The sequence below is a fragment of the Semicossyphus pulcher genome, unplaced genomic scaffold, assembly GCF_022749685.1.
Source record: "Semicossyphus pulcher isolate SPU_LCO1_2020_fin unplaced genomic scaffold, fSemPul1.0.p SCAF_9, whole genome shotgun sequence".
Lineage (NCBI taxonomy): Eukaryota > Metazoa > Chordata > Actinopteri > Labriformes > Labridae > Semicossyphus > Semicossyphus pulcher.
Genome location: NW_027211770.1, coordinates 10,457,360 through 10,601,538, shown reverse-complemented (window position 1 = coordinate 10,601,538; position 144,179 = coordinate 10,457,360). Strand labels below are relative to the sequence as shown.

At 40.4% G+C, this 144,179-nt stretch overlaps 2 protein-coding genes across 2 annotated transcripts; one reads left to right on the top strand and one right to left on the bottom strand.

Annotated features, from left to right (window-relative positions):
- Window positions 1-28,858: 28,858 nt before the first annotated feature.
- On the top strand, window positions 28,859-43,129 carry ctnnb1 (catenin (cadherin-associated protein), beta 1). The gene is made up of 17 exons (XM_069655544.1): window positions 28,859-28,999; window positions 35,639-35,689; window positions 36,229-36,453; window positions 36,570-36,823; window positions 36,910-37,148; window positions 37,483-37,684; window positions 37,794-37,938; window positions 38,440-38,543; window positions 38,668-38,802; window positions 38,959-39,162; window positions 39,620-39,778; window positions 40,020-40,139; window positions 40,259-40,409; window positions 40,664-40,785; window positions 40,929-40,989; window positions 41,756-42,006; window positions 42,340-43,129. The coding sequence occupies exons 2-16, from the start codon at window positions 35,677-35,679 to the stop codon at window positions 41,968-41,970; spliced, it is 2,349 nt and encodes a 782-aa protein (XP_069511645.1). The 5' UTR covers window positions 28,859-28,999; window positions 35,639-35,676; the 3' UTR covers window positions 41,971-42,006; window positions 42,340-43,129.
- Window positions 43,130-44,671: 1,542 nt separating this feature from the next.
- ulk4 (unc-51 like kinase 4) lies at window positions 44,672-128,950 on the bottom strand. Its single transcript, XM_069656585.1, has 36 exons — window positions 128,813-128,950; window positions 128,403-128,502; window positions 127,828-127,967; window positions 127,577-127,739; window positions 127,059-127,160; window positions 126,033-126,116; window positions 125,744-125,819; window positions 125,224-125,376; window positions 124,517-124,854; window positions 123,442-123,511; window positions 122,963-123,029; window positions 122,600-122,692; window positions 122,266-122,326; window positions 121,912-122,132; window positions 120,595-120,641; window positions 120,390-120,468; window positions 113,287-113,394; window positions 107,908-107,991; window positions 97,948-98,109; window positions 97,213-97,398; window positions 95,480-95,607; window positions 88,555-88,688; window positions 88,138-88,259; window positions 87,782-87,838; window positions 87,413-87,464; window positions 86,615-86,709; window positions 83,474-83,525; window positions 82,562-82,766; window positions 80,907-80,999; window positions 74,316-74,364; window positions 71,824-71,914; window positions 63,136-63,302; window positions 60,206-60,307; window positions 57,170-57,364; window positions 50,653-50,741; window positions 44,672-44,765 (listed from the first exon to the last, which is right to left on the bottom strand). The coding sequence occupies exons 1-36, from the start codon at window positions 128,948-128,950 to the stop codon at window positions 44,705-44,707; spliced, it is 4,164 nt and encodes a 1,387-aa protein (XP_069512686.1). The 3' UTR covers window positions 44,672-44,704.
- Between the last annotated feature and the right edge of the window lie 15,229 nt (window positions 128,951-144,179).

Here is a 144,179-nt window from a genome sequence, read left to right as displayed (position 1 = left end):
CCTTACTCTTAGTTCCATGTTCGGCCTGTTTATAGATTTTGATGCGAGCTAATATCAGCCACTTAAGTGATAAAATCCTATCATATTCATCAGTCAGTGAGAAAAGAGATTACTCACACTGCACACACTTATGACCGGGGATCGTCATAAAACATTGGGAGAAAAATAGTAGGCGGGCTTTTCCTCCTGATAATGTTCAGATAAAACATCAAAATCTAACATATGAGCTCAAATAGTAAAAAATAACACACTTATGAGTGTATTTGGTTATTTTTTAATAGACCTTTTTTTAAAAAAACCTGATAAAAACTATTTACTTGTAAGCTGAAAGTAATAAGCATGAAATATACTACAACACGAACCCAAAAACTGCAGTGTCACAGCACTGACCTGGTAGAAAATACAAAATACAATACACATATAAAGCATCAAACCGCCTACAATTAATCACCAAGCTGCACACAAACTCACAACCACAAAGCTGCAGAAAACGAAAAGCAACAGTGCTCAATGTTTCCCTGCTTTTGATAACTTTCCTCTCTTCCTCGCTTTCATTTAGTCCCATAAAGCAGAGTTTTCAGTTGGCTTCAAAGCTCTGTGCCGAGCTCGGTTGGGGGCCTTCAAAGCCCCCTGTCTGTCGGCAGGTTTCGGCACAGAGAAAGCGTCTTGTTCTTTAAGGATTTGGCTCACAAATAACGCCCAGCCAGGGCCAAGGCAACTAGCCTGCACCCTGACAGGATAGCAGACAGACTTCTGCATTTTAGTGATGTGTTTTGGGGGCTATTCCTGCATCTACCTGAGTGAGTACCTGCTCTGTTTGGTTCGTTCCGCTCTGTTCTGATGTTTTCTAAGCTGTCTTCTTCTTAGAAATGTGGTCTTTCTACAAGAATATTTTCTTTTGATTGTTTGCAGTGACTGTTGATGTTTTCTTGAGACTAAAGAAATACATTTAAAATGAAAATAAAATTTAAATTTTATTTTTAGCATTTTTATTTCATGTAATAATAAAAAATCCACAAAACTGCAATAAAGCTAGTTACTAGTGCAGTTTGAATATAATTATCTTTAAGGAATGATCAGTATTATTTTGATTACTCTGTTTGAAAACATCAATTTAAATTACCACATTTTGCAGTGTGGAGTGCAGTGCATTAACATGGGCTGACATTTGATTCTTGAGAGCAGTGCTGAATTGGCTTTATAGTTAGATTATAAAGTTTGGTCCCAAAGTAATTATGAGATTTATTCTCCTAACAAAATAACTTGATTGTTCTTTATTTAATACATGTGAAACGATTTTTGACAGTAGATAACTAAAACGATAAATCAAATAGAAAGATACGTTAATTTAACATGGATCACAGTGTTTTCATCATTTCTGACAGTCACCTTTCATCCCTCATGTTTGGTTACATAGAAACTTGCTCAGACACAAAACAACAGGTTCCTTAGGTGTATACCATGAAAAAGGGAGGAGACACAAACTTCCTCTGGCCAATCATTGTCGGATTTAAAACATCATTTTTAACACAATGTCTTCGTACCTGGCAAACAGGTAAATCAAACTGTTCACATTTATGTGAAAAGGGGAAATAATATGAATAAGAAGTAAATATAATTATTGTTGTTAATTCTGTGTAAGCTTTTACATTTTCTAGTGGTTATTATGTTAGCATCAGGTGTGTTGACATTTAAATAGGTTATGTAAGAGTTTGACTTTGCAGTCTGGTACTTTCTGGTCTCTTTTTGAATTTCTTGGTAATGATGTCAGAACCTTACGTAGAGAAGGAAGTGGTTATATTATGGGTTTCCTGGCAGATACCTGCAGAGGCTGGCAGTGACTTGTGTGTGTGTGTGTGTGTGTGTGTGTGTGTGTGTGTGTGTTTGAAGCAGTAGAGTAAGTTAGGTTATATTTGTATGTAAAGTGTGTCGTGTGTATTATTGTGCTGTGCATCTACTGTGGAGGAGATAAGACCGTAGCTGTCCATGTCAGCGCACATAAACTGTTCATATTATAACACACAGTCAATGACACAACAGAATTAAAGATTTACAATTATAACAGATACACCGGGATAACAACTTTTATATTAAGTACAATGATCTACGTCTCTCTGCTGCAAAGAATATAACAAATAGCAAGAGGAAAATTATGTTATTATTATTATTACAATCTAAATTGCTTCATATCATTAATAACTTTTCTTCTGCTTTTGTTCATAATGTTTAAAGCTCAGGATTAAAATGATGTGCAAACTATGGTAGGTGCTCAGTCTTAATGCAGCTTCACCTTGACACAGCCTTCTACATAAGTGTCATTATTCTCTTATTCCTAGCTTCAGAGATTGTTTTATATAACAGTAAACCCTCTATAATTGTAGACCAGACTTTGCTGTGTCTCTAACATTTCTAATATTTGGTTGATTCACTGGATATAGCAGAAAAAAATCTGAATGAAAGTCACTTTTTACATGTTATAAGATAAGAACACCTACTGTCAATCTGAGCTGTTACTGCTCTGTCCTGGCTGCAGTGTTTATAAGGTCAGTTTATTGGAGTTAAAATCAAGTAGCAGTATTAAAACATTGTGTAAACATAGAACCACATTGGTTTTTCTATTCACGGAACATGAATAGTTTTCTTTTAACTGCACCTGTTCTGAAGTTCCTCACATTGTGGCATCAGTCTTGCTCTTTAGGCTGCTGAGGATCACAGGATCCACGGACACTATAGCCTTTTCTACAGCTGCTCTTATTGTTGCTCTCTTTGGATAACTGCGTCAGCTAAATGCCTAAATTGTAATAGTAAATGGTCGGCCTGCCCACATGTTAGCCCAATAGTCACAGCACTCTTAAGAAGCAGAGCTGAGAAGCTGACGGGATGAGATCGAAACAGGCAGCCATTATAATCAGTCATTCAGCCTTTTGGAGGAGACATTCACTGTTTGTGGTTTGTTCTAAATTCAAAGGGAACCTCTGTGACCTGCTGGCTTTCACATCAGCCTAAAACCACTCCGCTCCCCCTCTCTCCCCCCTTCCCTCTCTTCGTTTCCCTCATCCCCTCTTTCTCTCAAAGTTTCTCTCTTTAAGTCCCTGCCATTCTTTGTCTTTTTTCTCTTTTCTTTTACTTAGACATATTCAATCTTCTTCTGAAGATGCAACCAAAAACAGACTTTTCAAAAGTTGCATTGAAGTTATGACCTGCGATTGCATCATCAGTTTATAATTTGTCATCCTCAATTTTTGTTTTCTTTCATTTCTAATATAGTTTTGCTTTGTCAAATATCCAGCAGTATCATTAGCAGACCTCCAATCAGTCATACACTTAACATCGCTCTCAGTGGTCACTGAACTGTTGATTAGATTTAAAGCCTTTTTTTCTATCAATTATAGTGGGTGAGGTGTCCAACTTTGTAAATCTCCCGATTAACATATTTAATTGTTGTTTGTTTGCTCCTTTTTATTTTTCCGCAGTGTGTAGCTTTGATAAACACTCTGGAGATGGGGGGCTGTGCTGATAATGTTTTCCCCTGTTCAAATTTAAATATGGATGGGGTTACATGAGGAGAACCGTGGGAGTGTGCGTAGCATGAAGGGTAACCAATGAATGATGGCCGGAACTACATTCACAGTATTTAAGGCGGAGCCCTAAAAAGCATAACGAAAGAAGTTGTGGTGAAATATCATTGCAGTGTTTAGGTAAATATGTAACATTTACTGCAGAGGAACATTTACCTCAATAGTATTTTTCACCTTTATTTTCGACTAAATGTAGAAATAGTTCAGGGTTTGACTTCAGTTTATTCCTGTTCATGATGCGGAAGCAGGGGGAGAGCCTTTCCCAGGACGGGGAAACTCCCAAAGCAGGTTGCCAGTTATATCATATGTAGATATGGATTTACAAACAGTCACAGTCAGGACTATTTACACTCTCCAATCCTCCTGACCTGTGTATGTTTGGGCTGTGGGAGAAAAGACAGGCGAACACAAGGTGGGATCATGCAAACGCCACACTGAAATGTACTTTATTAGCTAACCACTGAGTCGCTGTGCTGCCCTGATATTATTATAGTCACACCCTGTCTCTCTGTCTCACCTTGCCTCCATCTCCCATGTCTTTCTTTCTCAGCACCGTGCAGTAAGAGAGTATAACGTGTGTGTGTGTGTGTGTGGAACTTCTCCTGCAAACTGTGGTTCTCAGCTCTCCGCTGTGCTAATCATATTCTGGCAAGTTGTTAGCTGTAGCACGAGAGAGGGAGGCAGGGAGGGAGGGGAGAGAGGAGATGGGGATGAGGTGGAAAAGAAACAGTAGAGGGGAGAGAAGAGGAAGCACAGGGGGAATGAAGAAAGAATGACAGAGGAAGAGATGGGAGGGTAGAGCGTGCTGTAATTAGCCAAGTTTTGCAGAGGTTCATAACTCAGATACATTGTCGAGGTATGTTGATGAAGGATACCTGAATCTCTCTCGCCCTCCCCTTCTCTCCTCTTGTCCCCTCTCCCTCCCCTCCTGTCTGCGTCTCCATCTCCACCTTTAAATAATGCAGCGTGAGAGATGGTTCTTACATACTGAGGAGGTGTCAGCAGACAGTTGCGGGAACGTCGGCGCCATTGCACCTACCCCAATGACACATACACATGAGCACATCCACACATGCACACACTCCTGTCATCTCTGTTTAGTGTGTAACTAAAGTCTGCCGCACAGAGTGGATAATTAGACGGGCTCATACTGTTAACGTATAGCATTAAGGCCCGAGAGCATCCCATAAGTGGTGCTGCCACACATTAATACACAAACACATGCTGAAAAACAAACTGGAAATGCCAAATATATTCAAATGCACTGCATAAAAACGAGGCCATTAGAATTATATGGTTGCATTATTTGACACTTGAATTATTTCCTATAAAAACCTGTTATGATTTATGACAGAGATCAGTGATTTTAATGTATTATAACAAAATAATTTATAAGATATTTCAGCATATAAAATATAAAACTAAAAAAATGTATTCATGAATAAAGCAAGTTGACACCTTAAATGTCTCATGGAGTGAAGTATATAAAGTTTGGTGTATTTCACAACATATATATTTATATATACACTCACCGGCCACTTCATTAGGTACACCTGTACAAGCTAATGCAGTTCAATCCAACAGCACTGCCATGGATTCTGCTTTTATGAAGTTTAGTTTCTGTTGACTTTTGTTTTGTTAAGAGTCTGAAGTGTGTAAATTAAATTCTGTTTATTACTGAGGCCGTAGTTATAGGTGGTGTTTTACTGAACTCAATTATATTGAGATGTGTCTCTAATTTGTTGTCATCCCTATTTACATACATGAGGGGGCCAGAGTATTAGAAACACATTTTGTATATAATGCAGTTCAGTACAGCCCCACCACCAATTATGACCTTGACGCTGAATTATCATTGAATTAACACATGTCTGACAGCTTAGACAAAAGCCTGTACATTACAGGCAATGTTAAAGCAAAGCTTATCACTGAGCTGGTATATTGGATAACTTATACTTATATTATGCTATTGCAAAACAGAATCTGTTTATCTTGATTGGATACACATTGTATAATTATCATTACAGCTATAAGAATCATTATAGAATAATATTTGTCTGTTTTCAGTCGGCATCATTTACACTTCTTATTTTGAACAAAATAATTTATATTTTTTTATTATGTTGAATATTTTACAGAATTAGATTCTGACATTTTGAACAGAAAAAAATGTTAAAATCAAATGTCTTTAACAATAAGCCATATAGGTGTAAATCTTTCTTTAACTTTCCCATGTTCTCAGGCAACATTGGTGGAGCAGTAATCCAGTCTGTGTAAATGTCAAGTTATGATAAACTGTACAGCTAACAGTAGATAAACTCACTGTCAGTCAGAGGCATTCAGGAAGACCATTTCCTTCCTGATTCAAAATCTAAAAACCTTCTCAGCCTGGGAAGTGCTTTAGTCCAATATGGGAACTGAAAATGACTGAAACAGAAATGTCACCAGGATTTTATAAGATTTCCCAACAACATTTAAAAAGAAATCACAAGCTGAAAAATGTTTATTTATTATTTAAAAAACCACAGTGACAAGATATAGTAGAAAACAGTGTGAATAATCATTAATCATATTTGATTGTATGTGATGCCAGGGATTAATTACAGCACAGCAGATAATATTAAACCTATTATTTTCTTGATGAGCAAAGATGAACTCAGAGTAATGTGGTCATTTTTATTTGCCTTCAGGGTGCCTGGGATAAAAATGTCCCCATCAGCCAAAATTTAATGTGATTTAAATTACACCATATTAAAACGGCTGCATGCTGCCAAATAAAATACAACAGCTTTTGTTTAGTCATTGTGTGTTCCAGACATTGTCAGCCATGTATTTATACAATAATGTCTCAGCCTGTTCTGCCCATTGGCTCACCTAATACTTATTATTATAATATAGAAGCTGCATATAACAGTCATAATGTAACCTTCCAGTCAGCCGTGTTTAACCGAGCCTGTCGTACAGTACAGATTCCCTGAGTCTCACTGCCTCTCTGGGCCTCTTCTGTTTTATTTTCACTTCCAGGAACAGCTTTTTTCTCTGCAAATATAGCCAGACACTTTTTTTTGTCTGCCTGTCAACACCGGATCTGTTTCTACTTCAATAATCTCAATGTCAAATTTGTATTAGGCAAATATCTAATAATAGCCGGTGTGTTAGACGGATGCTCTTGCCAGGGTTTTAGACGCACAGAGCTGTCACACTGTCAGGATCCCTTGAATACAGAGCTGATGAAATGGCTGCCTGTAATACAATTTGGACTCAATTTAATAAACAATAGACAACACACTGACTTTGTATTACATTATTGCATGCCTATTATGCACTGTCTTTGTGAGGCTGTTTAATTGCACTGTGACCTTGAAGTGACACAATGAGGAGCATTAAGAAAAGCAAAGTCAGCAGATTGTAATTACATTCACCCCCTCTGCTGTAACAGTTTATAAAAGAGTTTCTGTGATTAGGGCTCCAATATGAAAATAATGTTTCATTATATATGCAAAATTAAATTTAAAGCACACAATGTTTCCTGATTCCGATTAGTTAATGGTTCCATTATCGGTGTATACGGGTGTAAAGCACCTGGCAAATCACAAATCCATGAAACGGTAATGCAGCAGAGAATAGTGCGGTAGAATAGATTATTATATTATTAATACTAAGGGGATATTTCCCATATCATCTGAAGGGAGAATATCACCCACACGGCTTTGTACCCACAGCCGAGGCGAGGCTGCCTTTATGCATAATTCATATTTCCATATCGTCATGGTGATCATGTGCGATGAGTGTTTGCTCTCACAGCAGGGGAGCTGGTTGGTGGTGGTTGTAGTGTGTGTGTGTGTGTGTCAGGTGGGCTGCAGGGAGGGTGTGTGTAAGGGGGGGGGGCAAGGTGTCAGGAGGGACATGAAATGCCCTGAACGAGAAAGAGGGAGTGGGGAACGGAGAGGAAAAGTGTGACTGGTTAAAAACAGCGGCTCAGTATTTGCCTTAATTATCCTCCATCTCGGAGCGGCCCATTCCCTGATTTTTCTAACTCCAGTTATTTTTACTCAGTAGAAATAGGCAGCAGGGACGGGATGGGGAGGCTCGGAGCAGCTTGTAAATAGATTGTGAGTCATACTTATCCTCACAAAGCTACACACCTCTGCCCTGTGATCCCCCGGGGTTTTTGTCGGCATATTAATTGATCACAACCCACTGCTTTCTAATAATATCTGCAAAAGTCACATAATAATTATAACTCCATCCTGAGCAAATATTATCTTTTCAAGCATTAGCCAATAGTAAGGGGGGGAATGGCAATGAAATAAACCCCTTTAAATGGAGAGATATACTCTGTATTACATGTAATTTATATAAAAAGCTCCATAAAAATTTCTTAACAAAACACACATATTAGGATAAACTTACAAAATTTAAAAATGTATAATCCATTATACATTTAGTTAGATTTGGTTTAATGAGCTGTATTGACGTGTTATCAACAGTCCTTTTATTCAACGTCAGCTTGTGCTGTGTGCTTTAATAGACATTTTCTCTGCTGGTGAAAGACCTTTTTGTGATACAATCACTGGCTTTAACGGCTAAACACACTCTGAAGTGGGGTAAAGTTGGATGCTGCAGTCTTAAAAAAGTGTCAATTAACAACAAAAGCAAAAAATAAAAAAAATCCATTCTTGTCCTGGTTAAGAATTAACCCCAACACTAAAACAATATAAAAACAATACATAGGATAAAAAGAGGAAGCAGAAGTAGTGGTGAGGCCTGACTTCGGTTTGTAGTGTTTCCCACCACACTCCAGCTCATGACCTTTGTTGCACAACACACTGCTCACCGTCTTGTGATTCTTACCTCCTGACACTCAAAAATCCAGAAATACCTTTGAGTGATACAGAAACTACTGTTCACAGACCATCTCATTGACCTCCGGAGTCCTGTGATCCAGCAATTGAAACACACCAAGAGAATGTCATCCTTTTTGTAAATCCCCGTCATTAAATGTACAATAAAGTTTTGTTTATTTTAAGGTTTCTTGGGCCTTGGGGTAGAAAATGTTCTTTAGTTTTAGGGAAACAGCTGTGATTTCAATTCCAGAATGGATGAGAATAACAAGTGTCCTTCCTTCAACAACAAATGGCCAAGTGCCTTTGATCAAAGTGTTTAACCTTTAACTACACGAACAAAGCTTCTCAGTAGGCAAGCTGGACTACTTTGCCAAATAGTGGTCACCTGTGCTTAACACGTTAAAATGAATCGTTATAACGTGATAATACAAGCCAACAAAAGAAAGAAGTGAAAACAAGTGATTATCAGTAGATTATTAACTTGATAAACTACAAACTATATTATCATTCTCTTATTGTCTTTCACTCTCATTCCTCTCCCCCCTTCTCTCTCCATCCTGGGTGAACTTGAATCGATCTGGTTGCTGCTCTGAATCCTCCTGAGAAGCTTCCCTAAACACACACACGCAAACACACACAGGCAGACACACACTCACACACTCATGTTCAATCTTGATATCACACTCTCCCAGTGGACAAGATGGACTAGAATTAATTAGCCCCGCCCGTTATGGACACACACACACACACACACACACACTAAAAAAGCAAAGCACAGAAGTAAATACACACTTTCACCCTTTATGTGTGTGTGTGTGTGTGTGTGTGTGTGTGCGCACTCTGTTTATACACTGAGGAGGAGTGTGAAGTTGCTCATACTTAGTATTCCCTTGGTGTCTCTCAGAAAGATATTGCAAGGTGTGTGTGTGTGTTTGTGCGCATGTGTGTGTGTGTGTGTCTGTCCGTGCATGTGTGAAGGCTGGAATTCAGAATGGTATTGATTAAACTCAGCAGGGGGTGAGTGTGTGAGCCTGCAGATAGCTCACTCACCTGCCACTCTGCAGACACACACACAAACACACACAAACATCAAACTGTCCGCTGGCTTCATTAGAAAGAGGCGGCCTGGCTTTCGATATGATGAATAAAATAAATCAAGGAATTTTAATTCAGCTTTGAGGTAGAAAGTATCAAATTTGTGTTGAAAATGTGGTAACGAACCATTTTGCGTCCTTCTGTTTGCAATGCCGTCGCGTTTAAATCATCAACACTGACAACGAGGAAGTTTTCATTCAGACAATAAATGCCCGAAACCAGCCAAGGACCACTCAAAGGATTACAAGCTTCATTTTTGGGTTGAGCAACTTTCCCTCCCTTTATCCTCTACAGCTTTTATACATACACTTCTTAAAATGATGATATGTTTCTGTCTGAGGGGTAAACATCCACACTTTTACCCAACAGCTAGAGTGCACTTACCTGTAACCTCACCCGAATCAAGCAGCAGCCAACCACAGAAAAGAAAGCTGTCAAATTATCATGCATTGATTATATGTTATCAACATGTTTGGTACGAATTTTTATCTAAACCTTTCACTACATTGTCGTCTTGTCTCTTGCTGTTCAACTTAACTTAACAACTCAACTTAAAAAGAGTCGTGATACCCTCTCAGGAGGTGTATGTTAACCCTTTAGTGTCCTATCACATCACCTACACTTCCAGTCAAAAGTTTGGACACATAGAAATTTGAGATTTAATTGCAGTGTTCAATCCACCATAAACGAAAGAGAACCCTGCTGCTGTGGATCTTCTTGCTTTTTATAACTTTATTCTGTTACTATAAATGTGCATTTTTTCAGTCACGCGATTCAAACATTCAGAACGAGTGGATTTATTCCAGTGGATGAATCTCATGTCAACACAGGCTTTCAATTTGTGATAGTAAAGGATTTGTAAGCCCACAACAACAAAAAAGAAACACGTCTGTAGCATGTGAGTACAGCAGGAGGCTGACGTAAATGGTTCCTCTCAGCAGGGAGCTTGTATTTATGGTAAATCTGACATAACACAAATGGAGCGCATGACTTTACATCACGTGGTGTTTATATCTGTCTCGCGCTGTGCAGAGATCGTGTTTGATTCATTCCATTTAAGCATCCAGCATCTTAACATGTTACACCACTGTGATTTCAACACTCTAAGGTACTTGAGCTAGGTGGTAGGAATATTTGGAGTACTCTGAAACAAAGATGCATAGCAGTTCTGTTGGTCTGTGTGAACCAGAACCGGGCCCCAACATATCCCTGTGAGGTCAGTGAGAAAAGCCTCACTATACTGTGACCATAGATAATGCTAATATAATGAATGAGGCACCATGTTAGGACATCCACACAAGTGTGCATGAACACTTGAAATCCTGGATGCTCATACTAAGATCAGATCAGCCACAGCTCATATAAACATAAAGACACTTAAAGGGAGTGATATATACATTTATGTTCATTCAATGTACTATGATTTACCTGCTACAAATGTAATAACTGCAGTGCTAATAGATCACAATTTGGGGCATCATCCATGCATGCATAGAGTACATCTTACTACTTCCACCTTACTTCAACCTCTATCTCCTCTCCTCGCAGCCACAGGCACAAGCTTACGTGGTGGAGGAAAACAGTTAATTAAGTAAGAGAATTAGCTGCCTTTGCACCTTTGTGCAAACAATTGATCATCACATTAATAAAACTGTCCTGACGATGGACATGTGCATTGATGCCGGTCCCTTGTTTGTCATTCTGCCCCCTTCTCCGTTTTGTTTTCCTCCTAATTAGGCTACTTAAGCCACGCAGAGCACTTTCTCCATGATTAAGGCAGGTGACAGGGTCAGAGCTAACAGTGGGAGAAGTGGGATGTGCAGAGGACAAGAGGTTGCAATGTGTCTTTTTAGACTTTGGGTCCGAGCACACACCCCATCCCTGAGTCTGTGGACTGTACATGCAAGAGAGGAAGGAGAGTTTCAGTATTCACACTGTAAATCCACATTGTACCCATGTCATGTCATGTCGTTCTCTCTCTTCTAGCCTTAACATATGAAATGCTGTGGCCCAACTTTTGGCTTATGTAGCCTTTGGTGGACATCCTCACTTAAGTTGTAATCATTATGTATTATCCTTCTTATAATAATGCGGCTGATTTCCAACCGATTTAAAGAGATTTAGGTGCAAATGCCTGTCCATTCACTGGCCACATACAGTATACAATAGCTAGGCCTGCATTTCTGTAGCATTAATGAAGAAGGCTGCATGTGTAGTAACACATTTGTGTCCTGGTTCAGTGTAACTCTGTCTGTCAGACTCTGCTTACTCCTTTCTTCCTTCCTCCCTCCCTCTCTCTCTCTCTCGCTCTAGCTTTCCACAGTACTGGGTTTTAATCACTGCTGTAATTGGCAACTCCCCGCTGTGCGAACACACACATACACACACACACACACCCGCTCTGCCTAGCTGCTGCAAATCCCTCTGGCAATGTATATGTGTGTGTGTGTGTGTATTGTGGGGGCAGGAGAGGGAGATATGGAGAGATAAGGATAATGAAAGAAGGAGAGTTTCAGAACTGCAGGCCAACTCACCAACTCACCAATCTGTCTGCTGTGAAGCACAGTGAGGAAGAGGAGCTGTGCAGCCAAATTGTAATTATCTGAGAGAAAAAAGACATGGCTCAAGATTTATTAGAGAACACAACAATGTGTTGGAGTTTCTGAAGAACCTGATGCTACCTCGACTTAGCAGAATTATTAATTGGCCACATGCTGTTTATATAGAAGATGATACTTGTATTAATAGATCTCTTTAAGGACAGCATAGATGAACAGCCCAATAAGTTGCTGGTGAGTTATCTATAAGTTTGTTTGCACCAAGGGTAATGTTCAACTACTATGTCCATATTTACGCAGTTATTCCCAGAAAGCATGCATAATAACTTTTTCATGCTTGTCTTAGCTCCACAAAAACATGAACAGAACTTCCTGCAATCAGACTTAAATATACCAACTTTCGAGCTGTTTAAGGGACATAGGTGCTGATTTGTTTCCCATGGTTTCGATGCATGCATACATGAATCTGTTAATGAACATTAGTAGCATTGGGAGTCTTATTTCTCTATTTGGTTTCTTTTATTCAATCACTCTATTTTTATTTATATTAGCATCACTCACAAGTTTTTTCATGATACTTTACATGTAGAGCAGGTGTACAACGTACTCTTTGTTACATTATTTACAGAGACCAAATTAAAACAGTCATGTGCAAGTACTCTGCACTCCTTTTTATGGTCCATCTTTCATAGTATTTGGCTTTAAATCTGACATGGGATACACTGTCAGAGATGCCAATTTGGATCTACTCATAATGATGATACTTTATAGTTTATTATTTGCATTTGATGATATTTATGTTCCACAAAATTCCAGTTTGTTATTTGTTTATGGTCGTTTTAGTGGGGCGCACTGCCACATGGCTGCACTCTTTTCCACAACATTTGCTTTTAACATAGGGTCCTGTCCTATCTTATATCTTTACTCAAATTATGCTAAAGTATTGGTTTAATTAATTTAACATTAAAAAAAATACATCTTTGAATTCTGTTTTCAGACAGTGACAGATGTAATGGTTTAAAGGGAAAATCGAGAGATTACAGGGGAGATGGTACCTCACTTTTAGAAGTTATTGAACATGCCTGGATAAACTACTGAAATCAAAAAGTGCATCTTCATTAGGTGGTTAGCACAATGACGCATCCCTTTGTTCATTACTTGTAATCCAGTGTAATGCTGTATCTCTCCAAGAGGAAAACTGAATTTCTGTTGAGACTGCGTCAGAGAGACTTTAATTAGTGATTAGAGTTTGTTGTGTTGTTGCCAGTTGCGTTTGTTGAAATGACATCCATATTTCCAGCCCACTACACAATGTTCCTCCTCATTCGATCACACAAATCAGACAACTCTGGCAGAATTCAGAATTTCCTTTCATAGCAAAAGCATGTGCTGAGTGTGTTTAGACTTAATATGGGGATAGCAACACAAACTATAGCGTGCAGCAGGACACGTAGGCTGTGAAAAAGTTTCCACAGAGAAAATTGAGCAGGAAGAATGTGTTTGAATGTGTTTCATCAAAGAAAAGAGTTTGTTGTAATCATGCTGAATATACTGAGGCTTATTGGAGCAGCAGTTGCTGACCAAATCCTGCTCTGTGAGAACCATGTGACAATGGCCATCCAAAACCCGATGCTAAAGAATCCCCGCTTTATGGTTATCATGGCACATTGGCCGCAAAAAGGAAACTTTCATGGTTCGGTGTGTGTGTGTGTGTGTGTGTGTCTTTTATGTGGGTCACCCCACCATGTCTAATGGCCCCTTGCTGCGTGCAGCGTCCTGCGCTGAGCTGCTCCCTGCTGTCACACTCTCACACACAAACAAACGCATACACGCAGCGGGGGAGATTTTGGGGTGTCCCTCACCCTAATACCCTCGACAATACACCACCAGTGCATCTGTTGCTCCTGTTCTCTAAGTTGAAAGTTGATCAGCGAAGTGCTAGCATTTCTCTGCTCTCTCTTTTACAGATTTTGTCCTCTTTCCTCATTAGCAGCTCTTTCTCTCTCTCTGTCTACTTTGTGTAACTTTTTTAATTCCATCCCACCCCAAAGATGGGGGACTATTTTTACAACTTTTCTTTGCCTTTAGGTTTATCTTTTTTTACACCCTTAGTTGACTAGGAATGGATTTTAAGGGGTAGCTGATGTTCAGTACTCTGTATTTTGTCTGTGTGAAGTAGAAGTGAAGGCTTGGGCCTCTGCAGGCCTTCATCACACAGACACCTGCCAGCAACTGCCTTAAACAGGTGAGCATTTGCACCACACACATTAAAAGCACCACTGTGCCTTGTGATATAGCTATGCTTTACTTAAGACTCAGATTTTGTAATGCAGTAACTGACGCATTAGATTAAGATTCTTTGTTATTTGTGTGTTGTTGTTGTGTTAGAAGCTACTTTATCATGAGACAGCTCATTAGCATTGTTATTTATGAACAAATGGCTAACACCAAGTTAATCAATTCAATCAATGCATCTAATAGATACAGCTGATTCCAATTAGCTCATGCCTTTACCTTCACTAAAAGTTTCAGTATGTCTAATAAATGGCATCTTTATTATTGTAGGTTATTTGGAGGCTTTATTTGCATGTCTAAATGTATTCTGCATGATTGTGTTATTTCCCTTCCAAAACACCATTGTTTTTTTTAGTTTTCCTCTGTGTGTCTATCATGGCAGTAACCAGACAGTAGAGAAGAAAAGACCGTCATTAAAATTCTAGCACTGCAATTTTATTTACAACCAGCATTGTAGAATAGTCTGAGGAGGGGAGAGGAGGAGAGGGGAGGGGAGGGGAGAGGAGAGGAGAGGTACAGAGTGAGAAAGGGGGGAGGAAAGAAGAGCCAACACTGAGATGCTGAGAATTCAGATTAATACAGCTAGAACCTGACCATTGCTACTGTACTCCTGAAACACACATACGCACACAAAATCAGACCAACACAACACATGAAGAAGACAGACATGCATATACAGTAAGTACACTGATCAACGATGTAGACAAACTTGGTGAATGCTGCAAGACGAATAAGACAAACCATCTGCACGCATGCTAGCAGACACACCAAAACATAGCAGGAATATCATTTCAATACATAAAGCTCAAACGCACACACACACACACACACACACACACACACTGAATCTGAGCCACAGAGAAGCCAGCTACGTCAGTATATTTTCACACTGCGGTAGTGTCTCTTTGTCTGCCTGTCGACCAGCCAGCTGTAAGATGGAGGGCGAGAAATATGCTTTTAGCGGACGGCTTGGTGAGACAGAAGACACGGCTTTGTCATCTCTGTTTCTTTACGGCATTGTTGTGATATTGATTTGTGTCACACCGTTCTTTTAGTTTGGCGTTTTCTGTTGTGTTTGGTTTTATTTCGTCAACGTGCGTTTGTCTGATTATCTGAACGAGAAGGGCGTATTTGTGTGAACGTCGAACAATGCATTCATTACAGTTACTAGTTCTGCACTTTGCAGTCACGAATGTGAGTATTTTAGTTTTGTTTCAGTGTAAATGTGTCCATATGTGTCCATGCAAACATGCTAACACATACCTGGTGTGTGTTAAAATGTTTGTGTGCACATAAGTGGGGGAGGGCGACCTTCTGTCCACCTGTCCACAGCATCAGCTGTTGTTTGTGTGCCCCCCCCCACACACACACACACCCAAAGTGCAGGGGTAATTTGTTCCAATCCTGTCCATTTCAAAAAGGAGAATGGCAAGGAGCCTGGCACTTTCTATGTAGGGAGCACACAGATGCACACACACACACACACACACACACATACAAAGTCTCCACAAAACCACAGGACAATTACAATATAATTCATAATATCACAGTCACGCTGCAACACATGAGGCTTTGTAAAGCTTACAATATAATCAGGTTTTTTACCTTTTTTTTATTAGTATAATTGCAATTACATTTTCATCAGTGGTGCTCTATTGTATTCATTTAAAAGCTAGCCTCGCCTACTAGAACACCCCAACAAATATACAGCAGTGTCACAACAACGTTACACATGCAGATGCAGTGAGTACTTTCCCTCTAACCCGTCCTGTAAAGCCAGAGCAGCAGTGTAATGCATGCTTTTTACCCAGCACATACCTCATAGTCATATTTATGCGGTTGACAGTGATGCAGCGCCTAAAAAGAGAGCCATTTCAAGGGGAAAGCTTCGATATGTAAGACACGGGCACAGAATAAAACCCTAGAAATGCATGGCGAGGCAGAGAAAGGCACCGAGCCGTAGAGAATGATTCAGATGTATGGAAGGCCTCAGTGAGAGAAGGTTTGCCATTGTGTGATAAACACAAACACAGATGCATTTAGGCTTTGATTCCAGGTTGCTTTTCAGCGCTCGCAGTGGGAGCTGTCCTAAAGAAACAACCCTCTCACACACACACACACACACACACACACACACACACACACACACACCATGGACCGGACTGATAGGATTAGAGACTGGTGCTATAGTCACTCTCTCCCTCTCTTTCTCTTCCTCTCTCACCCCCTCTCCCTCTCGAGCCTGCCAAGCCTTGATTATTCACAAGGTTAGTTCCTGATTGCCTATAGCAGTAGCAGACTCAGGTTCATTATCTCTGCACCTCTCTTCCTCTCGCTCTCCCTCTCTGTCCTTTCCTGCAGTATTTTTTATGCACGACGGTTGAGTGAAAAGGCTTGACTCGAGCAAAAAGCTAAAATGTACAGATTCCAAAAAGATCCACTGATATGCAGTGTGGAGGAAATGTTGCATGTCAAATTATCTTTGCATTTTTCATTTTTAATAGTCCAAAATTAATAACTGTACATTTTTCAATGCATTGTTTCTTCTTCTGCAGTCTCCCCTATAGTTTCCATTGAAACACTGAATTAGGCGTTTGATGTGATAATCAGGGAACTGGATTGAGGATGAAGAGAGTGATTTAATTGTAAGAATAATTAGAACATGTTTTCGCTCTACTTTAGAATAAGGTTTACCTGTATCTGTCTCTCTCAATGGGACACATATTTTTCTATTATACACTCATTGTCAGTCTGCAGTGGCTCCTGATACATGGAATATTATTTATGCATGGGCGATGTCAGCTGTCAATTATATTAATAAAAATAAAGCAGAAACAGAGACAGGCGGGTTTTGTAGACCACTGATGACACTGTATGTTTACGTGTGGTGGAGGATATCAGTGCTGCTGCAGCAGCTTCAAAAGGTAGCCGTCGGGCAGCTCTGCGCTGTCACAGAGGAGCTGTTATTATAAAACCTCCACAGCTCAAATGGAAATACAGAATACGACGAAAGACTTTTGTTCGAAATAGCTTAAATAAAATTGCAGTGAGTTGGTGTTTTTCCCAGAAACATTGTTGCTTTTGAGAGTAATTGTTCGGACATTTCGTTACAGATATTCTCACAATGACTGCAGCTTTATGTTTTTGTTCCTGGTTCGTTGTCAGGATATCGAAAGAGTGTTAGTTTTTCCTTCTGTCTGCCGGACAATGTCCCCATTCTGAGCCGAGTGTGAGTGTAGTGTTGACACATGTTAGTGCTGGCTGATTAGTCGACACATAAAGGAACACGCAGCTCCTCCATCACTATTCAGCCATTTTGTCTCCCTGTCTGTCACACTGGTGGAGTGGATGTGTGTGTGTGTGAGAGGCTTTTGTTAAGGTAATACAGAGGAGCGAGGGAAGAGCGGGGCAGAAGACACCGTGAAAAATTACACCGACCACGGCAAAGTCCCGATGACCCACAGATGCTTTTTTCCTTTAATGTGTGCACATCACATTCGTACAATTTTACTAATATATAGTACCTGAAAAGTCATGATTTTATAATAGCAGAGAATCGCAGGTTATAAAATGTTCTTAAAGATAAATAGGTAGGAACGTGTAGAGTGGGTCTGTTGTCTATTGTGTCTTAAGTGGATTAACAGCGCGGTCAGTGAGACAGACAGCCAAAGTGGCAACCATAACCGTTGTTTACAAGCTTGTGCCGCCTCTGTCGCCTCCAGTTTTCAGACGAGCCTGATTTGTTTTCAGACTTTTTCTCACAATAGTGGGGTGGAGTTTGTGCAAAATCGTTGTGTAATCTTGTTGAATGAAAGTTGGCACTGTCACATCTCACATATTTACATGCATTCTATTTATTTACAGCCTCCTCAGCATTTCTGCATGTAGTCAGATAGAATATATATATTTTATTGTAATTTACAACGATGTACAATTATTTTAAAATAATGTAATTTCAAATCTTGTGCCCGAATTATAATGCAAAATCTATGTTTCTGAGTACAGGCCATAAATACCATACAGCATGCTGTAATAAAAATAGAACAATGCAGATAGTTTGAAATACAATTGTTATTGTCCGATCCAATTTTACACTGAATTATCACTTTGCAATGGTTTGTTTTAATCCCACTTATAGCTTAACAATCTCTGACCTTATTAACAAAAACAAAAGACAAACACCCAGCAGTGTACATTATTTCTAAATGTTTCATTTTAGCATTCTCACTGATGACACAATTTGAGGATTTGTAGAAACAATGTAAAAACATTAAGAAATAAGTAATGTTATGAGACGTTCAAGGCAACGTCATTCTGTAGTCCGTCACACACACAAACCAATTTTTCGTATGATATAACAACACTTCAAATCATTTATATCATGCATACTAATTCAGTATAATTTTTTAATCAGCTAAATATTTAAAAAAAAAACTGTGCAAACAAATAAAAGCAGTAACACCATAAATCTGAACATGATTAATATTCCTCATCAGCAGATTTAAACATGTTGTAATATTGAGACCTGTACGTCATACGATGCTTAAAGACATATGGTGCATAATACATGTGTTTTTAGCTTTATGTTTTGTACCCACCCAAAAAGGTTTAGATAATTGATTAGATCAGCAGTAATATATTGTTTAAAGTTCAGAAAGTAAAAGCATTAGTCAAAATGTCACAGCAGTGCTCTGATGAGCCTCGATAATAAACAAGTATTTAGTTCTGATTTATAATCTTTATTTAGAATTATTATGATTGCTTGTATTATCATTATTATTATTTCAAAATGATGTTAGGTAGATTGGGCTAACTAAGTATCTCATGGGTTGCTTTTACAATAAAAACAAATCCTTTTTTTTTTTTTAAAAAGGACTTTGAACAGCACAGCTCCCCCTCTGGATTCAGGCTGGCTTCACATCTTAAATGCACCTTATTTGATTCTGTTTGTGAGCAAACTCAAGTGAATGTTGTGATGGTTGTTACTCTTTACTATAATGACGCATTCTTAGTTTTATTCAGAAGTTATAATGCGGTCGTGCTATTTCTGCAGCATAACCTTAAATTGGATAAAACGTGCAATGATGTTAAATGTCTTAATAATTATCACCTTTTTTGTGTTCTTTCCTTGAGTCTATTTTTGTGTTGTTTACATTATAAGAATAATTTTTTTATAAATCAGGCATATAGAACATCATGTGATAGTTTCACCTATTAGAGGATTTGGTTTCCTTTTACAAAACAGTCTCAAATGTACAAAACATGATATTAATATTCTGTACAATCAAGTTGTGATCCAATGTAAATATCAGCTTTAAACCACACGTTTTGTGCTGTGGCGTGACTGGTTGTCTGTTCTGAATCAGTGCACTACTGTAGATGTGTTAACAGCCATAAAGCCACATTTGAACAGGAAATGTGATGAAAAACACACATATTCTTCAGCTTGTGATCAGACTGTTCACAGAGATCAAAATTAAAGTGACTCTTATATTTATCATCACGCTGCATATTTCTTATCTGTGCCGATAATAAACACTCACATCGTTCAGATTTATTAGCACGCTGCAGGTTCCTTATCTCTACAGGTGATATATACCTCTATATGTATACACTTAACCTTGCCTACGATCGAGCAGATGAGATTCCTTTACTTCGTGAAGTACTGTGAATTAGATGATGGTGCTTTACTTTCATGGCCTTGAAGTCACGTCGAGTCAAACAGCATGATTTGTTATTCTTATTTCTCTGCTTTTTCTCTGTTTTTTCCTTTTGAAAATGATTCGGATCACAAGCTGCTCAAGGCTGAGTGTGATGGCATGAGCAGTAGCTAATGTTTGTATTTAATGTTAGTAGGTCTGTTCTATCATTGATAAAATAATTAACTGCGTGATATTTTTTAACTAGTCTTGCGTCAAAACTTTATTGGATTTAATAAATTTTTCGTTTGCATCCGATCAGAGATTATGATGAAGCCTCTCTGATGAGGCATGTTAAAAAGAGAGTTTCACTGAATATTTCTTTTTAATTTGAACCCTATTTTGTTTCGAGGATCATCATATTTTAAATTAATTCTGCTTTTATAAACAGTGAAACAGAAGATAATCGATCTAATCCACCTCTCCACCTGTTTTCTGTGGCTTTCTCTGCCTCCTCTTTCCTCGTGTCATCAACAGCAATATAAACAACACCCGCTCCTGTTTGTCTTGCAGTAGCACTGAATGAGTTGTAGATTAAGAGCTTAGCGTGAAGGTGCTCCGAGTCTATGATGGCGTGCAGACGGCTGTGTGTTAAGCCAAATTATCTTTTAATGTTATAAAGGAGCGTCTTCTCCTCACCATTGAATCTATCAGCTCCATTCAGCCCTGCTAGCTTTGACTGAGGCCTCTGCTGCTATTCATGTCCAATCGTCTATGTAAACAGAAAAGGGCTGTCGTGATGCTGTGTGCCTGTGTGTGTGTGTGTGTGTGTGTGTGTGTGCTGTAGCCTTTTAAACAGAGGTTTAGCATCCACAATACTCCTCCATTTTTTCTACTCATTCTTTTTCTGTCCATGACATGCATTTTCCGCATCCTGAACACACACACGCACACACACACACACACGCAGAGTCAGTCAGACCTACGGAGGATCAGTCATGCTAGAGGTCGTCTATGGGCCAACTTGACATTGTTGTCCATAAGCTGCTTTGGAGGAAGAAGAGAAGTTTAAAGGACAATTCCTCATAGTTTGTACAAGAAAAGGCTTTCTCCCCTCACATGCAGGGCTGTGTCGGTGAGCCAGGCTTTGTACGGAAGGGGGAGGGCGTCAATTCCTTCTCGGTCCAACCCTTTCCAATGTGAATAGAAACTACAATTGATTTGCTAATGATGGAGTATTCACTCTTAATGCGCTGGATATAACAACCTTGTCCTCCTCAGTATTGGAACGTTTGGACGAAAATTGGCTTTCTAAATTGATTAAGCTGAAGGTGAACTGGAGGCAGCCGTGCAGGATGTTGTCTCGCGCTGCGGAGAGATGATTCGAGATAAATGCGATACAGCTGTTTATACCAGCTTGTTGCTTGGAATTGTTGAGGCTAACCAAATTATAATAATTAAATGAGTGGAAATAAAAGCTCCATCCTGGTTTCTTTAATGAATTTGAATGTGATCAATGCTCTCAGCAAACACTCCCCGCATCTCAGCGGAGGCTCCGTGGCTCAGGCTGCCAATATCAGTGCAGACTTTCACATCATTCAGTTTTACAATTCAAATAATGTAGCTGCTTCTGTTTTTGTGTTGTGTTTCCAATCATTTTAATTTGGCTTTTATCGGCTTTATTTTTATTGTGAGGTAGAGTGGGATTTTATTGTGCCTGCATTTTTTTCTCAGTTCATATTTGTGCTCTGTTCATAAATAATAAACATTTTGAAGATAGATATTTGCACGAGTTATCAGATTATTAATACGAATCAGTTATTGTTTCTTTAACAAAATAATCCAGTTAATGATCCTTTTTATTTTTCACCTAATTCCTCATGTCCAAATGATGCTGTTGATAAGATTGATTTAGTAACATTATTCATGTTGTAGTTTATAAACTAAAACCACATCTACTACATCGCAGCTAAAGATCACTACAGAGCACTTTTCAAAATGACACTCCCCCTGATATTCCCCATGAAACTCACATTAACGCTCTCTCTTGGCTTGTTGAAATTATGTCTCAGCTCATAATAATTTGAAAATAATAACAAGGATCGTTGGGACGTGCTGCGTATGTGACACAAATGGCGAATAAATCCAGATGTGACTGGCTTTAATGAGCATCTGTTGACGATAATCCAGCTGATAAATGACTTTTAGGAGCTTTAAACCCTTCAGCTCCGGTATCTCTGCATGTGGAGTTTAATTTCAACATGACATCATGAGAAGTAATGAAATATCAGGGAGCAGTGTGGTAGCTTAGTGAAGCAGCGTCATACTCACAGTGTCATGATGATTGAAATCCAGAGCCCGGCCTCCCTCTCTGTGTCTGTGTATTTAATAAGAACAGAGAAATGATCATAAAAACACTGTTACAGGTTCTGTTAGAGTGATATATCTGCAGATAGCTGTGAACACGCACCGCGGCCTTCCCCGTCTGTTGGCTTGCTGTGCGAGTCGCCATGTTGTTGCTTTGCAGTAACGGTGTGATGGAGACGGTGCGAGGAGTCTCAGCGTGATTTTACAGGTAGATCTCATCACACAGCTGCACCGTGTTACTGTGAAAAGCTGTCATTGGGTTTCAGCTGTTTCTGACTCTTAGACCCTCAATTTCCTCCTGCAGACATCAGTGTGAGTGTTTCCTCGCTGCCTGCGCAGGATAGATGCGGGATGGAGGACTTTTACCATGGCAACCGCTAATGCAGTATAGATGCGGGGACTGAGCCGAGGCTACCGTCATAATAATGCAGGATTCATAGAAGGCAGGTGAAATGTCATGCAGGCTTTTCTTTAAAATGAGTAAGGAGTGCTTTTGATGTCTCGTGTGGACGACAATAAATCCCACTCTGCTCTGCGGTGAAATGAGTTTCCTGTATTAGTTCAGCACCACAGCATCCTCTCTGTTCAGCTTCCTCTCAGCAGTTTAAGATAAAAAACAGACTGTACTCCTCAACATGGCCTCCTATATATTACATTATAGCCCCACTTCACTTCTTCTGCACATTGTTTCCTATATCGGCTTATACTGCCCAATCCTCATAATCCCACTGTAGTCTGAGTCAAATATCTGGTCCCTGCTGTGTCCTCCTCTCACCTTCTTCAAGGATGGGATTTCTGTTTCCTCCTCTTCACACGCTGGATTACAACCGGGCAACTTTGAAAAGTGACACCGAACAGGTTAATGTGGAGTTTTGATTAAAGCCACTCTCTGGTTTAGACTCTGTTCTGGTCATGTTTTTGCCCTAAAAAAGTGTAACATTTCACCACCGTGTATTCTGTGCTGATGCAATGTTTGCATGTCATGTGTAAAAAAAATCACATTGCTCTGAAATATGCAGGATAACAAACTCAAATAACACAGACATCAAGAGGTAGTGCTGCTTTAAAGCTGATTGAAAGCTAATTCATCCTTGTTTTGTGGATCTTTAAGTTTAAAGTCTATTTTTAGTGAAAATTAAGACACTGGGCCTCATTTTTCTTTGTCTAAATCAGTGACATCAACTTGTTATTACATTGATAAATAAATCCAGAATACATGTTGGCACGGGTCACACACTGAGCCATCTATACCTCCGTAGTTTCTGCTAGATTAGTTATATATGTTTGATTATCCGTCTCTGTGAGAGCCATTTTTCAAATAGGCCGCAAGTCACAACCTTCTTCATGAGAGCGTCAGTCCCAAACAAACATTCCTGCAATGCGGCCCTGGCTTTTCCACCTCCCTGACCTGCGCTGCTGTTGCTGTCCGTGTGTGTGTGTGTGTGTGTGTCTGTCCTTGTGTGAGAGGGGTGTTTGTTTTGTCTGCCCCTATCTATAGCTCCGTCCTGCCCCTTTCTTTCACAGCGAGAGAAAAGAACCACACCCCTCAGGCCTTGGCCTGGTGTATGTGTGTGTGTGGCGTTTCGCTCTCCTGGGATTTTGGGATTTCTACTGCAGTCGCTGTTTCACAGCAGAACCTGCGAAAATCCACATACATAGACTTCGACTTCAAATAGAATAGGACGCTTTATGAAAGCTATTATATGCATGACAAAGAAAGTACACAGGTATGCACATGTGGGCTACTGTACGCATATAACAATACAAAAATACACACAATCTGGCACCCAGGCTACGATAGCCTTTACTGCTCTGTCTACACGCAGCACACACATCCACGTAGAAAACATTCACAGATAGAGGCATATTCTAATGGAAGTCTTCAGACATGATGTAAACGCATCCGGTTGGAACCTTGAAAGTGACCTGTGAACTAGGAGACCAAAGCTTTGATGTTTTTTACCTGTTTGTGAGCGTGACTCCTGTTACCCATCGCTCTGTGTTACCATGAGTCCGTCCTCTGTGGAGTCAGAGCAGAAGACACACTCACACACACACACCCGCAGTTTCCTCACAGTCATGCACTATAGTAAGCCGGGTGAGAGTAGGCTAAGTCATGATAATTATTGGTTCTGTTAAGGTGTGTGTGTGTGTGTGTGTGTGATGCAGGCAAGATACAATGTCTAGTGTTGTGTATATCCGTGCATGTATTTTAATGTAGAATCTATTTTGGCCCATTTGTGTTTCAAAACTGTGAGACACACGAGGGGAACACTGAGTGGGACTATTTATTCAGTCAAATATGTTCACATTATTCTTTTCAGTTATAAACCCAGACAGAGCTTAAGTACAAGAAAGAGTGACCAGCTCCACGGAGACGTTGTGAAAGATAGCAGCTTTATTTTAACCCAAGGAACAGATTTATACTGTTAGCTGATTACTGAAAGTGAAGTGACCTTGAATTGGCATGGTGCATGTTGTTGGATAGCAGCCAAATATTACTATTAAACACACACAATAATTCAATCAGGACTTCTATAAATCAGTCGGCCCTGCAAGTGAGAATTTGTCACATTTTTCTGCTTCTTATAATAAATATATATTGTATTCCAGCTATTGTAAGGAAAAACTTCCTTTATAAAAGCTTATATTTAACATGTAAACAAATGAGGGTGCAGTGTGCTTTATTTATATATGCTGTCGTGTTTATAAAAATCTGAATTTATTAATAAATTGCAGGTGTAGATTCTCGTCCAGCGAACCCCTCACGCTGCCTCGATGGAGCTTGAAGCGGCCGCTCCAGCTGGAAGAACCAGCGCCGTGTGGGCTCCCTGAGGTGCTGCAACACCGGGTCATTGGAAAGCCACAGTGTGTTTGGGACCAGGACAGTCTGTGCTTTTTTTTTTTTCAGCACAGCCTGTTGGATGAAGGGCCATTTCACTGGCACCGTGGATTAATCTCTGGCGGGATTTCTCTGGGATCAAACTAAATTGGACGTTTAACCTCACGTGTCCTCGAGCCGAGCGTTCTCTGCTGATAAACCAGGATAGAGAGGATTGAGTGTGACCCACATTGGGTTAAACATCTCGTACTTTCCAATGTGCTTAAAGTGACTCCTCAATGAAATGACGAAAATAAAGTGAGTATACACAGCATTCATATAAAGCCTGAAAATGAATTAAATCCACTACAGTAAATTCCATTTATATATAACTCAATGTAAAAGAAGACATAGTCAAGCCTCTCTCAGGTGTTTTTCCAAATACTTTATTATTATTATGAATAAAATCTCTGTGTATGTATCGTGGCTTTCTAGCTTCTTTTTACCCTTTTACTTGATGTCTTACTTCTCCAAACACAGAAAATAGAAAAGACTCTTGAGCAGGCGATGTTGAAGTTCTGTTCAGGTGAGAAATGTTGACCTTTTCAGATAATATAGATCTATTTATTACTTGACCTTGCTGTTCATATAAGCTACACAGAATCACAGCTAAACCTCCAACACTTATTATGTTGTTATGTTGGGCTCAGTGCAAATATATCACCAAGTTCAGTTTGACAGCAGCAGTGATTGACAGCTCTAAATTTAACAGGCATGGCGCAATTGAACATTTCACATGCAGAAAGAATTGTCATGTGGATATATTAGATTCCTTGTAAACAACATTAAAATGCACAATATTGATGAAAATGCATGAATGTGATCTGTTTTCTTATGATCTGACAAACATAAAAACAGAGGCTGCTGATCAGTGAGATCTTTGTCAGAGACACACTGGATGCAGAGACACTTTGCCTAATGCAGAATAATTTTCACAGACATAAGAGATTACACTTAACATGAAGTCACATTGTTAAGCTCTGTGCTCTTAATGCGGCCCCTTGGCCAAAGAAGAATATTGAGATTAAAACTTTACTGCACCCTCTCATGACACACTGTCAGTCCCTGCTGCTTTTTTCTTTAAGGACATTTATTCACATTATTTATTCATTAGGATTTTACTATAAGTACAAGCACTGAGCGACAAAAATAGCATACAGTTTTGATTAATAATAAATAACAAACAGACGTTTTTATACTGAAAGGTCTGTATACTGTGGAGAGAAATACTTTATATGTAATCATGCATTTTGATTTCTGATGGGTTAACATTGTTTCAGTCCACAGTTCAGTACAACTCAACATGTGCAATAAAAAACACCTGATTTAAAGGAAATACTTGTTGTCTAATATATGCTAGCTTGATTTTTGTGTTTTTATACATTCAAGGTGGGGGGAAAAAATGTAAGACATCAATTATAATTACCAGAATACATATAAACAGCAGTGTTTTCAGAATGAGAATGATTTCATGAACAGATTGATATGCCTTCCTCTCATGAGCGCCCTCTATTTTACAAGAGATTGTGCTTGTGAGCAGGTAAACTGCTTTAAGGATGACAATCTTTTTTTTTTTCATTTCAAACCTTTATTTATTCTTTGAAGGACATTGAGGTTTCTCTCATTTTCAATGCCGTTGAGATTACAGCCACAATCAAACCGCAAAAGGAACAAATACATATAATCAATCAAATCTAAAACAACCATGATCATGTCGGACACTGCATGTACCTCTCTCTGTGTTCAGGGATATAGTTTTCATGGTGTCTTGATATATTTGATCTTAGCACCCACAACCAAAGGCTTTAGTGTATAGAATACATACTTGAAATGTTGGTGGCTAAAGGCCTCGCTCGAGGACAATAGCTCGTTCTGAGTGGGAAAACAAAAGTGCATTATCCTGCTCAGATTTCCAAAACAACTTTTGGTCACCGGCCTGTTTCCTAACCATTATCTACTTTTGTACTGATGTATGTTTTGGAATATATCAGAATATCTGCCGCCCTGTATGTTACGTCATTCTGTTTTCTTGTAGTCACTCTCTGTGCTGTGACTTCGTACCTGCTTGGTTATATCAGCATGTTCCTGTGAAATCACGTGACTCCATGAGCTGCGCCATTCGACTCCACAAATCATATCTGTGTATTAAACTGAGTGACAGCAGTAATTCTCACTGTGGTTTGAAAGTTATTCCAAAAAAGATTCTATCGTGCTTGGTTACGGTAATTTTCCATGTTGCAATCTAATGATACAGGGTGGACTCATTCTGGGTAATGTGCTCACACATTGTGTACTGGCTGTGTGTTGGTAAAATTCCAGTATATCCCATCCAGGGACTGCAGCAGTGACTGTTTTGAATTAGGTTGGCTTTCGGTCACCTCTTCCACCCACATACTGTAAATAAAGGTGAATGAAAGCGCCAGCAGGCAGATGACAAGAGAGGATTTACCTTTGTTTGCCCAGGATATTGTTAGCTGTTGAAAGAAGGGACAGTGAAGGTAGCACTTTACCTGCACTGCACCTTTTACAACACAGAGATGAAACCAAATACTGTGATGCATATTTAAATCTCCTATGTAGCCGATCCGCCAGCTTACTTATTATTGAGCTTTAGTGAAAGTCATCAGAAAATTAATATCCAACACTGTGATCTCATGATGAAGTGGAGATCACACTGTTCACTCAGCCGCGCAAGTAGATCACAAATCATTTTAATAACTGAATCTGCTCCTAATGGAGCTGAGAAAAATGATTAATCTAATTCTACCATATTTCAAAGAACTTATCCTTTAACCAATGTGTGCAATGTTTTATCAATTAAGTCTATCGCACAACTGCCTGAACTCCTTTTTCTTTGATTCAAATTATGAAAACAGTGGTAATGATTCCGTGACTATTTCCTTAGCTTGTGAGATTCAATTTAATCCACAAACACTCTTTTTCAGACAAAACAAGTGGACAAGTCTTCAGTATGTATTGATTGACTGAAAGTGTAATAAAACAATCTCTTTTTGTTGTTTAAATGTTTATTATTGTGTTTTATCATGAGACACTTAGCATCTCTTAGCTTTTTGAGTAGCAAATATATGTATGATAGCTCAAATGGAACCTAAACTTTGTCTCATGGAACTTTCCATTACTGCGTTTATTGTTGTTATTAAATCTGTGAGGTTTGTTCTTATAGGTAAGGGACTACGAGTGCAGTATGCAATGAAAGTCTCTAACTCACTCTGAAAAGGTGAAAAAATATTTTTTTTCACACACTCCTGAAGGTTTAAGTTGGGGGAAAGAATCGGATTTCCCTTTTCTAGTCCGCCGGAACTTCATTCAATTGTGTATCCTTACTCAGGATGTAGACACTAATTTATGCCTGGTTTATTTCATTCAGTTAACTAACACTCATAACAAATGCTTGTGTTTTGTATGATTAAAAATTGAATGCTGAGACGCTTGAGTGTGACGTGAATTTGACTTTTATCCGATATTTGTTTCTATTTTATTCAAGCGCATGGTAGGATATCTGACCGCTGGAGGTGTTCTCCGGTCTATATAAATGCGCCGCCATCTTACATTTTTCAGTCTCTGCTGTTCCGGCCAAGGTAACGTCGACAGACTACGGAGGGAGTGGACGAGGGCTCCCGGCTGACGCTCGTCCTCATATATTCCTCGACTTTTTTCCGTTTCTGAGTGGTTTTTACTCACCAGGATCCGAGTGGACGGACTCCCTGTTTTGACAAGGGTAGGCTTCAACATTCAAACTATCGGCTGCACTCAGTTTGCCCCTCTTCTCTTGCCGGGCTTTGCCTGAAAGCCAGCTGGAATGGAGACGCTGTTAGTGTGCGGGCCGGCCGGGGATGCTGCTGCAGCAGCTAGCGAACCAGCTGCTTTCACAGCTGATATTTGGGATAAGCCAGCCACCGCCTAATGGGAACATACCTATTTTAAACAGTGTATTGATTTTATTTGTCATATCGCATGGTCCTCAATTAACGTCAGCTAAATGTAACTGATGGATTTCGTTGCCTTTTCGTTTAATCTGAAATATAATCGGGATTTGGGAGTAAACGCAGAATTGTGTCCTCACTTGTTTCAGTTGTTCACGTTAGCCGATGATAACCTAGTTGAGTTAGCATAACTACAATTAGCCCAGTTTAACTGCTGGCCACATACCACTATACTGACTCATGTTTGCTCTACTTGAGTTTCGGCTGTTTCTGCAGCAGGTTTTGCTTTACAGACTCTCAGTAATGGGTGAAAATACACGCGTGTGAAGCTCGTTATATCGTGGCCATGTGGAGCAGCTCTATCTGTTCTAACTAAGAAAGCAAACGTAAGAGAAGTCCGGAGAGCTCGTGAAGAAGTCACGTTAACGCAAACAATCAGTGCGAACTTTAACAACTCCGTCAAACTGAAAACCGTTAAGATATTTTAACGGTTAGTCAAGTCATTTGCTAACATAACTGCCCCAAACTGATATTAAAGGTTTATATTTAACTGTATTTTGGGTCAAAGGCTCGTGGGAGTTTGTTTCCACTCGTCCTTTTAAACAAAGACCGACAAATTCCTCGCAGCCGTTGTGCTTTGGGAGGAAGACGAGGAGGAGCCACGGTGTGAAATCTGAGTCAAGAAAGTCGGGGGCAGCCAGCAGCTGTGGGGTACAGGGAGGGGGAGCGGCGCACTATTATTTGGGTTGTTTGGTGTGTTCTGGGGTTTCTATCATTTTAAATATTATATTAGATGTTTCCTCTTTTTTTTTTTAAACATGGGTCTTTTGCACATCCAAAGGTGTTAGCAGAGGGACAGTTGGGTCACCACGGGGTAAAAGTTGGATAACTCGCTGCTTTACGCATACCTTCCTGCCGATAGAGAAAACAGGCGACACGATGGCTCGAGCTGGAAAGGCTAAAGGCGACGTGCTGGAGAGATTTTAAGAATTTCCCATCATTGATTATACACAAGTTTAATTGGAGAAAAAGATTCAGCAAAACAATGGAAAGGTTAAACTTCGACTTCCGATAATGACCTCTCATCCTTAAATTCCACTAATTAAATATCAAGATTTATTTGGATGAAAGCCCTTTAACTCAACTGGTTTATTTTAAATAATTGAATATTTTTTGACATAACTTGTCTAATACAACAAATCTTTGTTGTTTTTTTATTGACCAATAATCACTTGCATCGTCTTATGTTCCTCGTAATGGGTTGAACTGTTACGTGTGTAAGTAAAATCCCCATCAGATTGCACAATGGAAGAAAACACTGAAAACCATGTCATCTCGTCAGCAACATTTTCTTCTAACGGTGCATTAAAATGTTTCAACGGAAGCGTGGGTGTTTGAGACATCCGAGACCGGTAGTGGTATATTTTGAGGTAAATAACCTGCAAGATTGTTGCCGAGAGCCTGTGCTGTGGTGTCCTGTGTCCACATGTACAGCGTCATTTGGTATGCAACTTTTAGGGCTGTGGTTTTTCTTTTTTCTAATGTACCAATTTATACAGTGATTTCTTTTTTTCAGAAATACATTTCTTTTCAGGTAAACTATGTTCTATATAGAAGAAAGGAAAGGCCAGTTTGCCTAAGTTAAAGCTCAGGTGATAAATTATTTGAAGCTTTTTGACGTTTTCTTTTGCAGGATGCATCTTTTTTTAAGCATTCCTACTGCACTCAACCCATACGGTCTTATTTTTATTATTTAAATTGACTGATAGATATTGAGCAGATCAAGGATAAAGTTGCTAGGTGTTTCCTGGAGCTCCTGTGTCTCCATGGGCATCCATCATTTTGCAGTGGAGACAGAGCAAACACTGCAGCGGCTGCAGGCATTGAGCTCATTGTATTGTTGGCAGCCAGCAGTGAGTGCTGCTGACCCTGCACATTATGCGGCCAGCGCTGAAGCCTGTGGCAGCTCCTGTCTCACTGCTGGAGCCGATAATGCAGCTTGTTTGGGTCATTTACTCATATGGATCTATTGAACCCAGTGTTTTTTCACTTGAGAGGAAATGGGCTGCGCTAGAGTTTGAGATAGATTTTAGCTCTTTTTGAAGTCCTGTTCTCTATAAATATTTTTTCCCTGAACCTTGGCAAAGCACTCTACATTTCCTCGAACAAATTAATTTTGTATGAACTATTTAAATGCCACAGCATCCAGGGAAGAGACTTCAAAATAAGCCAAAAATGTCTGCAGGTCAAAATGGTGAAATGCAATTTAGAGGGAGTGTTTCGTGCACGGATTTATTTATTTAATGGCAACATGAAACCCCGTCTTTACACAATGAAGACCCTGAGGCTCACCTGGCTCAAATGTGCTGACAGACTGGCTGTTTTCCCTTTTCATTGAGAGGAAATGGGATAGGGTTATTTGTGCTGAGCTGCATTCAATTCCAGCCATGGATAAATGTGATTTTCAACCCTCCTATGATTGGATTATTTAAAGTTTCACAGTGTAGTGATGCTGTTTTTAGTCTTACTGCAATTGAATTTTGTTCTTGATTGAAGTTGATACGAAATGCAGGATTTCCCACGTAGCTTACAGATTTCTTTCATGCTTGCATAGCTAGCTTCTGATCTCTTTTGGCTAATTGGTGTGAGTTGATGAAGTTACCGAACGGTAGTTTTCATTTATCTGGGTCTGTGCCTAACCCTGACAGAGATGCCCTCTCTGCAAGAGCCACATGTGGAAACATTTGATGATTCCTCTCAAGTAAAGGGTAGGAATCTTGAACCAAGTCTCCTGCAGAAAAATGTTTCATAGTTGAAATTATTGGACTTTTTATATATTTATATCTAATGTTAGAATCAAACCTCTACACAGAAGTAGTTGTTGAGTTTCACATTTGTTCTTGTTTCATGTGTTGTTCACACTGATGATCCCTGGCTCTCTATTATGGCTGTGTTTCAGCAAAGTTTTGGCAGTACAATAGGCCCTATGTACATATATGCAATACAGGGTTACAATTCAATACATTGCAATATATCGTGATTTATATAAATATAGCCATGAAGAGTAGAATAAAGAACACACTTGTATAAATAACAGTACTACTTTTTGTGCGGGGAACATTTGCCTTCCATCTTTAAAAAAAATACAACATTTGCATGTAAACTAATTTAAAATTGATAGTGTTTGTAAAAAAAAAAGGGGAAACGTATCTCTATCAGTTGCATGTTTTTCTTTACTATATACAAGGCAGACTGAAGTCGTCTATTCCTGGCCATCCTGCTCTGTGCTGGAACATTGAGCCTGTCATTTGAGTTTTGTCCTGGGACTGTGGTGCTGTGGTTACACTTTACTTTATAGGACTTATGTGCCTGTGGCCATGCACGTTACCTTCATCTCCACACGCACGTTACTGTGTACTGAAAAGATAAAATGCATTTATAAAATACATATCCAACCATGGCTTCATGTGACTTCCTCCTGTAGCCTATACCCCAATTCATCCCACATACTGCAGCCAAGAGAGACATCAGACTGGTGTGTCACTCATTAGTCATCTGGCTTCAGTTTTCTGGCTTTTAGCTGGACTCCTGACAGGTCTTCATATGGCATTTCACATCTGGCTTCAAAGAAGAGTTTTTGTGTCCGGGCTGATAACCTGATATCTAGGAACCTTAACTGTTTTTTGTTTAACTGTCAGTTCGCCTTTTGTGGAAAAACAGCCAGTTGTGTGTCTCAGTTGGAGACCAGACTTTGCCTGTTTACCCATCAAAAAACAACCATCGGCTCAGTTTCAAAGCCAGATGTAAAGACCCACATTTTCCACCAGTGTGGCTGATAAATGGTTCCACAGTGCGCTTTGATTGAACGTTTGATTTGTATGCTGCTTTGTATGGGACATATGGCTGCCATTAGGGCAGGGTAGGTTATGTGAGGGCAGGCCTGCAAAGCTGGGGAGGATGGTGTGTGAACAGTACATTTGAGTTGGTGCGTTTGTGGTTAGAAGCAGCAGTCTTGGAGCCTGACTCAAGATTGAGCTTTAATGACACAGCTGAGCTGGGGCAGTGTGGGTGCCAGAGGAGGGAAGTAATCCAGAGCAGTAGTTTAGCTATCCTTGGCTGCATTTACATATCGGGCGCCATATAACTCCACAAACTCCTACACATTCAGAGCCTCTCAGGCAAGACTGTTTACCATTGCATGTGTGTCTGTTGTGCATTTCTGTGTGTCCTCCTCTGCTTGTTAAACATTCACTTCCATCTGATTCAATTATGTAATTATTTTGGATCCCTTTCAATAAGGTCTTCTGCAGACAGGAGAAAATGAGTCTCCTAAAAGATATTACACACATGGAACAAAGAACTAGAATATGCAGCTTTTTAAACATCTCTATGGATGATATTTGTAAGCATTAGTTCACCAAGCAGTGCTTTGAATCAGTGTTTGATAGGTACACAGCTGGTCACCAATGTTCAAAACCAACCAATATTCCTCAAATATGCCCCTTTTCTGACTTATGTATAGTATTAAACAGTGGAAACATCTCCAGGTGTTAAAACACACCAAAGGTAGACTCCAGCATCAGACAAGCTAAACTACAAACCAGAGAGATGATTCTCTACAGAAACAATAGTGATTAAATTCTAGGTACATAATAATCACTATTCAGGTTGTGAGGTAGCATCTTCTCTAACATGTAAACCAAAAGTTAACTCACCTCCTGAAAAGAGAAGCTTAATTTTAAGGGATCTGGCTGAGATATTACTCTCTAGTTGCTATTGTGTGCATCATCTCTGGCTCACTTAATGACCAGTCTGATGGAACTGTTTTCCCTGTGCAGCACAAGTCTTTGACACATTTTTAATTGGCTATTTTACCGACAAGAGGTGATTTGTCACATTTTTGTTTTGATCTTTTACAACCTCAGAAATCAAAAATTATGTCCTTACCTTCAAAATTCAGCGTGCTTCTTTTGAAAAATCACACCGAAAGATGAAATATCAGGAAATATTTCTCATGGCCGTTTTAAAAATTTCTTTCAAACATCAAAGTTTCCATTGTCGCTACATCTGACCTTACAGCGGTAACTCGGCATCACATCTGTTGCATCAAGCCTTGCAGCAAAAAAATGTGTTCAGAATTTGAATCGCACACATTTACTTTGCACTGGACAAATAAAAATGGTCCTGACTTTTCTTCAGAGGAAGTTTCTTTAGCAATTTCAAGTTCATAGTTTGCCAAAACATGGCTGGAGTGAAGTGGCCCCAACACTCAATTACCTCTACCACTCTTGCATAAGATGCTTCAACATCAGCATAACACAGCAAGCAGACGGACGAGAAATGCATTTTAGTTGTACTTCATTTAGTGTTAATGGTGCTGAACAAATGTATGCACATGAAGACAATGTAATTAGGCACTTGACAAAACAACAGTTCCCATGTCAAATGAAGGTCAGGCAGCAGAAGGCCTTATAGAATGTGTAGTCTTGTATATTTTCATGCGAGATGTAGGTTTCGTCTGTGGTTTGAACTTGGTTAATCCTCTGCAGGAAAGTCTCGTCAGTGGTTTGGGGTTAGCGGGTTATTAGTCACCTGTACTTTCTCGAGAAAGGTATGAATCAGTTTATGACTCTTATTTCACCATACCCGTGCTTTCCTCCTGTGAGCCTCTTAGTATTGAAACATGTCCAGACTGGTGTGCCGTGAGTGAAAAGGATTTAGTCTCTACTTTGCTGTAGAATTCATTAAGGACGAACAACAGATTTATTTTGAAAGGTTTTGACAAAAGGATTTCTGAGTCTGTGGATACACGGCTCCTGTGTGCTGTCTCATTTTATCCTGGATTTTCTTCTACATTTTCCCCATTTCCTGCGTTTGAGTGTTACTGTCATAACATTTATCTCTGACTATGAATTGAAAATTCCTCTGTTTCAATTTTGCTCGTTTTTTTTCCTGAATTAATCCCCTCTGCCTCGCTCTGCCTCTCTCCTGCCATAGCCTGTGTTTACTTTCCTGCAGAGTGTGGTTTCAGCTTCAAAGCCAGCTCAGGAATGTGTATGCCCTCCTCCCTCCTCCTTTTCGCTCCACCCAGTGCTCCACTTCCCCCGTCCTTCCTCACCTAAATAGTTGCTAGCTGCTACACTTAATGGTTCCTTTGTTTGTGTGTGTGAACTGCTGCTGTTTGCATGTCTGGCTTCAACAGAAGAGGAAATCCAAAAAAGGGAGGAGGCAGGAAAGAAATTAATGGTGGAGGAGGTTGAAAAGAAACTTTCGGTTGTTACCTCTGCGTTAGTCTTTGTGTTAAAGTAAAATGCCTGATGATTGAGAGCAAGGAAGGAGCAGTGGCAGTGAGCAGAGCAGAGGGCAGGCAGGAATGATATAGCATGAGGTGCCACAGAGGAGTTTTGACTAACTGTTTGTATTCCCTGTTTCAGATCAGGAAGCTGTGTTGGCCGCAGTTTGAGAAAGGAACATGGCTTCCCAGGGTGAGTTACCATTTTCCCATTATTGTCAAACACACACACACACACACACTTACCTTCCTGCTAAGTGCGGCTTCCATTTCTTCATTTGTCTGAGTGTAAGAAATAAGAGCTGCAGACATATTGACGAGTAAACAATGTGTTAAACTTTGCTGCAGTTAGAAAGTCGCCTCTCCTGCTGCAGATTTATGTTCTCATTAGAGCAAAGTGAATTAGTTATTGATTTCAATTTGAAACTTGGAGCACCTGAAATCTCACTTTATGCTTGAAGACACCTTAGCTGGTAAATCACACTTCAGTGAAGTATGAAATGTATGAAAACAAAAGCATGAGGAGCATATTTTACTATAATAAAGACTTACAAAGTGTAAACATGAAGGTTCAAGACTTTAAACACTTCATGTAGAATTCTGATTTATTTATAACTAATATTCATATAGTTATTTGTAATATTTGCAGGCACTGTAATGGCAGAGAATAACAGTTTCTCTTATGAAGTTACATTTGTTGACAGATATTTTCTGAACTTTGTCTCATTGCAGCTGATCTGATGGAGCTGGACATGGCCATGGAGCCGGACCGTAAGGCTGCAGTCAGTCACTGGCAGCAACAGTCTTACCTGGATTCAGGCATCCACTCAGGAGCCACCACAACCGCCCCCTCCCTCAGCGGGAAGGGCAACCCAGAAGAAGACGATGTGGACAACCAGGTCATGTACGAATGGGAGCAGGGCTTCAACCAGAACTTCGCCCAGGAACAAGTACAAGGTGGGTCATACGGATCTTTTAAAGCAGATCTTTTCGCTGCACGTTATTTTTTGAAACTTGCTTCCAGCAGATTGAAAACTAATGTTACCGAACATCTGCGCTTGTGTCTCCTGTAGACATAGATGGTCAGTACGCCATGACACGTGCCCAGCGGGTGCGTGCCGCAATGTTCCCAGAGACTCTGGAGGAGGGCATGCAGATCCCTTCTACACAGTACGACGCCGCAAACCCCACCAACGTCCAGAGGCTGGCAGAGCCCTCGCAAATGCTCAAACATGCTGTGGTCAATCTGATCAACTACCAAGACGACGCTGAGCTGGCAACCAGAGCCATCCCAGAACTCACCAAACTGCTCAACGATGAGGACCAGGTATGTGTCCATTATAAGCTCAGTTTTGGATCTCAAATCATGATTCTTCTCCTTACTATAATCTAACACGTGTTCTCTCCCCTCAGGTTGTAGTAAACAAAGCGGCTGTGATGGTCCACCAGCTCTCAAAGAAAGAAGCTTCCCGCCATGCCATCATGCGCTCCCCTCAGATGGTGTCTGCTATCGTCAGGACCATGCAAAACACAAACGATGTGGAGACAGCTCGCTGCACCGCAGGAACACTCCACAACCTGTCCCACCACAGAGAGGGTCTGCTGGCTATTTTCAAGTCCGGAGGAATCCCAGCCCTCGTTAAAATGCTCGGGTATGTGAAAGGATGGAGGCATACTTGATTTGGATTGGTGTTTCTTTTTCTTTTATTTATTTCATGTCCTGCAGCTCACCAATGCAGAAAGGCAGGAAGCAATGTAGCAGCATTTTTCTCTCAGCATAAGCACCATTTTTTGTATTATTAAATGGCTATTTTTAATGACACAAGCCTATAAACTGTGATGAGGGAATCATGGGATTGTAATTGCCTGTAAACTCTTCAAAGGCAGAGGATGTTGGGAAGAAGGAGCTCTGAGAAACCTAATCTAATATCTAATTGTCCTTATTTCCCAGTGGAGCAGAAACTAATAAGCCTGTTTGCTCTGCAGCTCACCAGTGGACTCTGTCCTCTTCTACGCCATCACCACCCTCCACAACCTCCTCCTGCACCAGGAAGGAGCCAAGATGGCCGTCCGTTTAGCCGGGGGTCTACAGAAAATGGTGGCTCTGCTTAACAAGACCAACGTCAAGTTCCTGGCCATCACCACTGACTGCCTCCAGATCCTGGCCTACGGAAACCAGGAGAGCAAAGTAAGCGCTCAGGGGAAGATGGTGAAAGTGCCTAGTGTACTCCTAATGCCAAATTGGCCGTCATGAGAAAATATAAAACCCCTTACCTTCCTTTTTTTGTCCTCTCTAGTTGATAATCTTGGCCAGCGGTGGCCCCCAGGCGTTGGTCAACATTATGAGGACTTACACCTACGAGAAGCTGCTGTGGACCACGAGCAGAGTCCTCAAAGTCCTGTCGGTCTGCTCCAGTAACAAGCCTGCCATTGTAGAAGCAGGTATGTTTGCTCTCCGTGACGAAGCGTTAGCAACAATCAAGTTAGCTTTCCTCACTTAAAACAGCGAGGAAAACGCAAAACAGCACTGCAGCATATTGTAAGTAGGAGACGTTGTAGCAGCTTGGACCCGGAAACAGTTTAATGTGGCGATGTGACGTCACTACTTCACAACCGGGTAGTACCATCGTCTGGGAAAAATACAGTCACACAATAACATACCGCTTTCATTTTATACTGGTATATTGGTCTCATCGGTATATAGGTCACAGTCCACTTTATAGATGAAAATAAATGTATTCAAAGTGCGTCTTAAACACCAAATTTTATGGTGAATATTTTATATTATTTACATGCTGTGTATTCATGGTTGAGGGTCTTCCTTTTTGCTTATTTTAAATGCATTTCTAACTGAATACAACTACTGCAAAGTGGTACAAAATGAATTTTAATGTTAAGACTTATGTGTGGTAATATCTGGAATTCTCTCTATTTTGTGTCCAGGAGGCATGCAGGCTCTGGGACTCCACCTGACAGACCCCAGTCAGAGACTGGTCCAGAACTGTCTCTGGACTCTCAGGAACTTATCAGATGCTGCCACCAAACAGGTGATGAGATCTGACCCTTATTATCTATATTCAACTTAAAAATAAATCGGAAGCTTTATTTCTCACTTTATCTGAAGTGCCCTTGATGCTGTTTACTCATCAATCTTTCCTTCTCTGTCTGCAGGAGGGAATGGAGGGTCTGTTAGGAACTCTGGTCCAGCTGCTCGGCAGTGATGACATCAACGTGGTGACCTGTGCTGCTGGCATCCTGTCTAACCTGACCTGTAACAACTACAAGAACAAGATGATGGTCTGCCAGGTGAGCACCCACACGGTTAATGTTCAGAAAAGTCAAAGTGAAAATGTTACTGTTAATATAATATGTGCGTTTCAATATCATTCATCCAGTCAGACTGTCTGGGTGCATCTCAAATCTCTGCTGTATCAATTAATCTGCATGCCATCTGTTCTGTAGGTTGGAGGCATCGAGGCGTTGGTTCGCACAGTGCTGCGGGCCGGAGACAGAGAAGACATCACAGAACCGGCTATTTGTGCCCTGCGTCACCTCACATCCAGACACCAGGACGCCGAGATGGCACAGAATGCTGTCAGACTGCACTACGGCCTGCCTGTGGTCGTCAAATTACTGCACCCGCCATCACACTGGCCACTCATTAAGGTACAGTCACACACATGGACATGCCCGCAGCAGTCTGCCAGTATTGAGGTCTGCTGACGTGGCAGACGCTCATGTTTCCAGTGTGAATGAGTTTACATCCGACCACACCATGACTCGGTTTTACAGCTCGATGTTGCTTTAACTTGTATCTTGCTTGTTTTGGCCCAGTCCAATGTAGCAGCAGCAGAATACACCTGAGCACTGGCCTCTAGTAGTGCATTTTTAATGATGGACACATGAAATAAGCATTTGTAGAGTTCTGCTCTGGATGGAAACAAAGCTAGTCCCACATTACACAATCCACAAGGGGCCTGTCACGACTATTCCAATTTAAAAAAGAACCATGCATATTAATAAATCATGCAAATACAAATAAACTGTATAAGTTTTAGCTTAATTCCTGATTGGATGACATTTTAAACAGCTTTATTGATGATGAAATGTGTTTGTCCATCAGGCTACAGTGGGTCTGATCCGTAACCTGGCGCTTTGCCCTGCAAACCACGCTCCTCTGAGGGAGCAGGGAGCCATCCCCAGACTGGTTCAGCTGCTGGTCAGAGCACACCAAGACACACAGAGACGCACCAGCATGGGAGGCACGCAGCAGCAGTTTGTGGTAAGAACAGACGCACTCTTAACACTTCTGTGAACACACACACTTCCAAATCGAACCCCAGCATGACATTACTAATGGGTCATGCAGCTTTGTGGTGCCTTGCCATCTTTTCACCCACACAGACGCAGAAATACCCAGCATGACTTAAACATGAACTCCACCACTACCTGCTCATGTTAGGAAGGTCCTAGAGGGATGCATACAGTTTAAAACTCAACTGACGTTTTTTTTTGTTTATCAGGAGGGCGTTCGTATGGAGGAGATTGTGGAGGGCTGCACAGGAGCGCTTCACATCCTCGCCAGAGACGTCCACAACAGAATAGTCATCAGAGGACTCAACACCATTCCACTGTTTGTACAGGTAAAAACATTTATCAGTTTTCCACGAATCTCTGCTTGTTGCATCCTTACAGATCATGCATGTAAGCACTGGAGTCCTGAGAATCATTCTAAGTAATCTTGTGTCTTGTTTGTGTGCAGCTGTTGTATTCTCCCATTGAGAACATCCAGCGTGTGGCAGCAGGCGTCCTGTGTGAGCTGGCCCAGGACAAAGAGGCTGCTGAGGCCATCGAGGCTGAGGGAGCCACCGCCCCACTCACAGAGCTGCTGCACAGCCGCAACGAAGGAGTTGGTACGTTCACAGAAACCCACTATTTACATAATGGATACTCTCTAGCTACGCAGATGTTCAAAAGAGCTGGTCGGCCCTAGAAATGAGTGCTTAGGATTCGAGACAACTCTGGCTCTTTAATAATGCCTGTTTTGCAGGGAAACGCTAATGTTACTGTAGCCTTGGCAATACCTGGTTTATTTTTCTCTTCTGTAATAGCTGTTGCTTTATTTGCAGATAGTTGTTATGACTGACCTGTCATCTCTCCCCCTCAGCCACCTACGCTGCAGCAGTTTTGTTCCGTATGTCGGAGGACAAACCTCAAGACTACAAGAAACGCCTCTCTGTGGAGCTCACCAGCTCGCTCTTCAGGACAGAACCCATGGCCTGGAATGAGGTATGAAGCTCTCAAATTCTAAAATTGCTAATCAGTGTATTGGTTACAAAACCGTCGGATGTTAGTGCACTTCAAGATTTAAATGAAGGCCTGCTTCATTAACTGCTGCAACCCTGCTCATCCTCTTCTGTGTATCTCTGCAGACTGGAGACCTGGGTTTGGACATTGGAGCTCAGGGAGAGCCTCTGGGCTACAGACAGGAAGGTAAGTCACCTCCTGACCTCTGCCTGGCTGGGAGGGCTCCCCAGAGAAACACAGGAGGGATAAAAATGTCAAACACCAGAGCAGCGAGGCTGCAACAAAAACAGTTTATATTTCAATTAGTTAAAGAAAAATCAGCTCAGTGTCTGTTCTTCCTGTTTCTCTCTGAAACCTCCCAGCCCCCCTTTAGTTGATAAACAACCAGATTTTGTCACAGTCCAATGCCTGAGCTCATCTGTCCATCGTTATTACCACTGATGACCGGATTGGCTGTTAAAGGTCCTGATACTTGAGTTGGTGGAGATTTTTATCCCTGCTGTCAGTCAGCAGAACACAGGTGGCTCTTAAAGATCCAACACTGCTGCCTATAGTTATTGTCAGTCGGCCTTCTCAATGTACTCGGTGCATCAGGACCTTGGACTGTGTACTGATCAATAGGCGGAGGGGTGAGGGTTAGCTGTTTATTTTAATTTGCCCAGCTCTCCGTCCCTCCAGCATGAACATATTTACTGGCTCTTGGCCAAATGAAAACAAACTCTTGAATTCGCAGAGGCCGGTGTTCTCTGAAACATCCACAGAGCGATCCAAACTCCAGCTGTCAGCTAAACTGCTGCTCAGTTCACAGATAGTTGAGTCTGCTGGAGGACAGTGTGCTGTGTTGCTGTGTTTGAATGATCGTACTACTGTGTGACCGCTTGGTTTGTTAACCTGCTTCTAACAACTGCTCTGCTTCCCCTGCCTCTCCTCCACCCACTCCTCCCTCCCCCAGACCCTAGCTACCGTTCCTTCCACTCAGGGGGTTACGGAGGGGACACGATGGGTATGGAGCCCATGATGGACCACGATCTGGGCGGGGGCCACCACCCTGGCCAGGACTACCCCCCTGTAGAGGGGCTGCCTGACCTGGGACACGCCCAGGAACTGATAGAGGGCCTGCCGCCTGGTGACTCCAACCAACTGGCCTGGTTTGATACCGACTTGTAAATACCAAGACCAACATTACACTACACTTTCTACTAGGTAAGAATATCTTCACACTCACTGGCCGTGTGTGAGCTGTAAATGAGAGCCATGTTTCAGACCAGATGTAGCGGTAAAGACACTTTGTGGAGGGTTTCTGTCTGGATTAAATATCTGAGGGGGGGAGGGGGAGTGGGTTTACTCACTGTGGCTGCTGCATGTTCAGACTGCTCCTAATTACAAAGCTGTGTGATGTGGTGTGTGTGTGATGTTACACTATGTTTGATCTGCGTGTGTGGTCTTAACCAACGCCTCTGCCCTGTCTCCTTCCTCTTACCTCCCTGTTCTTTCCATCATTCCTCCTCTTTTCCTGTCCCTCTCCTCCCTCTGCAGCTGTATCATGTGATCTGGATGAACCTGCATCGTGATTCGCCCATATGGAGGAGGCGGGGTTTCAGAAAGTGCCTGAAGACGACTCAACAACAACAAGCAGAGTTTCCTGTCTATGGGAACTCCATTGGGACAAACTAGATTTAAATGCGGTTCTGGTCTCTCAGCCTGGCGGAGGGCTGATTTTAAATCCTGACATGACACATGGATTTTAAACTCAACATTTAATTTTCTGAAAAACCCTTTTATGTATTTTGTTTTACATTTTTACTTCCTTTGGTTGTTTTACTTTTTTATTCTGTTTTCCTCAACTCTGTAATGGTACAAACTGATTCTAGCTTGCTTTTTCCATTATTCTGATTATGATACTCATCTCTTGTTTTTGCAGTCCCTGTATTTTAAGTCTCTGGTAGTGTTGAGTTTTTTAGTGGTAATGCTCCATCAAAGTAAAGAATCTGATCACATTTTAAATGGTGTCCAAACACTAAAGTTAATCAGTTGAATTGTATTCTGATGATCAAGTGTAACATTGTGTAGCTTTTGTATAAAAAAACATGAATTGGAAATCATGGTCCAAATATCAAGCTATTTTCTTGCTTTAAAGGTGGACACTGATGTGTCTCTGCTGTTCCAAAGGGGGTGTAGCTGACCGAGCTGGAGGGGTGTGGCTGAGAAAGGACCAGGTGGAGGAGGGATCTTATTGGTCTGCTGTTACTAGAGGGGTGGGGTAGTGGGTGGAGCTGGTTGCTGTAGCCTGCTGTGTTCTGAAACAATAAAATGGACTGTCATTTCACCTGAATGAGTCACCGTATTATTTCACAAACACCTTTGTTCCAGGAGGGCACATTACCTCATACCTACCCGTTTTACGAGTTATAACATCACTGTTTATTTTAGCTGAACTTTGCCTCAGACTTTAACAATCAAGTAGCTATTCCCGGATAACCAAACTTGTGGGCATTAAAATGTAACTTTAATTCTGCTATAAGAAGGCCAAATAAGGACGTCTATGATTCAGTTTTCACATGGCAAAGGTGGCCACAACCACACAGGAGTGATTCACACTGTTACACATCCACTGACGCCAGGTAGCGAGGTGGTAAAAACTTCTGATCCACCAACTGAAAACAAGTGACCACATTCACCTGCAGAGGCCTCAGTTTGGCAGGATGCCAGATCAGTCCACTCTCATTCACTGTGATAAACTGGGGTTTGTATAACAATGTGGATGGTATTATACAGATCAGTGACCACTGTTTGCTGCAGCTTCCTGAGATTAGTCAAGAATATGGACTGAAGAACTAAAAGTCTAAAGTGGTGACTGTTTTCCAGAGGACTTGATGCTGCGTGTAGAGGGGTTAGGGGGCATTTGACATGAGAACTAAGCTTTGTTTTACCCTCAATACTCCCTGACTTCATCCAGTTTCCCACAAAGATAACACTCCTGTTTTTAATGCAGTCACCTCCTGTAATGTTTAACTATAGAACACATAGAATAATCGTACAGTTTAACCTGTTTAGAATCTAATGGTAGAGACCTACATACTCTGTAGAGTATTACCTCTGTATTAAACTGTTCACAGCCCTGGTCCCTGCTGCCAGCATGCATAACGTCTTCGTCTGTGGGCACCATGACTCCTGATGAAGGGACAAATTACAGCGAGTGATGTCATTAAAGTAAATGGAAAAGCTGCCAGTGGCTGAGCAGTGTGTTGCTCACAGCTACATTAACCATCAGGGTAATTTAAAATGTGTGATTTTGTCACATTACAGACATATGTGATGACAGACTCATGAGCTAACACGCTAATGCTCCACCATTAGTGCTTCTAGAGTCTCGGATGACCCCAAAAGCCAGCGCTGTGACAGTCTGAATTAACACTCACGGTGTAATCCTCTGCACTCTGATGGACACAGGATGGATCTTATGATGGAGCTGTCAAATCATTTTAGTGACACAGAAATATTTATTACTGTCATTGATCCAATTTGCCAATTTGAGTCATGCAGAGGGCTGCAGTAAGTGAGCGCTCTGATTGCACACGGTCAGATTCACTCATCTCTGTAGCTGCTCTCAGCAGCAGCTTAAACTGGTTCATTTAAAAATAAAACGATTCATGAATGTAAACTACATTATACTAAATTGTTGTTTTTACAGCCAGTACAATTAGTATTACCGAAACTCATTAAAGAGATCAATTAAGAGACTTAGCAAAAAAGACATTTTATTCTAAAACAGACAAATTGACAGATCCTTACTCATAAACAGTTACCTGAAGTCTTAGAGAAACTCCAAAAAGCAGACTACCATCAATAAATATCTTGAAAGGATGATTTTAGTTTGCTAAACATTTGGAGATGAGAAGCTTTAGGATGCAGAGATCTGGTGGAGGATTTCAGCAGCCACAGGAACCACATCGCCATGACACCTGCGACAGAGGAAAAATATGATATTATTCACTGCAACATGACTCTTATTTGGTTTATATATACAGTATATGACCAATGTGATCGCATTTTCCTCATTCCTTACATCATTCCTTAGAGTAAGATGTATTCAGTAAAACATCCACTAAGGCCTAAATGGACTCAGAGGTCAGATTTAGGGTGATAGGGTTCCCCAGAGACAGAGTGACCTCCAAAGACTCTTAGTCGTAAACAGACACTGTTTATTGTAAATTCCTTCTGTGCTTAATGCCGATCGTCACTGGTCCTGTATTCGACCTTCGAGTGATCTGTTGTTAGGGGCAGAGCGGCTCCAGCCTCACATTGGTTCCTGCCTGCTTCTCTGTACACTTGAGAGTGTCTGTCTTATAGAGTATAGGTAAGAGTGCTAACATTGCTCTCCTAAGTTGGGACCTACTGGCGTTAGGGATGTCCTTATATGGAGTACAGGAGATAGAGACAACCTCATCTGAAATGATAAATAATGAGCACTAGGAATGGTCTGTTAGAAGTGACTTGGCATTACACTACACCTCCAAGTGCATTGTTTCTGTCACTTCTCCTTGATCAAGACATATAAACTCTTCAACTCAAGCCACCAGAGACTCCTGAGTCTTCTTCCATTTCTGGGTTGTCAAGCAACAACTAATATTCTGAATATGAGCTCCTTTCTGGGTTATTCTGGCTTAACCTCCTTCTTTTACATCTGGAAATGTTTCGGTGTTTGAAACAGATTTGACCATGAAGTAAATATCTTAAACTTCTAAGAGGAACTGTTCTCTGCTAAGTAGAAATCCTGACCGTTAATGAACATCAGGCCTTTGACCTATTCTGAGCACCAGCACGCAGGTACATCTACAGCTGTGTGATGTGAAAAAAGCAGCTCCAAACTTTAAAGCTCACGGTTTGAGGTCTCAGTGACCTCAGAGGCATGTAGGCTGCTGTGTTGGCTCTTATTTGTACTTTTTGGTTGATTGGAAGCCAAAGCAGTCTCTATATGAAACTTGAAGTACAAGCCCTTATGGTTATAGATTCTTTACTCTAAACTGTTGGCCAACAGTGGATATAAAATTGATGATTATCTGTAACTGTTTATGCCTATATTGTTTGAGGAACCTTGCTGTTGAAAATGACAATAAAAGGTGTTGAGTGTATTTGTAAGTGTGGCTGCTGAGCGCTGTGGAGCAGGTGTGTTCATGTAGCATGGTGCTGACTGACTGACTGAATGAATGAAGGCCCTGCAGTCACTGCTGCTGCTTCCACCCAGCTGACGTTTCATCTCTGTTCTCCAAACACTTTAATTTCTTCATTTATTATAATTTCCTCTTCATGTCACGTCATGATGAGGCATTAAAACACTGTTGCACATTCAAAATAGTACAAAAAAGTCAATATAGTAGTTACCTTAATAAAAAACCATATTCTCGAAACATACAAACACTTGTTAAATTGTGTCTTGGCTACAACATCCAGTCTGCTCCGACCCTGCAGGCTGTCTCTCCTCCTCCACCTCTCCTCCCTCTCCAGCTCTTATCTCCCTCCCTCGCCCTCCTCTCTCTTCTCTTCCTCCCAGGTGTCTTTGAGGGTAGCCTGACAGCCAGGCCGGCAGAGCCCACCCCCTCAGTTGATTAAAACCTCCATAATTAAGCTAATTAACAGAGCTCCCAGAGGCCTTAGAAATCCTTGAAAGTTTGTGAATTTCAAGAGCATAAATTGGATCCATAAAAGTTTTAGGAGGAAACTTTCTCTGTCAGCAGCTGGAGCGGAGGATAGCAGAAAGGAAATAATTGGTTTTAGATTACAGTGAACGGCCATTAGCCTCACACTCGCCTCACACCAACACTCGGGCTGTTTCCTTTGTTAACAGGAGCCAAAGCACGAGCTGCAGAACTGAGTGGACAAGCAGGTGCCTCACTGTTTCCCCCACTCAAACAGTTGTCAGCTTATTACCTCAGTGGACTTATCGCCATCTCTTTCCTCATAACCTGGGCAGTTTTTACAAAAGAAGCAGTTTAGAGATCTGCTCTCAGTGTCCTGACTGAACTGAAGAAATACAGGACTTTGTGTTGTTGAGTGGTCATTAGAGCTGCACAATAAATCGTAATTTCACAGTCATCACGATTTGAAGATTATGAGTGAACACATTGATTGTATGAAATTATAATTACAGAAAATCATTGTACGTACAACTTCCATGCAGTCACATCAGCATGCAAACATCTGACCTTTCAGATAGAGCCCTGGATACATGGGCCCTTTATTTACACCATGTCAGTCACCACTGCCGATCAGATGAAACACAAGCTAGCTGTCAGAGACCCTCAGATTAATTTGGGTAATTTTGCCGGTGACTGTGATGTTACTGTAACTGTAACCACTAAATGTGGTAAGGAAGGCCTTGTGGTTAAAAAAAACCCCATCACTTCTTTCATCTGGATTTGATTTGGATTCCAGAGGAGAGAATATGACAACACGGGTTCTGTGTGAAATATGCAGAAGAGCAAATACAGTAAAAGTTATAGTTAAGTTTCAGGTAAACATGCAGGTTTCTTTTTTTATTACATGGCTGTGTTAAATACTTGATTCTGATTGGTTTATTACGGCATTCCGAGGTCTGTTATGTCTCGATAACAGACTGTTGCTCTGAAGAACAGTCCGTTGCTAGGGACGTGGCTCTAATCACAAAATCTGGAGGACTAACTGTAATCATATCAATCTGCCTAACAAAGTCAATAAAGGTAAATTTGACATTGTCTGTTTACAGAGGGAAAAAGGAAAGAGACAAACCAGCAGAGAGGAAGGCTAAACGATGCAAAACTGCAGGCTACGACAGAGAGATTTACAAAAGTGAAGACGGCACATGAAGGTGCTGCACTTATTCCTGCGGTCCCGTCCACTGTGTTTTACTTCACCATCAGTGGAAATGTTTCTATTTAATGTGAGTAATAACAGCTCGGTTAGCTAATTTTAAGAAGGCTAGGGTTAACTGTTGCCATGGACGCAGCTCTCACTGTGAGTGTAACAGACTACTTTTAAATGAAAAAAATGGCTTAATATATCGCCTGTCATATTGTCATTGACATACTGAACCATGTTTTCGAACATTACAGATTTTTCTCACACCCTGCAGGCTTTGTGATCTTATATAAAGCAGGTATAAAATGCGCGTACAGCAGAGGTGAGCTGTTCGTTTAACTAATGTTTGTGTGTCTTATGCACCACCTTGGATTAGCTTCAGTAGCCCTCCATCCACTCTGCGTGTCATGCTCTAAATGTGTCTTTTGAATGGATTTATTTGAAGAGTATGAAAAGAAATCCATTTGCACTCGAGTGGCTTTTTACATACTGTTATGATCAGCTGTAGTGGGCTAGTGATGAAGGTCTTCTATATATGTGTGGTTTAGGTAGGTAGGAGGCAGGGTCAGAAATGACGTCACACTTGGGGGTGGTGGCTTTGACTCATTACCTGGTGTGGAGTGAGTTTTCTCTGGCGTGGTTTCGGCGAGGACAAAGAAGACGCCCAAGGCAAGACATCTCTTTAAAGCCAAAGACTGAGAAGACTTTGACCCCTAAGTCTCACGTCAAAGTCTAATGCAACACGTAGGGAGAGGCACTAGGTTACAGACTTGCTAACCTTAGCTAACTATAGGAAACAAGTCTGTTTAGTATAAATGTTAAAGTTTGGGGTGTTCAGAGGAGTTTAGTAGTTCTCTGAGCTGCCTCTGTTGTGTGAGCAGACATTAGCGAGCTGAACGTCTGCCTGCTGGGTTTGTGTTTATGTTTGACTGAACTCAGATCAGGTTTTGGGCCTCCAGGCTTTTCTTCAGGATGGAGGAGTGTGAGTAACGCCCCCTCTCCCCTCCCTCTACTCTCGGCCAGGCCTGAGGTTTTGAAAAGGCATTCCTCAGGTTGCCATGGTGAAAGCTGAATGACATCATTCCCCTCTCCTTCCCTCTCTTCTTCCGTCTCCTCTCTCTGCCCCAACTCCTCTCACCCTCTCAATTAGACCCCCCCTCCTCCCCTCCCTTCCACTCCTCTGCTCTCCTCATAACTCCTTTCATCTCCTGCCCTTTCTCCTAAAACCTCTGCTCCCCTCCTCCTACCGCTAAACCAGTGGGAGTGTGCCAGTCTCAGCCACTTCAAAGGCCAGAGCCGATCTCAGCTTTCATCTGCCAGAGAGGGAGAGGAGAGAGAGGAGACGAGGGGAGAGGAGAGGAGATGAGGAGAGGAAGAGTGGGAGAAGGAAGGCACAATAGAGAGAGAAAGAAAGAAAAGGGTGAAAAGGAAAGAAAATGAGGAAAATTTGGGGGGTGAGAGGAGGAGAAATCTGTATAGAGGGGGACAAAAAGGGAAGAAAAGGGGTGACGAAGGAGAAATGAGGGGGAGAGGGAGGGGAGAGAGGAGAGGCCTCTATAGCAGGACAACAATACACCTTTATTATCGATCTGACAGGGTGTGTGCGTGATTGAGAGACTGAGTTTGTATATAGAATGGGGTGAGAGCCGGTATTGTGTGTGGGTGTGTGCACTAATTGTGTGCGTGTGTGCGTGTGTGTGTATGCATCTGTGTTTGTGTGTGACAGGTCTCTGGTCTCATACAACTACAGATCAAACGAATCCTGGTCACCACAGCGACAAAACACTCGACTCAAAGAGGAAACACACACACTCATAAAAGCAGAGAGATGCAAAGATACAGGTGCACACATGAACACACACACACACACACACACACACACACACACACACACACACACACACACACACATTCCCAATATTACAGATTTGTTGGCATCTTTGGTAAACATTAACTATTAAAGATAGGAAATAGAGAGTTGTATTTGTTTTTGTAACTATTTCAGATATCTAAAGTGTTGGCCTCTTCCTGGCGTACTTTTAAGAATATGCATCTAAATTTGTGTCAGAACAATCAGCTCACTTTTAGACTTGTTCCTGCTCTTGAAAAGATCTCACTTAGCTCGTCAAAAACGCAGGAAAGTCACTGTTTTTTAAAAATAAACATCTAAGTAATGAATCCCAAAGTTTAAATGTAGAATGCAGAAATGTGTTGTATTATTATTTTATGATATGATATTTATATAGGTTTATTCACATAAAAATCTGACTACTTTTTGTGTACATATTACATAATAAAGCATTCTTTTAAACACTTGTTTACAAAGTTAAGCTGTAAAGTCAAAGTTTGTGCAGGTTGATTTCTTCCTGATTTTGTAACTTCCTGTGTGGTTAAAAACAAGCCATCCGTCCTTACACAGAGAATCACAGTCAGAGCAGTGATTCTCTTTCTTGTGGTTGAGTGTGTATTAAACTAGTTTCATATTTTCCATCATCCTCTCTGCAGAAACACCTAAGCTCCAACAAAGAGGGAAGCTGTTACCTTGACAGGTGTGTGAGGGAGGTAAAGGTAATGTTTCCCGCCATTAATAGAAAAGATTAAGACGCTCCGAAACAAAAAGGAATGTTATATTTTGTATAAATTTGATCTTTCAGCCCTTTGTGTACCCTTTAGCTGACCCTCTGTCCTGAAGGAGACTCGCATCCTTTCAATTAAACATGAGGAACAGTCGAGTTTTGAGATGTGCATGTCATAGACATGTTCAGACATGCGTAAAAATAATAAGATGAAGGAAAGTGCTGCAGGAGATGTTTCTAAATCCACAGTGATTTGTTTTTGGTGGTTTTTGAGGTATGGTTTAAAAAGTGACGTACACGCACTACTGACAGAAATGACCTCCTTAAATACATTGACTCTGCTCTCTGCAAAGCATCTGTTGTATCAAAATGGAATTCTAATATGACACACACACACACACACATACACACACACAAAGGGCATTTAAAGAGCACAAACCTGTGGGATGTAGTTATATCTCTCAGTAGACTAATAAGCTCCGCCCCTTCAGGACATTCAGACCAATCAGGTCGCTCTGTAGTCTGCACCTGAAGAAAGAGGGAGAGAGGCAGACGACCCTTAAACATGTGGTTAAACAGCAGTGGCTCACACTTGACAAAGGATGTGATAAAGGGGGTGACATGGAGTAAGATAAATACTGAGTAGTGTGTGACCATAAAGCAGTTTGGAAGATAGCACAGGATTACAATAATGACCTACACTACCAAACACATTGCATCACCTTTTCTGTATGCCACCTGTGCAATTCACACAGTCACACATTGAACAACTGTGAACTTTGACCTTTAAAGCCAGTTGGAGATCACCCCAAAACTGTAAAAAAAACACACACCTTGTCCTTCTTTTCATTTTGCTCAAAACAGGTTGTAATGTTTGTCAACACAAACCACTGACTGACTCTTTGAGCCAAAAGTGAATATTACTCATCAATCCTCTTTCATCCTGTTAAAGCTCAATGAACTACACTTTCAATGAGCTCAAAAACTTGACATCACAATACGAGCAGTGCAGCATGACTGTTTATGATGTCCTGTTTCTGGCTTAAAGACTGATGAAACAGAGGCTAAAGACAAGCTGCTAAAACCCCTGTTCATCATTCATCAATAACAAGAAACCAAACACAACACATCTAAACCTCAGAAACATCAATTTCACATTCTTCATCTTTTCACAACCACATCATCGTAAGTGTCAGTGTCACGTGCTACTCTCACAGAAATCACATCACACTCATTTTTCAATGTCAATGCAAAGTAAAATGATCAAAGAGCTAATTTGCCAAAATCCAGTTGAATACACACAGACACACACTTGCACACACACTGTGTTACATTAATGTTTCTTCATATAAACCCTTTTATTTGCTCTTTGTTCCACAGATTGTTTTTTGATCCTTGCTCTGCTTACTGCTCCTCAGTCATGGTCACAGTTTTGTTGCTCCATGAATTTATTCTCTGATACCACGGCTGAACTTGTGCCCCTCACTGGATTACACTGTCAGCTGAACAGTAACCTCACTGAATTTACTTCCTGCATCATTTGTTCTCTTTATCTTTCCTCTGTATTTATTCCTGTCCAGACATGTCTCCCAAAACCATGACACCTCGGCTCCACACCCACACAGTAACACCTGGTCCACAGACTGCTGTGTGTGTGTGTGTGTGTGTGTGTGTTAGGGATGGTTTTCACTTTAAAAATGTGCATTTACAGTGTTCAAAATAAACAGCATGTTTAGACTGAGGTTTTCTATGTCTGCTTTACCATTGTGTAAAGGTTGTGTCAGTATATTTATGTGTGTTTGCGTTTACGTGTGACTCTGTGTTTGGTCAGTGCGCTCCCTCTGATCTCTGGTGACATCATCACCTCTGTCTCTGCAGCGACACAGCATTGTTGTTGCTAGGCAACGAGTTTAGGAGGAGACAAAGATGCTCCCCTCACTCGCTTATTTTCCAACTAACACGCACACACGCACACACACACGCACACACACACACACACACACACTTTGCCTTCCACATCAGGGAGAGGGGACATTTATGTGTGCCAACTACTTAAAACACACACACCTCCAGCTCTCCACCTCGTCTTCACGCTCTCCTCCACCCTCATCCTCATCTCTACCTGACCAACACCCTGACTAATACTACTGAACTCAAAGTTAGATGAGAGGCACATAGACAGACAGACACATTCAGACATGTTCTGAATGTGTCTATGCCTCTCATAGAGACAGTACAGAAACATCAAACAAGTGAAAAACCTGACAGTAGTGAAAGCTAGAATTTACAAAACTACATAGATGAGGCTAAAAACAGACTAACACGGCCACATTTATAAACATTATACACAAACAATGGGGGCCAAAGTCTAAGAGCACTGGTCAGGATGCTTCTAACTTGCATGTCCTGTCTAATGAGCTGTCCAAAATCTCTTACAAGTGTTTAACTGGGTTGAGATCAGGTGACTTGACGGCGACAGCATAAGATTCACATCATGTCACACTCATTACACTATTCAGTGACCTCTTGTGCCTTATGGAGGGGGGCTTTGTCAACCTAGACAGACCACTCCCACCATGATGTTACATCACAGGATAAAGTTGATCCCTCATAGAAACTTTATATTGATTTGTAGTGACCCTAAACCATGCCAGCAAAATGCCCCCCACAGCCTCACAGGACCAGCAGATACTCTCACTTTACGTATCAAGCATTCAGGCGTTTCTTTGTAATATCGAAGACTTCAGTTGCATTCTCTTTGGCGGCACCTTTGGCAATAAACAGTCACTGTGGGAGGATGGTCCCAGACGTTCACGGTTGGCTCCCTTTGTAACAATTCTAACTCTTGAAAACTTTCCTTCTTAGACTGTTTGCCTTCATCTGAGCGTCAAATTTGTTTCTTTTTCTTTGGATTTTCACTTATTTTTGAAGTTGTATCTGTAGTCATCGATCTTTAAATAAGTAATAAGTAAATAAGTCTGTCCTATTACTTTACAGTTCATTTGAAGATCTCAGTTTCGTTCTCTTTGGCGGCTTCTTATGCAGATAAAAGGCAAGATAACCAGAACGAGAACCATCGATCTTTTCTTTGTTTGTTCAGCCATAGTAGATTACCGTTTACTCGCAACACCTGCAGAGACCAGAAAAGCAGCCGCTTAGCTCCTCCTACCCTCTCTGGCAGACCAACCACTGCTGGCTGATGGAAAACATGTCACTAACTGGGCGCCACTTGTGATTTTAGTCGCAAACGTCGCCACAGACACCCAGTCTGTAATACTGCAAATGCAAAGGCTCGATAGTGACTTAAAATTCATTTATTTAAATGAAAATCTTTGAGATTATTACTTCAATAGAACAGTTTGAATGCTTATTATTTGTACTTGGACTTGTTGACACCCAGTCCATAATAATCCTCTATACTGCAAATGTAAAGGCTTTCATCAGTGGGCCATAGACTCAATCACCATTATGTTACCTCATTCGGCGATAGATAGTGACAGACATTTACTTACATGAAAATCTTCGAGGTTATACCTTTAATTAAGACCTGTCTGTACGTAGGTATGGTATCTGGAATAATAATCGTAATAATAAACAATATAGCAGTAAACCCAGCATGAATCAATACTAATGGTAACATTAGCCTAAATTAGAATTAGCATTCCAAAGCTGCACAAGTTTATAAGCAATAGTGCGGAAATAGTATGTTGGCTTACATTTACTCAAAGAAATATTATCGGAACAAACAAACTCGTATAAGCCCAAAACTCAGTAATGCATGGCCACAAAACATCAAGTACCTGTAGCATGTCTTCTGTAAGTAAAAAAACTTCCTTTCAATAATACTCTGATGAGTAGATCAAATCCAGCCATGTCATACGACCGCATTGCTTCAATAAAAACGATAAAACTCAAAGAAATCTGACCTTTTGTACAAAGGAGTCTCGTTGGTAGACATCACACATTTGCCTAAATTAATTTGCTGACCTTAAAGTAGTGCACTTTCTTAGATATGTTTTCTACATTGTTCTACATTCTACATTCATAACTTTTTTGTTTTTAATGATTCTAACTCTCAAACTTTCCAAATATTTCCAAGGCTACAAGAAAATATGACATTTTATTAATGTGGTTTATCCTGGTTTTGCTGTCTCTCAAGACGGAGTCGGATTATATCAGTCAGAAATATAGAGAGCGAAATTGTCCATCTTTTTGATGCTCATTGATGGATGCATGATGGATAAAAGTTTCAGTGTTTCAGGCTCAAACATATAAAAGGTTACAATAATTGGATATGATATCCTCTGACATTTTCAAGACTCTGCTCTGAGACATTTTGTCCTCGGGAGATGAGAGCGGAGGAAGCTTCCAGACACGGGAGTGGGATTAATAAGCAGTGAAAGGAGGAACATAGAACAGCATCGACATCAACATCCTGCCTTGCTTTAAAGATCCAGGTTTCTCACGCAGTCTGAACACAAATTATACAAAAACACTAAATTATAGTCAACAGTATTTCTGCCAGACAAGTTGACAGTTTAATGGTGTTTTATTTGTAAATGGGGCTTGAGAGAGAAAAATTAATTGTGCATAAGGGGCCGACCTATGAACACAAAACAATCTATGATGCCAGAGTTTAAAAAAGATTGTATTAATGAAAATCAAACCGGTTTAAATGAAAGAACAAATGCTTGTTTCTCAGAGAACTTCTTAGGAATTCCCTTTCATTTAATTAGCATTCCCCTTTAAGTCTCTCCAAGTTGTGTGTTGAAAAAAAAGTTGAACATTTCACTAACTCTTGATTCACACTCTCCCTCTCTCCTCGTCTGCAGTTTCAGAGCTATTAGCGGGATCTTTGATTGAGATTAACAGAGCCCTGAAATCAATGAAAGATAATTAAAAAGCCTTTGTTAAAGGGCAGGCACTTCTCTGAGTGTGTAGGAGTGTGTTTGAAAGTGGATGTGTGAGTCATTGTGTTACTGAGTCGGTATATGTGTGAACATTTCTGATTTGTGGATAATGAACCTCTGATGCTGTTTTTAAAGGTGCACGTTGATCTCTGCAGACTGATCGGCTGATTGACAAGGAGATTCAAGACAACTTAGCAAGCAGCTATAAGATCCTGTTCAAGGGTTTGTTCCAAACTTTAGCTACTGGACGTCATTAGAAAATAGGTACAAAGTGAGGGAGGAGTATAGTGACAGTACTCTGAGGGTACTTTAACTATTCACTATCCTGTAAATGAGCTAATGTGCATGACTTAAATGACAAAAGGTGCAGATGGGTAGATGGGTACTGATTTCTGTCCGTAGTACGAAGCTGCTTCGTGACTCATTCATTAGCTACACAAAAAATAGCAAAAAAACACGCACACAGTTTTGTGAGTGCGGGGTGGTGCGCAGGACAGTGAATACACACCTTGATGTGACTGTAGCTGTAAGCACACGAGGTAATGAGGGAGTTTCACAAGAGGACAAACTTGCTACATGAGACGGACAGGAACAGAGACAGAGGTAAGACTGTGTGTGACAAAATTTTGTGTGTGGGTGGATCAGGTGGCTGGAAGTAATTAGTGAGAAGAATCAAAAATACACAAACTCTCTCTCTCTTTCTGTCCTACTCACACACACAACTACAAACGTGAGGTGGTTTTCAGGCACAGGCTTCAGTCAGAGAACATGATCTCAGGGTGACAGCTGACCTTGTGTCCTACATGCAGAAACTCACAACCCTGCGGCCGAGTCAAAACATTAGGAATTCACTTTACATAATTTATATGGCTCTAGAAAAATCAACCACTTTCCTAAACTGGTAGAGTTGTTTTTTTGAAATGTATTTTTACTGGACTCTGCTGACCAACCCCGTCAGTTTTCTAGATGGTCAATTTAATGTTGGAGAATTCTGCAAAACCCTGAATTACATTATATAAACTAATATAATCATTTCAAATATCTGCCAAGTATTGTTGAGCTTTGGCAGCCAAAAATCCCTGTTCAAGGTTTGAGAAATTACTAGGCACAGATCTCGTTCAGCAGAAACATCCAGAATGACTTTAGTTCCTTGGAAAGCAAGACTGCAGATTGAATACAAACTATGTTGTTTGACTGCTTCAGAACTGGCTCTGTCTCATGAGGAAGGAGTGTCTGGTCAATAATTTACCTGCTGTTCTGTTAACTTTCTCAGTGGCTTTTTAATTCAACTGAACAGGCTGCCAATTTAAAGTCGACAGCACACCTCAATAAAATGTCTGTCTGTATAATTGAATTGCTACAGCCTCATCTTACTGTTGTGTGTCTATAAAAAACTGACACCTTGTTAAAATCTGGTAGACTTTCTGGGGTATGTGAACTGCAGCTGCTTCAGTTTTCTCCAAGTTACTTCATGGAGCTGATGTGATTTAGTGCATTTAGAAAGTAGAAGCTTTACTTAATCTTCACCTGCTTCACCGCAGAGCGCTCTCTTACGAGTCGTCTTCAGCCTGTACAACAAATCACTTCAAAATTTGACAATCAGACAAAATTGGACAGACACTCGTAGAGAGAGTGACAGGCAGATACAAACCAACACTTTATCTACCTCTCTGTCTCGCTCCCTCTGTCAGTCTAGTTCTGGTGAACTCACACACTCTATTTACAGAACAGCAGCACAGCAGGGCTGTCTCTCTCTCTCTCTGGGTGTGTGTGCACGTCTGTTTGTATTGTTCCCATATTTTCATTATGCAGTGTTTGCAAACAAAAAAAAATACAGACAAACACGGAGCATGTTCTTGAATCAGAGATACGAACATGCTGGGATATGACCAGTATTATCACCTTCAAAGAGACACACATAAAACACACATTGAGGTCTGTGTTTTTTTTGTCAAGCCACCAATGTTGACGTGTGTGAACATTTTTGTGTATATGCATAGATGTTGGTATGTTGTGTCTGCATGTCTAAGTGTGCACTGCACTCACCAGCCGTTTGATGATTCTGAGTGTTGTGCGTTGGATTCGGGGGGTCTCGGTGTGCATGTGTGTGCGCAGCACATGTGAAAAGTTTTGCAAACAGGACGGTGACAGGCAGTGGTAACCCTCTCCTCCATACAGCTGAACCAGGAGGGACAGACACTGAACAGACTCCTCCCAAACCTCCTGGTTTTCAGCGGACAGCTACAAGCAGAAGATAAAAGTGTGATGACATAAAAGCATGCGTCATGTTTCACTTTATGTTACTGTGGTTGCCCAAGGCCATGGACTGGAGTAAAGAGAAACTTGTTCTAGCAGAACTTATAGTATTTATCATAAATAAAATGTGAGAATAACTCAAACAACAAAGGCATACTTGTGCATGCAGTGTATTGAAACATACATGAGAAATGTGTATTTGAGTATAAATAAAATTTGTGCAAAATGTATGAATTTGCTGTAAAGTGCGGCTGTATTTATTTATTTATTTGTAAATCTTTTTTAATAATAATTGATTGAATGATCCACAGAAACACTGCCAGAAGGGATTTATTGTGTCTGGTTTCATCAACTCTTTTAGAGGTCATATCATGTAATGTTTAACAAGATGATACTGTTTACATCTTATATTGGTACTTGTAATTGATCCATTTCCAAATTAATTAACTGAATGCACAGAGTGAATGAAAACACTTGCAGACCATGCATCCATAATTATCCCACTACTCTTAAGAACTGTCTTCTTGTAGCATAAGTGTGTTCTTCTGTTTTAATGATATTAGATTCAGGGATCATATTGACGGTTCTGCCGTCTCTATCCCACTAATCTCCCATGGGGCAACGGGACTGCCTAGAGGCCGGGGGTGTGTCAGCTGCCCCCTTAACCCTCTCATACAACCACACACACAGACGCCCACCCAACACTCAATGTGTCAAGTATCAGTAAAAACCTCAATTGTGTCCCATGAGACCTCCTCTTCACCTCCTCCCACTTTCCTAACCCCCCCTTCTCTACGTCCTGAACTTCCCATGATGCCTCACAGCACCCTCTCTCATTGGCATGGATTCTCCCCGTCTTTCTTCCCTCCTCTCCTCCTGCCTGTGAATCTCATTTCCTCCTCTTCCCTCTCTTCTATTCCTTCAAAATCAGAATCCTCTACCTTATCTTCTCTAACACCTGACCTGTCGCTCATTTGTTTTGAAATATTTGCAAATCATGTCACATGTATTTTTAATGTAAAGTAAGTTGCAGAAGGTAAGAAACAAAGACCTCCATTCATCAAGCAATTCAATTAGATTGTAACGCTAATATTAAAGTATTTCAATCATCATTGTGAGATTCTGAGTGCAGACAGAGAAAGTTATTTAAATCATATTTGAATGAGAAAAACATTCTATTATAATAATTCCTGAAAGTGATTAATCAGTTCCCAGCAGAGTTATTAGAGCCAGAAGGTGTTGTATGAATGGCTACCGCAATAACATTTCCACATTCCTCTGAGCAGAAGAGTCCAGATTGTACTCCGTCTTATCTTCCTGTTTTTCAGATTACATCATTCTGCACTGGCAGATATAAGAGCCTTTTCTGCAGATTTGTAGGATTAATATTTGTAATAACTTTAGTATAATTACTTCAGTGAACCAGAATAATCATCTGCATTGAACCAGACACGCACTTTGCAAGGAGCATGCTGCATTTAAACACATTCTTTCGCTGAATAACATGCAGCAGAGTCAGAGTGTTAGACAGAGGACACAGAGAGTGTGTGTGTGTGTGTGTGTGAAAGTGCATTTCATCCTTTAAGAGTAGTTTACTGTGGGGCTGCTTGATTAACTTCATTACCATAACAGACAGACACACACTTCCATTGAAAACAGCTAATTAGGAACTTTTAAACACGCTTGTTCAGTAGTGTTGCTGTTCACAGTGATGACAGATGTTTCACACTTAGTTACATGTGTTAATAGTTTCATTCGGTTAGTGAATTGACTCGAATTTTACAGAATTTGTGTCTCTGCTTTATTGCCGTGCGGAACATTAGCTCCAGTCGTGTTTTAAAACATATAAAAAGCTCTGCTTGAAATAATAAATTGTAATAAATAATAAATGTTTTTTTTGCAAAATATGTTTAATTACCTTGTAAAAATCCTCCCAAGGCATCTCCTCCTTCTCCCTCATTAAAAATTCCCAAATCTGCATAGTCCCCGCCCACACGCAAAAACAAAACATGTCTCTGCCATCGTTTAGTGACAACTTGTTGAAAGTTAGCTAGCTTGAAATGTAGTAATTAGTAGTAACATTAACGTTAGTAGTCAGTAGTCAGTCTGCACAAATTATGATGGCAGTTACAGCTGGCTCGCACATCGCCACAGTGGTTGCCATAGGTTGCACATAATGATATGCATAGCGTCACCCTGTCCATTAACGGGATTGGCTCCTTAGGTTTGTGACGTCTCAAACCTGCCAATCTGAAAACGTGTCGTTCAGCCTGTCCTTGGTACACTGCAGTTTAAAAGCAGACAGGCCTAGCCATGGATATGACTGCTGATGTTGTCCCTGATATGTCAGCACATGAAAAACACCACATGGAGATGTTTACAAGGTTCAACACTTGATTTTCATTGGAGGGGGGCTTTAACAACTGCTGAAAAGTGCTGCATAAGAAGTCGGTTTACATTTTTATATTGATCTTTAAATTGTGTCATGACTTGTTTTCTACTTGTATCACTTTGTCTGCTAACTGATGCAAATATTACTCGTGTGAAGAAATTATTCCTGGCAAAAAATAAACACATAACCAGACAAATATGCATGTTCTCTTTCTCTCTCTGTAACATGCACACACAAACACACACATACACACTCACTTCCTTGCATAAATAAGCATACATACACAGTTTGTCAGACAGTATTAGGCATACATTTAGACATACAGTAGACCGACATGCATGCAGGGGGAAACAGAAAATATTTATGTATGCATGCAAGGCACTTTCACACATGCATGCACGCACACACACTGGCCCTGTGAGTGTTGGTCTCACCATGTGAATGAGGAGTGTGCTGAGTTGGCTCAGGGGTCGGTTTTCTAGGAACAGCTTCTCTGCTGCCTCCATCTCCACTGCTGGACAAGATAGCCTCTGGCTCTATACACACACACACACACACACACACACACACACACACACACACACACACACACACACGCAGACACACATACGCACACACAGGCGTTAAATCATTTATAGAGATTTGACAGTCAATAATGATGGATCCAGAGACCTGCCAGGACAGATTCTGTCAGACAGAGACAGACAGAGAGAGACACACTGATAAGAGAGGAACTAGATTTTCTGCATACATTGAGTCATTTTAACACTTTAAAAAGGTGTGTTCAGTAAAACACAGGTTTAAGAGATTTGTCACAGCAAGTTTTTGTATCTCATTAGGTCTTTAGTCCTCTCACACTCTCCTTCTTTCCTGCCCCCCCTCATTAGCACCTCTGTCCCTCACTCTGGCTTATTTTAGTTCACTTCATGCCTACAGTGGAACTTCAGGCCAATTAGTGCTGGGATAATGTGATTAATACTGGCACACATTTTCTCTCCCTCTCATCCAAAGTCACTTCTTCTCTGTTTTGCTCTCCCTCTGCTTCCCTTTTTTGTTCTGTAGGATATATATAATCTGACTCTCTCTCTCTTGACCAGCAGAGTAATAGTTTGGGGAGAGCGCTCTAGTCACGTCCTCTGTCCTTATCAGACCTTATTACCCAAATGAATTTGGTTTGGGCTGAAGTTTTTCTTTTTAATGAGCTTTGCATTTCTCGCAGAATTGATTTCCGCTGCACATTCTGCTTGCTCCTTTTTCCATCTCTGTCTCTCCTTCAATCTCTCCATCCTTCCCTCTCCCTCGTCTGTCCTTCTCTCTTCCACCCGGTCTTTTACCCTGCCTCCCCTTTACTCCCCCACCCCCCTGTCCAGGCATTAATATGTATGCGTTGGGCTGGGGTGCGCACTATGGGGAGATGGGGGCTGGTGTGTATGTGTATGTGTGAGCGTATGTCAGTGTGTGTGTGTCTCTGTGTAGGGAGGCAAGCTGAGGACAAAGCCAGTGGTGATAATGAGGCCGCAGGGACATAGCCAGACAGGCCCCTCTGTGTATGCCTGTGTATGTGTGTGTGTGTGTGTGTGCGTATGTGTGTGTGTGTGTGTGTGTGTCCCATGGACTCGGGACCTCATCCGCTTTCTCCTGAGTCTACAACTTCAATATTGCAGTTGCTTAAACCTGCTAGCTTCCACTGCACACATCAATGGACACACACACAGACATACACATACACACACACACACACACACACACACACACACGCACACACACGCCTTTAGGGACATGATACAAGGGCAACATTTGGGGGGAGTTGACTTTGTGATTCTGTGCTCAACAGAGATGGAACTGGTAAATAGTGGTGAATCAATGTGGGAAATACAGCAGCCCATAACGACCCAGAGAACATGATCCAGCAAAACAAAACAAACACACGACTAACAATCATTTAAGAACATATTTAAGAACAGGATGGTGGTTCAAATGCCTCATCTTCGTCGTCGATCAGGTAAATATTTACCCATGGCTTCTGAAATACACTTACCGGCCACTTCATTAGGTACACCTGATAAATCTAATGTAATCCAATACACCAGCTCAGTCATAAGATTTGCTCTCATGTTGCCTGTACAAGCTGTCATAGAGGTGTTAAGTGATATGACTCTTATGATATTTCAGAGTCAAGGTCATAATTGGTGGTGGGGCTGTACTGAGCTGCATTATATTCAGAGCTGTCCCCCTCATGTATGTAAATATGGAGGACAAAAAATTACAGACACATCTCAATATAATTTAGTTCAGTACAACACATTTGGCCTCAGTAATAAACAGAATTGAATTTAGACACTTCAGACTCTCAACAAAACAAAAGTCAACAAAAACTAAACTTCATACAAGCAGAATCCAAGGCAGTGCTGTTGGATTGAACTGCATTAGATTGTACAGGTGTACCTAATGAAGTGGCCGGTGAGTGTATATTCCTGCTAGCAGGCCTCTACGTAAACAAATCCTCTCTCCAATTCTAACTCACGCCTCCACCGTCCTGTTCAGGTAACATCTCACCACCAACGAGATTTAAGAGTGAGACTTCTCCTTGAATGAGACTTCTGTTTCTGGTGACACAAAAAGGATCTTTCTCTTTAATAAAAGGACGATCTTTATAGGGATCATTTCCATAACGTTGTCAGTAGGGCTGGGTATCAATTAGAATTTCTCAATTCGATTCGATTCGAGGTCGGATCGATCATTTCTGATGCATTTGAGGAAGTCTGGAAATCTGAACTCTGAACGGCTGTCATGACACAGTGTCAGGGAATTTGTCTCAAGTTGAATTTTAGATCTAGAACAGATTGTTAGCTGTTAGCATGGAGATATCTGTTTATAGAGATTACTAAGAAGCTAAATCGTTGTCAGATCACACTGATGGGAGCCTGGATGTCATTACGGCGCATTACGTTCCGCCTGCTTTTGCTCTCCACACGGACTGTTTTTCCTGCATACGCCGCAGCCTGCTGGTACGTGATTGGACAATATTACTCGGACTACAAGTGTAGTACAAATGGAAACCAGAACACTTGCCATCCCTAAAATCCACGTCCCTGCCTACAGACTCTACATTTCTATGTAGAATCTGTAAATAGAGATTACTGTAGAAGTGACTGCAAAAGACCGACCCTAATCTCTGTCACTGTGGTAGAGCATACTTTGATACTCAATGTTAATTTAATGAAGAACTCCAAGATGAAGCTGGAGGGTGTGTTTTATGTTTTTCAGTGCATTATGTGACAATACTCTCCTCTAAGGCAGCTTAGTGATCGATGTTAGAGAGAGATCAGTCTGGTTCTCCTTAGCTATGTTTGAGTGTTCATACCTGCAGTGCGGAGCGGACGACAACAGATGTCTGTTTAAGGATGTTATGAAGCAGCTCCAGAAGGGCTTGTAACACAAGATGGCTGACCTTCCTCCCAGCATGCCCCTCTCCATCCAGGTGGACTTGTGCAGCTTCTGAGAGCGTGCTCACCACCACCTCTATAAGGCCTGTGCAGTCAAAGAAAAACCATTAGACAAAGTTAGTGGGTTTTTGGATGCTCGTTGGCATCACAACTTTCACTCTGATGACAGTCTATCAAGTACGTTACATCTGGCACAGGCTACATCATAACAGACCCAAACCTGTTAACATATAACATTGTTATCTTAAGAAAAACACAGATTCTGTTCAAGAATGTTAGACCAATCAAAAAGCTATTTCTACTACCTGAATGATTAAACTCATCTCACTCTCTCCTACATGTATGTCAGAGGTATAAAACAGTACACCTGAGCCTCACTTGAGTTAATGTCTGTAGCTGCAGGCTCTGGTCTGACTCCACAATAGATCGATAGCTGCTGCACAGGATTAGGGACACTCTCCCTCCTCAGTCGATTAGCATTTCATTGTCACCAATTTATCTTGCAGACAAAAAATAGCTGGATTTGACATTTGACAATCTAAACAGACCTTGAAGCTTTGGGGGTTGAATTAATTTGTGAAAATCAGCTCAGTATCAACACATCCAAGCCCACAGAGTGGTAACACAAACAGCAACGAGAAAGTAGAACTCAAATTGGATGCTCGTCTAAAAATATATTCTGTTCTGCTCTTCATATCTCTTTCCTTCCATCACACCTCCCTAGAAAACCGCCCATGTAGAACAAGTTGTAAAGCTGCTAACCCTTGCAAAGCCTGAATAAATACCTCGTACTAAAGTGCAAAACCATGTTCCTTTGCTTGTTAAATTTAACATGACACAGAAGATATTCTGCATTTTGCAGCTCGATGTGTGTAGCAAGCTTCGAGAGGCTTCCGTCCCTGAGGCGATCACACATCTCGGTAAGTGAAGACACGATGAATTCTAACCTGACGAGATTGAAAAGACATGTGTGTTCCAGTGCCTTAACACTGTGCCTATCAAAGTTGTACTTCTATTTCTGTGCACAAATATGTGAGAGTTAAATAACAAATGAATTAAATTACAGTCTTCACTGGGGAAAATACACCCGGTGTTATTTTCTGTTCCAATAGATCTTTATTTAGAGTGTAGACGATGTGAGGGTGTTTATTTTTATGAGTGGAGGAGCAGCACTGCAGACACTAGAAAGCTGTTAAGTTAGCCTGCTGTCAGGGAGATGTACTGTTACTTTGTCAAGCTGCTTCATAATTAAATAAATAGACTGCTCTGCTTTGGACTGTTCAGTCAAAAAAAAAGGCCTCCTCTGCTGTTAATGTGGTCTGACAATGCAGTCCTGTTCAGATGAACACTCTGCTCTAGATAGAAGCTCATGTATATGTTAATAACATTTTTATGTTCTTATCTGTTAAGAAAAGCTGCCATTATTATACGAAGCGCTCTTTACTAAAACACAGAGACCAAAAAAGTTTTGAATAATTCTCTAAACTTTCCTGATATTTTAGTCTCCTATAAAACAGACAGAACAGCTGCATTATTAAAAATAACTTTGATGGTTTACTAAAGAAATCAAAGCATATTATCATATTGGGACTTTACATAAATAGATTTTATTGTCCCAACTGTTTGCATTACACATGCCTCCAGAGCAGAGACACATTTACATACAACAGCCTACAACATACACCAATCAGCCATAACAGTGACAGGTGAAGTGAATAACAGTGATTATGTAGTGACAAAGGCACCTGTCAGTGGGTGAATTATGTGAGGCAGCAAGTGAACATTTTGTCCTCACAGTTGATGTGTTGGAAGCAGGAAAACTGGGCAAGCGTAAGGATGTGAGCGACTTTGACAAGGGCCAAATATTGATGGCTACACGACTGGGTCAGAGCATCTCCAAAACTGCAGCTCTTGTGGGGTGTTCTCGGTCTGCATTGGTCAGTGCCCACCAAAAGTGGTCCAAGGAAGGAAAAACGGTGAACCAGTGACCGGGTCATGGGCACGTGGGGTCCGAAGGCTGGCCCGTGTGGTCCGAACAGAAGAGCTGCTGTAGCTCAAACTGCTGAAAAAGTGAATGCTGGTTGTCGGTGAAGGTTCGCAGTCGTCATGGTAATTCTAAGATGAATCCAAAAGGCAACTTGACTTAGTTGAAGTTCTTGACTTGGTTTGAAAGAGGTGTCAAGGAAGCCATCTATGTTAAGCTGAAAAAAACATCCCTTAACAGAGGTGGTGGCCAAAGACACCTATCATCCATTGACAATGCAGTGTTGAATTCTCTGCCCAATCAGCTGAGATCACACTCACACTCAGGATCATGTGAGCTTAACGACCCATCAACACCAGGGGGTACTAACAACTCTCAGTGTTACTGGGTTCACAGCTCACTCCTGGTTACACATCTATTAGCATACTACTGACCTACAGAGGCTTATATTTTTTGTCAGAACTGAAGAAGCCTTTTGGATGAGAGGTGAAAGAACTTCAACCAAGTCCAGTTGCCTTTTGGATTAAGCTTACAATAAATGCTGGTTCTGATAGAAAGGTGTCAGAACACACAGTGCATCACAGTTTGTTGCGTATGGGGCTGAGTAGCTGCAGACCGGTCAGGGTGCCCCTGTCCACTGATGAAAGCGCCTACAATGGGCACGTGAGCATCAGAACTGGACCACGGAGCAATGGAAGAAGGTGGCCTGGTCTGATGAATCAAATTTTCTTTTACATCATGTGGAAGGCCGGGTGCATGTGCCGGCGGGGGCAGTGTGATGCTTTGGGCAATGTTCTGCTGGTAAACCTTGGGTCCTGCTATTCATGTGGATATTACTTTGACACGTACCACCTACCTAAACATTGTTGCAGACCAAATACACCCCTTCATGAAAACGGTGTTCCCTAATGGCAGTGGCCTCTTTCAGCAGGATAATGCGCCCTGCCACACTGAGAAAATGTTTCAGGAATGATTTGAGGAACACGGCAACAAGTTCAAGGTAACTTGAATTGGCCTCCAAATTCCCAAGATCTCAATCCAATCAAGCATCTGTGGGATGTGCTGGACAAACAAGTCTGATCCATGGAGGCCCCACCTCGCAAATTACAGGACTTGAAGGATCTGCTTCTAACGTCTTGGTACCAGATAATTCAGCACACCTTCAGAGGTTAGTGGAGTCCATGCCTCGACCGGTCAGGGCTGTTTTGGCAGCAAAAGGGGGACCTACACAATATTAGGCAGGTGGTCATAATGTTATGGCTGATCGTCGTATATATAATTAAGGATACATAGTGTGTTACTGTCATAAGAGAGGTAAGACATTTTGGCAACAGAGGCAAAGAAAAGGCATCAATAGGGCCGAAGAGAAAGTAAAAAGATGGAAGTTAAAAAGACAATTTGAAGCATATCCAACATTAATTCCAAATTCACCAGTATTTTCAATTTGAGTCACCCACTGGCAGTTCTCTGTGGCTCTTCAGACCACCTGTCGACATTAAAAATAGTTCGATTTTTTCACATTGTCCATGCATTTAAACCAGCTGTACCATCAGAACAAAACATGCTGCTCACAGAATCAGAAATACTTTATTAATCCCCGACGGGAAATTCGGGCATTACTCACAAACCAAAAGCACAAATTGCTAAAACTTGGTGAGTCACTGTAAACACACAAGATCTCAGTGAGACTACTGATGTTGCTCATAGTTTTGACAACTGAAGACCACTCTTGTCCAATTGTCCATCTCAAATGCTCTCAAATGGCCATAAGTACACGCCCACTTTTAATTTGGCAGGTCCTTTGCAGGTACATATGAAATATTTTGGTATTATGACAGAGTGACCAAGTACTGTGCATGAGTGTTTGTGTAGATGCAATAATGAGGATTGATGTGACTGACACGTATGGACGACTGTGTATCTCTACAGCTTCAAGCAACTCAATCTTTGCTAACAAAACCATTTCCAAATGTCACATATGTACTTATGCTTAAACTGGAAGAATAATTTAGTAAAACTATTGTGCTCAGTCCTATCTTGGAATTTAAATAGGTTAAAAATAGACATTATACGATGCTTTGCAGTATTATCTATTTATAAACGGCTGTAGACTGAGTACTATTGGGATTCAACAGGATGGATGGCTCAGAGCAGTACTGTCTGAGCAAAGTAGGAAAGTAGTCAGGGGATGGAAAAACCTCCATTAAACTGAGAACATATGATTAATGTATTAGTTAATGAAGTTCAGTTAAAGGTTGTACACAGTTACAATAATGTGGCTTTCACCAATAATGTGTGCAGCATCTGGGTTAGTCTTCTTTAAGGACAGACTGAAGCATGGTAGTCAACATATATGTGTGCTCCAAGTGCACAAAAAGGTTTTATTATCCATACTGATGTGATCCTCAAAGCCTGCAACCGGTACACATCGGGTGGGAGCAGAAAAAAAACCTAGGACCTAACAAAGATGGACAACACCTGATTCTGTAGAGCACTCACTTTTAAGCATTCATGCTTAACCCAAAAAAACGGACTGAATCTACAAAAGCACAGCCACCAAGCTAACAGCAACTGTCTCCAATTGGCATTCAATTCACACAAAATCGTCCCATATGACTGTCTCTTCTGATCAGCTACACTTAAAGGTAACGTCCAGCCAAGTAAGGGGAACAAAAACTAATTAGTTAATTTAGTACAGTATAGTATTGTAATTAGTACATTTTAAACCATTTGTGAACCTTATCTTTATGTATCCAAGTTAAACAGTATAAAAAATGCAGTGGTTGGTGATGTTCTCTGAGTCTTTGGGGCACAGCTGCAAACTCTGTTGGCTTTCTGGTCCCAGCATTATCTTTTGGTGCAGTTGGCAGCCAAGAAGAACTTCTAATATGCACCTCTGTTTGATGGCAATCTAGCTATAAACAGCGAAATGGCATCCCAAAATGTTCAAGGGATGTTATGGACGAGGATTGTTTTACAGTGTTTTGACTGACTTGGACAATCAGCAGTATTTATTTAGGCCAAGTATAGTCTAAGTAAAGCAGCAGAGCTATGCTGAAGCTGCCTGTACAAAAAGCATTATGGGATTTTAAAGTAATAATCTCGAAGATTTTCATGTAAATAAATGTCTGTTAAGTCACTATCTATCGCCAAATGAGGTAACACAATGGTGATTGAGCCTATGGCCCACTGATGAAAGCCTTTGCATTTGCAGTATTACAGACTGGGTGTCTGGTGCGACTTTTACAAAAAAAATCACAAGCGGTGCCCAGTTAATGACACATTTCCCATCACCCAGCAGTGGTTGGTCTGCCACAGAGTGTAGGCGGAGCTAAGTGGCTGCTTTTCCGGTCTCTGCAAGTGTTGCGAGTAAACAGTAATCTACTATGGCTGAACAAACAAAGAAAAGATCGATGACTACAGATACAACTTCAAAAATAAGTGAACATCCAAAGAAAAAGAAACAAACTCGACGCTCAGATGAAGGCAAACAGTCTGAAAAGGAAAGCGACCGTCAGCGAGGAAAATCAAGAGTGTGCCCCCGCAATTACTGTTTATCGCTATAGGTGCCGCCAAAGAGAAGAAAACTGAGATCTTTGAGATTATTACTTTATAGCTAAGTAAAGTTGTGGTCAGGTTTAGGGTTTGGGAAGATCATCACATTAGTTATATTCAAATATCTAAATAAATCCACCACAGCATGATTGCTTATTCACACTGAGAGGTTGTTTTCTACCTTCCTTTTACAAATATTTATCAATCAATTACTTTGTATTTAGGGACTGAGATGTAAACTGCATGGGTATCAATGCAATCTATGCACAGCAAAAACTACAATATATTACATTTACTGTGTCTGATTGATTGTCATTATGTAAAGTTGTAAATCCAATGACCTCTTGGGTGCTGGCTAATATTAATATTAATATGGAAGACGGTGCTTTGTGGTATACATTATGCCAGGGGGCGTTCTTATTGATTGGACACATATGGACAAAGTGTGAAAGAACCATTATAGAATTTTTTAGACATCGTTTGGGGAAATGATCCTAAACCTGAACCTCATTTTAAATGGCACTTTATAGATGCAAGTTACACAGTAAGTAGATAACACCGGCGCAGAGGCAATTACCTAAAAGAATCCTCTGAGCTTCAACAAGAAGGTCAAGAGAAATAAAAAGGATTGGTGGCGGATCAAACCGAGAGAGGGAACTCAAAGACCTTCAAGGATTCTGCAGACGTATGGATCCCCTGCAGACTTCTTTAATTAATTAAAGGATAACCGGCTTAAATTAACTGACACCTTGTCAGCATGTCAGCCTGAGACGAAACTCAGGAGTTGCTCAGGATGCAAACACTTCTGAATTGTTGGGGGGAACTTTTGCTGCTTTGCATGCTCTAGATGTGTCCATTTCCTTATCAAATCACACAGTCTGCTTGTCAGCGTGCCAACAAAATGAGTCTAAAATTCACTGCGAGTAGAGAAGCTGCGGGCTTCATATCCTTATATAATCAGATTACAACCATGACTCTCCACATTAGTCTGCTACATGTTCACAAATTGAAACCGAGCCATCCAATATCATATCAAGTTAAAGAACTTTGTTTAGGAGAGGTCTAGTACTCCCCCATCTAGTTATTCTCCCCCTCTCTCCCTCTATCAAACTGTCACTCATTTCACCCTCACATTTTCTCCTCTATTATCTCATCCCTCCTTCCTGTCCTCCTGTTCAAACGCACCACATTGTTTCTCTGTGTTTGTTCCTCTTTTTCACCTCTCTGCTACCCTTTTTACCTCCCATTTTACTTCCCTGGCCTTATCATCTCCTCCCTCTCTCTTCTCTCTCATGCTTTTTTTGCCATCTCCTTCTTCTTTCTGTTGTTCTTTTCTCCCTCCCTATCTCTGCCTTTCTCTCTCTCTGCTCCCTCTGTCTTCATTCCCCAGGGGGTATTATCTCAGTCGGAGGCAAATCTGCCCAATTATAAACCTCATCTCCTCTCTTTCTCTTACACACACACACACTGGGTGCTCCTGCATCCTCCGCCCCCCGTATACACACACATCTCCTCTCAGTCTCACGCACACACGCAAGCATAAGCACAAACACATTCACAGTGGAAAAAAAAAACAGCTCCCTATTTTGCTCTTCTTCACTGTCTATTTCACTGCCTCCTAACACACACACTCACACAAACACACATACACGCATACATGCTCACACACCACCCTTCTCCTCCTCTCTCTGTCACACCTTAAAAAGCCAATTATACACGCTTCCTCCCTTCCTCCTCTTCTCTCCTCCTCTCCCTCCTTTCTTGCCATCACCACACTGATCTGGAGTGAACCACAACTAAAAGACGAGAGAAAGAGGAGAGGGGAGGAGAGGAGCCTGAAATAGAGGATAGGAGGAAGGTAAAATGGTAACAAGGAAGGAAGGAATTAAGGGGGTAAATGATGAAGATGAGTTGATTGGACAGTAGATGGTAAGAGAAGAGGAAAAGGAGGGACAAGGAGAGATGGAGAGGAGAGGAGAGGAGAGGAGAGGAGAGGAGAGGAGAGGAGAGGAGAGGAGAGGAGAGGAGAGGAGAGGAGAGGGAGATAGCGTTAATTGCTAGTATTAGTGCTGGGTTGACAGTTTCTTGTTGAGAGGAGAGCTGATTGGACGATAATGATGCTGACTACTGAACTGCCGCACTGCTGACCCAATGGAAATAGAAAGAGAGGAAGGGGTGATTGTGGTGGTGTTTTTGGGGAGGCAGGGGGTGGATGGACAGAATGAGAGACGAAATGATGAGTGAAAGACAGACAGAAATGAGCAGAGCCCTAAATAGAGAAAGTAAGTATTATTGTGCATGTTCATTGCCACTGAGAGTTCCAATTACAGAATTGAACTGTGGAAGACTTGCATTCACAAACACACACACACATAGATGCACATACATACACACAGAGGCCTCGAATTTACCTCATTCACTTTCTAATGCTAGATTTAGGCTGCAGCCCATCAAACATTAGCTATGGGCAGCAGGGCCCAGTACTTCTGCCTAATTGAAGTCTTAAATCCCAAACCAGCTCCTGGTGCTGAAATGGACCGAAACAGACCAAACTTCTGAAAAATGTCCTCACCCTAAGACACACACCATGAATGTGACTTCCCCCTCTGGATCCACTGCAATCAATTGCAATTGACAGGGAATTCTAATATTATTGAGTTTAACCATAGCTGAAGGACAAAAACACTGCCTCACACACACACACACACACACACACACACACACACACACACACACACACACACACACACACAGAGCCAAGGTTGTTGACCTGAATAAGCACAATGCTGCAGCAGGACAGCAGGCTGGGGAAAACAAGATGTCAACAAGTAACATGACAATAAGTGATGCTAACAGAGTGGATACGTGATACAGGCATGCTGTGTCGTAGGGTCAATGACAGACAGGCCTCTGGGACTCACGTTACTCACTTACTAATAATAGTGCTAGTGAAAGAGGCAGTACAAAACAAGAAAGGGAGAGAAAACAGGAGGTTTGTTTGTTTATCAAAGCAGAGAAAATATAAGTCTTCCCCTCTCTATATAAACCTAATGCAGACATACTGTACCTTGTTGGTATAGAGGCTCCTCTCCACTGAGATTACACAGCAAGGCGACTGCATTCTGGATCAGCCCACTGTTAACATGACTGCTGTTTGCCTACAGGAAGTAGGAAAAGATAGGTCAGATAACAATATATTGTACTCCACATTTTCACATCTACTGTCTAACATCAAACGTACAACTTGAGATAAAAACATCTAACAGAAGGTAGTGGAATTCCCCACATGAGGAGCAAGGGTTATTGATAAAGCAACATTTCTGTCACAGACTTTAATCGCACATTAAACTCATAACACAATTACTAGCACCTGTGTGCTACACAGCCATGGCTGCAACAAATGATTAGAAGTGAATGAGTGCAGGAGGGAACGACTGTTAACCTTTCCAGTTACCTTTAAACTCTAAGTCGTGAAGTATGTGGTTTGGGTCAGACCTAAAGCTATGGTAATTGAATGTTCACTCAAATTCAGACATAAATACTTAAACATAATGTACATATTGAAAATACCTTTATACTTGTTAAACAACCCACACACAAAATCTGAAGCGCTGATTCCAACTTCCTCTATGGGCAGTGGCTCAGTCTGTAGGGACTTGGCTTGGTACAGAGTACAAAGTTATGACTAGCTTGAGAGTTGTTAGTTCGCCTCCTTGGCTTTGCTGAGGTGATCTGAGGAGGATTGAAGGAGCACAGACGTCTGCCTTGTTACTCCTCCATGAATGCATTTAGTTCAGTCCTATGTGTACATGTGATTATTTTGGGTCTATGTGTGAAATGAACAATATCAACTGGTTGTAAAAGAAGTTTCCACAAAAGGATAATAATGAGGTGATGCATTAAATTAAAACAGACAAATATTTCTTCAAGTTTGGAGACACAGAGAGGATTTTGATATTCCATCTAAGAGGAATAATACGTTATACAATAATACGGTACAACATTGAGCAAAGGATTAAGTTAATTCTGTATAGTTAATGGTGGTGTAGGTTTGACCTATGATAACAGATTAGTTTTGAGTGAAACAAAGAGCAAAGCTGCAGTCTCCTATTTCCTCCTACTTCTTCCCCTCCTTTGCTTTTCCTCCCATTACTTTCTACCTTTTCGCTCTCTCCTCCCTACAAATCTGTTTCTCCTTTCTCCTACAGTTATTCACGTCTCCTTTCCCTCCTGCCCTCATTTCACTATTTGATCCTCTCTGAGATACACCAGCTCTGCCTGCGGGCTCTGTGCGCATCAGTGTGATCTGTGTACGTGCTGATAAGCCTGCCTGGTGCTCATCATGTGCAGTAGCCTGAGGCTGAAGACAATGACATCAATTTGCACCTAGGACAACCTGCCCGTCAGTACCAACAAATGACAAAGCTAATCTATTTTGATCTTTATGGACTAATAAACTGTGAAAGGACTATCATGTACATCACAGAATACAAACCACCTTACAAAGAGCAATGAGCAAAGGCAAACACAAATGAACTCAGTGACTCACTGTACTGCACCCTACAGAATTAAACATGTTTTTGTGGTGTATCTAAAGAATATATAGCATAAGTGTGTTAAAAGTATTTGATCAGTCTGTGGCCTCATCAGGCACACCGACCCGCCGGTTAAAGCACCCTGGTCTATCAAGCTTCCTGAAGTCCTTTCATGTCTGCAGCAGAACTACTTCATCATCTAGACAAATACAATTAAGCGAGTTTCTCCATGACAAGTGTGATCACCAGTGACAGGTGAAATCAATCCAGATCACAGCGTTTCAGGCAGCATAAATCAATCCAAACGTGTGCAATACAGACTGCACTAATGGATCCTTACATGAGTGGTTCAGACAGGAGTAAACAATCAGGAGAGGAGTTAATCAGGCTGTTGGAAAGCAGTGTTTAACATTCTGCATCAGCTAGTCCGGGGCTGGACAGGCAGCCATGCAGAACGCTGATTATTAAGCGAGTATGTGAGCGGATGTGTGTGCGGGACGAACCCTAAATTGTTTGCTGCAGCACAAGTGTGTTGGTCTGCTGAAAACAGATTGTGCTGTATGAGCGTTCATTAGATAAGTGGGTATGCAAAAAAGGGTCAGGTGAAGTAAATTGTTTACTGGAAGCGTTGTTATGCTCGGCTGATAACAGACGAGCGCTGTGTGTTTGTGTGAGATCTTAATAGTGGAGTCCATATTCTCACTCTATTAACCCTTCCTCCTCTGTAAGGCTGACCTGCCAGTCAATTACACCAGCCCTTTAGGAGGTCAACACCACTCAGACTAATTTGCATAAATAACTCGGGAAGGGCTTCATGGAGCGACGGAGAAGAAGGCTGGAGACGGAGCATTGCTGAGCTGAAATACAATACAGCAGTAATGCAATAAAAAACACAACAGATTGTGATAACAGAGTTTGATTTACTGTAGGACAGACTGATTCCATGACTGACTGAATGCCCAAGTGATTCACTGATTGGCTGAATTAAAACGGATTCATTGATTATGTGAGATTGGTTTCTCACCATAATGAGTTGAAGGACCGTTGGTAGGATCCTACTGTGTTTGATCAACCTGAAAAGGAAAGAGAAAAATACATATTGAAGCAGAGGTAGAGAGACGAGTGTGAGAAATTAATTCAATTTAGAGGCAATTCAGCGGCCTGTTCACGCATGCACACACACACGGCTGTTTCATCTTCATTAAGGTTGGAGTTCCGCTACAACGACTTCTGCCTGGTAAGAGCGCAATTGGGGAGAGAGGAGAGGGGAAAAGAGGAGATGTGTGAGAGCAGATGAAGTGAGAGGAGGTGAGAGAGGAGAGGGAAGGACTCGGAGGGAGGAGATGAGGGTTAAAAGGAAAACGAGGTAAGAGGAGATAACATTTGGAGGAGAGGAGAAAGGATGTGGAAGATTAGGAGAGGGGGAAAGATTTGGGCAGAGAAAAGAGGGAGGACAGAGGAGAGAATAGGAAACAAGGAGTGAAAACGAAAGAGTGACAAAGACGAATTCACATAGTAAAATTAGAACCAAATGCCAAATAGAGAGAGTGGAAGAGAGAGGGAGAGAGATGGATGTTTATATGGGTGATGACATTTTGTCCACTAACCCATTAAGGTACTTTTATTTGCAATCAATTACTGTGTGGTTAGAGTGGCAACAAATATCCACGCACACATGACATGTACGTGTGTGTGGGTCTGCTATGGGAACAAAGCCAGCTGAAGTCAAGCTGGTGTTAATATGCTGTAGGTAACAAGGCCCGTCCGCTGATTTAAAAAATCTGTCTTCATTTTAACCAGGATTTATAGCTCGTCCAGCAGGCATCAGGCCACTTATGGAAATCTTTGTTTAAACAAGCTGTGCCATGTGTCATACGCTGAAGACTTTTAGCTTAAACACTGTTCAACCTTTGAGTCTTGGAACAATATTAGAATGACGGTGTATCAACTGGAAGTCGTGCAACTTTTTGCATTTCCATATCACTGCTTATATTGTTTTATTAAGTGTTTTCTTTTATTCTTTTCCTGACCTGAGTCCTTTAGCTGAAGTCCTGAAACATACCTTTAACACAGGAATAACTACTTTGAATAATATAAACAATAATCAATGCTGGGAAAATATTACCCTCACTGAGCAGGACCATCATCATCTGAATATTAAACGGTGATTAACTGCATCTGGCAGTGCTTAATGTTTTCAAGCAAACGTGCTTCAGCAATATCATTGTACAATTTCACCAATTTATGCATAATGTGGCACATATGTTTCCTTGAATGAGTCATTCCATTCTTGTATTACAAAAATGCTGTCCTAAAATAGATATTTTTTTGTTTAATGCTTCATTCTTGAGGTCTGTAGTACACCCCTAACCCAGTGATTGAACAGAATTCAAATGCATTGAAAATATCTTATCATCTATACTGAGAGCAGGTAACTTATAGAAACATGGAATTGTGGACATTGATCATTCGGGGAGGGAATCGCAAGGTATCTCACGATACGATACACGATACGTGCCCCACGATAACAATAATATCATGATGATTACATTAGATTCTTTATTGTCCTTTCCAGGAAATGTGTTGCCTCAGTGTGTACAGTGCATCTCAGACACATACCATGTGCAAAATGAACCTAACATAACGACATGACAGCATTTTCCCCTCCCTTCAGTTACCGGGTGGTGTTACAGCACCCGGTAATGATACAGCAATTATGTGATAATTTATATATTGCAAGACGATCATATAATGCTGCATCACGGTATCTGTTTAACTTCTTCTTTGGCGAATTAATTTCTGCTCATGTTGCCCTCATTCATGTCTTAAGCGCCACCGTGTGGAGTCATGAAGAGTGCCAAATATGTGTAGATTAAATTATCGTTATTTGGTGCCAGCCTATCGATAATTGCATTGCACGAGTCGGTACAACGATGTATTGCTGTATTGATATTTTGTTCCACTCCTATTGACGATATCTATGTTGTTGCTTTTTTTCCTGCCTTGAATGATTTCAGGACTTAACAATGTACTGTATATGCAGCTCTCTACCCTGTCTCATGCCCTTTTAAATTGTTAATAAAATATGTCTGTGCGTGGGTGTGTGTGTGTCTGAGTGTGCCATTTCTGTGTTTGTGTTTGCAAGTCTGATGGATGGCCTCCTATTAGGAAGGTGACAGGCTGAGAGAAGAGAGGACAGGCCAGGCCAGCACGACATGATAAACTGGACCACCTTTAAACTAGCAGCTATGCATCAATAAACACAGTGCACAACACCAGAGATCCAACGAACCAGGCCACAACAGACCACCTATGATACAACACAGATGAGACATTTGTCATACATCATCAGCATTCGCTTTGTAACATATTATATTATGAACAACCAATGAGATAGATTAACCTCTGCTTGACTACTCATCTAACTCAGCTGTCAGCTCAGAAGCTTCATCTGGGATCATTTTAAAAGGGCAGTGTGGACTTTGTTATTTCAAGTAAAAAGCTGATATACAGCAAAAAATCAGGTGCTTATATCTTAGCATTTGGAAGCTTTTGTGAAATATCTGCTGTATATCACAAGGTACTAGAAAGGTTTTCCCTTGAGGTTTCCTAATTATTTATAATTGACCCATCTTAATGAGTTTGTATCATCTTTAAGAATATTTGAAATATTTTCCAAGCACTTGTTCACACCAGAGAGGGTCCAGTGAAACAGGCTGATACATGTAATTACAGACTTTTAGCTTAAACACCCCCTCCAGTAAAAATCAAGTGTTGAACCTTGTAAACATCTCCATGCAGTGTTTTTCATGTGCTGACATATCAGGGACAACATCAGCAGTCATCTCCATGCATGGGCCTGTCTACTTTTAAACTGCAGTGTACCAAGGACAGGCTGAACAACACGTTTTCAGATTGGCAGGTTTGAGACGTCACAAACCTAAGGAGCCAATCCCGTTAATGGACGGGGCTATGCATATCGTTACATGTAACCTATGGCAACCACTTCTGCAATGCGCGAGCCAGCTGTAACCGTCATCGTAATTTATGCAAACTCACTACTGACAACTAACGTTAACATTACTACTACTAATTGCTACATTTCAAGCTAAGTTTCAACAAGTTGCCACAATGGCAGAGACGTGTTTTGTTTTTGTGACAGAGGGGGCGATTGTACATTTGCATAGTGGGCGGGGACTATGCAGATTCAGAAATATTTAATTAGGGAGGAGATGAAGATGCCTTGGGAGGATTTTTTACAAGGTGATTAAACGTATTTTGCAATCAAAATAATTCAGACACAATTTATTATTTCAAGCAGAGCATTTTATACGTCTTAAAACATGACTGAAGCTGGTCCTTAAGAATATCTTAGAATGTTTTCCATGCATTTATTCACACCAGAGAGCAGTCCAGTAAAACAGGCTGTTACATGTAATTACACAATTTTAGCTTGAAATAAGACCACCTTAATGTTGCTAAAACCAATGATTCCTCTTTATTCAGGATTAGAGAGACTTAGGTGTCCAAATCCCTTTAGCAATATGATGATGTCATGGTTTTGAGAGGTTAAGAGTCAATCTCAGAAAGCAGAGAGCAGACAAAACACACAGTCAAGATTTATCAGCTGTTTAAGACAGAGATTTTACTAAGAGAAAATACTACCAGATATTTGATTGATAAATACGGCTGTGTTAAAGGGCCACAACACATCCATACACATCTGGCTGACAGACACATATAAGAATATTGAAACATACTTCAGCACACACACACACACACACACACACACACACACACACACACGTAACCACACAGCATAGGGTTCTTTGGCTAAAGGTCATAGTAAATGTAGTTGTTTGAAGGTGTGTCTGGGCTGTGATAATGCAGAGAGAAACAGCAGGCTGGCTTCCCAACGTTAATGTCCCCAATTTACCATCTAATTACCGCTCGGCTGGCTTCATAGCCACACTTATCTAACCAAGACCCAGGCAATTTAATTTCTGATTGTATAACCGCAGTGATGGAGGGAGAGCTGTGGAGAGAGGGCACAGAAAAAGAGAGAAACGTGGACTAATGTTAATAAATTAGAGATGGTGAGAGAAAGAGAACGAAGGAGAAGGGAAAAAAACGTCAAATATTGTTAATAATGTCAGAGGAAAAGGAGTGAGAGAAAAAACAGATGTAGAGAGAAGCGTGCTGACACCAATTTGAAAAGTTCACGTCACTCTACTTGTGTCAAGGAAAGAGGGGGATGAGGAGAGGTGGAGGAGGAGAAGGATGGAGACGAGAGGGGGTAATATAACTGATAAGAGCAGAGGGGGTGTATTCAGCGATGATGGTGAACTTTAAACTCAGGGAGGGATGGTTGGAGATGGAAGGAGAGTGGGATATTAGTGATAAGAGGTTTGTTGAGTTATTTTTGCTCAAATGATAAAATAAGTGGAGGCGACGGAAGAAACGAGGGAAGGACACAACAGAAGGTTAATAATGATGGTTGTAAAATAGTACTTAGTGTAAGTATGGATGAGCTACAATATTTGGCCGTGAAAATGTCCATGTCTTTGATAACCTTGTTATCCATGGAAATTGTATATGATCAAAAGGTAGATTAGCTTGCAACGTTTGAGGATACATTCTATTTTATTAAAGGGCCAGTTCGCCGATTTTCAACCTCAGTCCTATCATGCTATTATGTGGAGCTAATGCCATTATGGTGTAAAAATAAGTGCATTATCTCTCTGTGGCTTTGGAGGACGCTATCCGCTTCTTCAATGGGCCCTGGAAAACCTCTGCCAGACCACGTAAAACGTGTTATCTGGCGGAGGCCAGGGAGCTCGCTAAACTACACTTCCTTAATCTAGGACGCCCGCCTCCAGTGTCATGTCTCGTTCAAAATCGTCAGGTTTGAAATGTAGACTGCAGACCTGAAGATTTTTTAGACGATCCACCAGTATGTTCTCATCGTATTCCGGATTCTGTACCGCTCTGAGCCGTTGCCTGCAGCGAAACTGTAATATTTCACTCCAGCGTCTCTCGGAGGGACGCAATCGGAACAGGAATAGGAATAGGTATAGGAATGTAGAATGGGTTAAACCACAAGCTGTTTGTACAACGTTCTCCACAGCTATGGAACTTTTTCAAGTATTATTGCTTCTATCGATTACAGAGAACACCAGCTTTGACTGACAGTGGCTTTTTCCAGGGGTGAATTGCTCCTTTAAGGTGGCAAGTTCTTTCCTGATTCCATAATTTGAGTCATCTACAGAAGAAAAAACTGCTCTTGAGGGAAAATGCACCCGTGTCACCCCTTACTTTGCCTTTTATGGCAGGTGATGCATGTTGATTCATGCAATCTCAACCATAACACGTCATCCCACCTATCCTCACACACCCCCACCCTTTGTCAAGATTTTCCAAATGTCACCTTTTCCCCAAACTATCAAACTCAATCTCCCTGTGAGAAAAGGGCTCTATCTCTGTCCTACTTCCTCCTTCCTTCGTCCATTCTCTCTCTTTCTCTGCCTCCTCTTTTTTTCATCCTCACTTTCTGTCTTTGTCAACAGCAGAGAACAGTAGACAGATGACCAGAGAATTCAGACTTACTGACAGCTGCTGTCAGAACATATCTATCAAGCACACACGCATGTACACACCACACACACACACACACACACACACACAGGTGAGTCATCACATGGTTAGACGAGGGATCGACACATTGACTGTGCAAAATAACCAGGAACACATCATTAACTCTTGATTTCCGTGTCAGATGACTCCTTCCTCAAGATGTTCTTTTAAACTCCTGAATATTAAATTATTTTGACGTTATGCGATCGTAAATTTGACTTTGTGTCGTATATTTAAAGAGTGTGCAATACACTTTTTAACAAAGGGCTCCAGGAGTAGCAAGTTTACAAAGATATATCAGCACAACATGTCAAGTCTTTACTCATCTTAGCTGATACAGCACCTTATGCCTGCCGCTAAACTGATTACTAATGTAGAAAGCACCGGCGTTAAGAGGGGTGAAAAAGGTGTTGCTGAATGTAGATTAGCAGCAACTGAGCTGACGGTGCTATTAACTCTGCGTGCACCAACAGCATCAATAAATAAATCATCGTCTGTGTGTGTTTGTGTCTAATAGTGGGTAAATAAATCCCTGCTAATAGTGTGTGTTTGTGTGCGGTTGTGAATAAAAAACAGTTGGTAGTGATCCACAGTGCTGGACTGGGAATGACTGGCCTTGGCATTGAAATATTACGCATTGAGCGCTTAAATGTGTGTAGGTGTGTGTGTGTGTGTGTGTGTGTGTGTGTATGTGTGCCTGCTAGGACTACAAAACACTACCAAAGCTTGTACTTGGATTGCGAACAAGAAAAATAGAATCAAAGAATCTCCAGTTAATTAAAGTATTGTCCACATTAAATTGCAGTAGCTATGTGAATGAATAATGTATGTTAAAGGTGGGAGCAATTATAGTTTAATTTAATTATAGTCAAATTCAGCCCATAGTGATAATTCCTGGGATGGTACAGTTAGGGTAATGTCTAACAGTGTTTTGTTGTCTCCGTGTGTAGTTCAAGTGTAGCTGATTGATTGTGTACAGTACCTGCACATCTGCGTGCTGTGCTCAGTGAGCGATAGCAGCAGTTTGAGAGCGTAGAGTGGAATAGGCTCTGCTGCTCGGAGAAGAGACTCATACCTAGACACAAAACATGCAGGAGTACAACGTTTGGCTTTCTTAGTGTTAATAATTAATGTACTGTTCTGATCATTAGTAACAGGGTGTAAACTGGAACAGATCTGGGGAGAGGGGTGGAGAAGAGGGGGAGGGGAGAACTAGAGTTATAATAGGGGAAGAGCAGAGAAGAAAATTTGGAAGGCAAAAGGGGGAAAAGACGAAGGAAGAGAAATGGGGGCGGAAACAAAGGTGAACTAGAGGTAATACATGAGGGAACCGGGAGAGAGAGGAACATTTTGTTAGTTTGTCAGGATGAGCTCCAGTAAACCTTATTTGTAAAATGATTTGATGTCAACACTTCACTTTGATGTGATATTATCCCACAGAAGCAGGACGCAAGACACAAAATATTATATTAAACATAAACATATTCCTTAGTACTAGAGGTATCAATGCGTTATTATTATTACAGTACTAGAATCCATGGCAAACTGTCCACTGGTAAGAAATCCCCCCAAACATTAGATATAATAGATGAGAATTGGATTTAAGGAAATTTAGGCCCTCACTTCCTCTAAAGCTCAGCTCTGACATCATATCCTGCTGTCACTAAGGCAACCTTCACACTGCAAGACTTAGAGCTCAATTCCGATTTATTGCTCAGATCTGATTTTTTTCTTTGGCTGTTCATATTATTTTTAAAATGTGGCGAATATCAGATTACAGTGTGAACTGGTCACAGTCCTGAACTGACCTGCATGTGCGAAAGAACAGTAACAAAGGCACGCTGTCGTACGTAAACAAACATGTGTGCCATGGAAGTCAGCGTTTACGGTTTCATGCATACATTGATGTGCCGTGGAAGCGTGGAAATTCAACAGCAGGTGATGAGGAGGACGAGGAGAATTTTTAACTATGGCTTTTTGTGGAGCAATGGCTACTACAGTACAGAGGTGTGTGTGTGTGTGTGTGTGTGGACACGGAGTCAGAGCTGTCTTCCATGTTTATATTTACAGTTTGACTCCCGCCAGCGCAGAATTGTGACCAATGTTGATTGAGAGTGACGTAAAAGTCACATGAATTCTGATTTGACAGTTCAGACTCAGGTCGCATTGCAAAAAACTCAGACCTGTATCTGATTTAGGACCACATATAAAAGTAGCCCAAATCAGATTTGAAAAGATGATTTGTGCTGTTCACGCTGTCATGAAAAAAACAGACCTGAGCAATACAAATTTGGGCCACATTTGCCTGCAGTCTGAACGTAGCCTATGTTACAGAGGCTTATGTTATTCTTTAACTGGCAGCCACTTCTCCAGCTGTTTTAGCTTGAATATTGTGTCTATGTACAGGTTGTATATACCAAAACCTGGGGCTCTTGCATAAGCATACGACTAGGTTTAACCTCAAGGACCAGAGTTTGGTTGTCAAAGGGGGGAAAGGTTGGTTAAATATTTAGAGAACAATCAATAACAATGCCAATGGCACCATGGAGAGGGTAGCTTTCTCTTCCTACAAAAACAAAAAGTAAAGGTCGAAAACCAGAGAAACTGTTAAGTTAATAAAAAAACAGTCAGACCAACCTTGGAAGCAGAGATTTATTGATGAGAGCCAATATTTGATTAGAGGAGCTTCCATCTTCTCCTTCTTCTGCTGCTCTTCCTCCTTCCTCTCTTCCCTCCTTCTTTACATTTGTCCCTTCATCCTCCTCGTTTCCATCACTCTCCTGGACCAGCAGGACGAGACTGAGTTCGGACAGGACCCGCAGAACAAACACAGACCACTCCACTGAAACACACACACATGGACAGAATAGGGAAACAGCAAGTCAGCACAGCTAGTCTTTTTTTGGGTAATTTCTTAGTTACAATTAACACACTACACATAATATATTATACAGTATGTAGTACAAATACAAAGATGCTAGAATATCTACAAACTCAGAGGATGATTCAAGGTTAAAGTTTTTGAAGGACAACTTGGCATGACATGATAACAAGCATAATGGCCATTGGGTCAAAACAAAAACACTGCAGTAGTTCATTACAATGATGCCTTTAACTGGATAGCACAGTTCATTAATGCCGAGATTTTCACGACCTTAAATTCAAAGATATCTGGCTCACCATCTGGCCTCTTCTTTGCCATCTCTATAAACCTTTCTTCATTGATCTTTTTTCAATGTTCTTAATATGCATCTATCTCACTAACTACTTCTCTGGCTTTATGTACAGTATATGTTCCCTTTTAAGATTTGTATTTAGTATTTTTGCCTTCGTTTGAAAACAGAGAGAATATAAGTGGAAAGAAGGAAGGTTCAAGAGGCACTGCAGGTCCCCAGCTGGGCTCTTCTCTTCTACTCTTTCCTATTTGCCATTTCCTCTGTTCTGCTCTCTTCCCCCTCCTCCTTCACTCTGACATTTGCTCCTATTTCCACATCCCCTCCGTCTCCTTCTCTCTTCCCTCTCTTTAAAATGACCTGCCACCTCTCTCACCATTTCTGCTGAAAGCCAGTGTTGTCAGAGGAGGCAGGATGGCATCCACAACCTTCAAAAGACATAAATAGACAAACATATATATTTTTTAATGCAACATGTATTTTGGTCAGAATACTGTATAAAAAGCTGATTACCGACTCTAGTAAAGCATTCATAGTCTTCTTCATCTTATGATCTTAATGTTTATATTTCTTTTAAACCTACATGTTTTGATGCATTGTAACAGAGTAAGCTTGAAGCTGATTTTTAACTGCATTGTAGTGAATCTCCACACAACATCTCAGTGCCCAAACTTAACTTATTTCGTCAACATTCAGTTCAAATAGAAAATGAACTTGTAGGAAAATTCCTGGTAAAACTACTCACAGGCTTTTATATGTAAAAGTTCGTATTCAATCTCACTGTGGAAAATAAGCAGCACAAATATTATCAATAACTTGGTCTGATGTTCTCTCATCTGAGGGGAACAAAGTGTATCAATGAAAGCAATTTCAGCCTGTTTAATATACAGCAAATCTGCAAACAGGATATATTTTAACATTAAACTGAATAGAAGCCACTGTACTATATTAATTCAGTGGACATCAACAACACAGACCAGTGTTAGAGGATCAAATTACTATGGAAATACACTGTTGAATGATCTCTTTGATCCAACCTCCCTCCCCCCACACACACACACACAAATGTACAACAACAGTCAAAGCCCACTTTTAGGCATGAATCTGTATTGCATGAATTTGCATGATTACTAATATTACCATAGAAACAACACTAATGCTGAGTGAGTGTGTGAGGTCATTACATTGAAAGCCAGAGAAAGGAAACTACAAAGGATGTTGTCCACCACTTAATGGTGTGTGTATTAATATCCCCACCATCAAAAGACTGGACACAGTGTGTGTGTGTGTGTGTGTGTGTGTGTGTGGGTGGCTTGGTGCAATTTCCCTGAACTGTGAACTATGTGTGACATGTCCCTTCACTGTCGGAAATCCGTTTTGTCCCCATTTTATGTTGTTTTGCTCTCCCTCTACCTATTTTACAAGTTGTGCTAAAGACCATCAAAATAATACATAACCATCATAGCTTTTCTTCACTTTGCTTGATGGCATAACAAAAATATAAATAAATATAAAGTTTAAATTGTATCATGTTGTATATGTTTATTAATATGCTTAATATTTTGCCTTTTTCACCATTTGTGAATTAAAGGCAACATCTGGTCTTCTTAATGCTTCCTCTGTTTCTTCTGGTACACAAACAAACCTCATGTGTATATTGTTAATGAGAAAGGCACACAATTATTTTTTCGCCAACATACCTGCTTTGATAAAACTACTTTATATCATTATTTCGACAAATAGGCTACTGTTAGCATGTAGCTCCTGGATGCAGACATGCTTAATACATCTTGGCTGAATGGTGGTCACTGCAGCAGACCCAGTTGTAAAGACGATGTTTGCTTTTCTCTTTGTCTGTGAAAACGAGGAATTCAATTATTGGTAATGACTTTGTGTAATGACTTTTGAAATGACTCATTTGAATGTTAAATGAAGAGCAACAACCAGTCTGCATCTTCCATAACTCATGAAATCGTTGTACTCTATAGGCGTTTATACCAAAACTATGTTTCGATCTTTGAGAGAAAACTGTTTTTGGTGCTTTGTTTCTCTTCCCAATATTTTTCCACATAAACTCTGAACACTTTCTCTGAAAGTGTTTTTCTCTGAATTTTAAAATAAGCTGTTATAACCCTGAACATAATCAACCAATCTTTGTGCCTGCATGCATACTTAGTGCGATTAAAGTCAATTTTTACTTTTACTTTTATATATTTACATATTTGAACAAGATTTAGAAGTAAAATTGAAACCCCTATGCCTGGCTACCTGGCTAACGTTTCATTTTATGAAGGCACTGTCTTTGCAAAGGATTCATTGCCCGTTAACATATAAGCTTGTCTAATTATTAACTGGATTTCATGTATGACAGTCTTTGTATCGATCGATTGGTGTTGGTAAAGGGAAATGGATGTCAGTATAAATCAGTTTAAAATGACTCTGAAATGTGTATTAGAAGATGATATTTGCATGTTTGGGTGGTGTGATATAATAATGAAAGGACATTTGTCACATAATGAGAATTTCTCCTCATAACTATCAGTTTAACCAGGTAAGACCTACAAAGCTGAAATGTTTAACTTTTTAAACAACTAAAGAAAACATTAAACGATTAGGGCTTCAGTAAAACCAAAAGAGGGCTGTGAAGTAAAGTTCCTGCAAACTTTACTTTGCTAAAGGGATGATGAGATGTAAATGAACTCAAACACAACTGTGTCCTTGTCCAGCAGGCAATAAAAGTTAATCTGAGCTGGCTGGTGGTAATTAAAGTGTCTTCCTGTGTTATTGACTATCAGTAGCAGCAAGTTTCCTCTTTGCTCCTTTCCTCTATTCCTCATTTATTTTATTTTCTCTCCCTCTATCCTGTCTGCTTCCTGCTGCTCTCCACTTCCACACGTCAATAGTCATTAAACACAATCTCATCGTACCCTCCCAGGTACGTACATGCACACATACAAACACACAAACAGATCAGATGGGTCTCTATTGGTTCAATAGTTGATTAGTGTCTTTCCTCATAGCTCTCAAGTTGACCCTCTGTCCTCTGACCACTAATAGACAGGTTTAGTGGACTGAAAGACAAACTGAATATAAAACCTAACAACGATACCAGATGGAGAAAACTGGAATATTTATGGAGCCACAAAGACATACACCTGACAATTTCCATAGTGCTGTCTTATCTCTGTATGAATACAAAGCATCAAATATGTCACTTATTTCTTTTTCTAAATGAGTAAACTGTAACAAATCACATATAGAAATCTGACAGTTGCAGAAGTGTAACAGACTAACAGGATGACAGGGTGTCTCATAAGTCCCATTAAAGGTAATGTACTGACATTTGATGATTATCACAAGATACCGGTCCCATATATATTATTTTATATTTATTTATTAACTCTTTGCAGTGAGTCAACAGTCAGTCAGTCAGTCAGTCAGACTATTCAGTCATACATCAACACAGACTCACACAAACAAACATTCAGACAGCTCTGTATCAGATAGACAGACTTACAATATTCTGCTGTGGCGTGATGAGAGCATGGTGCTGACTCAGGACTTCCACGATGGACAGAGATGTCCTGATCAACTCCTCACATACCGCTGAACCTAACAGGGAATCAAAAATCCTTCAGCAACACTTAATACTGTAGTTATTACATTGTTATTCAACATGTGTTAACAAACTGAAGTTAAACTAGTCATTCTCTTAGTAATTGAGAACCCGGCCATCATCTGACGACGTATCCTCTGGGAGTGATGGTGAACTTTTCAGGCATTCAGGTGTAGCCAGCAGTTAGATAAGGACTTCAAGCCAAGACTTTCCTTTGTGTGCTGCATTGTTACAGTCCAATTAGCAACTTGAGAAGCAACAGTGTGTTCATTTAAATCTTGGTTCATTAAATCCCCCGGAGAAGTGCAGGTTCATCTCTTTCTGGTGAGTCTCAGTTTCACTGTAAATAGTAAGTTACACAGAGGCTACACTCTGCTTATTTCAGCGGTAAGAACCCGAAAAAGGAAATCGATATCTTGTGATTTAGTTGCAATTAATGGGTCTTAAGTTTGCTGAAATACCAACATCATGATGCAGATATTGTTAAAAGGAAAAATGCATGATTTGACAATTTTTTGAATGTATTGTTTTTTGAACGGAGGTCAGATCCATCATTTCTGATGCATTCGTGGAAGTGCTTAAGGGCTTTCCTGACACAGCGTCAATCGAAAAAATATCTGTACTAAATTCCAGTCCCATGCCTGCAGATTCTACATTATACAGAATCTGTAAATAGAGATCACTGAGGAAGTAACTTACCCAAAGCACTGGCCAGATTTGTTTCATTGGACTCTATAGAGATGATATAGTTCTGTGAAGAGAGAGGGTTTATGTTACTCTTATTGTCTGATGACTGAATGACTTTTGGCACAGTCAACAGCAGATATAAAAGGAAGCAGAGAAAGAAAGACATATATTATACTGTATAGTATATTAAGGGCGTTGCCTTAAGGTCTAGTCCATCTGCATTTGGTGGTATGGAAGGTTGAAGATTAAACAGATGGTTTACAGGTGTCAGCCATTTATCAATTTCAGTGCTGTATCCATAGTCAGTATTTGTGCTTTTAAACAATGAAGAGTCCTTATCTAAACAGGACTGTTGGTAATACTGTTTCACTGGACACTTACCAGCAGCAATCCAATTTGAGCAAGAAAATCTTCAGTGACAATTTGAGATCTAAACACCTGTAAAAGACAGAGAGTTGGTCAAATACACAAACAAGGGGTGGGGAGGGGTAATACGGCAGCTATGAGAAAGGGGGAAAGTGAAGAGCATTAGCACATATAACATCATTTCTCTTGCAAATTTTGTATACATTAACACAGTGGCTGCTCTTGACAGGTATCTGACCCTCATCTGAAGTGCATCATAAATATCTTGTACTTGTTAACAGGTGCACGCACTATGGTGATAACCTTGCAGTTAAAAATGCTAAAACATTAAACGCAAACAATGAAAAAAACTTTGTTTTGGTCCAAGTTACCTGTGATGAAACAAGTTCAAGCACGACAGACATTGTAGGCAAAGTGTGTTTAAGCTGTCTGCTCTGAGCTGTAGATGGGTGTCTCCTCCCAATCACACCTCGTAATGCACATAAGACGTCCTCTAGGAAGATGACAGGAGACGAGACAAGGGGACACAAAGGAGATGAGCAGGGATGAGAGAAGTGAGAGTAGGTTTCTTACTGTAATACAAAGATGCAGTTTTTTACACCTACTGTATATAATAATGTTAAAATACAAAAACAAGAGAATATTATTTTTCACCAGTGGCAAATATATATATTTTTTCCTATTACTTCAATTTCATTAACATTTCTGCAGAATCACAAGTACGTATAAACATAAAGCCAGTTATGTAGTAAGTTTTTGTCTGTGTGATTGAGTTTGTCTTAGTGTACCCAGTATCAGTGGTGCAGAGCTGATCAGATATGTAGTCAGTATATCCAGACACTGAGACAGGTATCCTGACTGGCCGGGGTTCTCTCTGAGGGGAGTGGCTTTGCGCAGGTCTCTCTCCAGGTACATCACAAGTCTAGAAAGAGACACATGCATTCCATGTCACAAAATGCACATAGCATTTCTGATTCATCAATGTTTTCATGATGCTGGACTTTCACTGCTCTTAGTGTTTCTTAGTATTCTACTGCTCCACTCGTGGTGAGTAGCTCACAGAACCAACTTAATGACTAATAGAAAAAATGATGCAGCACATTAATATGATGATTTTAGTCAATGAGCTGTAACATTTTGACAGGATGTATAAAAAGGGGAAGATAGGCAGACAGAGAAGCCCTGAGTTTGAGCATTTTTATTCTCGTCAGACTGCTTGTATTGAACAGTAATCAATAATATTCTATTCACAAATTCAGAGCAGAGCGGAAAGGTTGACACTGCTAACTGATATTTATAACTGACACACAAACACCCCCACACATGAGTGTAGAAACACATGCAGAGGCAGAAACAGTGTGAATGCGGACACATGCAGAGAGATTCAGAGAGGTCATATTAGTTAACAAATATTGATTCTAAGCTTTAGAGTGGCAACGGTGCAGAGGCAGAGGGGGATTACTAATGCAGCATTTTGTCCTCATAATGCTGCATAAAAGATAAGCTTCCAGAGTTTACAGCTACATGGACTCCAGCACTCGACTGTTACTTTATAAAGGGGTTCAATGCATTTTAGGGGAGCTAATATAGTGATTTTCTGTAATTGTTGTGGTTTAGTGCAAAGAAAAGCTTGAACAAAACACAGACAATTGGACTGACAGTGAAATTCAAGCACTGTATTCAAGCATCTTTGTTCCAACTCTGTTATTAACATAAAACCCATGACACACATACACACAAATTTCCTGACCATTGTGTCCTCCTTGTTGTTCTTGAATGGAAGTTGCTAAACCAACAGCCATCTGGCTTATGTCCTCAACGTTCCAACAAGAGTTGTAAATGCATATACAAAACAGGAGGGTAAATAGTACTGAGGTGAGCTCCCCAGTGGGCAGTTCCTCTCAGTGAGTCCCCAGAGGTGTTTGGCCTCCTGATAGGATCAACAATGATACCTCACAATGAAAACAACATAAAAAATTGTAGTTTAGAAAAAGTAATGAGTGAAAATCGGGATTTAACACTGATAAGGCAGTGCTTACAAAAAATAAGACAAAGATCCTTGAAGGTCTGATACATGAATATTTTAAAGGATATAAAGTTTAAGGTTATAAAAAATAGTAACAAGCATATTTTATCTTGAGTTTTTAAAACAATAACTCAACAATAAACAGCTCAGGTTGCATTCACTACCTATAAACTGTATCAGAACCATAGAGCAGGTATTATACAGCAAACTGGGAATAAAGTACATTTTGACTGCAAGCTTTTAGGAGGACATATTGTGGTTATCAGGAGACAAACTTTGGACAGTGAGGCAACCAGTTGTAGGTAGCTGAAGAATTCAAATTGCAGTGTATAACTACATATAACATTATTTGAAAAATAATCTACTATACATATATTGAACTGGTGTATATTAGCTTAAAATGTTTGTAACAAATGTGAATTCCACAGTTCAAGTTCTTCTGTAGAATGAAGGTTCAGTCTGCTACCAACTGTTTAGTGGGTCAGTATTTTAGTTTGCATCATAGGTACAATGGGATATAAATCAGCACAGTACAACATGCTAACAATGCCAATTCTAACATGTTAATGTCAGATGCAAATACTAAATGCTTATGGAGATATATTTCCATCTATGGTGTATGTATGTCTGTCTTGGTAGTAACTGACCTGTCCGTAGCTCTAACCAGCTCTATGCCTGCTTCCTGTCTGTCTGCTTTCTGTCTCTCTGCTAGACTTCTGCCTGTGTGTTCATTTCGTAGTCTTGCAGCTATTTTTCCTGATTGCTAAATAAAGAGAGACAAACTTGCCACCTCTCTGTCACTCACTGTGGGACCCTCACAAAGTACTCACACACAACTGACCTACAAGTGGCCAGCTCTGCGTGTGTGTGTCTGCGTCTGTTGAAAGCCATCACGCTCCACTCCCAATGGCAATTTTGACACTTCCTCACTGAGGCCTGTGCAAGTTATCTCCTACAGACAAAACACACACACACGCGCGCTAACACACATATTTTCATGCCACTGAGGAGCTAATTAAACACAACGTGCCTGGGTGAGAGCAGGACTGAGGGAAAGACGTGTTTCTGTGTGTGTGGTTGAATCATGCAGAGTGCTCGGTGGGAGAGAGACAGGCAGGTCAACTCTGACAGCTCTAACACAGTGAGAGAGGTAGAGCAAGTTTGAGGAGAGAGAGATGGAAAGTGTGTGAGGGAGAGAGGCAGACAGGCAGAGAAAAAGACCTGATGAGAGATACAAAAATAACTCGTTTCCGTTTTAGTTTCATGTGTAAAAGCAGGTTTTGATGAGACTTTCAGGAATTTAGTTATTCTCATATCTAAATGTAAGAAAGCAAAGCTATTATAACAGGAGATCAATTATATGATGCTCTGGCACAAGGCTGAAATATTAGAGGGAATTTTCTCAATCAAAAAGTCCATAATGAAGTAATTATGCTTCTTTATTTCCATTTCCTGCTGCAGACTATGTCTGTGTCACAGTTATATAGGACACTGACACACAATGATTTGTCTACAGCATCTACTATTCTTTTTCGATTCCATGGCTTTAACTATTTTCAGCTGGACTTTTTTAATTTCATTGGTCATTACATAGTGAGATATAACAGTGTGCATCAATGTATTATGCATAATGACATCTTTCAGGATTTTAAAGTGGTAATCTCGAAGATCTCAGTTTCATTCTCTTTGGCGGCATCTATAGTGATAAACGGTAATTGCGGCAGCACACTTCCCAGATATCCAGACAGTGTTGCATGTGTGACGTCCATGGTTGGCTCCGGTTGTAACTCTTGATTTTCCTCGCTGACGGTCGCTTTCCTTTTTAGACTGTTTGCCTTCATCTGAGCGTCGAGTTTGTTTCTTTGGATTTTCACTTATTTTTGAAGTTGTATCTGTAGTCATCGATCTTTTCTTTGTTTGTTCAGCCATAGTAGATTACTGTTTACTTGCAACACTTGCAGAGACCGGAAAAGCAGCCGCTTAGCTCCGCCTACCCTCTCTGGCAGACCAACCACTGCTGGGTGATGGAAAACGCGTCACTAACTGGGCGCCGCTTGTGATTTTTTCCACAAAAGTCGCACCAGACACCCAGTCTGTAATTCTGCAAATGCAAAGGCTTTCATCAGTGGGCCAAAGGCTTAATCACCATTATGTTACCTCATTCAGCGATAGATAGTGACTTAACAGACATTTATTTAAATGAAAATCTTCAAGATTATTACTTTAAGTATGAACTTACTATAAACTCAAAACCCATTAGTTCTGTTGTTCATTACTGACCTTGGACACATCTAGCACACAGCTAAGCATAAGAAAGCCCTTTAGCAGGTGACAAAGAGTTTTTCTCAGTGGCCTCGAACTCATTTTCACTTTCACTTCATTTTTGGTGGATAAAAACATTTATGAAAAACTCAAAATATTAGGTTGGGTCAAGAAGTCAAGCTGTAACTTAACTTCACCTTCCTCTTTCATCAAGCTAACCTGGCAGGTCATGTATTTAAATGTCTGACAGTGAAAGCAAAGAATAACTACACAGGAGGAGACGGTGGGTAAGACAGAGACATTTCAATAAAAAAAGAACACAGCGCAAAAAGAGAGGGTGAAATAGTGAGAGATAGAGTGAGAGAAAAGACAGCTGGGAGAGAGACAGCTATTAGGATCCATATGTCAGTAATCTAGGGCATCTTTTCAAACTGAAATACCAACTGGCCATAAATTACCATGGGAACTGCCTGTGTACATATGTATATATATCATGCATATGCATCTGCTCATGTGGGCTATGCACATTCACAGCTGCATTGCAAGTTAGTGTGGGGTGAAACACAGGACAACCAGCTAATGAACCATTTGAAGTTCCAGTAAAGTTACAATATACAGCAGCACAAACTGAATGTCCAGGGTACATACGTTTATATTATCACTCCCTCGGCTGCTGTGCTAGTTAACGCAAAGGTTACGCAGAGTACAAGTGCCTTCAGTGCAGCATTTTTGTGAAGGAAGTCTCCCTTCTACAAGGAGTCAGCTTTAGATAACAGACAAATGTGTTGAAAGGCAATTTCTGAGTGCTTGTAACAGGATGTGAAATCTCTGCTTCAAGATCAAATACTGCACGGACGCAAGTTTGGCTAAATGTGTTGGTTAATAATCTAATAAACCTTTAACTCCGTTTATTGCAGAACATTTGTATGCTACATTGATTAGATTTGAAAACTCAAGCTTTTTCTCTCAGTCCATAATAAGCTGCAGGTTTTGCAAACCTAAAACTAAAACTTTTTCAAAATGCTCTCCAGTGTTTATGCACCTGAAAATGCCAACCTTGCATTTTAGTGTGCACAAGAGCAAACAGGGCTTTTCATGGTGTAAGCATCCTTACATGCAAGATATAATCAGTTGCTGAGTGGAAGCACAGTTTAGAGGAAAGCTAAAAACGGGCTTGTAACTTTGAAACAACCTGAAATGTTAGGGTTGACACAAATCACTTCATATTTAAGAGTGTTTTCAGATTTAGTCAAATACTGTGTTATACCCCTTTCCCACCTAAATTTAGCATGTAGTATACTCCTGTCGGTCTCTTTTCTGCTGCGCCACTGTCTGACGTCACAAACGCGCCCAAAACAGGGTTAGTAAACAGTGAAGATGTTACGTTGGTTAGGTCTTTCAGTCTGCTAACAAACTTGGCGCGACAAATATGGAACGATGTTCGAGCGCTGCTTGGACGGAGATTGGCAGAATTTGTAGCTGAGATGACAAGGAGTCACAGAAGTTACCGATGGAGCATAGCATCACGCCGGAAAGGGGGCAGAGATTAGCTAACAACATAGGCTTTGTGTTCCCATCAATGCCGATCAGAGCCGAGGCGATAATTACCCGGGGCTACAGCAGAGTCATTTGAATGTCGGGTGTTAGCAGGTTTTTTAACCAGTGGGAAAGCAGCTTAAGAGTGGGCGACAGCACAACACCTAGCCCAAATCAAAAGCTCTTACACTTACAGGTGTGCATCTACTTCACAAGGCATTCAATATATCACAATGGAATTGGACTTTTAATGAACTTTAAACCAGTAAGACTGCATAGCAGGAGCTAGACCAGCAGTCCCCAAACGACGGACCACAGTCCGGATCCGGACCCAACTGCCATCGTCTCCAGACCGGACCTATTTACAGTTTTGACAAGTGCATCTATTTTATCCTGCGCAGCTTTTTTTGTCTTTGCGGTAGTGATTTGGGGGTGATTTGGGGGTCCAGGAAACCCGTGTGTGAGAATACAGATACAGGCTGAAGAGCCAGCCGACAGGAGAGTTACAGAGACACAGTGGGAGAAAATAAGCAAGTTAGGGAAAAGTAGACATGGCATGCTCTAAAATGAGAGCAGTAGAGAAAACCGAGCTTTTAAGACTGAACAGACTCGTATATGATCCGTGACTGTGGCGATTATTAAACGCAGACATTGTCTGACACTGTCACTCGGTTTGTCTTTGTTAACAGAGACTCCAGGCTGCAGTTAAGTTCAAATACTTCACTGATAAACCTGAGAGGTACACAGAGCTAAATCAGGCTTCATCATCATGACCAGTTTTCCTCGCACTTCTGTTCTTATATGTACCGGTATGTGCCCTCTCTCTCTCCCCCTCCCTCTCTCCAGCAGTCCATCAGTGTACAGTGCGTTTAAATATTATTTATTTCATAAAAGTCATTGCCTGTTTTAAAACTCACCATGAGAAAAAGTCTAACTGCAACTGCTTTTTGGCAAAACATAAAATAAATTTTGGTGGACATAAATCAAAATACAAAGTGAATCCTCCTGTTATGGTTAAATCTTGATAATTCTGTCAGGAGGCAGAGGGAGACCTATTTCAAGTTTAATTGAGTACCCCTGCAGTATAATATACACCATGTAATAAACATCAACTACTATTTAAGTATTTGTTGTGGTTGCACAAATACAAATATACAGACTGGTACCAATACCAAATTCTTATACATAAATAAATAAATAAATAAATAAATAACACCACAAAAACCTTGCACACAATTTAGGGTTGCCCTCCACACTGCACTCTGAAGAGGTTATTTAGTTTTAGCTATAGTGCAGCAGGCTGAGAGAGTAAACTTGGAAATCTTCAGCTCAATAATTAAATGGGAATCCCTCCCTGAAATGGAATTCACAAATGCTATTTGTTTGTTCCCCGACAGTTCAGTGTATGTGTGAACATGGGCAACTACATTCCAGAGAAACTAATTAGCCAGAGTCTGACAGACTGCGAGGAGTTATGAGTTAGCTTCACTGGTCCAAAACTCGACACACTCAGACAGTATAGTCAGAGGGCGTAGGGGGTATACTATGTTGTAAGATAACACACTAACACATCACTCTTCTGTTATTACTTTTCTGTACAGTGCAGTTAGACAGAGCGTATCTTTTATTAACAAAACGCAATTATAGTTGAGACTTGCAGCCTTCAGGATGAAGGCATTCAAATATCCCATAGAAGATGGTCAATTTTCATAAAACCATACTTGTTCAAGTAACTGAAAAAATGTAAGCCACTTTCTAGCTTTTACTCAGTGAGTCACATAGAAAAATCTTAGATAATCTGGCTATGAGGATGTTGAAATTACATGTTAGTGAGGAAGAGGCCTTGTCTGTGTGTGTGCATGTGTTGGTGTGAGTGAGTGTGTATTTACCTGTTCTGACAGAAGTAAAGCAGCATGTGTGTGTTGTCCCGTATTAGTAGGAGTAGCAGTAGAAGTGTTTTGGCTCTTGTTACTGTGGATGGACTCTCTAGACAGCGTAGCACCTTCAACACCAAATCCTACAATAGAACAAACACACACCTGAATAAAGCAATAGTCCCTGACTGGTTGTGAATGTTTCTGCCGCTGTACAGTCCGAGATACAGCGGTGTGGAACAGACTTTACCACTGCAAAGTATCACATAAATGTTAATGTGGCAACATAGCACACATATTGTAGTAGCTTGATTCAGAGTATGAAGGGAGAATATGTTTGCCTAGCGTATGCTGTGCTATGTTCTAAGTTTATCTCATCAAAAGATATTTCTGCAATGTATCCATGTAATATATTCAAATGAATGAGGAATTATTCAATTAAACATTTGGCCTAAGGTGTCCAGAAAAAAAAAACATTTTCTGTCACTGTGACAACAAACAGGCTTAAAATTAATCAGCTCAGACTCCACATTATCACATGATGTGCACACACACACACACACACACACACACACGCAAGTTCACACACAACAAACAGGTATGCCCACAGCTACTTTAAACATCTATTCACTCAGCATAAACTCAGCAGCAGCAACGAAACATTTTGACTGGCCAACATTCATTACCATTATCATTATCACCAACAGCACACACACTGAGTCTGTGTGTGTCTGTGTGTGTGACTTTATGTGAAAGAATGTGCATGCCTGAGTGTTTATGGGAAGACAGAGAAAGTTAATTAATTTCAAAGCCCAGTAGTGTGTGCCTAGCTGATAAGTCCCTCCCTACTACCCATAATGCTTTGCTGAAGTAGAAGGCTGCAGCACATTCACTCAGCCAATTAGCCCAGATACTGACACACTCTACAAATTAGCGTATTTTCATGCATGCGCGCACACACACACACACACACACACACACTCACACACACAAACAGACAGAGTTCTGTGTAAACAAACTCTTGGACTGTCTGTCTTTGTGCCAGGGGAGAGAGAGAGGGGAAAGAGAGGGGAGAGAGAGGGGGGTGAATGCATATCAGTGTATAATTAGAGCAGAGTTGAAGTACTAAGTTTGTATTCTGGTGTTAAATTGGAAATGCTCAATGCAAATAAATTCAGTTCAGAGTCAATTACCAATGCCAGACTCCAACTTAAAAACCTTCAAATCAATTTTAGCCCCTCTGCATTTCCAAGATTAGCACTTTGCATACACACTAGATGGGCTGTCTTATGAAAAATTAAGTAAGTAATTCCTGACAAATTAGTTCATGCACAGTTCAGCATTAGTTCATGAACTGTATGGAAGAAAGAAAGAGAGACAGAGGGAGAAGCAGAGAGAGAGAGAGACAGAGAGGAGGAGAGATTACCGGGTAGCACAAAGTGAAGATTTTCAGAATGTGAAGCTAGTTATGTTTCTTCCTCATGCTGATGTGGTTTCATTTTTACATCCCTGTGTAAAAAACCTCATCATAAGGGCTGTTACTTATCAACCGTTCTGAAAATCAAACTCTTCCCAGTGTAGATTTAACCACCTAAACCTGCAGTGGAATTTCTCTGCAGCAATTTAAAGAAAACATAACATTAAAATGACATGGTTGTTTGTGCTTAAGTGTCTTGATTGATATGTAGTCTGTATGTCATTGTATTTATAATTCACTATATTTTCAAATTCTTATGCAGACGACTTACCTTGCTCTGTGTGACGCGATGTGTTTGGATGCGTGAGGTGAGTAGGGCAGAAGCCATAGCAGTGAGCAGGTGCTGCTGGACCCTGGCCCCTGCTCCACCTACACCCTCCAAAATAGCTGCAGGGCCACAGGTGTCAATCACTGCCAAGAAAGCTGCTGGGACCACCCGGGTTAGCCTAGAAAGAGACTAGAGACACAGACACAGACAGATAAACATGTTGCTCTTGTCCCTGTTGTTAAGTAAGTGACTTAAAAAGAATAATTAAGCATTTAGGCATAATTAAAGCATTGTTTTATCGGCAGAAAAATTACATATCTGCCGATACCAATGTCATTTTTAAGCCATTATCTGCAGATACCGATAACGTGCCGATAATATTGTACATCCCTAATAGTTGATGGGTAATGTAAGTTCCCAGATTGGCAACAAGTCATTTCTTGTTTTCTAACATCAGAAAGTCATTCATTTTCATAGATTAAGGTTGTTTAGGTGTTTTAATAACATTTAATAGCATTACATTACATTAGATCAAATTACATAATTATCTATAACTCAAAAAAACTAAATCCAAATTTTTACCAACACCTTTTTTATGTCTTCTGCTTGAGTTAACGGCAATGATTTGGCAGTCTATCTGTGTGTTTTATGTCTATCTGTATTTGTAGGTCCAAAAGATTATAAGCATATGTATCTGTACACATAAGTGACCGTGTGTTTTCATGCATGTGAACTTACAGAGATAGCAGTGACTCTGACAGCCTCCACAGTGGAGTGAGTGAACAGGTACCAGAGGGCGGAGCCTATCTCTGGGCCTAACAGGTGGTGGGAGGGGCCTGAGACAGTGGTAGAAATGTTCTCGATGGCTTTCGCAGCCATGTGATGGACTGTGGAGTCATCCTGTAAGACAGACAGACACTTTTAAACATAACCACCTTAGATCAATGACCAGTGATGATTTTAACAAGTATATTTTATCAACTATAATGAGGAATTCAGGTTCATATTGACAACTAGATTTGGAAAATGCATTTACTTAATTTAAGGACCATCCTGCAAAAGGATTTGGGACCATGAGTTGCTCAAAAACCAACGGCTACAACACCGACCCCAATGACCCTCCTTTGTATAGTCAACATGCAAAGAGCAATACAGATCAAAAGACCATAATATTGTTCTACAGTATTAAAAAGCCTGTGCTTATCCACAGGGGCCAGTATAAATAATTACCATTAGAACAACAAAGTGTTGGATGTCTTCTGTTTGTGCAAATATACTTTATAGAAAGTTCAGCTGTCGTACTGGTGTATGCATCTGTACATCATTCAAAGTGCTCTGAGTTGAAATCACTTCTCATATAACATATATAATGCCCATTTGAGCAACACATTTTCTGGTTCGTTGTCAAGTTACACACTCAAAACTCGATTAGTGAAAAATGTGACAAACCAAAAGGCAGAAATGAACAAAGAGCAAACACAATCACAACCTGACTATTAGATTAGCTCTCAACATCACCTCCGTACAGAAATGAGAGCTTGCACGTGTAAGTGTGTTCTTGTGTGAGTATGTTTGAGTTAGTGTGCAGGTGTTTGTGTGTGTATGCTTATGTGTATACTGTATGTGCCCACACACCTTTGCCTGCGTAGGGAACAGTTGTTTGCGTTCAGACAATAGGGCCAGGCTAATGAAATCTCTGCGGCTGAGGAAATGAGTTTTTCCAGGAAAGTCATTGTGGAGAAAGACAGGAAGTAGAACAGAAGTGATTGCCTCTGTCAGGTTATTATTGTGTTTCACTGTGTTACATCACATACACACTTCTCTCCCTAGATATGAGATACAATAGAGCCGTTCATAAAAGAAGTTAACTGTATTTTGTGGTTCAGGTTCATATTAACAGCCGGAAAATCTATTTCACAGTGACAATCTATAATGGTAATTCTGAGCTGACATATGTTGACATTATTACAGTGATTAACTATTGCATATTTCACACATAACTGCATTGACTGTCCAAGCATCTGTGTAAATATCCAGCCATTATCTATACCGCGGCGCTTATGCTGTTCAGGGTCGCGGGGGGCTGGAGCCTATCCCAGCTGTCATTGGGCGAGAGGTGGGGTACACCCTGGACTGATCGCCAGTCAATCACAGGACTGACACATAGAAGACATCCTTTCATGCTGAGACTCACACCTATGGGCAATTTTAGAGTTAACTGAACCAGCATGTCTTTGGACTGTGGGAGGAAGCCAGAGTACCCGGAGGGAACCCACGGATGCACGGGGAGCACATGCAAACTCCACACAGAAAGGCCCACTTTGTCCGTGCTGGGATCCGAACCAGGAACCTTCTAGCTGTGAGGCTGCAGCGCTAACCACTACACCACCTTGCAGAACCTGTTTATATTCAATGTACAACATTTAACAAATGAGACACTGAAGACAAAATCCAACAATAACTCATGAACTCCATTGAAAATCTCCCCCAAAAGCTTGTTTTATGTTTGTTTTTTACACACAGCTGCTTCATGTTATCAATAATGGACCAAAATATTATAAAATAAGTAATACACTTTTCCTCTGTCCATCTGTGTGCTCAGTATGCTTCAAATGGGTACGGTTTTAGCTAAATATAGCAAACACACATGCAAATGTTTCATCTCATCCTGCTCCTCAAGCTCTCCATTGCAGCATCCTCAGGATATGGATGGACAGCAGATGTGGATTATGTTGCAGGAATTGTTTGATACTTTCGGCTATGAAAACTCACCAGAGGAATTTATTATAATCAACATTTATTCAAAGCGACTACAGCTGACTTGTCAGAAAGTGCAGATGATCAGTTCAGGTGTCACGCCCTGTGTTTTTATCTCTCAAACCATGTTTTTCATTTCACAAAAAGACTTCACGAAATCCCAGCTGTCTTAAAATATGCACTATGTAATAACAGCAAATTACATCCCCACTTCTCTGCAAAAAAAACTCATGTCAAAACCAAAGTGAACCTTTTAAAATTGAGAAATATCTTGTCTCGCTCATTGAAACATCTCTGACATTTAACAATGCATCAGTGGTCAGGCTTTGTTTGACCCCTGGTTATTTAAAATGTTTGAATAAATCAAAGACACTTTCTATTCAAAGCCACATGGGGACTCAAATCAGCTTAAATAACCTATCTATTAATCTAATATAAGACATCATTTTGTGCATTCAACACCAAGGGACTACGTAGCACGACAACATAATGAATCCTCAGGCACCCCTCCGGGAATCGGCAGAATGGTCTGTTCCAGCGTTCCCTGTGCCGCGTGGGCCAGCTCACTAATGAGCCCACGGGGGAGCACCCACTGTCTGTGTGTTTAATAGACTGTAGCCCTGCCAGGAACTACACAGAGAAGGGAAAAGAGGGGAAGACTGAAAGAAAGAGAAAGAGAGAGAGACGGGTGAGGGAGTTTTTCTTACATGTGGTGAGAAACAAGTAGCTCATGCAATAGACTCCATCATTATGATGAAGATAGAAAAATGGAGGAGACAGAGGTAGGAATGAGAACCTTATACTCATTATAATTTCTTCCAGCATAAGAAATAAGTTCATCCGAGAAACACACTCATTATATTACACTCAGGGTCCTACTTTAACCTCCTATTTCCAAAATGTCGACCATATAGAAACTAAAGATTATTTTTCAGGAATGGCTGTCAGTATCGTTTTGCTCAAAGGTCACTTAAGATCTTCTACAAAAGAAAGTTTGCCAAATTTGCAGGTACATGAAGATAGATCTGTAATTTCACATGACACAGTTGAAGAAATTAATTAAAGCACATTTTTTAACACAATGCAATTGCTTTTTGGGAGCTGAGAGCTGCTCTGTGTTAAACCAATCAGATCAAACTAAAATATGATCATGGCATAAATATTTATTAAATCAGTCAGGGCATGAAATTTGGTAGATTTAGAGCACACAGTTCAGCCCTCTGGAACTTTTGGGGGCAGATCTAATGAAATAACATACACACTTGTATATTCTCACTTCACACTTCAAACAGGAAGAGGAACCAATATTAATACCAATATTAATTGTCTGTGGTGACATTCGCGGAAAAAATCAGCCAACAGTGGTTGGCCTGCCAGAGAGGTGGAGGTAAGCGGATGCATTTCATGTCTCTTCAAGTGTTGCGAGTAAACAGTAATCTACTATGGCTGAACAAACAAAGAAAAGATCGATGACTACAGATACAACTTCAACAGTAAGTGAAAATCCAAAGAAAAGGAAACAAATTCGACACTCAGATGAAGGCAAACAGTCTAAAAAGGAAAGCGACCGTCAGAGAGGAAAATCAAGAGTTACAAACGTTTCAGCCGGAGCCAACAGTGCACACATCACACATGCAACACTGTCTGGATATCTGGGAAGTGTGCTCCCGCAATTATCATTTATCGCTATAGGTGCCGCCAAAAAAAAAAGAAACTGAGATCTTTGAGATTACAACTTTAAGAACAATAACACTGACGTAATACTTTGGCAAAACATACATTCTTCAATTCAGTTTCCTGGATTCTAATTTGTTAACAGTTTTTCTTTTTATCCCATCTTACTGAGGTTTCCGCTTTTAACATGATTTGCTTCTTCTTATTCAGGTTTCAACAGGACCGACTGGCTTCATGGCAACCGGGGTAAATTAAAAATTTCCCTTATTCTTTATCTCAGGGCTGACAGATAAGATTTATGCACTTTGAACCCCAGGCTAAAAAAAGTTGGAAAAACCTGTGCTTTCAGATGAAAAGAGTTGAAAGGCTGGGCAGATATGAACAATAAAATCCTGTCTTCAAGTGTCGATCAGCAGATTAGTTTTATATCCAAACATGTTTGCACCTGGCCTCTGAGTCTCAAGTAGAAAGAGATACACATCACAAAAACGACATCACATGACTTGACGCAGGATTTGTGTGAATGCCTGTATGTGCACAAGTGTGCGTGTTCACATGTCTGATGTGGTTTCTCTCTGTAATTAAAGTCCTTTAGAAGCCAGTGCACCTGGTTTTGAATGAGCCCCTATGGCAGAGACACAGACACCATCCATCAGCCTCGCACAGCACATCTAACACCATGAACAGACACTCTCAAAGAGAGAGACAGACTGTCTGATTAACTGGCTAACAGACAGACAGTGAGGCGTGAAGGGAGAGACATGTGGACAAAGCAGCAGAAAGAGCAACAAGTAGAGGTGTAAGGTGCAGGTAGTAATAGGCATATTGATTTAAAAGAGATAAAAGGCAGTAAAAATAACAAATCGACAGGTAGACAAACAGGTACACAGTCACACATGTTACTGGCCATTATCCCTATTCTGTGAGTAAAAGAAGGAGGCAATCTCATTTAAAGAAGATGTGATAATCAATACAACACAGTGACTGTGGCCTGCACTCGGGGCGTGTGTTTGTGTGCATGCACATGGATTGGTCATCGTATGTTACAGACACAAGGGTAAGGCCCGTGACTGTCTTAGAGTCCCCCTCTGTTCTCCTCTCCTTTGTGGAAGATAGTGATAAATCATTAATAGGCTCAACACTGCCGTGTGTCTGTGTGTGAGTGTGCGTGTGTATATGAGTGTGTGTGTGTGTGTGTGTGTGTGAAAGGGGGATTTCTGCCTTCTGCCCCCTGGCTTCTATCACTGTAATACTGTTCACACTCACACACACTCACACACACACAGATTTTTCATCATAGGCAGCAGAAGCATCATCTTGTTCAGGCTCATAAATAATTTCCTGCAGCTCAAGTCTGGCCTGGAAACCTGCCTTTCACTCCATGCCATCCAATCCCCCTCTCCAAGTACAACTCTCTCTTTCCTCCTCTGACTCCCTGCCATCTCCTCTCCCCCTCCCAATACACTGATCATTCTCTCTCTTCCTCTCTGTCACTCCCTGCCATCCCCCACTTTCCCCCTCTCGACTGGTAAAACCACCACGCTCGCTTTGGCTCTCCCCCAGTCGACCCCTTCGTCTTGTACAATGATCTCTATCCGTCTCTCCGGTGCTTTACTTGTAAATCAGAAATACTCTCAACAGCAGCAGAGGGGGCTGGGGTGATCCAGGGGGTCAGGGAACGCGTCAAAACCACACTGCCTGGAGCACATTAGACAGGGTCTTGGCGCTGTATCTCAATGCTGTCATGCAATAAACAGTGTGTGGCACTGGATTTACACTAAGCACATTGGAAGACAATCTCCCTCTGCAGACAACACTACACAACACAAGAAAGACATGACTACATATTGGAGACAGTACTGAAGCAATAAGCCACTTTAAATAAGGATGTGGCTGGTCAGTTAGACAGACACTGTAGGTTGTTAAAGGGTCTTTGGTGATCAGTCCAGAGTATTCAAACATTAAGAGTTTTTATGTTCATGCGTTACATGTCCTGGACTCTTTAGGACTTCACTGGTATACAGTAAGGCAAACTAGTCAGCTAGTTAGCTCACACATTTCATTAAAGCTGCTCTAATCAGCATTTTCATATTTACAATGGCCCACAAGAACATGTAATGTGAAAGTTGTTGCCACTTGTGACAAAGCAAGAGACAGGTATTACCCAACTCTGTGGTTCTTCTCAGAGCCATGTAGCATTTTAGCTCCTAAGCACCAACTGGCAGACAAATAAAGCAAGTATCTGTTTTGGTTCCCACCAGCTCCTTAGCTGCTAAATGCTCCCCTGTATTGAAAATAGGTAAAACTACATTGAATATTGGTCATACATTCATCAGGTGACTACATAATCTGTGGGCGGTTGCTACTGGGACGTTAGTCGGGGCCTAATCAACCCCGGCTGGGTCGCCTAGGCGGGGGTGTCTGATGTTGAAAGACACAAAACACCTGATGACCCCAGGTCACATCACTGATGATGCGTCCCAGTGCATCCAGGAGATCAAGGAGTATCTTGCACATGAATAGCGATGAATGCTTAAAAAAGTTTACTTATTTTGCTACAGCAGCTTTTCAAGTTGGAAATGTTAATGTTGTGTTTACAGTTTGTTCCACTGCCCTTGACTGGACTGAAAAATTAATAAAGCAGCTTAAATATCTAAATGAAACTCCAGGATAAAACACTTGGCTGTACTTTATCCTCCTCCTCCAGTGCTTTCTACCTTTCCCTTTTTTTGTATACACTACAGACTGCTTTTTCTTGCAAGGTGTGAATTGTTTAAAATAAGAATTGTTAACTTCAAATGACAAAACTATCTTTATGTTTTAAATGGTAATTGCAGTTTAAGTGTACTGTTTTGTTTAATTGACTATTTAGCATCGCACCATTCTAGAAAATACTGCTACGACCAACACTCAAATCTTACTGGCAATGTTAATAATATAGTTGCTCACTGTGAAATATATGGACATAAAAGCTCAGTCATATCAATATACATACATATATTTATGGATAGTTTTTTGTCTTCTTAGAAAAAAAACAAAGATCCAGGTTTTTCCCTTTTATTTTAAGGTCAATTATCAGGGAGATATGTAATTTATCAAATAAACCACATAAAACCACAAGACCATGTGTCTGCTGAGGCTTGTCTTATAGTCGCTGGTAGCACAATTAAATGAGCTTCATTTGCAAACGCTATCTTCCAAGTCTCAAGTTCTGATTCAAACAAGAGCGTTAAAGATCTGCAGCTGAGCGCAATTTGCCTGTTTTGTGTCTCATTGCAGTGAAGAGCTGTCACCTAATATTCACTTCCACTCTCACCGTTGTGAACCAAGACTCGACAGATGCAATACATGCTTCACTATCTGTAACGCGGCTTCCTCCCTGGAGCGAGCCAGTAAGAGCAGGTCATCCAGAAAAAATAACACTCTTATCTCTGTCCTGCGTAAGTGCCCCGTACCCATCTCCAAACATGTGGAAGAAATGTGCCTCTATGTGCCGGAGTTGAGCCCTCAAACAGGCCGGACATGTTTAACCCCTGATTATCAAAATATAATTAACAGACTGGGTTTTTGGAATCACACAATGATGAATTATTGCCTTTATCCCTGGTGAGTCTAGGTTTGACATCCTTTATAAACGTGCTTCAGTTAGCACCAACTCTCTGTGGACTACAAATCTCACTTTAACTGCGCAGCTATTAGCGATGCTGTTGGTGAATTATTTTTTTTTCAATTTTGCAGCATTAGCGGTCGCAAAAACTGCAGTTATTTTGTGAATTTCCCCCTTGATGTCTTGATAGATTAAAGCATATGAGTACCGTCTTCATTGTATCCATGCACATAAGTAAGTACTATAAGTGATAAAAATGTATGAGTGTTAAATCAGCTTAAATGAACTGACATTGTTTTATTTTGTTTGACCAGCAATAAAACACATTAAGTGGAAGTTGTGTAGCAGTACACATTAGGGTGTTTGTTCTCAATGGGACTGGAAGTACACAGCCTGAGGCCTTGAGCTATTTGTCACCCAGTTTGACATCATTTCCATAAAGACAACAATAATAACAATTCTTTGTTTTTTTCCCTTCTCCCTCTCTTCCTGTCTCTCTCTTGCTGATAGGGATGAGCAGCTCTTTCTTACCTGTCCTTTTGACCAGATGTTCAACTCCATCAGAGCAGTCCCTCTTCTTCTTATACCCCACTTGCTCTTACATCTCTTCACCAGTTTGAGCAACAGGCAGTTAATAAAATCACGTCCAAGTAAAGTGGACAGAAAAATCACTTTACATATTTCATCCAACACAGGATGTTCAGTTTGTGGTTAAAAAAAGAGAAGGTAAGGGTGTATGTTTTATATCAGACGACAGGGACAGAGTAGTGATGGGTTCTTCAACCTGTGAAAAATCTATTAATATAAAGTGTGCTGTGTTATGGAAATTCAAAAATTAAACACAAATGTTATTGTAAACTAAAATTTTGATCTTTTTTTACCTCATGTTTAATTATCAGGGGAGAAGGGAAAACAAAAGGAAGCTGAATGCATTAGTTGCCCTTTGGGAGGCTTATCACAGCTGTTCATGTTTGATGAGTGAAGCCCGCTCCGAGCAGAAAGTGGCACACTGATATTCATTTGCACACTTGTTAAATGGATGTTGCTGGAAGTTTGGAGATTAAGTGACTTACTGGAGGGCAAGTGATTAAGTGACTGTGATAGGCGGGCTAAGTAATAGCATGCTAGCCAGCAGGGATCATGCTAGCACTAGCCAGCCACTTATCCTCAGTCAGTTAGATTTAAATGATGGCAGCAATTTTAGGGAAATGCAATGAATTGAACTGACTGTGTAAAGAGCTACCGAGCCCTTTAGCTTACTTGGACGATTAATCTTTCTCTATTTGTCCCATAAATATAGGGTATGTTTTATACTGCATTAGGAATGATATAGTTATATTTCACCAGTGCAACTATATGACTGTATGTGGAAGTAAGCTGAGGTATAGTGTGACCAACTTGTTAACTCCAGGAAGTGTAATGCCCATGAGACATAGAGAGACTATTTAGACAGCTCTGTAATATAATAACAAATATACTTATGCATTCATAGGAAAAACAGCCAGTCAGGGAACGGGAGACAGAGAGACGGAGGGGAGAGGGAGAACGGAACGAGGAGGGTGAGAGGGAGAGATGGAAAGAGAGGGAGGCAGGGTCTGGGGATGAGTGTCTGGTCCCTAAGGCTGTGTGTGTGCGTGTGTGTGTTTCCGTCAGCCTACTCTCACAGCTCAATAATGATAAATAAGTCAACCTCCCCTCTCCTCCCCTCAACCCCTCTCCATGCTCCTGTCACACGCACCCCTCCTCTGCCCCCCCCACCCCCCACTTTTCCTTCTTACACTCCCCGTGGTAATGAAGCAACAGTAGGTACGAGCTGACAAGTGTGCAGACCAGAGTTTCATCTATATTCATTCTGCTAGTGGGCCACCACAATGAGACCCTTTCTAACTCCGAGAGACAAAACAACATCCATCCATCTCCTCCTCTCCCTCCAACTGTTCTCTGTATCTGTTAGACTCACCCCAACCAAAATTACACCCATTTGTCAGTATAGGCCAACCTGTACAGAAAATGATATGGAAGCACTCGCATAATTTAATTTTAAAACAAGTAAAGTTTAAGTTTAACGAGTGAAACCAATGTCAAAGCATCAAAATCTTCCATGTACAATGTCTTTAATGAATAATGTAGAAAATACAAACAAACATGGGAGACTTATGTGTCATTGTGTGTACAATTACACTGAAAAAAAGGAATAATTTATCCTCCTTTAGAGACTAATATAAGAGAGAAAGTATAATTAATTAGAAATTGAGAGGAGCAACAAAGAAAGTGAGAAAGCCAGCAAAAAGGTAAGAGTTATCCATATTTCTGCTTGTGTTTCTGCTCCATCTACTGTATCTGTGTGTCTGGAGGGTCCTAATTGCTGCTGAGGTCAGGCTGCTGAGCAGTAAAGGGTTGTGTTTGATGCAGGTAAGAGTGTGCGTGCGTGCATGTGTGTGTGACTGCTCTGCATGCCCTTGACTTGCAGCTGGCAAACAACGCTTTAGGCCCCCACAGCTGCCTCATCATTACTGTTCATAGGGATCCCCTGCCACACACACACACACACACACACACACATACACTCGCGGGCGCACACAGTGAGAGAGACTTAGTCACAGCTACACAGGCACAGACACAAAAAACAGACACACGCAGACATACACAGAGACACTCACCCCTTCCCGCAGGCTCCTCATTAAGCCAGTGTAGGCGGCAGCGGGAACGAACCACAGTCCCTCTGGGGAGCCTCTCTTCTCCTCCTGATAGAGAGACATAGAAAAGACAGGGAGATAGGGGTGAGAGGAGAGAGGAGGATGGGGTACGGATGGGGGGGGTGGGGGCAGTAGAGGAGCAGAGCTGGAGTGTGAGGAAGGCAGAGAGATATCGTGGAGGAGATGCAAGAAGAGAGCAGTGAGGAAAGGGCAAGAAAGGGCCAAGTACGGAGGGGAGAGGGAGCATGAGGGGCCGTGACATCTTGATTACTCGGTTATGGCGTCTGTGAGTGAACACGCATTCAGAACTATTTAAAATCAACTGTTTTTTATCCATCAAAATATTTTTAATGAGAGCATGTGTCATCATTATAAATGATGTTTTCTTCAATGTTGCTCGTTTGTTTACTGTTTTAAAATGAATCTCACTCATTTTTACATAACAAGAGGTAGAAAAAAGAGACATATGCAAACTTTAAAATCACAGAAGTTCATTTGTATTCTTATACAAAAATACTAATCTCTAATAAATCTCTAAATTACTGCTAAGAAGTAATACATTTACCTTATACTCCATAGACAAAGATGACTGTTTGAGTCCACAACTTCTCAAAATTCACAATACATGAAACTGAGAATTTGCTTAAAAGAAAGGTTTGATGAATCTGTACTTATTTTTTTGTTGATTGTCTCCTCAGTTACTCCTCTGATCATGAAGAGTATGTGCACTTCTTGTCATGCCTTAATACAATATAAACTGTCATCCCAGCACAGTTTTACATTCCACAAAGTTGTATTATTTCACCCCACATCTTATTTCATTTTCATGAAACTCTGCCCCATTCCATTGCTGCTCTACCAGCTCTAGGCTATATCTAACCTTGAGGAAAAAGTCTGCACTGGAGGCTGTAGCTAATCGTTGTCATTGACTGGTGCTGCAGAAGAAGAGAGGAGCACAGCGGATGATTTTACCTGGGGACACTTAAAGGGCTGTTCCACATTACTCAGATAAAACTGTTTCTCCTACTGTTAAATTAGCAAAGTGATTCTACCAGCCCGGATGAGTTCACAATCTGTGTTGAGGATTTTCACAACATGTGCTTGTAATGACAATATAAGCAACCATTGATGCTGATCAAAGAATGTAAATATTATTGTGTAGTATTACATCAGTAAAGGGTTTTAAAATCATGTTTCAGATACAATTCTGTTGTCATTTGTGGTCATGTGCTATTTTAGGAAACATTTTAACCATACCCAGCTGAGCTCCTCAAATGGGAATAGTCTGTTCACTTTTTATTTCAACCTTCGAAATGTTAGTCAACAGTCCTATAAAATGATTATATAGGGGCGCTGGTTTAGCTCAGTTGGTATAACAGGCGCCCCTGAACAGAGGCTATAGTCCTTGACGCACCGATCGCAGGTTCGACTCCCGGCCTGCTGATCATTTGGTGTGTGTCATCTCCCACTTTCTACTCCCTAAATTTCCTGTCTCTCTTCAGCTGTCCTATCAAATAAAGGCAAAAAGCCCAAAAAATAATCTTAAAAAAAAAGGATACGAGTTTTGTGCCGCACTGAATTTAACAACTATGATACACTAAAATAAATCGGGTAAATTCCACTTAACCTTTCTCATTAGATTACAAAACTAATTACTGAATAAAAAGGAGTAATAATAACTCTTGACACATAGAGACAGACAACTTTTCATGCTCACACTTGCTGGCAATGAAGAGTCACCAATGAACCTAACAAGCAGGTCTTTGGACTGCGAGAGGAAGCCGGAGTACCCGGAGGGAACCCACGCATGCACGGGGAGAACATATAAACTCCACACAGAAAGGCCTCCTATGTCCAAACCGGGATTTGAACTCGGAACCTTCTATCTGTGAGGCGACAGCGCTAAACACTGCACCACCATACAGCCTTTTGGGAATTTAATGTCTATGTGCAAACATGGCGACTTCAAATCATCTGGTGCATCTTACTAAAAATGTATAAATCCCGATGGCACACCAATACTGGCGATACTCGCACGAGTAATCCGACCCTGGCCTGCAGCCAAGAACAATTGTTGGTGCATGTGCACTTTGCAGTACAGACCCAATATCTTTGGGTAGATCTTATTATGTTATTTTGGGTTGCAATTGTTACTGTTGAAAATTAAGTAATGCAGGTAAACTTTACTCATTTCAATTAATTCACTTGCTGACTTATATACTTTTATTACACAATTTGCTTTTATTTACTACCCTCAAAAATCATTTTTTACAGTGTGTTTGTCATGGTTGTAAGTTATATCTAACCTTGAGAACAGAGGCAGTAATGCAGTTGATCATTGACACTGAACCCTAGAGCAGATCTGCCAGTCCACAATGGGACATTTTACAGACTCTAATCAAATAACTGCTGGCTTGCTGGTGATTTCTAAAATCCAATCCTCAATCCAAAGCCAACAAACAGGTAACATTAAGTCCTACTGGCCTCCAACATTTCCCTACCACTGCTTGACACAAGAAACCTTTTGAAGTGCTCTCACGTTGACAATAGAGCCAGGACAATAGATTAAAATGTCACTAAGCTGCTTTTTGGCTTTTTTAAAGTACCAATCCGAAATCAGTTCAAAAATAAATAAATAAAGGCACATTTTCATCATTAAAGCAGCCTGTGTGTTTAGAGATTATATAGCTATATATAAACATGCAGTGAGGTCATGCAGTGACATATTTTTGCAGCACATCAACAGCACAGTGAGGAGCAAGTCCATGATAACAATTATAAACATGTAAAAGCATCTTTAAATATCAATTCTTAAAATAACAGCCAGCACAGGGACTGTACAAACGAGCAAAGTGAGCTCTTCTGTGCTTCAGTTACAGCTTCCTGTACAAGTTATAAATATAATACAGACTTTTGGACGGACCTCAAAGCAAAGCATTACAGTTGTTCAGCCTTCTGGTTACAAAGTATGCAGCGTTTTTTATGCAGCAAGGAGAGATAGGCCAGAACTGTGGAATGGTCTTTTAGCTATATAAGGCTCTATGCCCTCAAGTATGCCTTGTACAACTGCAGTGACATTGAAAACAACACCTCTCCCATAGTGCTGGAACATGTTATAGATGGACTGTTAAAATGTCAAAAGAGGAAATAAACTTTAATGAAGCTTTTGTGTTTCACAAATATCGACATGTACACTGTTCAACACCTCACCCTAAGGTTGAGAGATGCAGAGGAGTCAGTTAATTATTGTGTTATTTTTTGTAAAGAACACAGTGGCCTCGGAGGAAAAGCACTCACTCTTGCAGGAGCTGAAAAGTCAATTTATTAAGAGCTTCTCCAGGACACTGATGAGATTTTCCATGGCTTCAGGAGAGTAATAAGTGTAATCAGGCGAGGTGATTGATTTTTGAAGGTTACCCATCAGACGTGTAAATAAAAATCTTACACTTAATCTACTTGGCTGGCTAGATTGAGGTTAACCAGAAATAAATTGGGATCACCTTTTCTAATGAAGTCAAACGAGGCCTCCTCCGCTCTTTCTGTTGTAATTTTCAGGTCTGAGGGTCAATTCGCTTTACAATTCAATTTAGTCAGCATGTAAATTTAAACTCCATTACCTAATGGCAGGGCACTCAGTTTCATTCATTTCACTCTGGATTGGTCTTTCTCACTGAAGTAATACGAAAATGTCTTGATCTTTCTTGGATGTGGCATAAGTTTCGTGCTCGATTCATTTTGACTCATTAACACTAAAGAAAGCAGTCGTTCCATATTACTGGCAGAAGAGTTTGGAAAGTGAAAGTTTTTCTGAGAGACGACTTTCACTATCCACATTAAATAAAAGTGATCAGTTTGCAGCCTCTAGAAGTTTACGGTGCATACTACGCAAATACAATGTTTGTTTTGAATACAAAGCAAAAAAGAAGAAAGCAACAGTGTGAGAGCTCACATTCAGGTTGTGATTATCAGCAGGATGAGCAGCAAGGTGATCACGCCTTGTATTTGACATGCCATGATATCAGTCAGTAAAATCAACAAGACTAGGTCAAAACCTAGTATGTGGCTGCCCGCATCAGGTCAATGTGTGCTTTTGTGGGCAATGTGTTACAAGGACTGTCCATATGAGGCCGATGACAACGTGTTTGAAAGCAGGTGCCTGCTGCAGACGGAGGTGAGGACAGCGGAGGTGCAGCCCTGCCTACTTCACGAACAAAGTATCCAGAGCCATATAGACAGAGAGTTGCATCAGTGGAGGTCCAATATGTTCCTTGATCTGCCATTGCGATGTCGCAACTGTCTCTCTCTAGGGCTCTGAAAGTACCATCACTCACTCAGTCCGTCAGTTATTCAGTCAGTCAGTCACATACAGACCCATGTGTTGGGCTGACCCCGGGGGTCAGCCAAAAATAAATGTAAAGACTTTTTACAATCCTTCATCAGCAGGTCTAGTATGGGAGTACTTCTGTCTGAGATTTAATCAATGAACCTGACACACTTCAGGATGCAGATTACATCAAAAATCTTTAAAGTTTCAAAACTAATTTCTTGTGTGTTCAGCTTAAAGGAAGGCTGATGATTCGAATCAATACACCTTTGTCAAATGAATCAAACACCTCCTCGCTGTAAATTGTGTGTGTGTGTGTGATGGGAAACAAAAAATGTTGTTTAGATGCAGCCACCCAACACAATCCCAGCCAATTAGCAGAAGGTATGTTTCGTTGACTGTACTCAACCCCCTGCCTCTGCCAGCTACGCTTCCTCGTCAAACATCCTCACCCATGTGGAACAGAGTTACACCATGGTGTAAACATTTTTTTTTAATATCTTCCCCTTTTGAGGCTTGCCTCCCCTGGACTGAAGATGCTCCAGATTTGACCATAATGCTTGTAATTAGTTAGTTGTTAACAAACTTTCTCCAAACTCACAAACCCGATGACAACAAGTCATTCAGTAAGTAATACTTTAATACTTTAAAAAGGTCATAAATTGTAGTTGTACTAAATGTACTGCGGTGAGGTGATAGATGTAAACTGAAAATGATTGCACATTTATATGTTTGCAACAATTGTATTGATGGTTTGTTCTTGCAATCTCTAATAAAGGGGATTTTCACAAAGCCAGAGGTGAAAGACTAAAAATAAATTAAAATAACACAACTATTAGAATTCTGATCAGTAACCTTCATCACATGTCACAGCCCATTATCTGTTTTCATCTGTTTGTCTTACTTTCAAAAGTGTCTCACTATATAGTTTATGTTCAGGTTGTTTTCTTTTAGATCAGTAAACTGCAGAATCCTTAATATGTGTCTCTTATTAATGGCTTCAGTTATGCAGACTGTACCTGAGAGGCGATGAGGTAGAGGAACTCCCCAAGTGGTGGCAGCAGGAACTGCTTTATTTTCGTGTTCCTCAGGTTCTCTCTCAGCAGGTCTGTTAGTGTGGACACGGCCTGGACGAGAGGAGAAACAGAGATTTTTCAACTGTAAAAACAGAAGCTCTAATAAAAAGGTAACAATTAAAACAACATTTAATGCTCTATTAAACTGAAATTTTCGACAAGACAATTTACCACAGTTCTAACAATAGCTCTCTAAGATGTTGTCAGTGACATTCAACTGTTTTAAATATAAATTAGAACACAAAAAAGTGCAATTACTTCATATGTGGTGTCGGAATATAACAGGGCTCGGACAAATTCGGTACAGTCCTTTAAACGGTCTTATTATGTTATGCAAATATATGATTACTATCTGCGTTTTACATTCATCAGCCTTCTTTGCAGAATATCAAGCTTGTCTGTGTCTATGACTGATAACACTATTATAATGCTGCTTTCTCTAAGTTAAAACAAGTTGATGCAGTTTATCTTTGTATACAGATGAAAACATTGTACTCATCAGTGTATATAATATAAAATATAATAAAAAAGCATATTGGTCCTTACTAGGAACAAGAAGTGAACTTTATTCTGTCATTTTTATATATAAAGGCTTAATAAAAAAGCTGCCTCAGTTTATCACTTCTCTTCTCTTCTTAAGTGCATTCATGTATATGATTAAAGCCCATGCTTCATGTAGATACTGAACTTGGGATGACTGCCCTCCACTATTATGCACTTTATAAATGGAATTAATAACATTGGATTTTCAAATTGAATGGTCCTATCAAATTGGATAGGTCTGTGACTGGCCCTGATAAAGTATATTCGTTTCACTCTGTCTCGCTTGTTTTCATGTTGTGGACTTGTATTTGTCTGGTTATGTTTGCTTTATGTATCTGTCATCTTGTTTTATCCGACTATGTTTGTATATATCTACCTGTCGTACTCAGGTCTCTCTTCCTAAAACATACTATTTTAAATTAAATCATCGGGATTATGCTAATCTTTTTTGCATATGATCAGAAAATTAGAGCGACTAAAGCCACGTAAGGGTAAAAGCAGAAAGGTTAAAAGGAGGACGAGGAGAGGATAGAGTGAGAGAAGGAGGATCAAACAATACTGAACAGAAAGAGGGAGAGGGAAAATCGGAAGAAGGGATGAAGGAAAGTAAATATTAAAGGGAATCAGAGCAAAAAAAAAAGGTTTGAAAGAGGGAGAAAGAACGAAACAAAAGAGAAAGAGATGGGCTGGGCAGCTGCAAAAAGCAACACCATAATACCAGGTGATGGACACACAGATTTATACTTAAAACACACACACACACACACACACACACACGTGTATTGTAGGCAACAAGAATATGCAAACGCATAGGTACACAAACTCATGCAATCAGTACCCGAAGTGCACACCAAACTCACATCCACAAACACACAGTTAAGTATATGCAGAGACAGGCTTCCTGGCTGACTGCTTCCTGGCATTAGCATTACTGCCAGCTTCCCCCCTCTGTGATCTGATGCAAGTTCTGCCTCACTCCTCTATCTCTATCTCTTCACTTTTTCTTTTTCCATCTCTCTCTGTTCTCTATAGCTCTTCTGTTCTTTCTCTCTTCTTTTCTTTTTTCTTTCTGCTCTACTTTGAATTGCCCTCTATGTATGTATCACATAAATCTGTCAGCCTCTCTCTCTCTGTCTCTCACCTCCTGTCTCTCTTTCTTGTTTTAGGGTGAGAAGTGGTAACAGTCTGTTATCTTCCCCTTTCCCAGAAGATATATTCCTTCCTTTTTTTGCCTAAGAACCGAGGTGTACCCTCATGCTAAGCCATAGAAGAGCATGGTGAGGTACCTGTTTTCTTTCTGGAGTCCTGAGTAGGTCTGAACATTATTGCCAGTACACTTTTAGACTCACCAGAAGCTGTTACGCTTAGCCGACCTTATGTAAACTTGTGTTGTCATAAAGTACAAAGTCATACACATGTGCTGTGAATGTGCTCTTGGTTTTCTTCCACCATCACATTTTTAATCTGCATTCTTCTCTCTCACTCCCCTTTGGAGCTGGTCATGCAGCTGCTCTCAGGCAGAGGCTGCTGAAAGGCAGCACTGTGCAATGAGCCAATGTCAAAAAGCTCACGTACAACAACCCCCCAGTCCCCCCAGCTCACACAAACACACGCACACACACACAAATTATCATTATCTCAGCATCAACATTCTCTCAGATCAAATAATGCAAATGAAGAGTAAACATAAATATATGCACTTAATTAACATCCATACACAACGCACACATGGTGGCACAGGGAATAAAAAGTCATCCCAACACAGCACACAGAGGTTTTGCACACACACGCACAACAATACGACACATACAAATGGTGCTCATGAGCAGTTACTGTATGACAACCCTTGGGAGAGCCCGATGTGTAATGAAAGAATACAGAGAGCAGGTTGGGGGATTATATGCCCATAAAGACAATCATGCATGACTTTAAGCTAATATAAGACTTCTCTTTGTAAAGGTGAGAGAAGAGAGTTGCGTATAAAGCAGTACTGTAGCATTGCAGTCAGGGGAAACACTCTTATCTTCCTACACCCAGAGCTCCTTGCTAAGATGTGTCAAGAATGAATTGGAAAATATTTGTAAAGCTTCATAGATGTGACATATTGTGTGTTAAATGGTAAAAGATGACAGCAAATGCACTGCTCAAATATACAAAGCAAAAATCTATATCATGTTTTTAAAGTTTTGTTACTGAATTGAACACTTATTTAAGAGATGTTGGACAGAAGTAGAGCAGGATCTAAGAATTTCTTCACCAGCTAAATACTGCAATATTTTCTGTATGACCAGAAGAGTATGAATACATACTGTATTGCAGTGTTTTTTTTAATCAAAATTCATTAGTTGTCAGATATTTCCCCAGCACAACAGTTTTAACGCTTGTCTTTTCCTTGCAAGAGGTACTCACAAATACTCAGAGTAGTGTTTTCCTCTCCTGGAGCTAATGCCCTCTGAATGTGTGTTCCTAAAGATCGCTGTGAGCCTTCAGAAAGCGTTAAGACTCCATATCCCCATGAAACACCCTGCATAGAGGAAGCTTTACCGGATAAACCGCTGTTAAAGCCACACAAAACTTTATACGGGATGATAAGTGAAGGGGAAAATGATATTGAGTTGGTTTTGAAAGCACAGCTTCCCTACGTCTCAGAAGGAAAGCAGAAAGCATGAATTAGTAACATTAAAGCATAACATTTTATTCACTCTTCTATTCGAGAGAAGAGAAAGAGTGAGTTAGAGACAAAGACAGACTGAGGAAAGAGTAAGTGACAATGACAGGGACAGACAGGAGTGTATTTGTGTGTGTGATTTTTTTTTTTTTTGGAAGGGGGGGTGTTGGGATCGAAGCATATAGCAGTAACCATAGTAACTAAGCCCAGCCCTGACACTCCAATCAGCAGGACTGCAGCAGGAGAACCCCTGCTGAGAAAAAACACACACCAGTATTTCTGTTTTATTGGTCATCTGCATGGACACGCACACACATTCACACACACTCAAACAGGGAAATAGAACAGCACAGACACACAGAAAACTACATAGAGAGGACCCCTGCTGAGTAAACGCACAACATGTCTGAAAAAGCCCGTGCACACTCACAAACACAGAGAGGGAGAACCCCTGCTGAGTCTATAGATGGACACACACACCGTCATAGACTTACAGACACACAGAGACACACCGGCACAAACCAACAGCTTTGTCCTTTACTGAACAATTTGTCATCCTACGGTAGCTGCAGGGACGTAGCGGAAAAAATGTTCCGCCATTTGTCTTTAACAACAAGCGCCCTGAAAAACCACTGCTACGCCACAGTCGGCCATTTTGTAAATCGCCGTGACGACTCAGGAGCTGTAAGGTGTCAGAACAAGTGTCGGAAGAGAAGGAAAAGACAAACCAGGAAAGGGAGCGGATGTGGGATCAGAACTCCTGCGGCGAGAATGGATTTCATTGAGAATAAAAAGATGTGAATGAGACAGACAGAGAGACAAAGAAGAGCAGAGAGAAGGTAGAGGAAGAGAGAGGACAGGGAAATGTGTTTGGTTCTGTTCAGGGTGAAAAGAGCACATAAGTGAGAGAAGCTCCAGATCTTAGCTCCATACAAAACTGCCTTTATATTGAATTAGTTCAGCACCACTCTGTTAAAGAGAGAGTGTGTTGAGGGGGGGCAGTCAAGTATCTGTACTGCTTGTGTGAGTCTCTGTCCAGGAATATATGTGTGTAAATAAGTCTGTCCTATTACTTTACAGTTCATTAAAATATATAGTCTCGAAGATCTCAGTTTCGTTCTCTTTGGCTGCACCATATGCAGATAAAAGCCAAGATAACCAGACGTCCACGGTTGGCTCCAGTTGTTACTCTTGATTTTCCTCGCTGAGGGTCTCTGTCCTGTTTGCCTTCATCTGAGCGTCGAGTTTGTTTCTTTTTCTTTGGATTTTCACTTATTTTTGAAGTTGTATCTGTAGTCATCGGTCGTTTCTTTGTTTGTTCAGCCATAGTAGATTACTGTTTGCTCACAACTCCTGCAGAGACCTGAAAAGCAGCTGCTTAGCTCCACCTACCCTCTTTGGCAGACCAACCACTGCTGGGTGATGGAAAACTTACTGGGCGCCACTTGTGATTTTTTCCACGAATGTTGCCACAGACACCCAGTCCATTATAATACTATATACTGCAAATGCAAAGGCTTTCATCAGTGGGTTTCAGTTTGTTAGGTACATCTACCTTAAATGAATGCAGTCTGATAACAGTCCTGCAATAAATGCTACATTAGGTTAAGGTTATAAAATTAAGTGTTTGTGAAATTGATTCTATGTATGTAATGACAGCAGTTTGTGGTACAGTTGAAGTGAATCGTGTAGAACTGACAGTCTGACATTCTATTATTTGGTCCACCCCATGTATATCAGTGAGGATAGCCTAAACAAACAACAAACCAAAGGCTCAACCTAACCCTAACCCTCCAGAGCAGTTAAAAAAAACACTGAACATTAAACCAAAATGAAAATTATATATTAAATTAAAATATTGCAAGTAGATAAAATGATTCAGCGTACTCTTCAGTGATGTTTTAAATATATCCATGATTTGAATCAATACATTTAATTAATATTTACTGCACACACAGCAGTTATTCAGTCTGTCCGGCAAGTGTCCCTCCTCTGTTCCCCTACCTGAAGTTTTTTCCATTTTTTTTTCCATTAAGTACTTATTTTGGGGGAGTTCATTAGATAGATATTAGTTCATCGGATAGATCTAATATATGTACAGTCAGAGGGAGAGAATATTTTTTTGTATCCTGTTTACATTTTGCCATGAATTACAAATGTTGGTCACTTTATTTCATCACAAGGAGTTCCCTTTCTCTGAGGAATTAAGTGCAAGAATAGAAAAGTCACAGACATTTAGTTTTGCGTGAAAACGCTTAGGGCGAGGGAAAAAATGTTTAAATAAGTGAAAATCACTACAGGTCTGGCCATGTTGGGAGCTGCTATGTGAGCGGATAGTTTGTGGGTGAAGTAGAGCTAGCATGCGGGGTGGCTCCACAAAGTTTTGCTGAGTGGTAAACGTATACTTCAGCAGTTTTACAACAAACTGATATTTTCTCCCTTGCCTCTATAACTATACAATGTTACAACTGACTGCAAACAGAAAGCTGTTAAAACTCATTTTACAAAACTTTAAATAAAAACATACATTTAGCAGTGCTATACTTTATAAGCAAGAAACGACCTGGTATACGGCTGCAAGATCATTGTGTATGTTTAGATGGGGGCCTGTGTTTTGATGGGTTGGGTCAGAGAGAGAGGGGGGATGATCTTTTCACTATCTCTAGTGAAAGAGTTGTTTTGTATGTTTTTAATGCCACCTACTGGTAAATACTATTACAATCAAGTTGGAATGGAGAGAAGAGGTATTCCAATCAATATCTCATTTTAAGGAAAAAGACATTATCCAGAGTGCCTAGAAGCTGTTGCCTAGTTTTCATTACTGGTGAATGGTGATATTCCCCCAAACATCAGGGATAACAACCACAACCACATAACACAACTCTTAGATTAAAAAGAATTGCAAAGATGTGTACTTTAACATTAAGCAGGGTTTACAGTAAATAAAGGGATAACTATATACACTGTATGTAGTATTTAACACATTGTTATTACGTTTATTGTCTGTTTTTATGCATTAATGTACTTTTATCATGGCTGTAAGCATATTTTAGGTTCCTGCTTGTATGTACTGCCACCTTGTGGTACAAACTGGTACTGATGGTTTAAGGTCCTTAAAGGAGCAATTCTCCCCTGGAAAAAGCCAACGTCAGCCAAAGCCGGTGTTCTCTGTAATCGATAGAAGCAATAATATTTGAAATTGGCGCCATAGCTGTGGAGAAAGTTGTACAATCAGCTTGTGGTTTTGCCCATTGTACATTCCTACAATGCCCAGCATGCATTGCGCCCCTTCCTCTGAAAGGCCAAGCGAGAGACGCTGGAGTAAAATACTACAGTTTTCACTGCAGGCAATTGATCAGAGTGGTACAGAATCCGAAATATGATGAGAATATACCGATGGATCGTCTAAAAAATATAGGGTCTGCATTTCAAACCTGACGATTTTGAACAAGACATAACTCAGTTATGAATGTGGAATTTCTAGGAGGGAAAATAGGAGAGCAGGCAGCGTTTTAAGGCACCTCAACAAATGATAACATTTTATGGTATGTGGTTTTTTCATCTTAACACTGCAGACATCGGGGGAGGTGTCCTAGATTGAGGAAGTGTAGTTTAGCCAGCGAGATATGAACAGAACCATTTACATTTTTTTTAGTTAAAAATAAAAGCACATTTCTTTCCAGAATTATTAGTTCTATACTCAGAGATAAACTGTCCAGACTGAATTAAATTCAACATAAATGGGAGCTTGCAGTGAAAAAAAGATAGAGTTTGAAATAAAATAAACATAAAAGCGTGTGTGTGTGTGTGTGTGTGTGTGTGTGTGTGTCCACACCTCAGAGACAGGACTGTCCTCTCCGAGTTCGGTACAGTGCAGAGCGAGTAGACCCATCACTCTGAGAACTTTGCTCTTCCTGGAAAAGAGGTTGAAATTTTATTCAATACAAAAAAAAGAAAAGTGTTGTGTGTTTGTTCACACATCATAATCTCTAAAAAGGCACACAATCCTGCAAAATAATCTACAGATATAATGTACTTACACATCCCAGTTGGGGGCTTGTCGTAACTGCCTGGTCAACACTGGAAGCTTAGTGACAGATGGAGGAGTTTACAGAGACAAATACAGAGAGAAAAAAGATCAAGATATTAATCTTTAAGAAATTACCTTAAATGACAGAAAGACATGGATTTTTGTTTTATTATGACCTTGTATACAGCAAGCTTATGGACAAAACTATAACACCATATTATATTAGCACTAATGTGTCTTGAAAGCAGTTATTTTTAAGTGTCTTAAATTACAACTACATTGTCAATTTTGAAGAATTCATGTTGTCCAATATTTTCTGTTCAAAGTGAGAAGAAAGAGAGCAAGAGAAGTCCTTTTTTGGAGCAATGAATAATTCTGAGGGAATGTGACCTGGTCACTGCACTCATGACTCACACTTGACTAATAACTAGCTGGGAGCAACCGCACCAACCTAGAGCATGTTACAAACAACTGGCTGGCAAACTTCATATGGGAAGTGCAAGGACTAACATTTCAGAATATGATAACTGAACTTTTAAATTGAAAATCTAGGATATTTTACAACCTCAATGTACTCAGTTTAGAGCAAACTCCGCCACACTGTCTAGTAGTATTAAGGTCAAAGATATTATCTCAAACAGAGAAATTAAGTTAAAGGAACAATATGTAAATCTATCATGAAATGGCCATGATATGTCATCAGAGATTAAGGAAACATGCTAAATTGAAATACTGGCTTCTCTGACAACAATGCTGCAGCAAGTATATTCTCCTTCTGAAATTTCCATTCTGTCAGTTTGAGGTTCACTGTCCTCAACCTGGCAACCCGCGTGAGCTTCGTGTTGTACCAGAAGCGTAGCTCTGTTTGGGAATAGCTGAGTGCTTGAGTGCGGGTGGTGGTGCAAGTGAGTGAGAGAGACGTGAGGAAGAGGAAGTGAGTGTGTGTGCATTAGTTTTGAGAGTGAACAGGGATTGGAGCGGACCGTACAGTAAGGCTGTGTGTGAATAAAGCCACATATTCCTCAAGACTGAAGCCGCGCTCCCGTGTTTTGCTCCCTGCTCGCTGCTGTGTGTGTAAAGTGACGGGAGTTAGTCCCGAAACTAGCAGCAGCTTCGGCCCTGGGGCAGACTGATAAGTCTCCAATGTGCTTTCCGCCCTCGGTCGGAATACTGAACATGAGAATCTGGGGAGGAGGGGGCAGAAGGAGACAACGCTCTCCAGTATTTTGAATTTGAACTGCAGTACCCTTTTTAGACGCTAGCTGTCAATGTTGCATATCGTTCCTTTAACTAAACAGGAATCTTACATGAATAGACACTCTCCTACCAGTGTTGAGTTAATCAGCCTGTTAGAAACAACTTTATGTCCAACCACACAGCAGAGGTAGCACAGCAGGTTGAGTCTGGAGCGAATGGCTGTGGAGGGAGGAGGAGGAGCATTGGAGTAGGAGGGGAGAGGAGCAGAGACATTCTGATCTTCAAGGGATGAACAGAGCTGTAAGAGGAAGACAGCCCACTCTTCATCACTCAGGGACTGCAACTTCTCAACTAGAGGAGAGGACAAAAAGTCAGCCATAAAACAGACTGGGGTCAATTACCATGAACTCCAAAGAACCTATTTACTTTAAGATAAAATACTAAATCTCATATGCTACTGACTCCAGAAAACACAGTAACACACCTGAATATGCTGGTACACAAAGGGTTTTGGGGTCAAATCGCACAGAAGGACACTTATGTATCTGGTAAACGAAAAGAGAACATCACACAATGAGCCACTGAATGACCCCATTGATCTTCATGTCACAGTTCCTATGAAGCTAGTAGGTAGTTATCATGTTTGCTTGACTTCACCACGCAATCATTTTCATAACAATAGAAAAACATATAGTGCAGGGAAGTCTTCCCACAATGAAACTTATTTCTGAACATTTGTAAATGTCAAATAGATGGATTTTAGTGTCTAAAAACATCCTGAAATCTAATTTAGCCTCAGTAATTTTACATGTCTGTACCTTAGGATTGTCCATGATTGGAGTGACAGTCAGATCAGAGTCAGTATGGAGAAGAGATTTCACCCGGGATGTGATGTCGGTCCCAATACTGGCCTAAGAGATAAGAGAAGAAGAGTGAATCCCTGCAGGAGAGGAGTGAAGTATTTACCAGGCACTCCAGCAGGTGGAAGCAGAGGATAACATGCCCTTAATGTTAGATCTGTAAGTGAACATATCTAAGTCTTAAGTAGGACAAAACTTAACAGTAGCGTCATCGGGTTTTGGCACAATTTACCAATAACTCATATATCATATTAGCACAAATCACTCCCCCCTGCTGTGTACATGTTGTTACAGATTTAAGAGTATAGTAGTGGCAGTAACCTGAGGTGCAGGGGTTTGGTTCAGAGAGTCTGAGATACTGCAGCTTCTCCTCGAGTTGGCACAGGAGCTAAAAAACAAAACGCGAGACAACATTGAAATATACTGTTAGCTGCTTAAAATCAGCAGGTGGATATATGTACATGAAACTGATGCTCTGTAGCATATTTGCTAGAGCGCAATATGGGTTGAGGCTAGGTGTGTAAGTACCACTGCGGCCACTTATTCTCAAAAACATTTAATGTAATACTTTCACTCACTCAGTATTATACTGTACTATAATAACTTATTTGGAGGTGTGTGCGTCCATGAAAACAGTTTGGATGGAGTAGATTTTTTTAAATATAAAATTATTTCTTTAAAGAAAAGAAATTAACAAGGCCATTAATTAGCTTATTGAGAGTAACAGGTAGACAATGCTGTGACCCTGGTAAAAGCCTTGCAAATAGGTGGGCAGGCAGCAGACAGGCTGATCTGAATACCTGAGCAGAAAAATGGCCTCAGTGTTGTCCTCATCCACTCCATTCTTAGGCCTGAGCTCCGATACGTTATCTGGAGAAGGAAGCACACAAAATACTTCATCAGATTTTGGAGTATGGATCATGATAATTGCTGACAGGTGACAACTTAAAGAAAAAAACAACATAAAATGACTTAGTAGGTTGATTGGCATTCACATGTCACCTGACTATTTTCACTGTGCCATGGTATTGATTCTAAAAGTTTGAGGGGCTCTACTGGATGAAAACCATTATTTCAAAAGGTATTCCCCATTTGGTTTGTTGATCATGGTGGCTGGAGAGTGTTGCCGAACACGTCAGTCCAAAATTCGCCATATATGTTCAACTGGATTGAGAACTGATGATTGCAGAGGCAACAGTGTAAAATTCACATAATTCTCAAGGTCATCAAACCCTTAAATAACCCTTAGTGTCCTATGGAGGAGGTCTTCCTGGAGAGAGAATGTTTCAACTTTGAACAACCTTGCATGTATTTGCAGAGACCGTTCCCTCTTAGGGGACAAGTAGACCCAAGCCATGGCAGTAAAATGTGACACATTATACCAGAGCCACAAGATCCCCTCACTGTTTGAGTCAAGCATTCAGGTTTTTCCTTACATTTTTCCAACAACCGTGCATCTCATACACATGCCTAGAAAAGGCCACAGATGTGTGAGTTGGAGCATGCATTTTTAGCAGATTTGAGAACAGCACACTAGCAAGAGTAGCATATAGTTAATTCATCTACATGTTTGAATATAAGGGAAAAACAATAGGACATAACAAATGTGGCTAATCTAGAAAACAGTATAAATGCAGCCCAGTTCATACTGTTGTTTCAGTGAAAAAAAACAGCCTTGCCTTTGGGTATGATGATGGTGTTTGCTTCCCGTAAATACAGTTAAAACAATGTATATGTCAAATCAACACTCTGTCTCACACATACAAGGTGCACATATACAGAGGACATTTAAAAATATTAAAACTGCAAGTATAAAGCAATATTATGTTAAAAATGCATTGCCAAATACCAAACAGACATCAGGTGATGTGTTACCTAGTGTGAATGACTTGTTGGGTTGCAGTGTGTGGCACATCTGCTGGGCTGTAGTTAGCTTGGGGTCATCTTCTATCTTTGCCTCCCCCTCTTCTTCTTTCTCTTTTCCCACCTCCCTATCCAAGCTCTGACTGTTCCTTAAGGCTTCACTGGTTGTGTGTGTGACAGACTGTTTGCAATCAGTCTTGCTGTCAGATGGTCTGTGCGCTGTTGCAGTTGTTGTCTGTGATGAGATAAGTTTCTTAGAAACCCTATGGGCTGGCTGTGGGATAGCAGAGTGGCTGTTAGGACGCTTGTCTGCCTTGCCTGGAGGGGGAAGGTCAGGGACTCCTGTGTGCCTGTGAAGTATTAAAAAAACAGAGTACACAGTATCACAAGCTATTCCACTGAGGGAAAACAAAAAGAAAAGCATCATCTGAAATATTTTGTTTAAACTTTATGGTAATTCTTCAGGCTGTTTGATGTGCTGTTGAAATATATTGCATAATATTAGACGGTGTTTCAAAATTATAGGCTTATCCCAGTTGATTATAAGAGGCTAGACTGGGATTGTACAACACTTATAACACTGTATACATCTATGATTATTTTGTGTATTGCCACTCTTTCAAAAAGAATAATTATATGAAGTAAAAGTGCTGCAACAAAACATCTTTATAATGCCGTAGGAGCTGTAAAATAACATAAATGATAATTTATGAACACACCTCCAGCTAGCTGAAGCTACAAGCTCACAGTCATTGTTTTCCTCCTGTTCCCCTTCTACATTCCCTTCTTCTCCGTCATCCTCTTCAACATCCTCTTCCTCCTGAAGTACCTCTGTCCAGAAAGGGTGGCCTAACAACTCTGGCCAGTCCATCCTAAACAACAAAAAAAAAAAAAAAAAAAAAAAATTAAACATTGGGACAGAGCAACATGACACTATGGTCCACATGTATAAAAGCAAGCAGTCTGAATCTATTCTACTTAAGGTTTAGAAGATTTTACTGTCTGAAAAAGTCCCCGGCTTAAATAATTTATTTTAATGTGCAGATAATAGTTAACTCCCACTAAGTTAAGATAAAGACATCAGACCAAATTAGAAATGTTTTTAATTCTGTTTGGAGTTCATGAATTAACAACCTGGACCGTGCAACCTGGAAATAAAATCACTAAATGTTGTGTTATGATGATGAAAAGAGACTATATTATATTCTGCATGTGTGTGTCTGGGTCTATAAACCTGACCTCTTTTCTGGGTTTTTGCTGAGCAAGCCTTTCAGAAGATTCTGGAAATCCTCGCTGGGAGGACTTGATGAAAACACTGCAACACAGAACACAGAAGATATCCTGAATTTAACAAACTAAATACAAGTTCTCAAAAACAGCAACATGCAAGGCAGCTGTCCAGAACAAGGATTTTACAACTTCAAAGATTTATTTTGATAAACATCATGTACTTACGTCAAACACCGCAGTTGTGTGTCTTTGTGAAAGCGTGTGTGTAGGTATATATGTGACTGAATGTGTGTATTACCTGTCTGTCTAGGAGGTGGTGGTTCCTGATGTATAATCATGTCTGTCAGTTCAGTGTAGCTTTCAGAATAGAATGGAGGTTTACCTGAGAAGCAAAAACAGGTTTAGGTTTGCAAAATTCAAAGTGCATTATAGAAAGGTATGAAAATGCAGTATTTGTCATTTTCTTGATGGCAACAGGACTACTTTTCCATCTACATTTTGTATCTCAGTTGATCTATTGAGTCGTTCTGATGTTTCAGAGTTCTTACAGTATGTTAAAGTCAGTGTCAGTATTCTATCGCCTAACTGCTGTACTGTTTCACCTTTCTTTATCTTAGTTATGGTACACTAACTCTGTCTCTTGATAATTGAGACTTTTTCTTCAATCCAGTTCATCATCAGTACTCTTAACTTAGATGTCAATTACAGGTACCCAATAGAGCGCTACAATGAGAATAATAGCGAAATAACTTAAAATGTTAAATGTATAACTAAAAATGCTTTTAATCCATTCATCTGTTCCTATTCTTATCATCATTTACTACTTTTATTTTACTTTAATTATTTTATTTTATTTAACTTATTTATCTTTTATTCATTTTATCGTCTTTTTATAACCTTTTATGGTATTTTATTGCTTTTATTTATTTATTTATCTCTTTATTTGTATTGCTTCTTGCTCTAACTGCCTTTGTTTCTGTTTTGTCACTTTTATTCCTTTTACTTGCATTTATTCTTGTTGACCTGTTGTGTTTGCATTGAGTTCTTCTCTTTTGGTTGAATTTTCTAGACTACTCTCTTTTTGGCCTCATTGTTGAAAGTTCTGTAATCTGTTTTGTACTCTGTAATCTTCCTGAGTTCCTGATTTTGTTGTCTGTCAAAGCACGTTGTAAACATCTGATTTTAAAGGTGCTATATAAATTAAATAGTTATTATTAAATTGATTCATATTTGTGTGTACTTAATCAAATTCAGTGTATGCAGGTATCAGTGTAGTGTAGGTGCATGTGTGTGTGTGTGTGTGTGTGTGAGTGTGTGTAGTTACCAGTGTACATGTAGTACAGTACGCAACCCAGAGCCCACAGATCAGAGCTCATATTGGTTTCTGATCCCTGCAAAACCTCTGGAGGGCTGTACGCTGGACAACCTGAAAATATAAATACACACACATACAGCAGTTAAGAAAGAAACAGTAAACAGTAAACAAAGCCAGGCATCCATGTTAAAAACAAAAAAATGTTTCTGTTACAGAGAGTGCATTCTTTTAGTGGACTCCATATTCTCCACATTGAGTAGGTATAAACCTTTGATCCATGCCAGCAAGTGTTCTCCCTTGTTTTCCCTCCTCTGCCTCCTGCCCTCATGAATTCATCAACCTAAAAATTGTTTTTGTTGTAAACTAACATACGTCTCCTGTTGCACAACCCACCATACAGCATGGCAGCAGCAGCATACAAGCCTAAAGGCTGTGGCTCCATTCAACTGCCTTTATAACAGATTACATTCCAAATGGTACTCAAAGCTAATCTACTGGTTACCAACATATTAGAATCGTATCCTGACCTTGTAGTCTTTTCTGAATGTTGTCAAAGTCCTCCTTTCTATCTTGCTCTACTCCACACTCAGACGTAGAGAGCAAGGTTAAGAAATCCTCCAGTGTCTCCCCCTCTGCCTTGGACAGACAGAAGTTACCCAACTTCAGAATGCCACTACCATCCAGTAAGATCTATGGGCAAGAAAATAGAGTTACAGTATTCATATGATCATTTCTTTGTTACACTAGCAGTGTTGTAAAAAAGGATTCAGATACAAACCTTAGCAGGATTCAAGTCAGAGAAAATAATTCCTAACTCATGGATATATTTCAGGCCTTTAACCAGGTCCCATCCAAACCTCCTAACCACATCTTCAGACAGACATCCATCATGACCAATTACAGACTTGAGGGAACCACCTGATAGATGAATGGGACAAAGAGATAAAGACAAAGATCATCGTTTGAGAGAAAAATAAAGATACAACCGAGCAAGCATGAGGATTAAAAAAAATTAAAGCCTGCCACCTGTTGCAATGTTTTAAAAACCAACCAACAAACTTACTCTGTGTTACAAACTGGCTCAGAGAATATGATTTGAGGGGTGTTTAAGGGTGCTAACCAAAATTCAGTCATGCAGAGTGGATGTGAGATGAAAGTGAAGTGAATATAGTATATGTCACTGATCCAATAGACGAGAATATAAAGATATTTAATGTTTGTGAAATCTCAGTGGTAAATATCTAATATATGCATTTCTTACTCCTCATCATTTGATGGCTGACAACCATCAGTAAATTATTAATAATAACGTTTCATGACTGCTTATCAGGAGTTTCAGAGATAATAACTGACCTGTACACAGCTCCACTACCAACCAGAGGTGGTTACTTGTCTCATACCACTCATAGAAGGACACTATATTTGGATGATCAAGCTCAAGACTGAGGCGTACCTTTAAGGGGACATAAACAAGACATAATTTAATGTGTACAGCTCAAAGGCTCAAAATGTACCATATCAAACGTAAAAACATTGAGTATCCTTATGATCTTGGTAGTGTTTAATATAACTTTGCAATGCAAACAGTTCTTGTTTTTTCCTAATGACAGCATAGTAGGTAAATTAGGTCAATACAAGTCTTATCGAACTTTATTATTTGGCTGGTAATCTCAGGCCTCTACAGGCAATAATAAAATAATAAAATAATAATAAAAATGTAACACGAGTCGTAATATTTTCTACAACTAGGAGCCTTATCCTACATGGTTCGTGATCTCTGGTCTCTTGGCTTTGTCGGTGCAGATGATGGCAACATAGTTCAGATTGCCCTTTCTTCTTCCTTTATAGACAACAGAGCTGACGCCTGCCCCAAGTTCCTCATACAGGATGAAGTTTTCCATCTGCTGTGGAGAGGAGACAAAAGACCATATTATAATCATAAGACATTTTTATAAGATGAGCTAAAAAGTAAAAGTGGAGAAGAACTATCATCAATGTTGGAATGAATCAGAAAATAATATTATTTAGAAAACATTTTACCAACAAGCATACAGTATTTTATGCAAAGTACATGAACATCCCAACAAAAAAAACAGGTTAATTATAAACAAGGAGTATTAAGAAATTAACAAATGGAACTGACACAAGGTTATGCTTACAGTGAGGGCTATTATTGGCTGCACCTAATTAGGTGCTGGGGCATCTTAACAAAAGTCAGGCATCAGTGCAAACAATATAGCCTACTGAAGTAGTTTTTATTTTACTTTGGCCAACACCAGACTTTAAAAGTTATAACACAGGAACATCGACTGTTTAGAAGCGTGTCATACATTTATTTAATCAAGGCTCAGAAAAATAAATTACTTTAAAGCAGAGACTTACAGTTCTGTACAACTATGTGAAACGGACGCCTGTAAAATTTACCAGCTGATAACACTTAACGGCTAATTAGCTGCAGACCAACGGTCAATCTAACGGCTAGAGCAAAAACAGCCCAAAAAAAGAGAAAGGGATGTAACCGTTGTAACTCTCACCAAGCTACACGACTCAAAGAATAAGGTGATAGGCATATTAAAATGAGCATTGGAAATTAACCTCGGGAAATAAACAATTTAGAGTAAACTTTAACTGTCAATTAAGAAGCTACTGTTGGCTTGTAAGTATTTGATCTGACAACCGCTAACGTTATCGTCTTTTCAGAAGAACAGGCAGTTTGTTCGCTTGTAACTCCACAGAAGTTAAGTGCAACAGCTAAAAAGTAAAGTAATTGCATGACAACTAGATGCAACTATAACTACAGCCACAAAATAACTTAGTTTATAACATGTTTCTTATCCTTCATATCAATTTACCTTACAACTTTTCTTCAACGACCCGCTGTTTGTTGGCGGAAGCGAGGTGGGCCTCGACATTCCAACTGGAAGAGGGTAGTCTGATTTCTTCGGATGAAGTGAAAGCCATATTCTACTCACCAACGTTAAAAAAAATGTGCCTAAAGATGTGAATTTATATTCATAAGTATTTCCACGTAAGTGTGATTTAAGTTTGTTTATTTATTATTGTTTACGTTACATTACGTTATTAGTTTTAACCTGACCACCTCCAAATGGTATATTCCTGCGTTGCTAGGACACCTGACTGCATACAACAGAAGGCGCAGAGTAGAGCACATGGGATACAGCAATAATCACCATTAAAATGAAATATTTAAAAAGTATATCACACAAATGTAATTTCCCAATCTCACACAATTTACAAATTCTCCAACGAACAGCTTATTCTATCTGATTGTATGGTTTTATATATATTTTAGAAGTTCAAAAATGTTTGAAATCTTCTCATATTAAGAATTTGTTACTGTTTTTTCTACAGCCATATTTAAATTTCCTCTCTGGAAATCAAGTGTTTTAGTGCCCCGATGCCAATGCACGATATGTTGCCTTAGTGCTAGACTATTGCTTACTGTTTCGCCATAAAAGCCCCCCTTACTCTCTTTCTTAATTGAATTAAATATAATTTTAAGTGGCTTTATTGGCATGGCTGCATGTAATACAATGTTGAAAAAGCACGTTGGCATCTCTCTCTTTATGCCCTTACTATCAATCTCTCTCTCTCTCTCTCTCTCTCTCTCTCTCTATCTGGGCACACACCATTTGAGTGGACAATGACGTCATTCATTGAATAAAACCCACAGCAGGGCACAAAGGCATCCGTGACAATCGTGAATGGATTTTGATGCATGCTGCAACTGTAGAAAATGTCGTAGTCATGTGTGGTTTCAGCGACCTTAAAGTGGTGATGTCAGAATTTTTAAGCTATTATGAGCTACAGCCACTGTGAGGCACCGTGGAGGATCCATCGTCTTTTCCTGATCCTGTATTTTTTTTTTAATGATTTTGTTATTGTTAATGTGAAAGTATATTTTCATCTTGAGCACTTAGTGAAGCGCCAATAATAATAAATAGCTTATAAAAATAAGTTTTGTCAAATTATAGACTACAAATGTCATACAATAAAGTAGGTAGCCTAACTCTTAAGGAAATAACATGAAACGTGAACTAAGTTTAAGAATAGCTTCATGTTCAGTATATAGATTAAGATTGGACAATGGAGGACAGTTTGGTAATTCTTTTAGAGCACTGAACTTAAAATCATAAATTTCCGAACTCCTAAGGTTACCTAAAGATGTAAAGAGTGCCGTTTCCGTGAGAATATTATGTTCTTCAAAATAAAAGCAAGAAAAAAATTCAATTAAAAAAAAAAAATGCCATCCTGAATGCTTTTTACTATATTGCAAAAGATAGAAAGAAGCCGTAATGCAATTAACACCTATTTCAAAGGTAGGCTGTTTTAATGACTATTGATGATTTGCTGTCTCATGGATTAGACCATATAAAAAGGATAAGAAGTCTTTGGTGTTGTCCTATTACACACTATTATTACGCAAATTTATCAAGAATGCAGCTTTCTTTATTAAGTATAATTACAAAAAGAAAATGATAGCAGTCCTCCCCTCAACTTCAGGCAGCTACAACAACATTCACAGCTACTACTCTTAAACACTGAGACAGCTGTAATAAAGTGTCTTCTTTTCTCCTCAACATGTTAGTACAGTGACAACTAACACAAACTAATATACGGATGTCATCATGTAACTGGAAATATTTATCAAATCCATCCATCCATTATCTATACCGCTTATCCTGTTCAGGGTTGTGGGGGGCTGGAGCCTATCCCAGCTGTTATTGGGCGAAAGGCGGGGTACAACCTGGACTGGTCACCAGTCAATCACAGGGCTGACACATAGAGACAGACAAACTTTCGCACTCACACCCACACCTATGGGCAGTTAAGGGTCACCAGTGGACCTAATGAGCATGTCTTTGGACTGTGGGAGGAAGCCGGAGACCCCAGAGAGAACCTGCGCATGCACGGAGAGAACATGCAAACTCCACACTGAAAGGCCAACTTTGTCCAAACCGGGGTTTGAACCAGTGACCTTCTAGCTGTGAGGCAACAGCACTATATATATTAAAATTAATGGGAAAATAATATAATGAACTTAGTTTTGTATTTTTGGTTTGAAAAACTACTATGTAAGAAATCTAACTTTTATGATGTATGACTACCATTTCTGATATCCAAAAGTAATTTCTAACAGGCCTACTTATCAACAACTTCAATAAATGATGTGATGAAACACATATTAAAAAGCTTTCTTGTCACTATTAATTTATTATATTATAATTCAAAAAATTGAATTATTGTTTTTGTTTTAATTGCTTCTTTTTAGCTGACAGTCTCAGCATAACACTGTGGTTTGATTTATGGGAGAACAAGTTTGGCCATATTTGTCTAAGTTTTCTCATTTTCTAATCTGTGCACTATCCTGGCAGACAGGAAGTTCATAAACTAACTTTCTACAATGAAGTTTCATATCGCAGACTTGAAAAGAAACCACAAAAAACAATAATGTACAATAATTGGAAAGAAATTTGAGCTGATGTTAATGCCATTTATTTTGAAATCACACACACACCGGATGTACCTCATCATCCTTTGTGGTTTGACTCCGCTCTGCTTAGCAGCTTTGTTTCCATCAAGCGGTTCATTCACCCAAGCTAAGGAAGCCAAAATAATCTGCTGAAGTTTTGTGACCAGGCACGAGGCCGACTGTGAATCACGTTTTCTGAAGACGTCCGTTCAGTTGGCTTTTTTTATCGCCTGATTGTGGCTTGATACTCTGACACCGGTGTTGTGCCGAAATCTGCTCCCCCTTCAGATAGTGTTTCCCACAGCGGTGTTCACCGCATGTTTAGGCGTAGCAGGGATAACTGTGGATAGTATAAAGTTTGGGTCAGGTTAAGCATCTCAGAAAACGACTGTTTGGGACGAGAATACGTTTAGCTTCCGATTTAATTTAAGGGGAAACAAACTTCTGAACAACACCGGTCATTATTTTGGCTCAACCACATTGTCAGTTGGTGAGCACAGTCGCCCTTAGTGAAGCTTTATAGTTTTTAACTTGTCGGCAAACAGAGGAAACTGGATTATTTCGCCTCTTCAGGGAGGTCTGTGCAATCTACTTAAACGGTAAGAAGTCTTAATTGAGTTTGTGAAAGTCTCAAGTCTAAAGTTTGATACTGAATTTAATGCTACGGGGACAGGTGCACAGTGCTTCGTAACGTTGATAGGAACGGTTCATACGATGTCACTTTTTACATGTAATGTCCCTCAACCAATCTCCATCAGAAAAACTCGTATCTTTTTTTTGTTGCATACACCAGCTGAGTACCTTGCTCAGCCGTGTGTCCTATGTGGTTTTGCATGAGAAGGCTATTGTCTGAAATCTGTTTCCTGCCCACACTTTCTTCTGACTCAGAGGTGAAAAGGTTCATTCTCGAGAGTTTGTCACAGCGGTTTGTGGGCACGTTTTAATAAGATTGATTTCAGATTTAGGTAGTCTTAATCCTATCACGGTAAATCTGCCACCACTCATTAAAAGTGACTGAAGTCCTCTCAGATAAGCAATCTGACTGATTACCACAGGCACCTCTCTCTGACTGGAAACAAACCTCGCCATTAACGTTGATTTACATGTTCATTATATTTCCTCTGGTCAGTCAGTGGGATATTACCTTGTCTATATGAATGAGATTAAGTCTTTTAAAGTTTCTATAAGACAATAGCTTATATAAGTGCTTATTTTACCCTAAAACTATAAGAAAATAGGCCTACAAGTCACATTTAATACATTGCAATCTAATCATAGCAAATGTCCTACTTTTATGATGCAATGTTTTATACACCTCCATGTACTGTACTTCTGTTAAAGGAATTCTGTTTTTGTTTTCATTCAATGCTCTGAGAATGTGAATTCTAGTCAGTTTACTTAATTAAAACTCATTTTATGGATTAAAGAGACTACAAAACCTCTATTTTATATTGAGGGGTCATTGATTTAATTTAACCTCAGCCACTCTGCTGAGGATGAAGGTTTCCCAGCCAGCCCTGAGAGGCTAAATAAGGTTCCACTTGGATTTGCCAACTAACAGCACATGATCTGTGACGGGCCTGTGGACCGTCTCACTGTTAGCACAGACACTTCTGAGAACCATCGCACGGCCAGAAGCTCGACCTGAACAGAGAGCTCATATGACAGCTAGAGCGACTGACAGATGGGCTGTGGGGGGTAGTTTGTTTTCATTTGACCCCTCTCACACACAAACAAACACACACACACTCTCATCCAGTCTCCAGCATATGGTAAATCAGTTCTCATACTTAGACATGTTGGATATCAGCATTTTGTAATCCTTGTGCCCTCCTTTCAATATGCCGAATGAGTCTCCTTCTCAAGGAATAAACAGTATGCCATCATTTATTCTGGTAACTTCCTTTTAAAGAGTGATGGCATTGAGTATGTTCATGTCTTTCAACACATAGACTTGCATGTAAACTGACAGGAAGTGATAAAGGTAGTAATGTCTTCAAAAGGACAGAAAAAGTTTTGTTGAATGTACAAATGAGGCCCTCATATTCACTTCAAAGCTCCTTTACAGCACATAATCACTGTTGAGTAACTTTATAGATTTATGGCTTGATAAGTGTGTTCAGTTCAAACTCTTTGAGGGATCATTACGCCTCTGTTACATCTGATCTTCTGTGTAAAGCGCACAGAGGCAGAATGGTGGGGAGACGTCTTTCTGCCATGCTGCACGTGCTGTGTTCACACCTCACGCACGTTTTGCACTCTTTCAATGCCGGAACGCTGTAAAAACACACACTGGGGCTGCTTTAGGGCCTGTGTGCCTATTTGCCTATAATTGCTATGTAAGGAAATTTAAAGATATAATCTCAAAGATTCAAATTTTAGTGCTCATGAGCGCCTGTCACTGGTGACAACCCATAATTTAGAAAGCACTCTTCCCAATTTAACTACGGCTCTCTCCCTTTGTCATGGTTCTAACTCTTGATTTTCCTCACCTTGTTTGTAAACTGTTTGCCTTCATCTGAGCGTCGAATTTCTTTTTTTTCTTTGGATTTTCACTTATTTTTTAAGTTTTATCTGCGAATGTCGCCCATTCTTGATTTTGTTTTTTTTTTGGTGTTCCAAAAGTTGAACTATTTTGCGTTTTTGCTCTTACGTTTTGAACTACTTAGGTTTTGTATAGAAGATAGGCGCTACCGGCGCAAAAAATGCTGTTGGTGGACACAGGCCCTTACACCGGTGTTGCCTGGTCCAATGTAAAATTGCAAAGGCAGCATCACAGTGGAGCTTAGTTTGGGCGCTGTGGCAGAACCGCAGTGTAAAAAGGGCTAATGATACCTCCATACTGATACTACCATTTCTTCCAGCACCAAAAAATACTGGCACTGTGCAGTCACTGTGGACAAGGTGACTTTTTTACAGTCCTCAAAATTGTGTTGCATAATTACTTAACAACAGAAGGAAACATCTTAAAAATCTTACATATATAGGCTATTAGTTAAAGGTTTTGCTAGGTGCCTTACCACAACTGCAGTTAATTTTCCTTTAATGTGTGTGTATTAGCAAGCAAAACATAGCATTTAATGTGGTACAAAAAGGAAAAACCTACAGCATACTGTTGGACGATATTATACATCCGATCCATTGGAAGCAAAAAAAGCTTTAAAATATGCAAACAAGTTGAGTTATTTTTAATGACAACTTTACAGTTCACTGAAATAACAGGAAGTGAACCATAGCTACATAAGTTACAGACAGAATCATACTGAAGTGTGTGAGTGTCAGACTGAAATAGGACAAACTTTAATGTCTTGCCAAACTTTAAACCAAGGCCTTGTTTACACTGTACCAGTGTGCCCTTACCAGGCGGCACGTTTTCACTAAAATCAACACGGCTGAAGGCTGAGAGATTTAGCAAGACTTCTCTGTTGTGCCAACTTTGTTGAAACCCAGCAGGATTAGCCACGCAGCCTCACGCCTTGTACGGCTTTCTGACCCAGCTCTCTGCTGGGTGTTTTTTCACTTGTCTCTGTCCTCCTGTTTTCCAGTAAAACTATAATTCTAAACACTTTGTTTCCCCACAACTATAACCCTCTCTCTCTCTCATCCTCCATCCTCCTTTTATCTGTCATTTTCCTGTAGTTTGTGTCTTCATTTCCACTATATGTGATATTTAAGCATGGACAGTCTCTCCAGAGAAGCTTTCAAACAGGCTGCACTGTCAAACATAAAAGTCATGAACATCCATCAGCCTTTCCCCACTTATCTTTTCTCTTGAGAACAAAGTAATTTCTGCTTTTCAACCAGTACAACACTCTTCAGCAGGAAGTGCTAAACTTAACGTTACACGAAGGGATTTAAAGGATTTCAGAAAGGATGTCTCAACTTCCTTTGACTGATCATGTGACTTGTTGGTCTTTAAAATCCAGCTTCCTCCTCCTCATCTCACCTTAACTTCTCTATTTGTCTTCCTCCTTCCTGTGAAGACTGTTAAAGTGAGATTGTGTGGATGTAGCTGTGAGTAATATCAGATCTCTTCTGTTTGAGAAAAAGTTTGCTCGAGTTAAGTCTGCAGGGAAACAAAGAACTTGTTTCCATTTGCATTTGACAGTGCTCACAGTAAGAGGTTAAGTATTGAGTCAGGAGAAGGAGGGAGCGTGTCAGAGACAGATGCAGGGGGCCGGCATCCTTAGGCCAGAGGAGATTTTCTCTTTTATGCCTGTTCCTTTGTGGAAACCCTTCTCCTTTCATCAACAACCAATCATGTTATGGAGACTACAAGCATTTATTCTTTAGTGATGCAGTGAACTCTTTCACTTTACTTAAATTAAGCATTTGTTGTCTGAGATCCTCCAGTAATCAGTCCCTCCACGATTTCACTTTTTTTGTCTGTGATTGTTGCAGCAAAACATGCCTGGTTTCAGGACAGCTTTTTCAAAAGTTGTGATGCAAGTTGTGAGTTTTTTTTCTTGTTTGTTTTACCTGTGTAACACATTGCACATCCAGTGCGAGCGACTGGGACGCTCCAACAAAGATATCTATTGGCTGATCAAGCTGATTCTCTGATATGACATCACTTTCGGCTGATTTGCACTAGCACAAAAGCAATAGTAAGAGACGGGGGGATTACTATATCACTGTAAACACTCTTTGAGATGAGCAGTGACTCACATTTGTTACACTAGACACTGTATAGTCTTTATAAAGACATTTTACTACAAGGTATAAGGCTACTATAAGGTAGCTCATGAAAGAGAGACGATTGCACCAGAGTCTTGTTAGAACGAATCAGCTCATAGCACAAAAAAATTGTCTGTAGCATGCAGCGTCAAAAAGATATTAAAGATGCAGTAAAAGATGACCTTGAATGTTTATACATCAGTGCAGAACTCAGGCTGCAATGTTTTTAGTATCAAAGAAGTGAGTTTGGTGAGACGTGCACGTGAAATCGGGGGATTTATCAAATTTGTAAAAAAATAGCGGTGATTGGCCAAAATTGCAATGGTTGCGAAAAATGCGCGGATAGGTTCGATATGCATGAAAGTTTGTTAATTTGCGCAACTGTGACATCGCAACTTCCTGAAGGGACTGAGTGCTGCCCGTTTATAGTAATAATATTTTCAGAGTTTTAAGTTTATTTCTTTAAATTGTTCTTGATTATAAAGCTTTTCTCCAGTGGTGGCTCCATGCCTTCATTTATAGGTTTAATAGAAAATGAATCCGCCAATTAAATGGTGTGACAGTGATGTGTGTTTTGGTCATTACCTCAAACACTCTATAGAAAAGTTAAAGAGCGTTCACACCCCCACAGGTGTTTTCACTTATTAGCTGATTAGATGAATATACTGCTTATGCAAGAGAGAGAGAGATGTCAATCAAGCTTAGTCCGCCCCAACGTGAAAAGGGCAACTAATTAGTGAAATTGAACACACCTGTTCTGTTACATGTGTGTCGTGACAGTTAAGGACATATAAATATGTAACATTTTAGAAGAACCCCCCTTTTACATTGTGTCCTCACACCAGAAAAATAGCAAACTCCTCTGAACAGGTGCACAGATCACTGTGTGGTGAGCAAAGGGCAAAAAAATAATTTACTGCTTTTATCGCGGAGACCAGAAACGTTCCTCTGGTTTCTTTTGAACCGTGATAAAGACCCTGATAAGGAGACTGTTGACTACTGGGTGACATATGTAAAATATTGCTTTCCTATTTTATTATCCTCAGGAGTTTTTATATGGAAGATGGTATGGCCTCATTGTAAAGGGTGGTTAGAGCGGGGAAAAAGTGGTCTCCTTACCCAGTGCATGCCATACCATCTGGAGCAGTTGCATTACTTTGGCTACATCCGCAAACGTTCAAGGAGGTTCTACACCTTTGTAGCCAAGCAGCTTACCCACCTTGTCCTGTTGGTTCTTTGGCACAGATTTTTTCAGCCAGACAAACACAGATCAAGATAATGAGAATGTGTTCGAGCTTGTGCAAACAAAAAAAGAGAGCGATTCAACCTCAAGTTACCAACCAAGGATCAGAGCTCTCAGATCACAACGATTTGAATACTTGGAAGGCTCTAGCAAGATTCATGGCAACCTTAACTCATGTAGCCATGTCCCTCTCCAGTGGGACTCATACTAATGAGAGCAAGGGATGGCATCACTCATCTCAGAGCTTTTCAGCCTTAGAAAAACATAAAGGCAGTGCAGGAGGATGTTATGCAAAGACGAGGTCTAATGAAGAAAAGAGGGCATTGAGGTTCACGGCCACAGCTCCCTTTTATAATGTCTTGGCAGTTACTGCAACTGGAAGACCAAGAGAAACACCTGCTGATCTTACCAGCTTGTCTGCATGATGGTGCCGGACTAGCCACTCTTTTAGTCTGGCAAGATCATGTTCAACCCCTAATTGGTGTCTAGATAGCAGGAGGGAAAAGGCTCAGCTCCAGGATAATATTTAAATGTGTTGTCTGCAGTATGTTGGGGGCAAGTCTGAAGATAAGCTGTCTGAGCAGCTTGCTGACGGGTTGGCCAACCTTTCACATATGCAGGACTTAATTCCTATGGTTTGTGGACATTAAGTCCTCGCAGAGGTGCTGCTAAGATAAAAAGGTCTGCAGTCATTTCTAAGCTTCTTAGTACCAGACTTCTTTATTTGAAAGTAATTAAATCAGTGTCGACAAACTTAATCAGAGTGTGCATGCAGCTTCTAATTAACACAGACAGCCTTGAGATCAAGGAAGAGGTGGAAGAACAGGTCTGTACATGGACATTTAGTTTAGGTAGTCCGTCCTATATGGGTGGAGTGAGATAGAAAATGATGTTTAGGCTTGTCGGATCCTTGATGCACTACTGATGAAAAATGGGACAACTACATTAATCAATCATGTTCCATAACCTGAAAGTTTGGCTGCCAGCCCTCTGGTTCCCATCTCATATGTTGCAGAGATTCCTGAGGTGGTCTTTTCTGCCACTCTGCTAACCCAGGCGGGGGGTGCACCCCAAGCAGACTTTGAACTGAATAACCTGTGTGAGGGATAGTAGTGACACCTGAAGAGAGAGATTAGGTCCTTCTTAAGTTTCACACATTAGCCAGCACCAACCTAAGTTATTAAATCAAATGTTAAATAAATCATGGCGATCAAGGTTGTGATGAAAAACTAATAAGCTTATAAATTCAACTATATTTTTAAATTCCTAAAACTTAAATACTTTGTATGCAGGTTTTAGGTTTTTATAAAAATGTTTAATGAAAAGTTTAAATTTAAGGATAATCTAGAGTATTCTTTGAAATTATTGATCGTAAAGCTACCCTCAATGGTGGTAGTGGTAGCTTGCTGTGGCATATCTGGTAGCTGCCAGGACCTGGCAGTCACCAAAACTCCCACTACAGCTCTGGCAGGTCCCGACAGGTCCCGGTAGGTCCCAGTAGCTACTGACAGTTCCCCTGGCAGGTCCGGGCAGTCACCAGAACTGCCACTACAGCTCTGGCAAGTCCCGGCAGGTCACAGTAGCTACTGACAGTTCCCCTGGCAGGTCCCGGCAGTCACTAGAACTGCCACTACAGCTCTGGCAGGTTGCGGTAGGTCATGGTAGCTACTGTCTTCCTGTAGCTACCGGATATGCCTTAGCAAGCTACCGCTACCACAGTTGAGCTTGCCCTTGCTGTTGAACAGTGTGTTGGAAGTTTGAATTTCAGCAATTAAGTACAGAACCAGGACAAGCACATGTCCATTAGGATCATTTATTAAACAGTGCCTGAACCTTTGTGCTTTTATTTATGGCTAGGATGTAATAAAGCTGTGTAGTGTGTACACAGGGCCATGTTGACCCTGCAGTATTCAGTAGCAACCAATGTTTACTCTCCTCTCCTAATGTCATTCAGCTGCTAACAGCTGGTGATATTATTAAGCCTGCTTTTACCTGTCTACAGCCAACATATCTTAGTTTCTAATGACTAAGCCTTTGTTAGAGCTCCATCTTAAAGCCAGTCAGTCACAGCATGAGGGTACCCTCTCCTTCTCATCAGATGACCAGTGTTAATGGTTATCTATCAGCATGACCTTCTCTAATCCATTATCCAGGACACACACAATAAAATGAATGAAACCAGCACCAGTGCAGGTCAAATGGCTCCAAATGATCAGCTGTTGAAAGCAAGGAAATCCCCTCTAGCAAGGACAAACCTTAACTCGGATGTTAAGTGCCATATTGACATGGTTAATTGATGTATTGACTGCCAAGTTAGCCGTTAGCAGACAGGCTAATGTTTTAATGGTCAAACTGGCTCATAGACTACATTGGTAAGATTCATATCAAGAATGTTGAAATGCTACAATGCAAACTATAAAATCTCTGTGGATTTAATAGATATTCAACAGTGGACTCATTATAAAAGTGCTGTTGATGATTAACTTGCAGTTGTGTACAGTAGTTATTTTTGTTTGTTTCTGGTTTTTGTTATGAACCAAGATGCCAAGGCACATTGCTTGAAGTTTAAAAAGAATAACACAGAAATATAAAATTTAATTCAGCAAAAATCAATGTTTTAATTTGAAATCCATCAGTTCTTTCTTTCAAATACAGATTTGCATGTCAAAGACGTGAAGACAAACACATCTCAGTATTACTGGGAGTTTAGGGGCTGTCACATCTCGGCGTGATAGCTGCTGCAGGGCTCAGCCACATGAAAACTCACTTGTTTGTGTTGAAAGGTTGTTGATGTGTTGATGTGCTCAGGTTGCATCAGAATTTTTCCAGGTGGTGAGGCACAACTTTTCAGTCTCTGCAAATAGCAGATGTTTTCCTGTTTGCATGTATGATTGTATATTTGTGGTTTAGAGCTGCATGATAAATCACAATTCATATATGAACATGCACAACAAAACACAACGCAACAGAATTTTTTTACAATGAATAACAACTATTTCATGTACACGCACCGTGCATTGCACACACACACACACACACACACACACACACACACACACACACACGCAAACATTTGATCTATAATATGGAGCCCTGGATACATGGACCATGCATTCAGAGCATTGATTGTAGCACCAGCTAGCAGTTAGCTTTAATTAGAAAAATTGTCAGTTGGTCAAAATGGTGGTACTGCAAGGAAACAAATCACTTGAGCTATTTTTAGAAATCATTTATATTCAAGAGGGACATCTTATTACAAGCACTGGCACTACAGCAGGTACTTACAGACATACTGTTAGTTATAGCCTAGCTAATATGCTAATGTTAATAATTATCGCATCGCATGTCATATTGTCATTGAAATATTTAACAATGTTAGCGCACATCGCAGATTTTCCTTGAATCGTGCCGGCCTAGTAACAGTATCATGACAGTGCAACGTATGTCTGCATCCATGCATAATGCATTGCATAATGATGTATAATTTAATAAGAGTTTCTATTATAAGCTGGACTTCTCTTGAGTGTATTGATCTTAATGCATCAGTTATGTTTCATGTCAGTCACCAATGGAAATACAATGAAAATACATCTAAAACTGGATATAGGCCCATTTGGTTCCTGATGTATGTAACTTATGTGTATTAACAATTTTAGAGAGATGACATGTCTCACAATGTAAAGGTGTGCTTAAAGTCATGTTTAAACATAAAACACAGACTTGAATCGTCCTCTTAGGTCAATTTTTAGCCATGCACTGGAAGAGTTTTAAGTGTTGTTAGGGAAGGAGGTTTGGGTGGTGCAACTCTGGTTTCCTTTTGTAACAAGCTGAGGATGAGTATTTGTGGTCTGTGTTGTAATGTCCATATTGTTGCAGTTTAAAGCACCATGAGGAGTGACTGATTTACAGAATGCATTGAGAAATCATCTGTGGGAGGGATACAACATTGTTAGACGGTTTGCTTCTGGTCTCTGGGCTTAGAATGGACACTCATTGACGTACATCAGTAAGCATACAGTATTTGGGTGTGTCATTATGTTAACAATCTAAACTGGGGCTTAAACTGGAGAAAGAGGTCATTGAGTTTGAACTGAACATGAACTAAATCTGCAACATGTTTTAATTGTAATGTAAAGGAAAGTACACTAAAGTAAGATGGAAACCACACCTTGTCCCAGAGAGAGAAACTGCAGCTACTATTGTGTTCTTGATCACCGGCTCCATCAGCCTATTGAAATCCTCCGCTTCCTCTATAAGTCCACCCAGCACTGCTGTTATTGTGAGCCCTGCTGGAGGACAGAACAGGGAGGGATTGTTGTGACCATAACATGTTAGATCATGTCACTGTTGATCCTGAGGCGGCTGAACTTTAATTAGGAAATACAGTACTGTTTGGTCAGCATGAGTGCCTTTATAATGGCATTATTCATTCAGGGCTGTGTAGTGTTTCTGATCAGAGACATGTCGGGCCTGACCCACAGCTGTCATGTGTCTGCAGTGACTGTACAGCTTGTTGTCATTAGCAACAGTGTTTGGACTTTTGGATTTCCAAAATAATGGAAACTGTGTGACCGCAATTCTACTTCCCACAAACCACTGGGGTCTGACCTAATATATCTAAGAAGACGCTGCGGTGAAATTAGAAAGATGGTGAGAAAAATAAAAGATGAGTGTAGATAAATTCAGGACAAAGAAAGATGACAGAACACAGACAGCAGAGAAACACACAGTGTGTGTGTGTGTGTGTGTGTGTGTGTGTGTGTGTGTGTGTGTGTGTGTGTGTGTGTGTGTGTGTGTGTGTGTGTGTGTGTGTGTGTGTGTGTGTGTGTGTGTGTGTGTGTGTGTTTGAACATTTGACTATTAATAGAAACTTCACTAAGTTCCTCCTTAATGCTGGCCTGCAGCCTGCTGAGTGTTGTGATTGTGTTGTACTTTTGTCTGCCTTCATGCCTTCATCAGACAGATTTCTGACAGTGTAGCTCACACAGTCTCTCTTACTGTACAGTAGTAATATTGTTTGTGCTTCGGGATAGACACTACCAAAATTTGGGGGCAAAAGCATAATTTAATTTTTGGTTGCCCAAATGTATTCATTTATTTTAACCTTTATTTAACCAGGAAAAAGCTCTTGAGATGAAAAATCTCTTTTTCAAAAGTGTCCTGGCCAAGACAGGCAGCAGCACAACAACAGAGTTCCGACAAACAATGAGCAGCCATGCATACAAACATAACACAGAATACGTCACTATATTACAATAAAAAATATGAAAGAACAAGTTAGACCAGGGGTGGGCAACCCTGCTCCTGGAGGGCTACCTTCCTGCATGTTTTAGGTTTCTCCGCACTCTAACACACCTGATTTGAAGGATCTGCTCGTTATCAACCAACTGAAGTGTCTCAGGGGATTGGTAACGAGCGAAACATTCGAATCAGGTGTGTTAGAGTGCGGAGAAACCTAAAACATGCAGGAAGGTAGCTCTCCAGGAGCAGGGTTGCCCACCCCTGAGTTAGACCAATCAAACTTTGTCTAAAACAACCACAATCATAAATGTAAACCACCTTAAAAGCATCCCATCAGAACAGTTCCTTTAGTTCCAGGTCTCTAGTAGATCAAGTATAGGGAGCAGCAAACTTAAACGCTTTTTTCCCCAGTTCAGTCCTGACCTGTTGGACAGACAGTAACAACGGGTCCTGGGACCGAAGATTGTAAGCTCCT

Coding starts and splice junctions, on each gene's coding strand:
- ulk4 (XM_069656585.1), bottom strand. CDS start 128,950: ATGGAAAACTTCATCCTGTATGAGGAACTTGGGGCAGGCGTCAGCTCT. Junction 98,110..107,907: donor TGAGGAGCCTGCGGGAAGGG/GTGAGTGTCTCT, acceptor TCTGTCTTACAG/GATGACTCCACAGTCCATCA. Junction 97,399..97,947: donor TCAGAGTCACTGCTATCTCT/GTAAGTTCACAT, acceptor CTGTGTCTCTAG/TCTCTTTCTAGGCTAACCCG.
- ctnnb1 (XM_069655544.1), top strand. Junction 38,803..38,958: donor ACAAGATGATGGTCTGCCAG/GTGAGCACCCAC, acceptor TCTGTTCTGTAG/GTTGGAGGCATCGAGGCGTT. Junction 40,410..40,663: donor CAGCCGCAACGAAGGAGTTG/GTACGTTCACAG, acceptor TCTCCCCCTCAG/CCACCTACGCTGCAGCAGTT.